The 144,179-nt window shown below is 43.9% G+C and overlaps 2 protein-coding genes across 6 annotated transcripts in view; both read right to left on the bottom strand.

The window, feature by feature from the left end:
* Positions 1–23,651, bottom strand: part of Ccdc141 (coiled-coil domain containing 141) — a 180,427-nt gene extending 156,776 nt beyond the window's left edge. The window contains exons 1-2 of the mRNA XM_051167084.1: positions 23,375–23,651; positions 21,347–21,469 (exon numbers count right to left, since the gene is read on the bottom strand). Of these exons, the coding sequence (XP_051023041.1) occupies positions 21,347–21,469; positions 23,375–23,476 (225 nt within the window). The 5' untranslated portion in view covers positions 23,477–23,651. The remainder of the gene's footprint in view (positions 1–21,346; positions 21,470–23,374) is intronic.
* A 23,408-nt stretch (positions 23,652–47,059) lies between these two features.
* Sestd1 (SEC14 and spectrin domain containing 1) lies at positions 47,060–138,401 on the bottom strand. 5 transcript variants are annotated; one of them, XM_051166976.1, is made up of 18 exons: positions 138,377–138,401; positions 101,760–101,839; positions 98,560–98,668; positions 93,098–93,188; positions 90,065–90,178; positions 84,802–84,915; positions 83,667–83,764; positions 80,882–80,937; positions 78,142–78,353; positions 67,892–68,014; positions 59,972–60,166; positions 59,384–59,498; positions 57,962–58,121; positions 53,549–53,630; positions 52,810–52,932; positions 51,925–52,116; positions 48,637–48,758; positions 47,060–47,406 (listed from the first exon to the last, which is right to left on the bottom strand). In XM_051166976.1, the coding sequence occupies exons 2-18, from the start codon at positions 101,812–101,814 to the stop codon at positions 47,277–47,279; spliced, it is 2,091 nt and encodes a 696-aa protein (XP_051022933.1). In that variant the 5' UTR covers positions 101,815–101,839; positions 138,377–138,401; the 3' UTR covers positions 47,060–47,276. The 5 variants fall into 5 exon arrangements, with proteins under 5 accessions (XP_051022933.1, XP_051022929.1, XP_051022931.1 ...); XM_051166972.1 differs by lacking the exon at positions 138,377–138,401 and adding an exon at positions 137,960–138,045; XM_051166974.1 differs by lacking the exon at positions 138,377–138,401 and adding an exon at positions 136,513–137,058.
* Positions 138,402–144,179: the final 5,778 nt, after the last annotated feature.

The raw sequence follows: 144,179 nt of genomic DNA, 5'->3' as shown, positions 1-144,179 counted from the left end.
CGGAGCATTAAATGGTGCCCTGAATAGCAATTTACTCAAAGCCCAAATAGATGTGGCACATCCTGCATATGTTAGCCTGACAGGATAGCCTACCTGGACCAGAAGCAGGCAGTCCTTTTGTTTATAGAAATCACCTTAGTTTTACCAAGGGAGCTGAAAGTAATTAGTTTAGGACCTTTGGAGGCAAAGAATAATGAACATTTTTGGAACAGTAAGTAGTTGAGTTTAATTATTTTTTTGTCAATCTCTCGCATGTAGCATTGGGGATCCACTGCCTTTACTGTTCTTTTTAACTAGAACATTCCCCATGTTTATTGTTGCTTATCTAAAAGCCCGTTTGCCTTCCAGTCTCAAGGTCAATCCCACAGCAGCCAAGAGTACCTCCTCTTCCTTGCGGATGCCTGTGCCTTTTCCACCCTCCTTTCTTGGACGTAGCACCCACTGCACTAGATAAACACTCAGGAGTGACCATCTTATGCGTTCCCTGGATTGCTCGGTGAAGGTGAGGCCTGTCTTGTCCCTTCTGTGCTCCTCGTCACACAGTGTATGTAACCTTTCAACTTCGAGAAAATAGCTGCTGCGAGTGGTCAACAGCAAAGCCAAGTGAAAATCTGTTTTGAAATTCACATTTCGAGAAGATAGGCCATTTCCATTTTGTCTTTCAGTTAATAATAATTCCTTAAGAGCCGGACGTGGGTTGAGGAGAGGGCACCGTGGGTGAGAGTGTTTGCTCTGCAAGCGTGAAGCCCTGAGTTCCCATTGCTAGCACCCACACTCCGGCTGCATGTGCCTGTAACTCCAGCATGGGGCTGTGGAGGCAGGTGGATCTGAACAGCCCATTGGACAGTCAGCCTATTAAAAAGCCAGTTTCAGGTTCACCGGAAGACCTCCACCCCTACCTCGTGGCAATAAGTCAGAGAACAAGAGAAGGCATCCCACATTTTGCTCTGACCTTTACATAGGCACACACGGAAGCATGTACCTACAAACTCACATATGTATATCATACCCCCTCACACACACACACAAGGAGAAAAGTAAATGTAAGCCTAGCTTCTACTCAATTATAAGCACCTAGTCCCATGTCCTCTTTCGGCCTCCCACAGCTCCAGGTTCAGAGTACTGTTTTGGCTATGATAACCACCACAATTTAGGGACTTAAAAATATAATTGTGCCCACCAAGCCCATGTGGCCATATATAAAAAAAAGTCCCACTTGAGCCAAATGCTCAACACCAAACACCAAAAATATTTTATGAATGTCCCAGATATTTCTATCTACATATTCTGAATATTTGACAGCTCACCCAGTGATTCAGACTTCAGTCAACAAAACATGCTCATGGCCTATACTGCCAACACGCACCTCCTATCTTAACAGAAGTAAATGTCCCTGCAGCCTCTGCTTCTTTTACATGAATATCAGTGACAAGAGAAAAGCGCCTGTTCCAAAAGCCCTCACTGTTAACCCATGTAGACTGCTGCTGCCCAAGCCTGGTTATTTCTATTTTCTGTGAGATTAACTCCACTTTAACTACATACTCGTCACTTCATATAGAAAAGTGTTTGGCAATTAACAGGAGAGCAAAGTTACTTATAAGCCGCTGTGTGTCTTCTTCCCCATTCTATCTTCTTTATGACTTGCCTCAGATCAAAAACAGAATGGCAACCAGGCACCATGGGGCAGAGAAACCCTGTCTCAAAAAAACAAAAACAAAAACAAACAAACAAAAATAAAAACAAAGTAGGCAATTATACCTTAATAATCAATATTGATTACAGTAAAAATTCAAATAGATGAGGACAAATCTTGACTACTTCCTAGAGAGGGTCATTTAAATAGGTCGGATATGAGAAATGGCTTCACATTGATTTGCAGTGAAGATTTTCTCCCTCTGCCTCTTAGATTCCAGAATTCCTTAGATCTCATTTCCATGTTGCAAATCCAAGTGGATTTCTTTCTTCCTTTCTCCTCCCTTCTTCTCTTCTTCCTTTCATTCCTCCTTTTAAGTTTTTTTGAGGGTTTCTCTGTGTAGCCCTGGCTGTCCTGGACTCACTTTTTAAACCAGGCTGGCCTGGAACTCACAGTGAACCACCTGGCTCCGCCTCCCCGAGTGCTGGGATAAAAGGCGTGCAGCATCTCACAGGCTGCAAGTGGATATTTTCATTCCCCTCCACTACCCAGGAAGTTTGAAAGCTGAATCAGAAAGCATCACATTTATATAACTGAGTTGCTGGACTTTGTATCAGCTCTGTGACAGCCTCACACATGTACAGTCAGTTATACCCCAGGCCTTAAGAAATAGAGAAGAGAGAGAGAGAGAGAGAGAGAGAGAGAGAGAGAGAGAGAGAGAGAATGAGAGAGACAGAGAGAGAGAGAGAGAGACAGAGAGAGAGAGAGAGAGAGAGAGAGAGAGAGAGAGAGAGAGAGAGAGTGTGTGTGTTAGGGAAACAGGCTGTGCTGCTGTGACTTGGGGTGATGGTTAGAGGCCCCTCCTATGTTTACCTGCTCCTGTGTTTCCTGTCCAGGCCCATGCTGAGCCACACATTCAGCTATCAAAGTCACTCTTTTGGGTTATCAAGAAAGCGCCCTTTGTTTGACTGTGGGTAGAGAAACAAACACTCCCATTACATTTCACCCTGATCTCCTCTTACTCTGCCTCCCTTGTTACCTGAGATTCTAGGGAGAAAGTTTGGCTACCCTGGCAGCCCCTGACAAGCTAGGCTCAGCCACAATCCCCAATACCCAAATTGAAAAAAATATATATATGTTGTAGTGAAAATCAGAGAATGATGGTGGATAGTCAGCATGGCCATGGGAAGATAAACAATTAAAGGGGTATAATTGTAATGACTGCCATGGGCAGTCAGGGCACTGGTGTAAGATTTAGGTTTGAGTGAAAGGGTAAGAGGAGTGCATAACCAAGCAGCCAGGATGGAGGTTCGGTTCTGCCCACAGTTAGAAAAGAGGCATTGAGATTGCTTTCCTCAGCCAAGCACGGTGGCACACATCTGTAATCCCAGCACACGGGAGGCAGAGGCAGGCGGATCTCTGTGAGTTGGAGGCCAGCCTGGTCTACAAAGACAGTCCAGGACAGCCAAGGCTACACAGAGAACCCTGTCTTAAAAGTCTTGCCCCCCACCACACACACACACAATATATAAAGATACTTTCCTCATAATATTGTTAAAATGAGACTATTCTTCGTCAAATTGTGTGGCAGAGCACCTAGCTCGATCCAGCCTTCCACAGGTCAGCCATACAGGATTATCGTTATTAACTGCAGTGCAAATATAAGTATTTAAGACAGTAAGTACCATGAAAATCACAGACTGCCTTTTACAGGATTCGTATGTCTCCCCTTTGCTCTTTGCATCGGTTAGGCATTTATTTGTAAGCCATACTGAATTTGAGTGCACACTTGACGTATGCAGACAACTTTCTGACGTCAGAACACTTTCCTGGTGAGAGAGAAGTAGCATACCATCTCCCAGTTCTGGCTATGAAAACCTATTATGCACGGCTGCTTGGTGGTGGTCACGCCACTCCCTGTTTGTAAGGCTGCCCCTGAGCCGGACTGGCACATGACACAAAGGTCTGCCTTTGGTTTCTGGCTCGCTTCCAGTCAGAAAGGGTTGTTCTAAACGGGCTGCTGAGAACCCTGAATGCCAAGCCTGGGGTGGAAGCCTCCAGTAGCCTCCACCTGAAAGCCAAACCACAGCCCAGGGGTAATTAAGAATGCGTGGCCACGCTTTCATCTGCAAGGCTTTGTGTGCTAATGCCAACTTAGTGAAATATCAAATGTTCTGTTGTCAGTAAGAAATGCCAGCCACATAGCAATGACAGAGAGACAAAAAGCTGGAAAATTCTAACACCATACAATTGCACCAGTCCATTTGGATTTAAAAACAAATAAGAATTCTTTTTTTTTTTTTGAGTTTGTGTATGTCATTTTTCAAACTAGAACTGCTTAAAGGACCACAAACAACTCCATTATAATGAAAATGCTGCAACTTCTTATCTTTCAAGACTTATACCCTGCATAATTAAATGTTAATAAAATCAGATATTTTCCTCTCAATTTACTGCTTCATAATTGTTATTCAAAAACATTTCTTTTATGCAGTAAAAGATGGTATTTTAGAAACATTTCAAATGAACCCCAGACCTCTCCACCATTACTTTCCATAAATGCATTTTCTTAATTTTTTTTCTAACCTTGCATTTGCATATAAATGACTCTCCCAGGTCTGAAGTAAATAATGTAATTAGAAATCATCTACAGGTGTATAGCTGAGGCGCTTAATAGTGTTTTCTACTGTTGGGAGGGAGCTTTTGTACCCTCAGACTTGTTTAGGTTTCTCTACCTTCCCTGCTGTTCTACCCTCTCTGCGTGACTGAAAACAACAGACCCCTGGAGACTATCAAGGATGCTATTGTGTGTTTCACTGGGTAACTTGAACTCTTCAGGCTTGATCAAAAACAAAAACAGCAATAAAGAGAATGACATATTCTCCAAGACGTGATGAAAGCTAGAACATTAGGAAGTTTTTGTACCAAAGAGAAGAATAAATAAACATAAGTAATAAGCTAACATCTGTTCTCAGGACAAAACACAGCAAAGCAGAAGCAGCCACTCCAGACCCTGAGAGTTGCCTTCTTCCCTTCCAAAAACTTTTCTCTCTTACGCACTTACCCCGAGACAGACAACCCCATTATTTCAAAGCTGTCCTTAAATGCCACCTTCTCCCTGAAACGACGCCAGCTAAATTAACTTCCTTTCACCCCAAAACTTGCCTATGGTGCTCTCACTCTCAGCATCCTTCATCTAGGGACTTAATTAATCATCTTGAGCCCTGATGTTGTGATTGCAGCTACTTAATTGCTCCATGGACCTCACAGGGTCATTTTGTCTTCTATGCATTATACATTATAGACTTCTAGCAGCCAAGAGTGCCTCTTACACTTCTTTCATGTCCTCGCAATGGCAAGCACAGAGCAGGCAGACAGAATGGACTCTGGCCTGCTAGAACTGGGCCCTACTGTTGCTATGGCAACCTGGTTTTTCCTGCATCATATAAGGCCTACAGTTGTGGCACTGATATGACTGCATGGTCCTACGGAGTCAGGTGAGAAGGGACTCGTGTCACTGTTACACATTTCCTCAGCGAGTGGGTTCTTACAGTCCAGCCAATGACTGAAGGGCTTGCGCGTGACACGACGACAGCCATAATAGGCGGGGCTCCCGGACAAGCACTTCCTAGTCGTCAGAGCTGGACTAGTAACTTGGCTGGACCATGCGTTAGTTTTCTCACCTGTAAAATGAGGATTAAATACCGACAGGGTGGGAACTAGAGAGATAGCTCAGACATTTAGAGCACTGGCTGCGCTTCCAGAAGATCTGAGTTTCCTTCCCAGCACCCAATGACAGCTCACAGTCATCTGTAACTCAAACTCTAGTGCCAGGGGCTCTGATGCCCTCTTCTGTCATCCATGGGCACCAGGTATACATATGGTACAAATACATATATACACACAGGCAAACACACATATAAAAATAATTCTTTTAAATTAAAAATACTGATGAAGCTGCGGGGGAAACTCGGCGGTTAACGTCCTGAAGCTAGCATGAGGGCTACAGTTTGGACCCCCAGATGCCTCCTAATGCCAGTATACATAGTTACCTGTCTGTAACCCCAGCCTCTGAAAGTAGAGACAGAGGTCCCTAGAGTAAGCTGGCTAGCGAGCAGAAGGAGCCGTACCAGTGAGCTCTGGGTTTCCTCATTGAACACTTTGGAACAGCCGTTGGTGATTCTGCTTATCCACATAAGGCCTCGGTATGTGTTTATGTCCATTCACACCGTGTACACACATGCACCACATTCACATGGAAATGGAAGAAGAAAATAATAACTAGAACAGTCATGGCTACAAATCATTCAACACATTATTTGATCCTCTTGTCTTATAGGTGCTAACTCTTCCAACTCCTAGAGTCCTCACACCCACCTTATGAGTGGGTATGAAAACAGAGGTGTGAAAACTTAGAGGTGTGGAAAATGAAATAGTGCGAGATCAGCAATGTCCCAGAAGTTATACTACAATAAAACAACACTGGATCTGGGTCTGGACAGGAAGAACTAACAGGCTCCACCAGTAAGGTGCTGTCTCGTACAGACTTTATCTCCCGTGGTTATTTTTACGATGAGCAAATAAAACATTTACAAAAATTTTATATTTGAACTTAATTTTAATGTTTAAAAGCCAGTTGATGCAGAATAATCAATAAATGCCCGCTGAAATATCTTCACTCATAGGTCATGGTGTAAATTCAAAATTCATACAACTAGTTTAGACAAAAGTTAACTAGATAATAATTTAGTATTGCTACACAGTGTCTACCCAGAGGAAAGTTCGCAGTATTGTGAGAAATATACACATGTATAAAAACTCAAGTAAGCCAATGTTACAAGCAGGACTAAATGTTAGAGCCAAGGGTGCCAACTACAGAACACCTTTCTTTGACTAGAGTCTTACCCTAGGTGGGGTAAGGAATTGGCATTCTTCAGGTGCACAAGACAATGTGGGTGTAAACACTGTGTAAGCCACGCTGGCAGCACATCACACAGCCCGAGCGGACACGAACCCAGCATTCGGGTGACATGCGCTGCATAGAGCAAGTGTGTATTGAAAAGCTCGGGTGACCCACTGTGGAGAGAGACGGGCAAAGAGCAGGGCAGAGCTCAGCAAAGACTTCACAAGGGAGGCCGCTTTGGCATTCTAAAATGAGGGTATCAATAATTCACTTGGAAATCCATCCTCCAGCTCAGTTAGAAGAGTAATGATACAAATCAGAAACACTAATAGTATTAATAATTAATCAGTCCCACCATGTGTTTTAGGAACTAGAATGTTCTATACATTAATTATTGATTCTTCAAACCCTCCGACTGGTGAGTTCAAGAAGCACAGGTCTGTGCGTACCACTCCAGTCATCCCTAGTATATTTCTTTATCTGGATTTATTTTTGTGTGTTTCTTTTGCCCAGTTATGGAATGGATATGAATTAGTTCAGTCCTTATTTCATTCTATAAACATGCATTTAACATATAATCCAAGCACAGGGCTAGGACTCAGAGATGGAGCTCTGCTCACAGTCCAACAACCAAGACAACAAGAAAAAGATCCTGGGGTAGATTATAGAGATATGACCAATTATAAAAAGCAGTCAGAGGATAACATGGCCAATTGCAGAAGGAAGGAATGTTCTAGAGAAGTCCAGGACAGCAACCATTTCCTGGCTGTCAAATCTAACATTAGATTCCAGCAGTGTGCTCCTATTTCTAATGGCATTTCATACTTTCTGTCTTGGAATTTCCTATCCCTCAATACTCATATGATCTATCTGATTTTTTTTGTTTTGTTTTTTTGCCTCTAATTTTCCATAGTCTCATCTCACTTGTTTGTTTGTCTGTTTTTTTGGTTTTTCAAGCATTTCCCTGGCTGTCCTGAAACTCAGTTTGTAGACTAGGCTGGCCTTGAACTCACAATGATTCACCTGCCTCTGCCACTGGAGTGCTGAGATTAAAGGCATGTACCACCGCCCAGCTTTTAAGTCTATTTTTAAGGGTGGATGTGTTCCCTTATTGTTTTCAGGTACACTTCACTTTGTTTCATCCTCCTTAACCAAATCCCTGCTCTCCCTATCTTACCTTTCTGTCCTCTCCCCTTGTGGTCACCCTGTCCCCACCATGACCCGTATTTCCCTTTCTACTTTCAGATCACATGGGTTCTACTAGCCTTCCTAGCCTCTTCCTTGAACCCTCTCTTTCTCATCTCATGGTTCCCTATTTAGTTTCTAGACCTCTGCCCACACCCATTCACACATAACTAAGCACATGTTCTTTTTTTTTAAAGTTACAAGCTGAGGCAAAGGAAATAACTCCAGGGGTGAAGAGCTTGCTGAGTAAGTATAGTGACCTGGACTTGATTCCCAGAACCCATATAAAAACAGCTAAGTTTGAGTGGCGTGGTTGTAATCCTGGTGTTGGCTAGGCAGAGACAGTCAGATCCCAGGGGTTTGTGGGGCAGACTGCCCACCCTACCTGGAAAAGCTGTAGGTAGGCCAATGAGAAAGAACTTTCCAAAAACAAGGTGGACGGCGTCTGAGGAATGACACCTGGGGTTGATCTCTGAACTCCAAAAATATACTTACACAGGTGCGTGCACATCTGTACACATGTCTACACACACACACATACAACCACTAGAGGCTAGGCTCTACATATAACAAAGAAAGTACGGCATTTGTGTTTTTGAGCCTGGGTTACCTCAATATGATATTTTCCAACTCCATCCATTTTTTTCCCCTAAAAATTTCATCGTTGCATTTTTCTTTAGAGTGGAATAATATTCCATTATATGAACCACATTCTTGCTATCCGCTCATCTATTGATGGATGTTTGAGCTAATTCCATGTCCTTGCTATTGTGAATAGAACAGTCAGATACCAGGATGTGGGGCTTGCTCTTGCGCTTGGTTCCCGTTCTTGTTTTCACTAGACACGTGCACCTTGTGTTTGATAACTCAGCAGATCGGCAGGTTGCCCAGCTAACAGATAAGCAGCTTGTCAGCCCTGTGAGGGACTCTCCAGCCCCAGCTGAGGCCCCACCATGTCTCTATGGCCTTCAGAACGACTTCCCTGTCTCCTTCCCTAACTGGGCAAATAAATGACTGGTTCAGGCCACCTGAATTTGGGGTAGCTTGTGACATAGCAGCAGGGAACAAGGACAAAGGGCATCAGCAGGCGTCAATGCCTTCTAAAGACAATGAAGGTGGCACTCACACATGAATAATCACAGGCAGAAGAGAAGGAGAATCCTTAGGAGATACAGTTGAGACCAGATACAGTAGGACCAGACTTCTCTGAAACAGAAGCTGGTGTGGAAGGACTAGTGAGGGCAAATGGCACCTCTGAGGTGTGTGTGACTCGCTTCTTAAAGGATTAGCGAGTGAGCATGCATCCAAGATTATATCTGTGATGGCGCTTGGCTGTTTGATGCACATCCCCCTACAGCTTCAATATCAGGAGGGGAAGATTTATAGTTATAACTCTACACACACAGATATGCACAAAATATTATATGCAGATAAAGGATCGATTCTGTCAGGGAAATCCAATAACAGCTGACGAAGGAGGTAGTTGTTTCCGCTTAGAAAGTGAATATGAGTGGTCCAAACACCAGAGACAAATTCAAAGGGCAAACCATAGAGTGGGTAATAAGTATTCACAATGTACATGACAGTTAAGGTGTGTGTGTGTGTGTGTGTGTGTGTGTGTGTGTGTGTGTGTGTGTTCACATCTATATCCTGACTGTGAAGGTCTGAAGATAATCTTGGGTGTCATTTTTCACCTGACTTGTTTGAGGCAGATCCCTTGTCATTCACTGCTTTGTTCAGTAGGGCCTGTGAACCAGGGACTGTCTTGTCTCTGCCTATCTTTGTGTAGGATCTTGGGGCTGAGAGATATGTGCACTACTACTACACCCGGCTGCCTTTCACATAGCTTCTGAGATGCCAACTCAGATGGCCAGGCTTGTCCCACAAATACTTTACCTACTTATCCGTCTCCCCAGTCATAACCTCACAGCCTGTGACCGATAAAGAACTTACTTGGGAGACAGCCTTCTGTGAAAATGTAATCTTTAGCCAATGAAAGTAGACCCCATAGCTCTTATTGGCAATGACAAAAAGGCTATTGGACTGTGGCTTGGAGAGGGAGGCTGGGATCTGCCAGTTCAGGAAGTGTGAATGCATTTATGCTGCAGAGAGCAGGTGGTAGAATATGTCATCTCTACTCTTCATCTTCAAATACGTTAGGTTTGGTTACTTGTAGGATAGCAATGTGCCTTTCGAGCTCTGGCTAGAAGGCGACAGATCCTCCTGTTAGGAAAAGACCTCAGTGTGCACTCTTCCTAAGTGAAAATGAAGGAATCCTTTGTTCTATTTTGCTCATCACAATCTCTGCCTATTAGCATTAGCCCAAATGCATCTTTGCCTTTAATAAATAAAATGTATACATGTGCAAAGTTCAAGAGATCTTCAAATGACTTGGCTTTCTCATTCAGATGACAAATCCATCTAGCTGTTAGCCATCAGGAGACTAAGGTAACCTTGAACTTCACAGTTAGCCATGTCTTCCATACTACTTATCCCTCCCAGTCTCTGTACCATAGCATGGTGGTATGTGGGATTTTGATCTCCTGCCCAAAGCAAAAATTCATTCTATAAACAAGTTAGTAGAAACAATATAGAGGGGCCTCTTTCTAATTTGCTTGGACTTGGAACCAGTAAGACAAATGTTCTAGTCTCACTCAAGTGGTTGGGGTGCATTCACACCCATTTTTCCCTTCCTTGTGACTGTCCCACTTAACTGAAGAAACACAGTGGTGGAGGAGAGCATGGCTCAGTGAGTTAGGTTCAACCCTGGCCTTTCGGTTCCTGCTATATATTTCAGCTACTGACTTGAACTAGGAAAGCAAGACGTCAAAAAAGTGACCCCATAGCTCATATCATACTGATGGTGATCTGATTGTCTCAAAAGAAAGCCCACTATCCTGTCACTAGGCATGGAGCTGAAGAACTGGACACCTCAGGTTCAACTTTATAGACTGTATTCTCTTCTCTGAGAAGAGACTCAAAACACACCCTGAGTTTGCCATAACTGGAACTAGAGAAATCTTAAGCACCCAAGGCTATTGCTTACTGCTTCCTGAATGCCTGAGTGTTTTTGGTCCACTGGTCCCATAAGCTATTAAACTTTTATTAATGTGTTGAAAAGAAAATGCTTTGCTAGAGCATCGCACGTCTTTGAGCGGAGATAAATAGGAATATATAATATAAAGTGCAAGGCTAAGCCACATTTGTAATTCAAAATGTTGAGGAGGCATGTGTAAATTTTAGGGAGTTAAATGCTTATCTAGGAAAGAATAAATGCCCTAAATTGATCTAAGCTTAGGAGACTAGAAAAATAAGGGAGCAAATTAAAACGAAAGCAAGCAGAATGGGGGGGGACTACAAAGAACAGCGATCAATACCATTGGAAACAGAAACACAATAGGAAAATCAATAAGCCAAAAGCCAGCTCTTTGAAAAGGTCAATTAAATTGATGAACCTCTAGCCAGACTAGGAAGAAAAAGAGAGAAGGCAAAAATTACCAATATTAGACATGAAAAATAGGTCTGACTATGGATCTCATAGTCATTAAATGTATAATGAGAAAGCGCCAAGAACATCTGTATGTACATGAATCCAACTGCTTAGATGAAATGAACCGAGTCCTTGAAAGCATAAATTACCAGACCTAATCAAAAAGCAAAATAAAAAGAAGCAAGTGAAAGTAATTTAATAATATGCTTAATTTACTCCAATATACACAAAATATTACCATTTAGTAAGTATTAAAACCACAGATGAAGTATTGCATCAGCCCAGTGAGATACTGTGATTGTAACCTACCCCTTGCAAATGATTAAGGGTCACTATGTGTGCAATATGGTAGATTTGAAGAATAAAGGAGTCTACACCTTGGAATTTCTCTGCCTTGCTTTCTAGCTCAAGGGGAGCTTAGGAATGAATGAGTCAATGCCATGTATGTCCTGAAAAGAAAAACAGTGGCCTGATATTCCTGTCCAGGGAACTAAATTTTTTAAAAAAGTAAATTATTTTCAATAGTAGATTTTTATAATTAAGTAGTGTTATTGAACATGGTCATAAGAGGAATAAAAATATTTTTCTAATATAATGCTTCTGAGAAGTATTATACATAAGTATGTGAACATATTTGCATCTGTGTCTGGGCAGTATATGTATGTGTGTGAATGAATTTGTGCATGTGTCTCATAACTGTTGGAAACTGATTTTGCTTTCGACAGTAATGTCTTTTCAACTACTGGAGAGATGGCCAGTGGTTAAGAGGGGGTGTTCTTTCAGAGGACCTGAGCTAGGGTCCCAGCACTCGCATCAACTCAGATCTAGATCCAGGAGATCTGCTGCCTCTGGCCTCTATTGGCACCTGCACTCACCTGCACATACCCCCAAATGGAGAATCACATACACGTACTGTTAGAATTTAAACTCTTTAAAGCAAATAGCAATGATAGTTTGAAATGATACAAAGAAAACTGTGTTATTACAGTTTAAAAGCCACCAGCAGACAGCAGTGATTAAATGGTAAGCTGTCTGCTTCCAGCTTTGGGAAGCACCGCTGCACATTTCATTAATACTTTTATGTGTAATTAATTTGTTGTCTGTTGCTCATTCATGGCTCACATATTGCTCAGTGGATTTCATATGGCTATGTTATGCAATGATAACATTAGAGACTAAATGCAATTCCAATTCTAAAAATAATTTTAAAAATGTTTTGTTTAATTATGCTTAATTCTGGCTAGCAGATCATTAAAGATTCTGTTATTGAGTGATGCGTATTAAATAGCAAGTCAGGATGTACTTTCTGTATTTGGGAACCTTGGAGCTTTTTGTATTGCTTAATTCATTTATAAATATTTCACATATGACTAGTTTTCCTTCATGTCATAGATAATGATCTAAAATTTGAATAATAAACAAAAGGAGTAGTACAAATATTACTGAATATTAAGTGTCTAATAACTGGAGTGTTTCATCTATTTTTTTTTCCATTTAATATTGAGGGCTTTGGGCTGGGCATGGTGGCACACACCTTTAATCCCAGCACTTGGGAGGAAAGACAGGTGGATTGCTGTGAGTTTGAGGCCAGCTTGGTCTACAAAGCAAGTCCAAGACAGCCTAGGCTACACAGAGAAACCCTGTCTCGAAAAATCAAAAAAAAAAAAAAAAAAAAATTAGGGCTTTGGGAAAAAAGTGAACCACTGTCTGGATGTTATGTGTCAAATAGGGGGAAGGTTGAAATATTTGGTGATGTCTCTCAACCTGGCTGGCATTAGCATCACCTGAATGCTTCAGAAATGAACTGGTCTTCAGGCCCAGAGCAAGAGCTAGGTACCTGGAAAAAGTGGTGGACAGTTAAGATTAGGAATTCTGGATTTTCTTTTTCTTCTAAGAAAACACACACACACACACACACACACACACACACACACACACACACACACACACACACACACAAAACCCCAGCTTCATCTATGCTGCATTATGCTTGACCAAGCAGGGGAGGGGCCTGCCCAGTCCAGAGAGAAGGGACATAGACCTTGACCCTCCATCCGAGGATGGCCGAGTACTTTAAAGCATTTCTTCTCTAGCAGAGTCCTGTAATGGATCTTCCCAGAGTCCTCAAAAGGAGTGTCTGTACCTACTGCAACCCAGACATGGTCAGCTCCCTACAGAGATAAGGAGGCTTCTCTTTCTTACTGAATCGGTGATTTCCTTTGATTTCTCAGGATGTGCACCTGAGTGTACCATAGTGTGTGCCTCATGTTCCCCATAGGCCCTTCCTTCAGCTTGCAGGGCTTACTCCTGAGCTAAGAGCTTTCCATCTCTGTGTCTCCTAAATTGCACCTGTAAAAATGAGCTCACATCAATATTTCATCAATAATGGATGCTCCTTCAATTTCTGCTTCACAGAAACAAGTCGTGGACTCTCAGAAATCTGCTAAATTAGCATTTTTTGCTACAGCTTGAATGTGTTACCTCAAATCGAAATTCACATGTTGGAAACGTAAGCTCTTATGCAACAGTATGGGAAGAGGCTAGGTCGTGAGGTCTTGTTACTCTAGAGACTGAGTAACGCCAGTGCAATTAAAGGAGCTTGAGGGAGAGACAATGTAGTCCTGGTTTGCTTCCTCTCCTGTGAAGACACAACTCTCTTGTTCTTTGCATGGCTCTGCAGTAAGGCACCATCTTGGAAGTGGAACTCAGGTATCTTCAACTGTGAGAAATAAGCTTCTGTTCTCTGTAAGTCCTTCTGTCTCTGTGGTTTTTGTGTTAGCGGTACGAATGGGCTAAGATAATCTCTCACTTCTTCTAAGAACAGCATTTTACCAGATTGTCCACAGCATTTTCTAGTTCTAAAGAATGCTATTCAAAATTAGCCTCCCGGGTCACTCCGTAGCACGTTCTGTTCACTGGAACTAAATATCTAGGGAAGGAAACAACCTGCAAGTGCAAGCTGTAAACGAAACGAGCAAAGGCACCTGGAGACTTCAGTGGTTCATAGCTGTGAGAACTTTTGTTGTTTTTTCAGTAGAGGAGTTCTTCCGAACGCCTGCTCTGTCCTTCCCTTCTCTCGCTGAGCCCATCAAAATGGTGACTGAAAACTAAACCAGAGACTGTCCATGACCGGAACACCAAAATGCAAGCCCATTTGTCAGCTTCCCTTTAATAACGACTAGGAAATTGACATCAAGATCAGGTATGGATCGAGATATTTGCTCTCGCTAGTGGTAGAAAGGAACTGGAAGACTGTTCTGGCTTTCTTCTTCAACCTCCAGAATCCAGGCCCCACCTTGGAGCCTGCCTGCAAGAAGCACTGACTGGGGACATAGCTGTCATGGATTGAACTGTAGCCTGAATCTACCAGGTGGAGATGTCTGGCCTGGTCAGCAGAAGCAGAGAGAGAGGAGAGTGCTTGCAGGCCACACAGGCCTCAGAAAGAGCCCTTCCTTCCCCAATGGTGGCCACTGCTTTCCCCAAGTCTCACCAGCCAGGTAGCACAGTGTCCTCACTTTCCTAGAACATTAACTGGAAAGCTCAACAGATGCCTCCTTAAGTTAGAGCCAGCTTCTCAGGGTTCCAAGGTGGACAGAGGCCCAGCAGCTCTCCAGTAACCCTCCCGGCCTTTGGTGCTAGATTGGGACTGAAGAATCCTGGAAAAGCTGGTTCTAACGTCAGCTAAGGAATTACAAACACCAGCAACAGGGCAAATAAACTTGATGAGAAGTAGAGTCAACTGAGCAAAAAGCAAATAATCTCCCTCTCCCTCTTCCCCTACCTCTTCTCCTACCTCTTTCCCCCTCTCCCTAGGCCCCCCCCCCCAATCCTGGCTGCTAGTGTAAGATGCCCTCTGCATTTGAGGTGTGTCTTTCCACACCCACATTGACCAAGGAAATTCCTTACAAACACGCACAGGCCAATCTGATAGAGATGAGACTGACGTGCTACCTACTGCACAAACGAGGCAATCTGATAGAGAGCAGCCTGGAATTGACGCTCCCTGCTTTAGTGGTTTCAGCTGTGGCGCGTTGACATTTAAAGCCAACTGTTGCACCACGCAAATATATTCTTTTCTACCCGGGGAAATATTTTAGCCTTTCTTCAAAGCCTAAGCATGGAAATGCTATAGGATCCAGCAGTTAGGCTGCCACATGTTGACCAGAAACAACTAGAGAGTGAGGTATCCAAGCAGATACTTGTATGCCAGTGTTGAATAAAGCACGACTTACAGAAGACACAGAGGAAACAATCCATGTGCCCTCCCAGACAGGTAACTAAACAAAATGTCTTACAAATTCGATATCCTTCATCCAAAAATCTGAAATCAAAAGCACTCCAAAATGCGTGGTTAGAATAAGAGCTCAGTTGATAATAGTGCCTGCTGAGCAAGCATGAAGAGATGAGTTCAAAGCTCCAGTACCCATGTAAAAGCTAGGCACATTGACCCGTGTCTGTAACTCCAGTGCCGGGAGGTAGACACAGGTGGGCCCCTGGACTCATTGCCTGGGCAGCCTAGCCAAATGAATGAGCACCAGGTTCAGTGAGAGACCCTGACTCAAAAGCTAACATGGAGAGCAATGGTGGACGATACATGATGTCAACCTCTGGCTTCCACACCCACACAGAGCACATGTGTGTATATACCTGTGCACATATCCACATGAACATACACACATAGCCCAAGTTTGTTTTCTGTTGCTGTGGTAACCACCATGTCCAGCTTGGGTAGGAAAGGCTGTATTTGGCTTACTGGTTACAGTCGGTCATTGAAGGAAGCCGTGGCAAGTGATCAAAGCAGGAGCTCGGAGGCCACAGAGGAAGAACACCGCTTACCAGCTGGCTCCTCATGGCTTGCTTATCTGTCTTTTTATTCAACCAAGGACCACCTCCCCAGGAATGATACCACCCTCAGGCTAAGCCCTCCCACATCAATCATTAAAAAAACACCACTACAGACTTGCCTACAGACCAATTTGATAGAGACATTTTCCAAGCTGAAGATCCCTCTTTCCAGGTGATTCTAGTTTGTGTCAAGTTAAAAACAAAAACAAAAACAAAAACAAAAACTAACCAGTACACATACTACTCCAGAATCAAAACCTTTTTGAGCACAGCCATGACATAATAGATGGAAAATTCCATACCTAAAATCAACCCATACCACAGGCCACAGTCAAAATGCAGGCGCACTAAAAATACTAAATCACCAGTTTTCTGTATGTTTATCTGAACTATTGCACATATGCTTGGGCTCAATGCTCAAAATATCTCATTGTGTTTATACAAGTATTTCAAAAACCTAAAAATTGAAAAGCTGGAACATTTCTGATCCAAGCATTTCAGATAAGGGATATGCAGCCATTACAGTGTGTCATCATTCATCATTCATTCTTTGCTGTTCATTATTCAAGAAGAAGTGAAGTTCTTGTACAAAAGATATGCAAATATCATATGATAAGAAAACAAGCCAGGCATGCAAAGTCAAATATATTATTCCATTTATATGTAGTGTCCAGAGCAAGCAAACTCATCGACAGAAAAAAGAGACTACATGGGAAGGAGGGACAATAATGAGAATACAGAGTTCCTGTTCCATGTGACCAATTTAAAAAAAAAATCACAGTTGATGGTTGTGTACTCTGAATGCAATCAATGCTACTGACTTGTACACATACAAGTGGCTAAGATGGCGAACTTTATATTGCTTACGTTTTGGTGCAATAAAAACATGTTTTTAAATACATTCTGAGTAAACACTGCAGCTAAATGCAGCAATTCACACTATCCCTTGTTTAAGGCAAGTTTTAATTTGAAGATTTTGGCGTTACTACTCACATGCTCTTTTCATAGCATGTCTGTTTCTAGATCAGTAGCCAGAAATAGGATAAACATTAGCCACTTCTGGGCCAGAGAAGTCCCCTGAAGCAGGAACCACTAGCCTTCTGAGAGTCAAGTAAGTGGTAAAGCAGTTCCTGGTTGGTAATCTCTCTGAAGGGTTCGTTGTTCTTCTGTGAAAGCTAATGTCACATGCTGGTAACAAGAGGCTAGTGCCTAAGAGTCTCTTGGCACGATAGCCAGTTCCTCTGAACACCTTGAAGAGGCAGTTAAGAGGCAGGCTCTGAGGACGGCAACATCCCAAAGGTCCTTCCACCTCTTTGTTTCTGCCATCAACCACTCTGCACCTGTTTTGGGGCACAAAGTCAATAGCAGCCCAGGCCGGTCTTCATTGGCTTCAGTCTCCTTTTCTCCTTCCTGGATATCTTCTTTCTCTTTGGAAATAATTTAGCCCAGTGTGGGAATCAGAAGCCTCTGGGAGTTAGACCTTTTCCGCATGATTGTTTTCACCACTGAAAACAGGGAAGTGTTTTTTCTCTCTGGCTGTTTCTCTCTGGCTACTCCAGTGGGATTGCTAAGTACACAGCTGAAGGCAAAATAAAAATCCCTTGGGGCACAGCCATCACCAGCATTAGAAACACTAAGGAAAACCATGCGTTCCCAGCACCATCCCCTTACTCTTCATTATGAGGGTTTGAGATAATTTTCAGTGCAAGGCACAAAATAGCTTTCCTAGTAAACGGTCACATTAGTCTGATATATTCATCATTAGCATAATAATTATGCTCCTGTCTGCCTTAAAGGCAGCACGGACTTCCATACGCCATTACATTTGTCTTCCCACGTCTTCTTTTTGGAGGTGTGAAGGTAACTGTTATTACCCTAATTTTTCAAATATATATCCTCATGCTGGAGAGGCTAAGTGTTACAATCGACCAGAAAGGGCTCCACTCTTGACTCCTCACCCTCCCAGAGCCCCTTCCAGAATCTTTTTCTTTATAATTGGAACATACTGCAGGGTTCTATACGCTGAGAAAGGACTAGAATGAATGCTAAATATTAAATATGATTGGCTTCTTGAACTGCTAACATCCTTTTCATTTGAAAACCTCATATTACAATTAACTCTGAGCCGACAATGCTCTGCCACAGGTTAAGTTATGGTGACCCTGATGACATAATAGGCAGTAAATTAGTTGAGATCCATTTGAGAGATTCAATTACCATTATTTTTAAGTTGGCACATCTGAAATAGACTCCAAACACCTTGGTAACTTCCCCCTCCCTTCCAAACATTAAACAAAAATTTAAATACCAATACAGTTTGAAAGATGGGCCTGATAATTAAACTGCTTGGGGGCTGAGCTGGCTAGGTTACTAGCAAACAGGTGGGCAGGGGGGGGGGGGGGCAGGAATATGGAAGGTGGCCAATCAGAGGCTAGGACTAGAACCATAGCTGAAGCCAAGATGAGTTTTTTATTTGAGAGTTTATTCTTTAGACCCATTTGCAGGGAGGTTGAAAATGACTCCAGAGCCCGTGGCCCATAATGATAAAATCCAATAGAGACGAGTCTCTGATCTCTTCTCTCCTTATGCAGATAAACAGCTTGACGCTCAGAAAACTTAAGTAGCCACCCCACAGTCTGGAGCCTGACCTAAAAGTACCAGGTATTTAGAATCCAGAGCCCAAAGTGGCCCGAAAGGCAGATAGAGCCTGTTAAAATGTAAGCTAAGATCCAAGGTGGATTCAGATATAGAGGTTAGAGCACGCAGTGGGGAGGGCCACATTGTTTTACCCAAGGAAGCCTGTCTTCTTGTGCTTTCTCGAAGATACGAGAGACAAAAAGCCATAGCCCCAGAGACCCAATCTACTATCAGCCGCCAGCCAGGATTCATCAGTGAGCCGGAAAATGGCAGGCAGCATGAGTTAGTGGGAACTGAGAAAGGAATGTAGTTTGAGGTCCAGGTTAGCTCCCACAGCTATTGGCAGATGCATAGGAAGGAGCTGGGCACCCATGGACCACAGGGAAGCAAACCTCGGGGGTGGACAGGGAACAGTGCGGGGGTTTCTGTGGTTGACAGAACAGTAGGCTCAAGAATGTAGTCAAGCTTTTTTTGGTAACAGGAAGACTTTGAATTGTTTGTCATAACTGAAGCCAAACAAAGGTCTTTTGATTCCTCGTTCAGTGCTCTCTCACATCATAAGGGTGTTTTGTTTGGGTGTTGTTTCTTTTCGATACATACAAGACTTCCTCATGACCAAGGCCTGCTACCTTGAGTGACAATTCAGATCCCAGACACCAGGGGAAGGAGCTGTCAAATACCAGATTCTAAAGGCTGTTTTCCTCAAAACTGCTCCATCTTCCACCTTCTCAGTTTAACTCAACCAATTAATTTTCTCAGAGTCTATAAACAGAGGCAGATTAAACCTGACTTGGACTTAGTAATCAAGTATGCATTTCTGCCTATAACCCCAGAGAAGTCAGTGTTATTTAAGTCTGGCAACACAGAGCATCCTGACAATTTCAGGACTCAGAATCTTCACCAAGCCTCTTGATCTTCGCAAAGACACCCATTTCCTCGCATGTGACGCTTAGGACACAGAGAACTAGAGGCATCAGACTGCGCTGTTCAGAGGAGGGCAGCTCGGGACCTCGCACTCTGCCTGTCGTTGTCTTGGAAATGATAAAGATGGTTTCTATTTCAGCTTGCCCTCTCTAAGTGGATCCCACAGATCATGGAGCAAATGCTGGGATCTGGAGCCACATGGCACGTGACGTCATCCTGGGGGGAGGGGCCCTGTCTGCTCCCTGTCTACCCTCGCACTCTCATGGAATTTGGTCCTCGTAGGAGTATGCTGCCTGAGTACATTCATGGGCCGGCGTTCACCCACCTGGAGTGTCTGCCTGGGGTGGGAGTTTGGGGTTCTTTAAAAAGTGAGTTATGTTATGTGAACATGTTTTTGTTTTAATCCCAGATGTGGGGTATGAGGCTGCTTCAGATTGTCCACAGCAGCGAACATTTGCCTCGTGTGTGCTCTGAGAAGGGGGCGGGGCACTCGAAGGAAGAGAGGGCTTCGAGGAAGAAGAAGATGGCTGCTGCCCCCGCCCCCCATGCTGCTTCTGGTTGTTATTGATGCAGTTTGATAAGAAATACTTGGAGATGTCTTGACTATGAAGATTCGATTTGCTCCCAGGAACCGGATGACCCTAACCAGCGGGAAGTAGTCTCAAGAGACATATGCTGCCTCTTTCCCCTCTAACCGTCTCTCCTCCCTGGTGTTGGAAGCACTTGGGGTGGAGAAGGGAAGTAGAGGTGTAAGAACCCCAATAAACAGATTAAAAACTACACGCCAATGTCTACTAGTACTCAAAGCATCCAGATAGTAAACACAAAATGAAAGTGCTGTGGCAGCCTTTTGAATAAGGGCCTGCACATTTTCATTTTGCACTGAACCTCACAAATTATGTGGCTGGCTTTGCCCATACCTGGCGATCTCAAGTCAGTCCTAATTTTACATTCTTAACCATAACTACAATGTGTTAGGTCCGATTTTACTAATAACCTTATATGGTTTCAGAGACTCTTAATACTAAGCACAAAATCAAGTGGTTTAAAAAGAAAAATGATTCCTCTAAATTATTCCTATCAGAAGGTCACTTTCGCAACAGAAAGGCTAGCTCTGATGCGTGTGTGTTGGTGACTTAACGCATGGAATCAAAATGCAGTAGATTTTGTTTTCATTGAGGTAGCCAGTAGAGGGAAAGCTCTTAATTCTGAAAATATTGTGAAATAGTCTCCCTCTACCATATTTTCAATTGCATTAGGGAAAATTTAAAAATACAACTTGTTTCTTACTTTATTGTACGTGTCTGTCTGTCTGTCTGTCTGTCTGTGTTCCTGTGGAGGCCAGAGAACAACTGAGGTGTCATTCTGGAGCGTCCCACCCACCTTTTTTGAGATGACATCTCTCTCTCTCTCTCTGGCAGGTAGCTCGCCAATTAAGCTGGGCCAGCTGGTCAGCAAAATTCGGGGACCCTTCCATCTTCTGAGCTACCATGCCTGGCGTTTTCCCATGGACTCTATCTAGGACTCCAACCCAGGTCCTCACGTTTGCAAGGCAAGCTCTCAAGCAACAGAGCTCTTGGTTACTTCTTTCCCATGCCTGATGCCTGTGCTTAACAACAGCACTGCCTTTCTCCACCATCATATCAACCCGCAGAAGCCAGGAAGCTGCGAACTGGCGTCACCTTCCTTTGCGGTGCTGCCTCCTCCTCACCCAGTGTGAGACTCTTACCTTAAGCTTGGCCAGGAGAAGCTCGTGGTCCTGAAGCAGTTTCTTGGTTTCATCTTGACTGGTCCCGATTTCCAGAAGATTGGGCTGCGATTCAGCCAGCTGGAGTTGGACCCACTTGCCGCACTGAAAGTCAACCGTGGGACAAACTTATTCTCTCTTGCCTTTCCCTTCTCTCAGTTTCTAATCTTAACTCCCAGATACACTAAGAACACTTTCTTCTCCTTCCACAGGGATGGCCTAACACACTGAGGCACAACCAACCTGTGCTTGGTCTTTTTTTATTCCTAGGGCAAATTTTCTTATGGAGTGTTTTAAATTCCCAAGTGCATTAAATGTGTGCATTAAATGGTGTTTGATTTACCATCTCTAAATCACTGGATAAATCCACACAGCGGTAGCCCCTCAAAAACAACTCTAGAAAACTAGTGACACGTCACATAGGTAAAGTGGGATGGGACCTTCACTACAGACCAGACCAAGGCTTTTCTCCTCCATCAATACAGACCTTGCTCTCTGAAGAGGTTGAAGTGTGTTTTATCTGGTAGTTTGGTAAGGGAGTTGGACAGAGCACTGTGAACTGCCATTCTGAGAAACAGAATCCGGGTGGTGGTGGCGCACACCTTTAATCTCAGCATTTGGGAGGCAGAGGCAGGTGGATTGCTGTGAGTTCAAGGCCAGCCTGGTCTACAGAGCAGGTTCCAGGACAACTAGAGCTATTACAAAGAGAAACCTTGTCTTGAAAACAAACAAACAAACAAACAAACGAAGTATTTCCCATATAATTTTTTTAAAGTTCATATGTTCTATGTACTTCTGACTGTCCAATAGGTTATCCTCTAAGCATCGTGAGTCAGTGTGTTCTAAGGAGTATTTTAAATTTCAGGAAAAGTTTACTTTAAAGGAAAAAAAAAGTCATAGACTTGCTTCTTCTCTGCTGGAATCTGCAGGTTGCCCACAGCATCATCCGCATTCACCTGTGCCGCTTTGGTGCCTCGGCATTCCCACCCACACCTCTGTGGAGGAGTGGACGGACGGGAGTCAAGCTGAGGTCCCCTTTGTGGGGCAGGAGTCTCCCAGCACCTGGAACAGGGTCTTGAGCAGAAGTCTGAATTCCAGGCTTCCACAGTGAGTTGCTTTGCTCAGTGTCAAGTGCTATTTTCCTCCTACACATTCTCAAAATTTGCAGCAATTAAGTTAAACAGGCCTGGTTGCTAGCTTTTCTTTCTTTTTCCTTTTTTTTTTTTTTTTTTTTTTTTTTTTGTGCCAGGTTTGCTTTCATTAAACACTAATTCCTTAGGTGGCAGATCATCTAAAGAGCAAGCTTATATCCGGGAGGATCTTTCATGATGCTTTCAGTCAAAGAGGAACAAAATCACAGACGCCTTCTATAACCCAAAGATGTGTGGCCATCTTTGCAAATAGACATAAAACACGCAGTTAAGCCCCAAGCAGCCGCACTTTCCTCTTCTCAAGAGCCAGTTGAGTGTACAATCTGTGGTAGAGCCTCCCTCCCCCTTCAGTAGGAGAAGCATCTCACTGCCCGTACCAGTGAAAACCAGTTCTAGGAGGCACTTGCAGGAGCCTCTTGGTAGCTCCCATTCTCCATGCCGCTCCCCACAGTGCCCCACTCTGACCCTCCTCCTCTCATTTCCATCACACCCACTCAAAATTCACACACTGTCCTGGTCCACCCGGACTTTTCACCCGGCATTCTTGAATCTCCGTCACCTGTGCCTTGCCTTTAAGGCCCAAACTGAAAGTACACAGTGAAGTTTGTTTGAAGTGGCTGTAGATGGCTTTCTATGCTGAAAAGTGACCGGCAACTCGTTGAAACTTGGCCGTCCTCTGTCACTGATTTAAGTGATTGAGACCCCTGTTTACTTATCTTCTGCTCTGTGCTGTGTCCTGTGAATGTGTGCATTTTCCTCTAGGGTTCTCAGCACACCACAAACAGCAACCTCCCACCCCCCACCCCCCACCCCTAACCCCGGCCCCAGCCACACAGAGAAAAGAAAGCTCTGAGTTTACCTTGACAATGGCTATCACGATCTTGGAGTCCCCGGCTTGCACGGCTACTGAGCTGACAGTGGTGGTGGAAACACCCACACGGGGACTTTCTTTGCAGGACATGGCACTTTAGACACTGGGTTTAAACCCTGAGCAGCCCTGGTAAGGAGGCTTGTCTGCTGGTCATGTCAGGAGGCTGCTGGGTGCAGGGGCTCATTCAGGGAGCGCTCTCTGCTCACACTGATTGTCCGGGCCAAAAGGAAAGAACAGGAAGTTAAAAATAGACAGCCCCATTGAGCTTATCGAGAGAGGGAGGAGAGAGAGAGAGAGAGAGGGAGAGAGAGGGAGAGAGAGAGGGAGAGGGAGAGGGAGAGGGAGAGAGAGAGAGAGAGAGAGAGAGAGAGAGAGGGAACCACACCCCTACTATGGTAACCCTAAGTGCCTGTTATTTTTGCCATTATCTGAAACTGGAGGGACAGCTTTGAGCTCTTTGTCTATCAGCTGATGTCTGATAGCTAATGGAAAAAAGAAAAAAAAAAAAAAACCTACATCCTGACAACCCAAATTAGTTTTGCCATTGAAATTAAACAGTTGTAACTAAGGACTTTGTAACTAGAAAGTTACTGACCTGGATATCAATCTTTTCAAGTCTTCTTTATGCAAAGAAAACTGTTTTAAAAGCCCCCCCCCCTTTTTTTTTTCTTTTTCTTTTTTTAAATTTCTGGTATTCAAGGAGTTAAGTCACAGAGTTGCTCAAAGTGTTTTTAGATTAATCTGTTTTTCTAAAACTTAATGCAGTGTGCCAAATGAAGTCTGTGGAATGGTCGCCTTTTTCTCTGAGCTTCTTAGGGGTATTTAAGAAAAAAAATTTTTCACCCAGCATTTAATAATAAAACACATCTTGGGATTTCTTTGTGCCAGGTTTCAGAACAGTATTTTCAAATTCAGCTAGGAAACCACTGTTAGGATGATCATCACTTTGCTGCTACTTTTCACTGTAACAAGAGATGTGTTTTGTTTGTTTGTTAGTGAACAGTTTGTTTCTTTTTGTTGTTTTTTGTTTAGGCTAGCACAGGTGCCCCCACCCCACCCCTTTCTACATGGAGAAGAAGAAAAGAAAAAAAAAAGCAACCAGCTTGAAATCAGAGTGGGACTCACAGTTTAATCCTATTGCTAGAAGCTCAGCCTGTGTCAGAAGCTGCCTGTGGTATTAAACAGCAGCTGTTGGATCCCTGTCAGAGAGAGAACAGCTGAAAATAACAAGACTGAAATCAGAGGTCAGAGGTCAGAGGCAAACACATCAGGGACACATAACTCCAAATCTGACGAAACCACTAGAGATCTCTGAATGAAAGATAAAGCAGAGGACAAAGCCATAACCAGAGCCAAAGGAACCCACTCCCTCTGTAACACGCCCTCCCCCCCCCCCCACCTGTGTAACACGCCCTCCCCCGCCCCCACCTGTGTAACAAGCCCTTCCCCTGACCCCCAGCTCTGTGTTAAATTGTGTTAGACTCTGGGCTGCTGCCGAGAGGTCTGAGGAAGCACATCGCTTTCCTTTGCTAAGGTTTACGAAACTATCCTTCAGCTGAAATGTGTGGGGATATGCACGTACACATACATGGGTGTCAGCAATTGCAGGCTGGTTTTTTGTTGTTATTTTTTCCCCAGGAACGTGCCATGGCTGCTCTGCGTCCTGTACACCCTTGACCCTGGGGCTTCTGTTCTCAGCATCTGGTTCCTGCTTTGATGTGATGGTAACCACACCAAGATCCCTGTTCCTAGACTGCACAAACTTCACCTGACACCGTGAAGGGAGCAGCAGGAGCAAGCTCTGGACTGCAGATGCCAAGGTCTCCACAATGTAGAACGTTTTTAGATGGCTTGATTTTGTGGCAGGGCTGAGGCTCTGGCTCATGGAGAAATAACCACATCAGAATATTAAAAGATAGTTCCTCCTCGCACTGAGCCAGTATGTAATTGGTCCATGTAAATCAAAACCAATTCAAATTACAACCAGCTTTCAGGCCTAAGAGCAGAGATCCAGAATGCCCCATGTCTTAAACTAAGCACACAGAGGGTATTGCTTAAGTTCTTATCCAGCTTGCCAACCAGAACGGCAAACATCAGCCTGCATGCAAACAGCACACGTTCAGCCTAAGTTAACCCCCGGGCTGGAACCTGCACGGCTGGCGAGCTGCATAGAGGCTCCCAAGAGTGGAAGGGAACTGAGGGCCGCAGGCTGCACAGACCACAGGCTAAGTCAGCTGCTCCAGTGGCAAAGCTCCCCTTGGGATGGAAGACTGTAAAGAGGATTGGAGGACAGCATGGGACTTCTGGAAACAGCTGTCAGACAGACGGAAAGGAGAGCACATGAGAGGCTAGTTAAATCCAAAGTTTAAGGGCAAGAACTAAAAATACGACATTGTTAAAAGATTAATCCAGCTACTCAGCAACACAGTCTGTGTGGATGACCTTGCTCTTAATTAGATGGAGCAGGTCCAGGGTACTGCATGAAGAAGAAAGAAAAGAGAGAGAGAGAGAGAGAGAGAGAGAGAGAGAGAGAGAGAGAGAGAGAGAGAGAAGGTAAGAAAGAAAGGCATTCTCTGCTTTGCAGGACATGAACATTAAGGCAAATTGCATGAATTCATCTAAGTCAATTCTTATTAAATTGTACTCAGATTCCTGGTCTTGAAACTTGCAGAAGACATGAATAATTATTTTCTTTCTTTGGACCCCATCCTCACCCCCAGTAATTTAGCAGTCCTCGCTATAGAAACCACGTGGCTTGGACCGCAGCATCAATGTCTATTTTCTGCAAAAACTTTGCTGAGTCTTCCTCTAGAGCAGTGGTCCTCACCCTTCCTGATGCTGGGACCCCTAATACAGCTCCTCGTCTTGTGGTGACCCCATCCACAAAATTATTTTCATTGCTACTCCATAAGTGTAATTTTGCTACTGTGAAGAATCGTGCTGTAAATACCGGTGTTTTCCAGTGGTCTTAGGTGACCCCGGTGAGTGGGTCAACTGACCTTTTGGAGGAGGAGAACAGGTGGAGAACCACTCATCTAGAGTAGTGCTTAGTTACACAGCATCCAGCACATATTTGGAGACTAGTTAGTATGAAATACATTGGGCTAAAGAAATCGTTACACTATGCTCAGGTGGATTTTATTCCTATTAAAGTGTCTGTGAAAGCCTCTGGGTTACAGTGTATTTATACTCCCTATCATCACCAGGAAGAAAAAAACGAAACAAAACAAAACAAATAGAGGGCCTTGCAGGCATTCTCCTGCCTTTGAAGTTTATAGACGATCTGGCAGAAGTTACTATACCTTTTCTGTTCATCCCTCTGGGAAATGGCTGTTTTTATATAAACTGGATTTCAGTGAAATATCCTCTATGGGGAATAATAAAGCTATGGCTGAATTTGGTAGAGTTTCAAATAGCAGATTCTTAAAGAAATAGAGAGAGCTAGTATTTGGAGACCTTCCGTGCAGTGTTTTCGGCTCTATGTCCAAACACCGTTTCTTTTCTGTACTATATACAGGAAAAGCAGGCTCCTTTCTCTTTCATGCTGGGTTCCAGGTGTTTGTCTTAGTACTACTGCTGGTCTTTGACTATACAAAGACAAGTTACATAGACCAGGTATAAATAACCCAGAATAAGTCTATTGTGATCCTGTTCTTTGCAGCCTGCCCATCAGCGGCTTACTCTTCCCTACATGTGCTCGTGTCTTCATTCCACGTGAAAGATGAAGTACATGGGTGTTAGTATCAGACACTGTTCTAGGCACTGGGCAAAAGCAGGGCAAAGTTGATCCAGGATGGGGCTTGCCTTCTGGTGGAGGGGTGGAGAGATAACCAATTAGATGGCAAACGTGCAAACAGAACAGCTCCATGATAGATGGATGGACAGACAAACTGACTGACTGACACACAAACAGAGCTTCATCATGCAATGAGAAGTGCAAAGGAACACACAGATACACAAGGAAAGGGTAAGTAGGGGAAAAGGAAACCTTTAGGAGGGTCAGTAGAGGTCTAAATAGGTGAGATTTCAGTAGAGACTTGGACTAAATAAAAATAGCAAGGCATGCGGGTACCTCAGGCAAAGACTATTCCAGGCAGCTGGGCCATGCCTGTATTCTTGAAAAGCATCCAATAGGTTGCTGAGCTGATTGAGGACAGAGGAGGAGACAGACAGAACTGAGAAGTGGCTGGTCAGGTCACACAGGGCCTCTGATAAGTGTCACTGGGTCCTGGCTTGCTGAGATGACCCTGGTTTACACCTGTTCTGCCATAATTACTCTCCTGGCCCCCTTTCATGATCAGAAGAGTCCATCTGGATGATAAATGATGCGCTAAACCCACTGGTAAGGCAGTAGTGGCACTTTGGGATTCGTTCTGAGATGGGGGACCATCGCTGGGATCTCATCCAAAGAATGGGATTGTGTGCTTTTGCATCACTATAGAAACTGTTCATGGGGCAGGGAAGAGACTGTCAGAGTCAGGCACAAAAGAGGGAGGTCTGGTGACCACCGCAGCACCTGGAACATAGAAGGCCACCCAGGGCCCTGCCCCAGTGCTTCTTTCTAGACACCTGAGCTATGATGAGGAAGACTGAGGTATCGGAAAGCTAAGGGCTCCTAGCACCAGCTTCATATTCTCTGTCATTTGAACTTCATAGATTTCCTTACAATCAAATATGTTGAGTGACATGTTTAATCCTTAGTTTCTCCATGAGATCGGGGAGAATAAATGCGGACAAGGGGGTAAACAGCCTTTCCTCTCGATAAGTGAAAAGAAAAGCAAAGTAAAACTGGGGCAAGTTTAATGAATGCAAAACTTGAAGAGACCCAGGTAGAAAAGTGTCCCCATAATGGGCGCGTGAGTGCAGTTCACACTTCTCCAACCTCATGCACACAAACATGCTACTCTTTAAAAAAAAAAAAATTTATTCAGATTATATCCTGATTGTTAGCCCCTTACTTGTATCTTCCCGTTCCCACCCTCCCTCCCTCTTTCATCCTATTCCCCTCCCCTAAATCTGTGACAGAAGGGGACCTCCTCCCCCACCATATGACCACAGCCTATCAGGTCTCATATGGATAGCCTGCTTCCCCTTCCTCTGTGTGCCCACTGGGCCTCCCCACCAAGGGGAAGTGGTCAAATTGGGGGAACCAGAGTACACATCAGAGACAGACATGAAGTGGAGAATGCGCTGCCCATTGGCTAGATCTGAACAGGGGTCTAGGTTTACTGCAGGCATTGTCCTTGGTTGGCACAGCTGTTTGTGTAGGCCACCCCCCCCCCCCCCCCCCGGGTCCAGATCCACCAGCCTTGATGGTCTTCTTCCGAACTATCTAAAGCATTAAAATAATCTAGAAACAGTTAAAAAATTAGCAAAGTTAAAATGTACGAAAGACATAAGATCTCGGTGACTTGAGCAAATTCCTTTCTGAATGAGAAAAAACATTTACAATACTTCAAGACTGGCAGGGGGTAGGGTGGTGGGGGCATATTTAAAATTACCGAAAGCCTTTAACAAACTTTCACTTTCAATCTTTAAGCCGAGTCACTTCCCATCTGCCCTGATCTCCATTCCCAGCGTCCAACATGGCTGCATCCTCTCTCTGATTCCTCTTCCTATGAGGAAATGTGCGAAGAATCTGCCTCCAGGAGACGTCAATTAAAAAAAAATATATGGGAGCTTTGGTGAAGCAGTGAACTTGATTTTGGAAGATTGCATTTCTTTTCTTTTTCTTTACTGTTGCTACACTCCAGTTGAGGCTGAGATTTTTTTTTTTCCATTTCAAAGTATTCCCCAGGGAGGTCTCAAGGGCCCCCGCAGTCATTCTGGGGAAGCCAGCAGGGACACGCCGAATGAGCTGTCATCTCAGTACGTTTTGCCAAGCGAAGAACTAATGACCCAATACAAAACCCAATAGCAAAAATTCAGATGCCCCAAATGACCTGGCTATTACCGATGGAGTCCACACAGGAAAGGAGAGGTTAAAAGGGGAAAAAAATTTAAAATATAGGGTTTTATTAAGAAAGATTAGGACATATTTAAGGGGATTGGAGACTATGTAGACTGTTAAACACGGTAAGTGGTTTTAGAAATGTTACCCTGGGCTTTCTCAGTTATTATATAAAGCTGCTTCATGACTCATTGACAGCTTTACTGGCAGAAGTTTAATGACGAGATCTACTGTAGACTCATTTCTCTTCCTTTCTTCCTTCCTTCCTTCTTTTCTCTCTTTCTTTTTGTTTTTTGAGCTAGGGTTTCTCTGTGTAGCCCTGGCTGTCCTGGAACTCAATCTGTAGACCAGGCTGCCTTTGAACTCAGAGATGCAACTGCCTCTATCTCCTGAGTGCTGGGATTAAAGGTGTGCACCAGCACGGCCTGGCTAGATTAATTCCTTAAAATTTGTCTCTCTGTGTGTATATGTAGGTATAGGTGTATAGGGTGGGTTTGAGTGTGTACGGGTGTGTGTAGGTGTACAGAGTAGATGTCTGTAGGTGTGTGGGGTATGTGTGTATGTGTGAGTGAAAGGGTGGCATGAGTGTGTGCATGTGAGGAGCTATGTGTGTCTATGGTTGTGCGGGGTAGTAGGAGAGGTGTGGCGTGTGTGTTTGTGTGTGTATGTATGTGTGAGTGTACGTGTGAGGGTGTGGAGGTGTGTGGTACGTAGGTATGTGTATGTGTGTGGTATGGGTGTGTGTGCGCGCGCACACGCACGCGTGCGTGTAAGAACGTGGGGGTAGTATGTGGATATGTGTGTGAGTATGTGTGATGTGCCTGTATGTGTGTGTGTGTGTGTGTGTGTGGTGTGTGTGTGTGTGTGGTGTGTGTGTGTGTGTGGTGTATGTGTGTGTGTGGTGTGTGTGTGTGTGTGTGTGTGTGTGTGGTGTATGTGTGAGTATGTGTGATGTGCCTGTGTGTGTGTGTGGTGTGTGTGTGTGGTGTGTGTGTGTGTGTGTAGGGGTGTATTTAGCTACCTACAGAGGTCAGAAGAGGGGGTCAGATTCCCAGGAGCTGGAATTATAGACAGTTGTGATCTGACACAGGTGCTGGGAACTGAGCTGGGAGCCTTTGGAAGAGCAACAGGTGTTCTTAACCGCTGAGCCATCTTTACAGCCTCGACAATTGCAGAATAAGAAACAAAACAAAACAAAAACTGTAACCAGTTTTTAAAAACGTATCTTTAAAGATCCATGTCCTTATTCTAAGTAAACACCTCTCTCAAGTTCACACAGAAGTCCTAGCTCTGGGAATCTTTTGTTAACACATCTCTGGAGAAGGGTGGGTGTCCCAGAGCCCACATGAAAGGCAGAGACTGTCGGGAAGAATAAAGAAGTTACTGACACCTGCAGGAAAAAAGATATTTATATGCACAAGCTTTTAAGAAAAACAGGAAACAAGATGAGAGAACTTCACAGAAAGCTGGAAATCCAAAATGGAAACAAAAGTAGCAGGTCATCTGCACCCCACCCCACCTGACCCAGACAACCCAGAGCGAACTGGCTTCCTATGGCAAACTCCACCCTGGTGAAAGGAAAGACTTCAAACGCCAAGTCAATCTGCTAGGTAGAGTTTAGAATTGGCTTCTGCTAGAGAGCTGTGTTTGAGCTCTGGGGGAGAGCAGAGAGCCCCACCCACTGTGTACAAAGGCCTTCTTCCCCTTTGTCAGCACGCTGGTTGCCACGTCCCTTTAGATTTGGGCAGCTCACAGGGCCTCTCAACAACCTGAACTCTAGCTTCGAGCTCTGTTATTCTGTTAGGATTTGCAAAGCCGAAATAGGAAAAATGACCGGGCTCATCCAGGTATATGAAGCAAGTGAGCCAGGAGACCCAGCTGCTTCCCTTGGAATGTCTCCCTGCAGTCACAAAGAGAGTAAAGCCTCTCCTAAATGTTAGTTCAAAAGCTATAGTGTCCATGGGTGGGTCACTGTTGACTGATGAGCAGTTTGGTGGTAGGCCCTTCTATGGCAGAGCACAGTAGGAAACCTTAAAAGGAGACAAAAGCAAATTGGCATTGTTGCATACACCTGTAGCTCAGTGCCTAGGAGGCTGGCAGGAGGACTGTTTCTAGTTCAAGGCCATTCTGTGCAGTGGGAGTGTCAGTGGGGTGGGCTGGCTGCCCAGGTGTCCACATTCTTTCTTCACAGGGGCTAACAAAGAGGTAAATTCCCAAGGACAAAAAAAAAAAAAAAAAAAAAAAAAAAAAAAAAAAAAAAAAAAAAAAAGGAAAGAAAAGGGGGAAAAAAAAAAAAAAGACCCAGAAAAGGTGAAAACAGAGATTTCTTGGAGCAGAAATATCCTGTGGGAGAAGGGTGGGGTATCCATAGCAGATAGACTGGCTGGTGGATTCGGGGCCTGGATTCTCCTCTCTTTCAGTCTCCTCTTTTTTTTTCTCTCTCTCTCTCAATTCCCTCCCCTTTCTCTCATTACTTTATCCTCCCTCAGTCCAGATGGTCCTTGGCCCAGGGAGATAATAAAGGCAGTGAGGTGACATCCCAGCTGCAAGGTAGGGCGAGCTTCTCTCACAGACTAGCTGCTCTGTGGGAATGCAATCTCTTCCCCGCCCACCACATCCCTGCCTGCCTATTCCCTGGTCACTCCTCACAACAGTGTCAGGCCAAGCTGAGCTACAAAGTGGGATCCTATCTAAACAAAACCAAAAATAAATAAATAAAGGAAAGAAAAATTGAAAAGGAGTAAAGTGACCAAAAAAAAAAAAAAAAAAAAAAAAACAAAAAAACAAAAACAAAACAAAGCAGCACAGAATGCCAGCTGTGTTCTCAGTGGTCCCATCAGATAAGGGTACAGAGTACACTAAGGACAATAGAGCTGCTCTGAGCACAGGTGACACACAATTCCTCTTTTATCTTTAAGCCACTCTGGAGCCTGACCGACAATTGTATGTCCAGTCCATGAGGGTGGCTTGCTACTGTGCTCACTCACTCACAGATGCCGACAGATAAATGTGCAAGGCACATCAAACAGGGCAGCTACAACAAGTGAACAAATCACAGAGTAAATCATGAAGTAGAAATCTCTCCCCATTGGTACCCGCAGACGTAGGCTGGTAAAAAAGGACTGTTTGGATGGTTCTCTTGGGGATTTTCCTTCTGACCCTTAGGAAGGTGTCGCGAGCACTGAGTACTTTGCACTCAGGATCCCGAATGAACTCAATCTGAGACTGATCAGTGGTTTTGCAGTTGCTAAGTTTATTAACATAAACGGGTTCAAGAATATCAGTCACCACTACACAAAAACAACACCAAATCAATCCAAAAACACAAATGGCCCAAATCATATAATAATACCATTCCATACTATTCTATCTTATACTCAAGCATTCATAACTATCTTAATTCTAATAGGAGTAGCATCTAACATTCCTAATCAGGGTTATACGACCTGATGGAGAGTCGTGTCAGCGACGACAGGTCCAGAGCTGCGACTTCTGATTACAGCAGTAGGGTCCTAGGAGCTTGAGCCGTCATTCGTGTTTGGGTATTTGGGCAGAGTCTCGGTCTGTTCGGTAGATCTCGTTCCAGGCAGTCGGGATTTATGCAGCCATGGTGGAAGTGAGATACTGAATGGCTTTCGACCGCGGTTTATATACTTTTCACTGAGTTTCTTTACTCTTTATCACATCACACACTCAGGTCTGCTTATCTATTACTATACGCCACTCATGTTTACTAGCTCAGCTGGCTACAGCTGTCCTTATCACTTCATAACACACTTATTATGGTTTTCTACACTGAGCAGTTGACATTGCTCTTACATGCTCATTACAGAAGGCAGGGAGGGGAGTATCATGGTTGAGGCTGTGGCCCATGCCAAACCCAAGTACGAATCCAAACCATTTTCCCCCCTTTGGAAAACTTTGAAATCAATGAATTAAAAGCAAGCTCTTGAGAATGTATATTCCAGGATAATGACAGTTATGTATTATATTTAGAATTTTTGTAAACCATAAATCTCATAACTAGATTTAGATTTTCTAGCTCGTAGACTAGGATAGGACCAGTTCATGGCAAATTGCATGGTAGAATGTTCTCCTCCTTTTCCATCTTGGTCTCCTCTACCAGGGCACACTGCACCTGCCTTGGAGCCCTGCCCTTAGTCCCCTCACCCCTGTCCCTCACTGACTGATGTCCCAGTGCATTGGCCTGTGCTGGCAGCTGCACCGCTTTCTAGGTAAAGCTGTGTGACAGGATCCTGGAGAGAGGTGAAGCCTCCCATTGAGAGAACAGACTCTCCACACAGAATTCTCGAGTCTTCTTCCCTCTCACCTTTCCCAGTGTCATGCTCATTGTTCCCCAGGGAAAAGCCTCCTAATCAGGGTCAAATTGGCAATACTCAAAATGTAATAAAAGCTTAATAGCATTTTGAAGCATAAACAATGTCCATTTTCCTTAAAAACAAAACAAAAGAACAACAAAACGCCACATACTTCTTGAGCATTTGTGATATCAGTCACCCATTTAAGTTTCAGTAAGCCACAATGACGAAGACAACAGGTCTCTCCTCAGAGACGTTGTGTCCAGAAACTCACAAGGAAACTGAGCATGAACCAGCTACCCACGAAACAACGTACAGCTACCGCCCTGAGTAACCAGGAATGCACCTCTGCTCCTGTTCTCCTTTGGCTGAGGACACTGCCCCAGGTGCATTTAATAACTTGTCTGCAACTACAAGGTATCTAAGGTTTAACCAGATCCACCTGACACCCAAAGCAGGAGTCTCACCCAAAGCCTCTAATCATGGAAACTGTTTTCATTCTGTGCCTTGTTGTCTGAAACTAATCTTATTTTGAATAAGTATAGAACTATAAGAAATTGAAAATTTTATCAAATTAAAAAAAAATTTTTTTAAAATGCTGCCAATTCCAGAAACATCTGGGCAAACTTGTGAATTCATTTGATCCAGCCATAACCGACATGTGGCTCTGTGTGGTGTGCTAACGCAGGGCCCTGGTCTCTATTCCTTCTGTCGCTAATGTTTGTATGTGATTCTGTGGGTTTCGATCCCAGTGTGTTTTGCCTTTTACAAGCCAATGTGCTACTGTAGACGCACTTGATAATACCCTGTGGGGTTAGCTGTATGCACACCTCAGAGTGATTCAGAAGTCTCTCCATTTCCCTTCCAGCTGTAGCGGGTTCTTTCCCGTGTGCACACTGTAGCCTTCCCCAGATCTCTGTGTGTGCTGTGAACTGTGTGGGTAATTCACTCAACGATGACGACGGCTGCTTTCCCTTCCCCTGTATTCTAGCTTTATCTAAGAACATATATCTAGAATATAATTCTTCATTCCCACAGATCTGCTAGGATCTATCCTCACCTATGGAGCATTTCCTTCCTTGTTTATACAATTAAAATAAGAACAGTCATTTCAGAAGTGTTCTTCCTATGCAAGGCTACCAAATAAATAAATAAATACATAAATAAATATAGAAACAAAACTAACCAACCAACCAACCAACCAAAAAGAAGAATCTTACCATTTTTGTTTGTTTCTTTTAAAGCATAATGGGAAGCCATGCAATGCTGGCAAAGACATAGCAAACTGACTTGACAGAATGGAATAGCCAGTGTAGACATGGGCCATGGAGTTTTGAACAGCCAGCATAGACGCGGGCCGTGGAGTTTAGAATAGCCGGTGTAGATGTGGGCCATGGAGTTTACAAACTCAACGTAATTTCCAGGGACTGCCAGCAATTAGTGGGAAGGTTAACCTATTCAATATCTGAGGTTCAGAACATCAGTATTTGGAAAATAATCTATCATCTACCACCACCCTGTACAACACACCAGGACTGATTGACTGTAAGAGATGGAAAAATAGAAACTGTTCAAAACTCAGGCCAAAGCATTTTCTAAGTACCAAAGCCATGCAAAAATTCAAAGGCAGCTAGTTAACAGGTTCCACCAACCTGTGAAAGTCAATGTCACTAAACTTCATTCACAAAGACAGACTAAACAACAAATTGAGGGAAATGCACGCTACAAAATATTACGAATTATTACTTTTATTAAAAGCTTCTTCAAGTAGGAAAAAATGCTAGGGCTCCATAGGAGGGCATCTAGAAAAATAGTAAAAGCCCCAACGGGGAAGCACAGTGAATATCACTAATCACTGCACTATGTTCAGTTAATAATGTGAACTCAACTGTTTTTGTCTAAGGTTTGAAAAGGCTTAAAAAAAAAAAAAAAAAAAAAAAAAAACTCTGTGCTGAAAAAAACTGTCAATTTGTGTGCTCTGGGTGTTGAAGGGACCATGAACTTGCCCAACCTTCTGGAGAGCAATTTTGCATGTTACATGCTGAAAAATATAGATAACTCTATGTCAGTGTTTCAACCATCATAACCTGCGAGATTAAACTCCCTCAACATGGTAAGTAACGGCCACTGTTCGCTACAGCATAGCTTAGGACGCTGCTAAGAAGGAGCAAGAGCAAAGCCGCCTTCCATAAGCAGTGGTCTCTGTGTGTGATCGTTGGCTTGCACAGGAAAAAAAAAAATGTTCATAAAGGGAAATGTGAGGTGTGAGAACAATGATGATAAAAAGGCAGGGATTCAGCTGCGCATACATGTGTTTACAGAACACAAAGGAAATGCACAAATTAGTAACTGGATGACCCTGTATTGATGGGCTGTGGGAAGTTTTTACTTTCTATATGTGTATTTCTATGTGTATTTATTCATTCATTCAGTTTTCATCCCAACCATAGCCCTTCCCTCCTCTCAGCCCCATTCTCCTCCGTCTTCCCCCTCCCCCTCTACTCCTCAGAAAGAGGGAGCCTCCACCATGAGCAACCCACCTGAGCACATCAAGTCACATCAGGCAGGGTTGAGCACATCCTCTTCCACAGTGGCTTGGCGAGGCAGCCCCGCCAGGGAGAAGTGATCTAAAAAGATGCAACAGAGTCCTTTTCAGAGACAGCATCCGCTCCCCTTACTAGAGCATTTACGTGAAGAGCAAGCTGCCCATGGGGTGCATATGTGTAAGGAACTTAGGCCCACTCTATACATGGTCCTTGGTTGCTGCTTCAGTCTCTGCAAACCCCTCTGGGCCCAGGTTAGTTGGCTCTGTTGGTCTTCTTATGGAGCTCCTGTCCCCTTCCTTCTATCCTTCCCCCTACTCTTCCAGAATACTCCATGTGCTCCACCCAATGTTTGGCTTTGAGTCTCAGCATCTGTTTCGATTTGATACTGGGTGGAGCCTCTCAGGGGACAAGGGCTCCTGTCTGCAAGCATAGCAAAGTATTATTAATAGAGTTAGGGATTGGCTCTATCCCATGGGGTGAGTCTCAGCTTGGGCCAAGCATTGATTGGATATTCTCTCAATTTCTGTTATATCTTTATGTCTGCACATCTTGTAGGCAGGGTAAATTTTGGGTCAAAGTTTTGTGGGTGGGTTGGTACTCCCCTCCCACCTGTTTAGTTAGAGGGTGGCATCTTCAGTCTCAATGACCCCTGCTACTAAGAGTCTCAGCTAGAGTCACCCTCATATCCTACAGGAGCCTACCCTGTTGTAGGTTTCCAGCTCCTCACAGAAATGCTCCCCACCCATGGTTCCTCTTCTATCTGCAAGCCTTCTGTCTTCCTGCCCCCACTCACCTCAGGTCAAATCTCTACCCTCATTTCTCTTCCTTTCTTCAACAGTGTTTACTTCCCCTCCTGAGTGAGATTTAAGTGTCCTCCCTTGGGTTCTCCTTGTTACTTATCTGCTTTGGGTTTGAACTATAGTTAATGTTTAATCCTGTGCTACATGGCTAAAATCTGCTTATAACGGAGAACATACCATGTGTGTCTTTCTGGGTATGGGTTACCTCACTCAGAATGTTCTTTTCTAGTTCTATCCGTTAGCCAGAAAGATTTAAGATGTCTTTGTGTTTAACATGCTGGATAGGATGTGAAGAAAGGGGAACACTCCTCCATTGCTATGGGAATGAAAACTTGTACAACCACTTTGGAAATCAATCTGTGCTATGGGAAAGCAAACTTGTACAACCATTTTGGAAATCAATCTGGCACTTTCTCAGAAAATTGGGAATATCTCTATCTCAAGATCTACCTATACGACTCCTCAGCATACACCCAAGACACTCCACCATACCACAGGGACACTTGCTCAACTATGTTCATAGCAGCTTTATTTTTAATAGCCAGAAACTGAAGATAACCCAGATGTCCCTCAACCAAAGACTGGATAAAGAATCTGTAGTACATTTACACAATGAAATACTTTTTGTACATGTCTAAGTTATGGTATACTTATTAAAACAGTAATTAAATGTTGCAACTGAACAGGATTTTGAAAGAATAACTTAAAAAGAATTTTCTCTAGTTGCTGAAAACTACCACTGATTCATGAAATAGTAGAAAATGCATTATCTTACAGATACTGGAAATCTAATAAATGTTTGATATCTGAAATCCCCAGAAATATGTTGATACTAGCTGGGTGTGGTGGTGCATGCCTGTAATGTTAGCACTCAGGGAGGCAGAGGCAGGTGGATCTCCGAGAGTTTGAGGCCAGCCTTGTCTACAAAGCAAGTCCAGGATAGCCAAGGCTACACAGACAAACCAACCAACCAAACGAACAAACAAAAAACAAAGATGTGACACAGCTGTCAAAAATGCTACCTTCACAGTAGTAGGCTGGCTTTAAAGTCAGAGACCTGCCTGCTTCTGTCTCCTGGGTGCTGGGATTAAAGGTATTTACCACCATCCTGGGCATACCTCTGCTTTTATTTTTACTTTTCTTCTTCTTCTCCTCCTCCTCCTCTTCCTCCTCCTCCTCTTCATCAAACAACTTGACTGATAAGAACGAATCATTGGATCTCTCTGTGGTTGAATACTTACCTCTTACGCAAAGCCCTGTTTTAGTCTGTTAGCAATACATGGGAGGAAGGGGCTCAAAACCAACATATTTAAGTATTTATAAAGACTACTCTAGAACCTTCCAATTGAAAGTGTGCAAGCCAAATGTAGTGGTGCAGCCTTGTAATCTCGGCTCTTGGGAGGTAGACAGAGGAGGACCAGGAACTCAAAGCCAGCTCAGCTTTGTGTTTGAAGCCAATGAGGGTTAAGTGAGACCTTATCTCAAAAACAGTAATGATACTCCCAGCTGTGTATGGTTTACAGAGTGGAAACCCAGAACTCCAGATCTTATTCCAGGCTCACTCAATCTGAATTTTCATGAGCTATCCAGTTGATCTGGGGAACACTGAGGCTTGCCATGGACTTGAGACTCTTGTTCTGCTTCTGTGTGTCTACATTGTTACTATGAACCTTAACCTATTTTTATACCCTAAGGTCTTGGCCATCCTAGAGCTATCTCTATTGTCTATGAGCTTTATAAACATATTTTTAAAAATCCTGCAGCAATGAATAGTGCATGTTCTAAAATCTATAGGCAGATCTACTATTGAGAACTTAACATTATTTATTGTAATGAGATTTCTAAGTCATCCTATAGAAATTAGCTTAATGCATAGGGTTGAAGAGAAGCAAGGATATCTTTGTAATTGTTTTAATGGTTGTTTTCTATGTCCCCACTGTAACAGAAGAGCCTAGCAAATACTGGTTCTGCCATCAATATAGAATTTCCCATTATGGTAGTTGGAATAACACCCTATTGGCTCACATGTTTGACTACTTGGACCCCAGTTGGTGGAATTGTTTGGGAAGGATTAGGAGATGTGGCCTTGTTGGAGAACACTGGTGGTGGGCTTTAAAGAAACACCTGTGCCATTCCCAGTATGGTCTCTGGCCCCCTTTACATTTAAGGATGTGAGCTCTGAGCTGAGGCTTAGCCACTTGGGGCTCTGCCATAATGGACTCTTAACTCCTGAAACTGTAGGCCAAAAATAAACTCTTTCTCCCATAAGTTGCCTTGGTCATGGCGCCTTATCACAGGAACAGAAAAGCAATCAATACGCTCATGGATGTTAAGTGCTGATGCGTGTTGATTGGTAGAGCTGGTTAGGTCTGAGAATACTCCAAAGATAAGTTGAATATCAAAGGCTGATACCGAGCCACACACGTTTTCTCTTTTGCTGTGAACAGCATAGATCAGAAGCAAGAGCTCTTACCTTTAGGAATTTGAAACAACTCCATGGGCACATCATCAAGTCTTTACTAGGAAAGCTAGAGAATTGGACTCTGTGACTAACTTATTAAGATGAAAACAAGCACTAACACAAATTCTTTGCATGACACATTTTGCTTACATCTGGAACTATAACTCGAAGGACTTCATTTGCAAATTTCCAATTTTTCACAATCAGTAATTTATGGAGACATTCTGGGGCTGCAATTTTTTTTTGAACAGAAAAACATGATTTTGATGAATAAAAAAGCTGATCATTGGGGCTGGAGATGTAGACTCAAGTCTCAGTCTCTCCCCACCCCTGGTGGGAAGACAGTAAATATAAATACTATCTGTGTATGATGATGGCATATCTACCCTGGGATGCCAAACCTGGCAACAGTGCTGAGTCTATGCCACTCAGGAAAGGTGATTGGGTTATTACAGCTGGGAGAGAAACCTTGAACCGCTAACATTTCAAATTATTTCAGACTAAACATGCTACATTTTCTTTTGTTTTAATAAAAATATTTTTAGGAAATACTGGTCAAAATTTCACTTAAAAAAATGGGTTCCAGGTTGTAAAACTCATCAGAGACCAGTAATGACTAAATTCTCCCTAGATTTTACGAACAATCTTTATTTACAGAAGTCAAACCCATCTAATAACAATATGGCAAATAAATACATATCAAAATCTGCTGCCATTGAATTTTATGGTTTTTATTGCATATTTACAATGTGGGCACATTATGAGGATATACAGTAGAAGCCAAATTTCCCAGCCCTTAAAAATCCTATAGGAAAGGTTAGATAAATTGCACACAGTATTTTTTAACATCGGTTTTGGAGACATATGCATTATCATGATTTCACAGGCGAATAATCTGTGTAATAGAACAGACCAGGAGGATAATACACCGCAGAGAAAAGTAACCCAAGTATGAAACAAACAAAGCTGGGCTGAAACGATGGGGATTATGACATTTAGAGGCTACAATGTCTACAAAAGCACACCTATCCGCTACGTAAAACTGTGAGGTAGAGTTCTTCCCATGCTATTTTCTGCTTTCCTGACCACTGGGACACTTCCCTGCACAGGTGCGTCTTTCACACTGGGTATCAGAACTGACTCTTGTATATGCTCTTGTTTTTTTTCTGGCCCCCACCCTCCACTTCTATCACAAAGTGCATCACGATGCACCTTATTGAAAGTGGGTGGTAAAAGTAACATAATTGAGCTAATGCTATTCCTTCTGCCTAATAAGTTAGCATGCTTAGAGTCTAATCTTTCACAGAGTGGAGCTAATTCTAAAGTTTCAAGACTTAGGAACCTCCTGGGGAGCTGTTTTGTGACAGACAGGCTCCCTTCCTTCAAATCCCAGCTACCACATTCCTCTATGAGTGATGTCATTTCTACCCCCAACTTCTCTTACAATTTCAACATGGGGATCAGAAAAATCATTTATACCTTTTTTACATGCCCAAAATTAAAAAAAAAAAAAAAAATCAGTCTTAATTCATGAGCAAACGAATAACTCTATTCACACAGAAATGCTTAAGAATGATCATTGCAGCTTTGTTCGTAACTGTCAGTCCTGGAAACAGCCCAGTTAGCCAATAAGAAACTGGGAAAACAAGTGGCAATATACAATCGATGGGGACACTACTCAGGAATAAGATAGGGATGAGTTAGGAATGCCAAGTCCATGAATAAATCTCCCAAATACTACGGTAGTGAAGAAGCCTCGTCAAAGAGAGTACTTGATGTGTGATGCTAATTAAAAGAAGTTCTGAAATAGGACACTCTAACTTAGAATAGCAACAAAGAACAGCGCTTGTCATGTGGGGACGGCGATGGATGTGAACTTCCTAGAGTGGCAGGTTTTCCTCTGTATAGTACTCCATGTATTTAAAAATCAGAGAGCATGAGAATGCTCTGTGCAGGAAAACCTTATGAGTGTAATTCTATGCCACAAGAAAGCTGTAGGCAAGTATGGAACCCTGGCTACTGAGAGGTATGCTGAAGTATTTAAGTGGAGGCATATAGAGATCTGCAGTTTCAGATGTAACCAAAAATAAAGTGGATGGGTGGAAATATGACAAAGCAAATGTAACTAATGCTGAGGTGGTGAAGATACTATGAAATTATTATACATTTTATAGACTTTGTTTATGATAAAACTTTGAAAAACAGAAGGTTCAACATCCTCCCCTACCCCCATACTGTGACATTATAAATCACCAACTATTTCTATGTACCAATTTAGAAAATTAAGTTTCTCTTCAGAATGTGAGGTGAGCAATTCAGCTCCCCAAACTACTTTTGTTCATAACTTCCCAAATCATATTTTGATCCTCTCACATCTCTAAAGAACTACATCTACCCGATATAGCACTCTGAGCAACTTGACTGGCTGTGACAACTAACATGTGAGCTAAAAGGAAGATGCACTCTTCAGAGAAAAAGTGACCATAAGAATGGTTCGTGCTCCATCTTGTATACTCAAACAGTCAGAGAAAAGGTGTGATGCTTCATCTTGCAGAGCGAGAAGCCACTGTCCTCAGTGGACAGATACCTGCTTCTCCTTCCAGGGAAGGAAAGACCCATGTGCTCACGTGAGCACTCTGCATTCAACTTGTAAATACTTCTCAAGACGCCTCCTCACGCTTCACTAGGAAGCAGTCTCAGAGTCCAGCGACCTGTCAGACATGGTGTTCCACGTCTTCAAATCCTCACAACTCTGCTTTTAATACTTGACAGTAACTATTTTTAGCCATGTTTAGAATTCCTGTATTATGACATAAAAAAAGTATATACTGCATCTTGCCTCATTAAGAGTTCTCAGAAAAATAATCTTGATTCTCTGAAACATTTCTTCACAGGCTTTCAAAACATTTCGTTTCAGCGCTAGCTTTCTGGTGCTCTTGAAGATCTTCATGTCCTAGCACAGGCTCTGCTTCTTCCTCAAGTGCACAGGCTAGTGTTTATTCTCATGTCTCAAGTTTGCTGTTAACTACTGCTGCAGCCTTAAGTCTTCACCTCCCCCAACTGGCGCTGTCATGGCACACACTCTCACTTCTAAACCTCTATTACAGTGCCAGTCTCCCCACATTATCATCACGGCCTGAGTTTGTCAAGCGTCTCTTTAAGCGAAACCAACACTAATGCTTGTCTCAAGTCATGTTTACCTCACTATTGGGAGAGTCTACAGATAACCTTAAGATTTATGCTCTTGTTTTTATAGCTTGAGTCTGTCCTAATATACTCCAACCATGCCTTTCTTTGGCTTGTGTTAATTAGTGGAGTTAACAGAGTTGTCTCATGCCCTGTCAAAACAGCATAGATGATCCTTGTGTCTTGTCTTCTGTCTTACTGTTCTGTCATCTTCCCACAGCAGGGGATTTGTCTTTGAAGCTTCATTATACTGACGAGGGCACCAGCTCCACCCTCAGTATTTCAGGTATATAATCTGAAAGCACATTTCCTTACCCACTGCTGAGATGGGGGTAGGGGTGAAGGGGATAGAGGTGAGGGGTAGGAGTGAAGGGAGTAGGGGTGAGGGGGTAGGAGTGAAAGGGTAAAGGTAAGGGGGAAGAGGTAAAGAGCTGGGTAGGGGTGAAGGAGGTAAAGGTAGGGGTGAAGGGAGTTGGAGTGAGGGGTGAGGGTGAAGGGAACAGGTGAGGGGGTGAGGGTGAAGGGAACAGGTGAGGGGGTGGGGGTGAAGGGAACAGGTGAGGGGGTGGGGGTGAAGGGAACAGGTGAGGGGGTGGGGGTGAAGGGAGTTGGAGTGAGGGGTGAGGGTGAAGGGAACAGGTGAGGGGTGGGGGTGAAGGGAACAGGTGAGGGGGTGAGGGTGAAGGGAACAGGTGAGGGGGTGGGGGTGAAGGGAACAGGTGAGGGGGTGCAGGTGAAGAAGGGGATAGGAGTGAGCAGGTAGGGGTGAAGCGGGTATGGAGCAGAAGGGATAAACAGTGTGTTTTCTCTACCACTCCATGAATGTCACGTGAGGCAGAGCAAGATGAAGGAATACTGTTTTCTACTCTGAAAAAGACTAGAATAACAATAACACCTTCCACTGTATATGCCCCTCCAGTTTTCAATACTTCTGTAGATTATTCTATTTCATTATTGAAAGTGATGACATGTGCATTTTCATATTTTAGAGTTTCTGGGCTATTCACTGACATATTGATTCTAGAAGTCAAGGAGAGCCAAATGCTACTCATTGTATTTCACGTATAAGAAAAACACTTTCTGCTCTCAGCGAAGGGTGTTGCCTTCTGATGCTGATCCCGTTTGACTATCTTCATCTTTTTAAATCCTAGAGAGCGGCCCCTCTGGGTGCTTACTCACAGACACCAGCACCGTATAAGCCTGGTCATGGATAACAGCCTCTTTACTGGAGGGTATTTCTGCCTGTATCTTCTCTACACACTCAAGATCTACAGAATTACATCGGCTCTAGTTTCTTTAGTTTTTAACAGGCATCCTGTTTTTCTTACGACTCAGTGTGCTTTGCGGAGGATGTGAGACATACCTAAGAACACACAATCTCTCCTGGCAGATACAGCATGTGAAAGAATGCTGATAATCTCTACCAACGTATACTGTGCAGTAGAATACATCCACTCAACCTAACAGTCACACATGGCATGCAAAGGGGTTTAGAAGAGAAAATAGGATTTGGTTAGTACTTGCCATGTCCTCACCTAGAAGACAGACAGTAATAATACTAACAACACACCATCCATCAACTGAAAGAGACGAACTGACAGGCATGTTAAGAGTAGGGAACATTCACAAGCCAGTTTAAATCCCAGTAAAGGAAGAGATCGTGTCAACTCGCCAACACTGAGTGCCAGCTAACAGGCCGAGCCTTCACCAATATCACTAAGGACTCGCCCTGGAAAATGAGGTTAAAAAAAAAAAAAAAAAAGTCAGAAGTGGGAATAAAGCCCGAGGATCTAAAAGGAAGTTATCATCTTTGCATCACAGCTCTGCTGAGTCAGACATGTACTAAGAGACGACATCAAACTGCCACTGTCTACTGAGTTTACACAGGAACAAAGATACAGGCAAAAGAAAAAAGAAAAGAAGGAGGAGGGGGAGAAACAGCAGCAGCTGCAGCCGCCGCCGTCACCAACTTAACAGAAGTTGCCCAGCTAACAAGTCAGTCAATCCCTAGGAAGGACTAAAGTAATGCGGGGAGCTGCGGCACTGAACCAGTTAAGAAGAACCCTTTTTAATTAGGGTTGTAGGCTACTGTTAGTGTTGATATAACGAAAGCCTGAGATTTCACACAAACTGAAGTCACATCCTTCAAACAAATTGACCTCTAAGTGAACTGTGACCACAAGAAAAAAGTCAAATGGAGGCACTGCTAGGACTTTACTCATAACTTTTGTGTATCTATAACAATGCACACACAGAAAAGGGGCCCGCATACGCCAGTGAGGGGTGACTATGCTCAGTCTGTGTATCTGGTTGCCTGTAACTATTTAAATCATACACGGCATTTCCATATTTTGCCTTACTTTACTTTTTGCAGGAGAGAGAGCTTAAAGTGTATGAAAATTAACTCATTTGGAATTATGCATCCATGAGCTGATGGTATAAATTACAAAGTCATAATAAAAACACCAGTCACCCTGAAACTCAGCCAAAGAAACAGATATTAAATATAAAAAACAAAAAAATCCCATCTAAACATTACATATCTAAGGATCTAAAACATCAGACACATCCCATGGAAACAGATTTATAAGTCAGTAAATACTACTGTTTAAATACACCTCAGAATACTGCTTAATGCTTACGATGGAAGGCAGGTGTAGGACCACACGTTACCCACCAGGGAATTTTTAGCTACAAGACACGAGGGACAGGAGTCAGCCCCTAGAAGGACCTCATGACATACCAGGAAAGGGTTAGCACCGTCATGAAGACTGAAGACTCAGAGAGCTCCTATGCACAGGCAGAAAGCCCCGAAGGAGGGTTATCAAGTATAGAAAGAACTTCTGGATGGTCTCAGAGGCAGTGGCAGTATAAGACACGGGGGAGCAGTTAAATTTTGTCCTGGACATTGTGGCACCATTAATCAAAACTACTGCAAGAAGAAAAGGCAAGTATTATATGTCTTTCATTTCGGTGGAAATGACACGGAGGCAGCTGAAAGCCACGCATTTCAGATCAGACATGTACTGCAGGACATTAGCGATGTGATGCCTAATGAACCAGAGCTGAGGGCAGCAGCACAGTGCGCATGTGCAACAGACCTATTTTACATGCATTCAAAACTACTCTCACTCATGGTGAAAGACAGCATCTTTGAGGGTTGGAACACTGTTCAGGAGAGATGATAGAAATGGAGAGAAAGGGAGGTAATAGGTGATGTGACCAGGAGCAAAAAATTCAATTCAGTAACTGGAAGACTCTGGCTGACTTTCAAAAGAACAGTTCCCTGTACAGTGAGGGGTAAGGGCTGACTGGAAGGTGCTGCAGAGTGAGGGGTGAGGATGGGTGGACACGGAGCATGGAATTCTTCAAGGCTGGCAGAAAAGAAGGCTGGAGAAACTGGCTTTAGCATAGATGGATACATGAGCATCTCTACAGATCGCAAAAATAAACCAGCATACAATTCTCTGCATAATTTTGTACTGATAAGCCCAGTTATTTTTCACCTTTAAAAAATCTTCTAAAATAAAAATTAACACAATGTTAAATTATATACATTTTATAACTTAATTCAAACATAAAAGCATTGCCATTTTATGACAAATTTTATTTCTACAGATCTGTACAGTTTTTGTGACTAGACGTCTTCAGGGTGATTTTGCCTCTAGTATCATAAGATATTAAATATTATTAACAGTTTCTGCTTTAGTTCCAGAGTGACTACTGTGATATAGAAGACTACACTGAAACAATTCTGCATGCCTTCATCTTTAGCCCTCCTTCCCCAAAGACAAAGTGTCTTCAGAGTATTAATATTTTTGACAGCATTTTTCAAGAGAAAAGTTAAAAATAGTATTCTATTGTTACGTTCTTAAACGTCTAAACATGCTTATTTTTTATTATATACACATGCATACATATGAAATTCCTGCCTAAAATACATGCAGCAACCATCAGAAGCAATGATTAGCTCGTCCTCACAGTCCTAAGAATGCCCTTTTAATAAGGCACTCGTGTTTAGAATTGGGATGTAACTACCAAATTAAATACGATGCTTAAAGAAGACGTTTATTAAACACAAACAAGTTTTAATACATTATGAATACAATAGGAAAATGTCTTTCAATGAATACGATATATCAAAGATCTGAAGGGTTTTCTTCATATAGACAATAAAAATAACCCATTTTGAAGAATTACAAAGTAAAGTATTGAGGACACCACTATTCACTAACGGCCTAACTATGGTCTAACTATCCTACATCGCCTGGGAAGGAAGGGCAGCCATGTTGTATAGAGAACTCCTAAACTCTGATTAGCACCATCCAAAGCTTAGTATCCGTTGTCCACCTACAAACTGACAAGTCAGGTACAGCGTGAAAGCAGGAACTCAGGGCAGTGCTTACAGTCCCTCCTGCTAAGATACCTGGAGTCTACATTCTCAAAGCATGTCACATGACTGTGCCTCGGTAGCTGAGAGGCCTTAGCATTTAGAGAGGCGTGCTGTGGAAAGAAAGGAGCCTTATCCTGCTGTGAAATGTATCTTAATGAGCTGTGGCTGACCCTGCCGTATGCCAACAGCGAAGATGTGTGGGCATATGACCTGCAGCTCTATGGAGCTGGGGACATTAGCTTTCCGCAGCCACCATTTCGGGATGTCTCAGCTGCTGCCTTTTGAGACTGACCAATTTCATTCTGTCTCTGATGTGTTCTGCAGTAGAAGCCATGTCACTTGGACTCCCAAAATATTGTTCAGTTCTAAAATTGGAACACACAGAAAACACACAGGTTAGCACAAATCCAATTTAACTGTAACAGGTGCATAAGCCAATGCTATCAAAAGTGCAATATAGCCTTGGAGTACAACCTCGTTCACCTGGGTCAGCACAGTGACTTGTCCCTGTGGCCCAGCTCTGCCAGGATTGTTCTGCAGGTAAGTCATGATGTTAAGCTCTTTTTGATAGTTCAAAAGCAGGCACTCCTAAAGATTTTCTCAGTATACACTATGAATGATGGTCTTCCAAGGGAACAAAACGGAAGTTCATGACACAAGCCCTTGTGTCTCCTATCTGAGTTCTTCCTATACATTTGGCTCCAGGAGGCCCCCTACTGCTGTGACCTGAGAAAGTACAGTTATCCCTCCCTGTCATCAGGCACAGGAACCAAGACAGCTGCAGTCACTGCTGGGAGACAGGAAAGGAGCTGAGCCCTGGGGCTCCAGCCTGCCCTCTGCGCCTTCACACGACCACAAAGTGAGGGCACCTTACTCCTGTCTGCTGTCCTCTTGTCTTCTACCTTGGCTTCTCTCTTGTTGGAATCCAACTTCCTCTGCCCTCAGGCTCTCAGTGACTCACTGACAAGGTCTAGATCTCCGGGGACAAAACTGGATTCTTTTCCTGGCTTATTGACTTTTCCATCAGGTCATTTCACATTTGAAATAGAAGGGAAGGGTGCAGATCAGTGCCTGATGACTTTCCATATGAAAAATGAGGATGCCTTAGAGCCCCGTGAGAAGAGGACGGGGCTGGAGCTGGATAGACCTGAGACTGCATCCTAAGTCAAACACCTAGAAACTGTGAAACCTGGTCCTCATCTTAATCTGACCCCAGGCCCTTCAGTTCTAAGTCGTGAGTAGTCTGGATCCACCTGGGATGAGCCACGAAGGGGAAGAGTTGAAGCTGCCTGACTGGCGTATCTCATGAGTCCTTCCCTGGCGCACCCCTTTCTGAATGAAGCCCACAGTGTCATACCCCACTCTTACCAAGGCTCAGGCTTAAAGCCCATGCCTCAAACTAATCTGGGATCCTCCACCTCCAAGGTGTCAAGGCACAAATCTGATGCCAGCAAACACCAACTGTCACGGTTGCCAACAGCTGGATTTGGACTTCTTTTCCGTTTACACTGGTTCACTGTTGGAGTGGAGAACATGGGCCAAAATGAAGACACTTGGTGTTCTAAAGAACAGAGTGACAAGAACATGCACCCTACCCATCGGGGTAAACCACGGGAACAGTGAGTCTGTCCAACAGTGATTTCCCAACGGCTTCGATCTCCTCAAACTGTTCCTCATCATTAATCGCTTCAGGCTCTTCCGGGCAGTCTTGCAAAATCTGTAGCAAAGGAAAGGGCAGCACCAATGAAGGAATGCGAAAGGAAGTTAGGCCCTTGCAAACTCTGTCAGCCGAAGCGGTCTGGTCCATGCTTAGTGTTGTCACGCGCATCACTGGACATGCCTGAGCTCGAGCTACGAGCAACTGGTAAAGAAATCCTAATCACCAATGAAGCGTATCTCAAGTAACAATAAGACAATCAAGAGTAAAAACAACCTACAGTGATTTCTAGGGAAAAAATAATGGAGCACTGTGTGGAAAAGGAATGGAACTTGTGCTTAGAAATAAACAGTGTCTAGCTTCTAAGGCAACCATTTACTAGACGTTTAATGGGATGCTTATTTAGTAGAGTCGGGTGTGAATGTCAGACCAACTCTGTTCTTAAGGAGCTTACAGACTTCAAAACTCAAGGAAACTGTAAGCCACAACCAACCCCAAGTGTGCAAACACACCGGATGTGAAGGTCGGCCTCATTCCTCACAGCCAACGCCAGTGTACAAACACACCAGATGGGAAGGTCTGCCTTGTTCCCTACAGCCAGCCCCGAGTGTGCAAACACACCGGATGTGAAGGTCTGCCTCGTTCCCCACAGCCAGCCCCGAGTGTGCAAACACACCGGATGTGAAGGTCTGCCTCACTCCTTTCCTCTGATTTCACTGGTTATAATTCACAAACAGGAAGCTGTTCCATCTTTGAAGATGTTTTATTCTTTTGTTTTTTACTTAAAAATTCAAGATTTGGGGTTGGAGAGATGGCTCAGTAGTTAAGAGCACTGACTGTTCTTCCAGAGGACCAGGGTTCAGTTCCTAGCACCCACATGGCAGCTCACAACTGTCTGTAACTCCAGTTCCAAGGGATCTGACATCCTCACACTAATGCACATAAATATTTTTTTAAATACAGGATTTAATTGAGATACTCTCAGTTATTATGTTATATAATCTTTTTACAGTTATAGTTGAGTTTATGTTTACTGATATAATATAAATTAAAAGTCAAGAAGAGAAATAGTGCAGGATGACAAAATATTTTACATATGTTTGCCCAATTAAATAAGCCATTATAAGGAAGGTAAAGACCAAGGAGAAAAAGGAAAAGAGAAAAGAAAAGAAGGGCTGGAGAGATGCTCAGTGGTTAAGAGCACTGGCTGCTTCCAGAGGACCCATTTTCAGTTCTCAGCAGCCACATGGCAGTTCACAGCTGTCATGTTCCAGTCCCAGGGGACCCATCACACCAGGCATGTGGTAAGTATATCTGCATGCAGACAAAATACCCATATGTATAAAATAAAATAAACAAATTGTTAAAAGAAAAGAAGCACCAACTTTCTATTTAAAATCTCTTAACTATATTTTTATATACCCTCTAAAGAGTTCTTGGTTTAAAAAAATATCCTCACATTTAAAAATAGTCTCCTAAAGTGTTATCAGAAATACAAATGATTCTCTTTCTGCCACAGACGAAGCACTGTGCCCCAAGCTGCAGCAGGCTTCAGGCCCTGCACTGGCTGCAGCTGCACAGGCATGCCCACCCATGTGCCTAGCATGACCCATGAGGCACAACGTTTAAGGTCTATACCTTTTCTGGATGAGTGGCATACTGCCTAATACTAAAAACATTCACTGAAATAATTCATCAAAAAACAAGCCAAGCGTCTCCTGTCTCCTATACTTTCTTTCATGCTCATTAGGCCTTCGTTTTTCCGTTGTTTGTTGTTCAAGGTAGGGTCTCTCTCTATGGCTCGGCCTGCCCTTGAACTTGTGACCTGACTGGGCCGAGAGGTATAAACCAAGTACTCACTGCCTGCAAAGCTTAGTGAGCAGGTGAGAGATCTAGCTATGGCTGTTGCTAATAGTGTGCTTCACACATGAAATGTCTCTGCCTCTGAGGTTCCCTGTCACATCCGCCATCCTGAGGTGAGGCTACAGCTTAGCTTTCCATGTACTGCCGCACCTTTAAGGTCTCCTGCACACAAACCCCTGCTGCGAGAGAGCAACACAACACTGACTACCTAATAAGCTTCCTTTTTTTTAATGGGAACGTCGCCGGCATCACCACTGTGAGGGGAAACGGGCTCTATCAGAAGTTTGCCCAGATTAACACTACTATTCTTAGTGCCAGCTTCTATAACTAATGACATGAAACTATGGAAAAATACTGTTTTTAGTTTCATTAGTTTACTTGGACAGTCTTTACCCTAAATTATGAAATCACAAGGTATCTTTTAACACAGAACAGTTTACTTTCCTGACCCAGGGAAAGAGCCTGTCTAGATGACAGAAAGTGAATACAGAAGCCTGGAGCTAGACTGGACTGGGCGGGCAAGGAGAGACGTGGGAAGTCAGGACTCCGGTGCTTCTGGAATCCTCTGGCCAAGGTTTGCACCCTGGGGTCAGACTTAGTGTAGACACTCTTTTTTGTTGTTCAGGATTTTTTTTTTCATTTTTTATTATTATAATTTGTTCAGATTGCATCCCAATTGTTATCCCCTCACTTGTATCTTCTCGTTCTCCCTCCCTCCCTATTCCACCCTATTCCCTTCCCCTAGACCTCTGACAGAAGGGGACCTCCTCCCCTACCATAGCAACCACAGCCTGTCAGGTCTCATCTGGATAGCCTGCTTCCCCTTCCTGTGTGCCCACTGGACCTCCCCACCAAAGGGAAGTGGTCAAATTCGGGCACCAGAGTTCATGTCAGAGACAGACATGAGGTGGAGAATGAGCTGTCCGTTGTACAGATCTGAACAGAGGGTCTAGGTTTACTGCATGCCTTGTCCTTGGTTGGTATAGCAGTTTGTGCAGGGCCCTCCTGGGTCCAGATCCCAGTCTTGACAGTCCCCTTGTGGGGCTCCTGAATCCTCTGGTTCCTTCCATCCCCCCAACACACACATTCAAATAAACCTTAGCAACAGAACAAACAAGAACAGTAACACAGATTAATCACATAATTACATTATTCCAATTAACATTTTTAAACATTAGCAACTTTTTTTTTAAGGGAATACAATGGGCCTGGAGAGGGTTCAATGGTTAAGAATGCATCAACTTTTCCAAAGGCCTTAGGCTCAATTCCTAGGATCCACATGGCAATGCACAACTGTCTATAACTCCAGTCCCAGGGGAATCTGACAGCCTCTTCTGGATAAGTTTTTAAAGATCCCACCTACCTTTTCAGCATTTGAGTGAAAGGCAATAGCCATTTCCAACCTATGCACTCTCTCTTCAGATGCTACTGTAAACTGCTTCCACACTCTGTTCAGACGAGGAAGTGTGTCCCCTGAGGACCGGGAGGTACAGCGCAAAGACTGGCACAGCACGACTGTGGCCTGCAGCAGCTGTCTGCCGTAATCGTAAGTGCTCTAAGAAGGAAAACAACCACCACTTAGAATACAAGCAATTCAAACGGAGGGGAAGGGAGAGGCTGTGGCACCACTGGACATTAATACTACACAATCCAGTGGCTCAGACATCTGCAGGAATTAACAAATGCAGCAATTCGTCTAGTTAGCTCCTAGGTTTGCGGCTGTTTAAACTTCCAGCCCTGGTCTGTGCTCGCCATCTCAGTCAGCTAAATTCTACTGAGCAAAGGATGTCAGCTCTCTGATTACCAAAAGGAGGCAGTGAAGTTAGCTACATACTTTATATCACATTTAGGAAAGTAAAATATAACTGGGTGAACTCTGTGTTAGGGAAAACACACAAACAACCTGTCAATCCCAAAACAATCCTGTGCTAATTCTAGTGAGCTACGAGGACTGCTGCTTCTAATTTGCTGTTATTAACGAACACCTCACATTTACTCTGTGAACTGTTGGATGGATCTACACAATGGCTCAGACTGTAATACAACGTCCAGGGAGCACAGAGACCCTCTACTCAGGAGCCAAACCCTCTTGAGTCTATGTGGGTCAGGCTCAGTGCATCACCTGGTGCATCCTTAGCTCTGTGTAACAGAACTGACCTTCTTAGGCCTGGGAGGTTAAGTTACACTATGACCTTGCAGAAAGCTGTTCACACACTGCAAGTAGAAAGAAGACAAGTTCTGTCTGTACCTGTGCAACGTCGACAAATTTTCTATGCTTTTCCAGTAAAACTTTCGTTTCCTGAGCATCGTCGCCCAACCTGATGTGGGTCTTCAGCAGGGCATCCAGAAGTTCACTTAGCCACTCCACCGCCTACATGGAAATGCAGAATAAAAGTGGACTCATAACTCATTTCTTATATAAAAATTACTCCTTTTGACTAGTTAGCTCTTGAATCATAACCTTGGCTTTAGCATTCATTCAATGCCACGGTCTATGAACTAACGGTTTCCACTCCTCCTCAAACTGTCTCAGATGTCAAGGCTGGACCTCCTGAAGAGATGTGTTCAATGTAAAACCAGCATCATCTGACAGAAGGCCATGGGTCCCAGTATAAACTATAAAGTCCTGCTGGGATCTCATTACAGCTTATATAGCATGGAGAACTCTTTTGTGGGACTTCACTACCCTTCACTCCAGGGCAAAATGAATAACTGAGCTGACAAAAAGAATTAATAAATGTTCCCAATCTCTAAACCAACATAGGATTTCACTGGGGTGGGGGTGGGGGCATCAAATGAAACCAGTAAACTAGTTAAAATACCAAGCTTTATTCTCTACAGGAGAAACAAGAGTCTGACATAATAAACTGACTTTCTTAGCACCATAGGAGTACACTCTGTTCATAGTTATGTAAATTTAATCTTCTGAGTTAACTTATAATGAACTTACTCTAAGCTAACTTCCTATACAGTTGACCGGGTCTTACCTGGGAAGCATCCTCTTCACATTTAAACAACTGCACCATCTGAAGCATCTTCAGCCTCCGCACATCTACCATGTCCTCACATCTGATGGACCAAACACAAACTCAGCTTACTACTCTGGTTCCAGTGATCCTCTGACACGCATGTTTAACAGAACACTAAAGTACTTAGTCCTACACTATTATTTTGTACTGACTTGTCAGAAGTTCATGAATAGCTAATCTATTATCTATGTTACATCAAGACCTCAAAATACCTGGCATGGTACTGAATGACAAACCCTCTTGAGGATAGCATGGATTCTGCAAAATATTGAAGCAAAGCATGAATGCAGTGGCCCACCAAAACCCAAAGAAACCTCCATCGCCAACTTTATTAAACAAGCTTCAAAGATAAAAATATGGAAGTTTAGAAGATGATGGTTTTTTTGAAATTTAATTAATATATTTTGTCAAATAATATTATCTGAAATAATATTAAATTCTTAATTAAATTTTTTATCTATGCTCTTTAAGAAAAAAAAAAAAAACAACCCACAGATCTTTTGAGTGAGCAACTGTCTTGGTCTGCATGAATAATATACAGAGTGAACTCCAACTGTGTCTCGGTGTAACTGAGATCTGACTCACTTCCTTCATTCCCACACAGTTCCATGTGTAAGAAGCAGGAAGGGCTCTCCTGTAAAGCCCCACCTAGCAGAAATGAGTACCGCAACAGGCTCCAGGCTCTACAGTCGGAGCTCCTAAAGAAAGCCTAATGATAACCCAGAACTAGCTACCAACAGACTACTTTTTAAAAAGCTATTTCTCAGTCTCAGCCTAACGTAGCTCGCTAAGGTAAGTCTGTAAGTGACAGAAGGAAAACAATGGCCATGAGCCCTAAAATGTAAAACCAAGTATGTAAAACGCCTTAATTATAAAGATGATCAACACATATAAGTGCATACATATCTTGTGTCATTGGGAAAATAAGACAGTTTAGATTAAATCTAAATTGCATGCCATCTAAGCACACAAGAGTCAAACCGGAAAACGTTCATGGGAAATGAACTGTAGATAGGCATATCGATAACATTTGCTACAGACCCATGTAAACCGCTCTGTGGGGTGGAGAGGAGCAAGGGACTCACTTGCCTAACATAAGCATCCACTGGACAGAAAGCAAGAGAAAAAGAATTCCTGGATGCACGAAACCCACAGCATATCTGAGAAACAAAGCAAGAGCAATACTATGGAAGTTACAGACACTATGACTGGAGAGTGAAGGCAGCCTCCCTGAGGACACAGCTTTTTCTCAGAAGATGGGCCCGATGCAATCCCACCCTGCACATTTATCTGTCTGTGGACAGCAGTCCATGGTCAGTCGTCTCCAGCCAGCCTCTCTCTCACTGCAGGTCCATGGCTCCACCCCGCAGAAGACACGATGAATACAGGCAGGAGAGCCTTGAGGCCGCACAGCTACGCTTGGCTGTGAGCTGAAGGCTGATGGAGAACCTTTAAGATAGCTAACAGTGAAAATGAGCACCAGTTGTCAAGGACAGTCAGGTCAGACACGGAGACGAAAGATGGATGATCCACAGTTAGGGCAGAACTGGTGCCTTACAAGGCAGTCCAATTAAAGGTTACAGAGGCAACTGTGAAAAGACCTGTGCAACCACCAGCTGGGGTGGTTGAATGACACGGCCTGTGGCCTTCAGGGTCATGAGTAGTCTAGAGCCTGTGCATGTTAGTGAACAGCACCCGGTAGCGTAGAACCAGATGGAGATGAAGCAGATGTGAAACTCCTACGTGTGTCTGGACATGAATCGGCCCCGGGGGTGAGAGCAAGGTTCCACAGGAAAAAGCCGAGTTGGAGGAAGATGATGATGATAGGAAACTGAAGAAGCCGCCCTGTATAAGATCCTCCAGCCAAAAATGCAAAAATGCAAAAATAAATAAATTATAAAAAACAAAAAAGAATGGAAAAAAACTTAAACATATCAACACCAACACCAAAAGGTCAAGAATCCAAAACAAACAAACAAAAGAATGGGGGGAAAAGTCCAAAGGACCTAGTTCTGTAGAAGACATTAAGGCAACAATGCAAGCAACTTTAGAAAAGGAGGGTTCTCTTCCAAAGTGGAAGCCAAGTTCAGCTATTACAGGAAGAATCGCTTCCAGGTACCTAACCAGGAGGCTCCTTGAGATCTCTGGCAGTGGAAGAAGTCTCTTTAAGAAATACAGAAGGAGGGAGGGAGGGGGAACGGGAAGATACAAGTGAGAGGATAACAAATGAAATGTAATCTGAATAAATTACTCAAATAAAACTTTTTTTTTTTTTTAAAGAAAAAAATGGAAACATTTGAGATGCTCCTTCTTACCTCACCTCTGATATCTGGCTGTCTTTTTTATAACACAAAGTGAGGACTTTCCCACCATGTTTAGCAAATATTGTCCAGATTCCGTTCCCAAGAGCTGTTTAGATGCCTGTTTCATTTTCAAGGATGGAAATACACCTTTACTTAGCTTTAAGCATGCTTGGAATGTTAGGACAGTGCGTAGTAATAGTAGCGGTCGGAGACACAGAAGCAGTGGAGAGATAAACACAAAGGTGTGACAAGGCCTAGATATTCTAACAATAGAAACAAGAGTCAAGGGCTTCATCTGCTCTTTGTGCTTGAGTGGATTACTCTTGTCTCCAACAGGCTGATGAGCAGCAAGATGCAAGGCAGAGAAGACCAAGTCCTGGGCATCTGATTGGGAGTAAGAGAACAGGAGGATTAAGGACTTATAAATACATCCTCAATGTGGTAGCTGACAGCAACTTGACCAGGAGACTAAGAAACATAGCAGAGATTGGGGAGCAATGACTCTGATCTAGACAAGAGTAGGCCTGAGAGGAATGTGGCACATCCAACTAGAGACCCTCTGGAGGCAACCTCAGTCTAGAGCTCTGGTTAACCAGCAAGCCCTGAGCGTGCAGGGCAGACTAGAGAAAGCACTCAGGAGAAAGAGCCCCACAAGCCCTGGAACTCACAACTTTAGCAACAGAAAGAGAAAACGGGAGGGACGGAGCTAAGAGAGTGTCACTGACTTTCAAAGAGACAGAGTACCATTGCTGTATCCATTGCTATTTAGAGTCAAGAGGGTTGAGTCTAAAATATTCCCTGGATTTTTCCGAGATTGAGCATTTATTACATATAGGAATTAGAAGTTACTGATAACACCAGAACAAAACATAGACATGAATTGTGAGGGCAGAAAGGAAAACAAAGAGGGACAGAAAATACACTTCAGGAAGTAAGGAATACAGGTTAGACCTGTGAATGACTGAGCTGTGAGGAGGAGCGGTGAAGCATAAGACTGCGGCTGAAGGGCAAGCCGCAGTCCAGGATGACTCTATCATCTGTTAATCTTCATATTGGAGAGAACTAAGCAGCCACAGGAGGAAGCAGAACCTGGCCGGGGGACAACCACTGCTAGAGTGAGAAGACAGGTGAGTGAGAGAAGCCAGGACACATAAGCAGACTCCCCCCAGAAGCTGCCAGAGCCATCACAGGCCACATTAAGGTGCAAAAGGGACCCCTGCCCCGTGGCTCTTCATGATGCCGAAAGGAAATGTCCGTGAAACTCTTTGCATGACTTAAGTCTGCAAGTGTGCATATTCCATAAACCCATGCTGGATTACATGTGTGTGCCTTTTCTTGCCTCTGTAACTCTAATCTTTAACTTTCGGACACTTTCAGGTCACTATTATAGACAGAGCACCTAGAACAGTGGCCCTCAGCCTCCCCGGTGCTGCCAACCTTTAATACAGCTCCACATGTTGTCTTGGCCTCAACTGAAAAATTATTTTGCTACTTCATAACTGTAATTTTGCTACTGCTATGAGTCCTATTGGAAATATCTGATATGTGACGTTCAAAGAGGTCATGACACCACAGCTTGAGAGTCACTGCTCAGAAGCCTTAAGTTAGTGCCTGTTGGTCTACCAAGTGAAATAAAACCAATGTTGGTCCACTGTCTAATGCTACAACCAACACAGCAATGGACATGTGATGTAGGAAAATGACATGGAGAAACAACTAGGTAAAAGTTAACAGAACTCTAAACTAACAGGAAACAGAAAAGCACTTCTCAAAAAATAAAAATGAAAAGTCTTCTTAAAGCAGATAGGAATATTGAGTATAACTAAAACCTTTACAACCAGTGTAAGGGAAGAGGGGACTCTTCCGCTGGTGAATTGGCATTAGTGTCAGAACAACCACAAATAATAATGATCACATTCACCCCAAACCTACTGTGTGTGTGCGCGTGCGTGTGTGCGTGTATCAAAACAGGTAAGACATTTGAGTCCACGTGCAAAATATAGAGCATTTAACTTCTATCTTAGCATCACATTATCTGGTAAATCGGACATTGGCATCGAGACTTTGCCTTTGTTTCCTGAGCTGCATGTCTTCCATCACTCCTTGTATGTGGTCCACGTTCTCTTTATTTTCAATAGTTACGTCCTTTCCATAGGCCCAGGAAGCCTGATTGGAGATCTGATCCAGGAGACCTTGGCCTTTTTCTCGTAAGCCTTGTAATCCCACATCTAAAACAAAACACTGGGTTGACTCTCTTAATAAGAGTGTTTCCCCCTCAACACTAGACATGGGTTCCAAATGCAGACGCTTAGACGCCGGCATGCCGGGATGCAGACCTTTGACTAGATCAGGCGACAGAACTTTTAAACGGGGCTCAGAGGGAAACTCTTCCTGTTGCCACAGTCTCCTAAAGGGGAATCTTCAAAACACAATTCTGCACAGATGACTACCTTTAAAACCAAAAAGTGTAAGAATTCCCATTTCACCAGATATGATTGTCTATTTTTTTCCCCTTTTGCTTTTGTGCTCCAATTTTTAGGGCAACTGTGCACATAATTTGTTTTAAAAGGTATAAAGTTTTGCAAGATTTCAAAAACCACTCATAATACGTAAAAGAGTGAGCACTGTGAGGAGGGCTGCCGTGGGTCACATGCGACGGGAGACTACACGTTAGGTGCGCACAGGAGTTCTCTTTTGAGGTAAAGTGTGGTTCAAGAAAAGTTCGGATACTTTAAGAGCATGCTTAGAATATGAATTATTAAATAGCATTATGCATATCATCCATTAACAAAGGCTGTAAGCAAGTAAATGTCAATACAAAAGGGCTTTTTAAATTATTTCCCTGAAGTTGTTTTCATGATGAATTAATTTGGTTCAATCATGTGTCATCGCTTTCTACGAGCAATGTTCTGCATCTTCTCCGTTCGTCCCTTTTATAAAACGCTCCCTCTCAGGTGTGCTTCCTACTGCAAACACATGGGAAGGGTCTTGATGTCAGGTGACAGAGCTGGGCTAGTGACACTGGACCACACTTCCCTTGGACATTATTATTCTCAGTGTGGAGATACGATGCACAGAATCAAACCAACATTTTTTTTTTTTCCTCCTGGTTTAGAATAGAGCAACGGCAACAAAATTATCACATAAAACACAGTTCGAAGCATGCAGGGTTTGCCGTGGGACAGTCACAACTAATTACAGTCTCTGCATGCATTACAAATAACTGTCCCTGGAATATGCAAGACATAGCACCTTTAGACCACTGAGTAACAGCAAGGTGAAAGGCCAGTGATGGGTGATGGCAGGACTGACCAACCACAATAGAAATTAAGTGTTTTAGCCTAAATTATAACCCTTCAAGGGAATAAAACCTTTCAATATTATGTTTTTTTATGTTCCCTACAAATATTAATTAGTATATAAATTAACTAATCATGGTAATATATTTTAAAGAACTCTTTCGGTTTCAGCATTTTTAAAATCTGCTTACCAACACTTTTCAGCTTCTCTTCAAGCAGTTTTAAAGTTTGCTGAATCGATGCTCCATCGGCTGGTGCTACGTCTACACACAACACCCCTAATAAGCCATCCAACTGCTGAGACAACTAAAGCAGAGGGACAAAGAGACAACCCTGATGTAACCGGCATCTCAAGTCTTCAATGATTAACGAGGTTTATCTAATGGGGTCATCACAAATCCACTTGGAAAGACTATGCAGTTAAAAGATAAGGCTGAGCAATCAGAATGCATGTTATCTAGAAGATGTGGCACACAGATGCAGGCCCCGGGAAGGTCAGCAGAGTGCAAGAAGATACCGATGGTTCCGTTTCTGTCTATGTTTCAAAACACGTGTATTGAGAAACCATCAGAGTGAACAACTAGCTCGGAATGCTCTGGTCAGATGATAGGGTTAATTGCATGCAGAATAACAATCTAACTTTTAATTAAAGAATTTCATTTCATTACCTCCACCAGCAAATTACTGTCCCAGAAAAGTCATCATGGGGCATGCAAACCCACACAAGATGTGTACAGACTGTGGAGCGTTTGGAGAAAGCAACTGGAGCAGGGACTCACGTCTTGGGCCACACCATGGAATTCCAAAGCTGCCTGCAGGAGATTCTGCCTAAACTCTAGCTGACTGGCCTGTCGGTAGCAAACGTCGCTAAGCTGTTGCTGCAGAGACTTCAACTCCACAAGGTCTTCCTCGTCTCCAGCGTTCAAGAGTGCTGCAATCTGCTGGTTAAGCTCCACGTACACTGCAAACCACTCCTGTAACAGAGACATTACAAAGCAAACCAAAGAAGGTAAGATTAGCTCCTGGAGCACTGTTTATAATTTCTTAAGAAGAGAAACAGAAATTTTTGTAAGGCAGAATTATTTAAATAGACGATAAGTCCCCTATCATCAAACCCTTCCACTGTGATCCCTGAAGCCAGCAAAACCAGCCTCTCCTTTGTCTTCTAAATGGCCCCTTCTCTCCTCCTCGAAGGGAAGCCCATTTAACTCAGGAAACACAGGGCCTCTGAGGTTCTCCCATAGTCCTCATCACCAACAGCCCCTAAGCGCTGGGTGAGTTCAAAGGTAGGCCTGTTTCTCATTACTATCACAGGACTGCTTCTTGTCTGCACCCCCAAACTTCACCACCTTCTCAGTGCATGCTGCTGAATCTGAATTTCACCCTACCACGTCCCCACGTCCACAGAGGGGTGTGGCAGCGGCTCGGCTTTCTTTCAGCAACATTTCCACTGTACACACATCTACCAGCACCAGCTCCTGCACTCGTCCTCTCGACTCGCAGATTCTCTTTCCCAACTATATGATAGTCACTTCATCTCGATGACCTTAGAGACCATAAACACTGATTACCTACGACTACACTGCCCCCTAAACCTCAATTTCATGAATCTGAGATTGATCTGATCTCCAAGTTCTGACCCCAACTGTCTCCTTAGCAGACTCACACTTCTAACTCCATGGCCCACCACTCGATGGCCAGGGTTACTGTCCAGGACCTGTCTGCCTCTTGTTCTTTCTTCTACCCATGTAGAAGGTTATTTCTCCCTCCGCTTAGACCCATGCCGTGCTGCCTGCTGGAGACGTACTTACCACAAGCTAGAACACGGTTTCTCTGTCTACTGTGACTGCACCAGCTCACGTGGCTAAGGTACTACAGTCTCGTGCTATACAATGGCAGCAGCAGCAGAATACATAATACAACGAAGCTCCACAGACTATGTAGCTTACTGACATCACAGTCAACTCGCTCAATGTTTATGTAACATCAAGATACATTTCCAGCACTCGCTTCCCGCCCCCACTGTTGGGTGATGAACGGCAGGAAGTACATAGACCTTTTAAGGTTGTCACTAACTCTCAGGCCTTGGCACTGCTGCTACGTCCCTGTAGTCAACTCTTCTCCATTCTCAGATTAGAATTACTATCTTCTCACTCCTTATATATCTGGATCTCTTTTAAAGCCCTGTCACTTGCAGCCAAATATGTGGCCTTTTCCTAAGCTTAAACCAACTTACAATTACTATTGCATATTGTATGTATAAAGGGTTTCAGAGCTATGACATTCCCATGCATGCATGTATATATATATCTACCCCACTTTGTGCTTTGATCATAACAAAGGCCTCAATTTTTTATTATTTAAAAAACGTGACATACACAGTATTAGGTTGTATTCTCCAATATCATTTTCAAAAAACCGAATCCTTTTTATTATTTTTCTCCCCTCTTTTCCCACACATGCCTGGCACTGACCCTGTGCTCCCCATCCCACAGCACTTGTGAGCACGCGCGCGCGCGCGCACACACACACACACACACACACACACACACACACGCGTACGCATGCACACACATACACACACAGATACACACACAGGCGCGCGTGCACACACATACATACACACACACATGCAGGCACACACACATACATCACACACACACACACACACACACACACACACACACACACACACACACACACACACACACCCTCCGTTCCACTTTCACTTTGCATGTCGCTCATTGGCCTCCCAACTTCTTTCACAGAACCTTGTTTCCCCCTTTCATGATCTCTCTTCAGGTTTGACAACCTGCACACACACTCACCTCCCATTCAGCTCCTAAGACCTTCTTACTTCACAGGGAAGAAACCGGAAGCTTCTCATCCCCTCACCTAAGAAAACCTCTGACCTCTGGAGCCCTCCACCCTGCCTCACAGAGGAGCCAGTGTCTGCAGATGTAGCTTAGCCACCCATGCAGCCACTCTACTGCCCCAGGCACACAACTTCGCTTCTGTCGTGATGTCATCTGTATCCCCACCAGGGTTTCAACTCGATTACTTTCATCAGCATGTAAATCAGCTGAAATATATGTAAAAGCACATTTTTGGATGCCTATATTTTAATATGCTTTAAGTTAAATCCCACATATATGCATGTGTGTACACACATGTGAACAGGAACACATATACACCCATACACAAATGCGCGCGCACACACACACCCTTATAGGAGTTCTCAACACTCATTTTCCTCCTTCCTGTTCTCTTTTGAGTTTCTCCTAACCAATTTTCTCCTAAGAAAGTTCTAACTTTGTACTTCCATTCTTCTGAAACCAATCATGTCACTAGGAAACAATCGTTCACTAGAACATTCCCAAAGCTTTAGTCCTCCACCAGTAAGTACTGTTGGCTACACTCTGTGAACTTAACATCTCTTCAAATGTCTGCTGCCTCCGTTAACCATTCTTAGTCTTTTACTTCTATTGTCTCTAACTCTGCAGTCCACAGGGCTAGGCTCAAAAAGCGCTCCAAAGCTTCCACATACCATTTAAAGCAATGTTAGTTCCCTTCCACAGGCTGGACGTCAGCACACACTCCTGCTGCAAACTCTCATCAACGCTGCGGCTTCTATGTGCTCGCTGCTCCCTGGCAGCACCCACAGTACACCTTCACTGTGCCGCTGCGGAGCGTGCGTCCAGCACCGAGCTTTCTATCTCAAGTGTCCTGTGACTGAATTAATTACTCCTTCACATTTCAAGGTTTGGGGACTGAGTGTCATCTCTTTAGAGAGAACTTTCCTCAATACCACACTCCGACTGCTCTCTACACCCCACCTCTCCTGACTTGACTGTAAATTCTGTAGGGTAAGACTCTGCTAGAACTCAAGAACTCAGAACAATGTACTCCATTAACACATACTGAATACATTTATGAACTGTAATAGACAGTGCAGGCTTGATAGTAAATTAAGTAGGAAATGGGATGATTCTGTCAATGTCTGGACATATTTTTGGTTAACATAACTAAGAACTCAGTACTAATACATTGAGAACCCATACAACAAAGACCTACGTGCCTACCCTGTCAGAAAAGTAAGGTCAAGTCACCGTTAAATCAGTGGTTGTAAAATTGTCTTACCATGTTATTGGTTATTTTAGAAACATAATTAGTTTTAAGATGCTTTTAAAATTACAAAATTAATATAATGACTGATCGAGAGTATCTGTCAACATCTTATTTTATATTGTATGTGTTTTGTATGCATGTTGGGCAGTGCATGGGTGCTAACGTGCAGCACTTGGCGGGGGATGTCAGAAGACAACTTTTGGAAGCAGGCTTTCTCCTTCCGCCATGTGGGTACCTACAGAGGAGAGAACTCAGGTCATCAGGCTTGGCAGAAGGCACCTTCTTGCTAGCTCCAGGTTGGTTGTTTTGTTTTGTTTTGTTTTGTTTTTTGAGACAGGGCTTCTTTGTGTAGCCTCGGCTGTCCTGGACTCACTTTATAGATCAGGCTAGCCTGGAACCCACAGAGATCTACCTGCCTCTGCCTCCCAGAGTGCTTGGATTACAGGTGTGTGCCAGGGTACATGGTGAGTGGCTATTTTAATGTGAAAAATATCACGGAGAACATTGTTGTCATGCTCTCAAATAGAGACTGTTTTCCCTGCCTGATTAATAGCACGTAGAAACTTAGCTAGTATTCTGAACAAATGTGTCCAGTTCCTGAAAAAGAAGTTGCAATGATTTTAAGCAAAGAAACAGGCTAGAATCCTAGAATTGCATTCTAGATACAATTTCTCCCTGAGAACTTCAAGCTTCACTTGGCCTGGTACATACTAACAGTCTACACTCTTCGGTGGGGCCCCAGGGTGTAGAGGTTTCTGTAACCTTGCCAGGGATGTAAATGTAGCACAAAGACTGGCATGCCCCCCCCCAATCAATACTTTGATTAGAGATACAGATTTTACTGATTTACATAACTGAGGTTATCCCAAAGACGTATCAGCCAGCCTAGAATGGTGGTCAAAGAGGAACCAGCTTGTCTATAGTGTGTGCTGAAAATTAATTGTTTCTTCCTTTAAAAAAGAGGGAGATGAGGTGTACACGTGAGCTCAGGTGAGCAGGCTGCCTTTGATTCACTCTGGCCCACCTAGCTTGCACAGCTGTTGTATGGGGCTTGGATCAAGACCACTAAGGAGCCAATGAGCTTGAATGCCAGGTCTCTGGTGCCAGCGCGTGTGGGGGCTGTGCACAGGTGGGATGATGAGCATCTACAGCAGCTTTACCAGGGACAATCATCCTGATGCAGATGGAAGGAACACTGCGGGTCAGGTTACCAAGGCAATTCCCACAGTATGTATCAAGATGAAACGTGTCTTGATTCCTTAAGCAAACCCGTGCTGCTGGTTCCTATGAGGTGGCACACACCAGGAACATTTGGCCTCTGTGGCTAGGATTATGATAGAATGATAAAAAGGCTTCAGAGACTATATTCCACACTGTCAGCACAAGTTTCCTACCACACTTGCCTCTACCAAATTGTAAAAGTAAGACTTTCACTGAACTAAAATTCTTTTTTATGTATTTTGACTGTTTTGAGAGAAGGGCTTTCTTCCAATTTGTAATTCTCCTGCCTTACTAAGATTACAGGTGTGAAACACCATACCCAGTTTCAATTTAAACCTTTTAAAATTTATTATCAGATTCTATAACCACTACCAGGCTTCTTGCTATTTTCTGTTGCATTAAAAAGCTGAATGCATTTCTAACCCATAATCCCTTGCAAAGAACCACATGTTGGTAGGAGGCTTATTTTTTTATATTAATCCTAAATAGCCAAACTCTTGTGAGTTCTTAGTCTTAATTCTCCATTATGCTTTTATGTGAAATTTGAAATTTAATGCTTGACACTATAATTTAATATAAATTATATATTAAAAATTTTCCAAATTCTTTGTCTGCTATCAGTATTAGAATTCTGTCATTACTACACAAGGCCAGAAAAATAGCAATAAATACTTTTAACAGTTGGTTCTTATTTGCAAAGAACAAACAGAGTTTTAATTTTGTTATTGGGCTTTCGGTTGGTTGGTTGGTTGGCTGGTTGGCTGGCTGGCTGGTTTTGAGACAGCTCTGGATGGTATACCAGACCCAGCTAAGAAAGTTTTGAGTAAAATACTAAACATTAGAACCTTAAATACAGTAAGTTAGCACCTTTGTCAACAACCAACCTATTCACAAGGCAGCAGTGTAGCGCCACCTATTGGTTAAAACAGCACAATAATCTTTTTAAACCTTACAAGGGGGAATTTCAAATCTAAAGCAAGCCCAACAGAACAACATAAGGAGCCGCCACACCCACCAAGCTTCAGCAGTTATTAACCTGTGGCCGGCTCCATCTCACCCAGACTCCCACACGCTCTTCCCACACCTCCCAGTTATACAGCAAATCCCCAATAGCACACATGGCTTAAGTGAATACACGATGACGGGCCATCAGTGTTTCTCTCCCCTTCCCCACCCCGGGTCTTTTTAAAATTGTATCTATTTATTTACTATAATTTATTCCTATTACATCCTGACTGTTATTCCCTCATTTGTATCTTCGCGTTCCTACCCTCCCTCCCTCCCTCTTCCGGCCTATTCCCCTCCCCTAGAACTGACAGGGGGGCCCTCCTCCCTACCATCTGACCACAGCCTATCAGGTCTCATCAGAAGAGCCTGCACCCCCTGCCTCTGTGTGCCCACACAGTCTCCCTGCCAAGGGGAGATGATCAAATTGGGAGCATCAGAGTTCATGTCAGAGGCAGAGGCTCCCCACAGCTGTGGAGGATGTGCTGTCCATTGGCTGGATATGAACAGGGGCTCTAGGCTCTCCGCATGCGCTGTCTGTGAGGACCATGAATGGAGGTGTCAGTTCAGCTATGCAAGTCCCCAGGTACTAATGATGCAAGAACTTAAGAGAAAGCTCATTCATTAAATTGAGAGATTTCTCTAAGAAAGAAATAGAAAGACCACCTCTGTGTGCACAGAGATCCACTCTGATGCTGGTAACACATATACAGTCTGTCACCGTGTCTGCATCTAGGGAACACTGTGGTGGCATTTGAAGAATCTAACTGGTGGCCCTTAGCAATGAAAAAGTTCTGCGGGCATTCAGCACTCAAAAGTACGGCGAAGCACGCGGACCCCACAAGCGTGTTGCGTCTTTAATGTGATTAATGACCTTGTAGAGACGGTGCACAGGCATCATGCAATCTGCACATTTTCCAGGCTCCGTGAAGCATGTGATGTACTTGTTAGCTCAATGTGAGCTCACATGTGGTATGTGTACAATCAGTTTCTACCTACAAGTGTTTCGCTTTAAAATAATAAAACATAAAAACTCGTCTCAGGATCCCTAGGTCACAAGCTCTCACTAAACGTCTAACATAATTAATTGCTCTCTGATGAAGTCTAGAACACTCTATGACATATACTCTTTTTAAGAGCTAAATAAGGGAACAAATTATGGAATCCAGTTGTCCTATAATAATGTACTCTGGAATAATCCACACAGTTCTAACAAACCAAATTCCTATCAAAAATAAACCGGAACCAAAACAACAACAACAACAACAAAGCCCAACTTAATAGCATTATATCGTTTTAAAAGAGTAAGAGAATTAAAAAGATTATAACCCCAGGAATAGGGCTTATAAGTTGTCCACTTATAATTCCACTTAACCATAAAAGAGAGATCCATGTTGGAAACTGTGAAACGCATTAAATTTTATATATTTAGAAATTTTTATATATGTATATTTATAAATTTATATATACTTCAATTATGGGATTTGATTTTTAAGTTTCATGTGAGCTCAACATTATTATTACTGACCAGCTTTTGAAGATATTTTAAAGAGATAAAAATAGATTCAATGTTAATTTTTTCCAATTTTATATTCAGTTCACTTAAAACCAACATAAGTAACATGGCTCAAGGGGACTGAGGGCCCTTCTCACAGCCAGATGTGACACTGACATTGAGGTCAGGCTGCCACCCCACAGCACAAGCCAAACACTGACTCCTCTGCCCACCAAGTTTTCCATTTTAAATTCTTATGAGCCATTGTTACTGTAACCAGATTAGGTATTAATTTATTGCCGAGTGTATATCTGATTTCCTGGTTGTCACCTTCATAACTGCAAGAGTAAACGTTTAATCAACAGAGAATGGGCAGATGTTGTGTCCCACGCCCTCAGACCCACACCTGTGTTTAGCACAGTGGCTGTGGTGTGGCCCCTCTCTCTGAGGACTACAGAAAGTGCCACTTGGAAAAGGAAACGGGGCAGGGGGTGGGGACAGCTGAGGGGTCTGAGAGGACATACAAGTATGAAAATGTCACAATGACACCCGTAGTCTCTATGTGTAACACCTGTCGAAACAATTAAAGCAGCAAGTTTCCATCTCAGGAACCACTAATAAAGGCTCTCCATTTTTAGGTCACCTTTCCCCCGACACTGTCAACACCATCCAAACTGCGCTTCTGTAACAAAGTAATGGAACTGCATGGGAATCAAGCCCAAACTACCACTGGCTCTGTACTCAGCATAAGCACTCTGTCCCTATACCAACACGAGGAGCCACCCAGCACCCAGCACCCAGCCCCACCCTGGGAGGCTACACTGTGATGTGCAGAGGGAAGGCTCCTCACACTGTGCTGGCTCTCAATCTCCTCGTGCTTCTGCTGCAGGGCCTGGGACGCCCTGATAGAGTCGCCGATGCCCCACTGTGCTCTCAGCTGCTCAGATCCAGGTCCTTCAAGCCAGTTCACGACCTACAAATGAAAAGATGAGATGAAAATAACCAAAAGCTTTTCAAATTTTCATTCTCATTAGCTCCCCTTCCCTGAATTCCTCAAATGTTTATAACTTAAATTACTTAAATCCTACTGCAATATCACCGGTAGTACCTGTCTCATTTGGATCACGTATTTACACTGTGACATCACTTCCAAAAAAACTGAATTTGGAAGGATGAACGCTGTAGCTAACACTTGGCTTTCAGCTATCTGACCATCTGCCAGGCTGGGGGTGCCAGAACCAACACCAAATGCTTCTATTAAAGAAGGTTACAATTTTACTTATAATAAGAGATCCAGAACTGCAGGATTTGGAGTTGGGAAGGACATCAGAAACGACACTGGTCAAAGGTTTCATCTAACACTTCAGAAAACTAAGTTTCAGAAACTAAACAACTTGTCCGAGGTAACAATGTATGAGTGAAAGCCTAGGAGCAAAAGGGACATGTACTGATTCAGTGGGACATACCAACCAAAGTACTAAAGACAGAGGGAGGTAACAACGTTAAAATACCACTCTCTCACGGAGTGCAAAATAAGACTACTTTAACAATCTCTAAGTGTCTTCCTAGGATAAACTAAACATTCAGAATTCTTAAAAAAAAAAAAAAAAAAAGTCCCACAAGCTACGCTCAAATGAATATTGGTGTTGGGGGGGTTGCGGGGAACACTATAATTTGCCAAGATGACAGGACCCAGCAGAGGCAGGTGCAAGGAGGCAAGAACCATCTGGAGTAGATATGAGTCATTCTAGCATCAAAAGCTCATGCTCCATCATGAGTCACTGAACTCGAAGATGCTCAAAGTTGTACTCCATCAGGTATTAACAGTTCAGACCAGCCCTTGGGTGAACTGTTGTAGAAGCCACATTGCCAAGTGACACTGCTTCCATTCCAGCCTCTATCAGGGGCTGGGGGAACAAAGCAAAGGTCAGACTTGCGCAGGAGGTTTTGCTAACTCTTCTGCACGCTCACACTGTTAAGGAACCCTAACAAAGCAAGGCGGGAACAGCATCAAGCTTCACCTGTCACTAAGTTGCAACAGGGAATCCAAGACTAGATGTACGGTGACCTAAACCTGAAAGTTGGACAGTTCTCGCCAAATGAGTGCAGGAGCCGCCGTAGCTTGCTGGAACGGCCTCACAACAGTGAAGGGGAGCCTGTCTGCTGTGGCTGTGCACTGCTGCTAATGGGGGGGGGGGTTTGACACTCAGTTTTAAATGGTTATGCATTCATTTATATAATTATATAAACATACAACATAAGGAACTCGTCTGCACTCCCTTCTGTTCATTTTCAAAGCAATTTCCTCTTGTATCGTCCTAGACATGTTTGTTTCACCCACCTCTTCAGTTCCAAGTGATTTCTATGCTGTGGTTTTCATTTAACACTAAATTACAACACTGTAGTAATTTCCGTGTGGCAGCTACTACAATTTCCAGTGAGTTTACAAACCTCATTGTAAGCAGGCCACCTCTTTGCCTTCCTCTCTCCAACTGTCCAATCAGCCAAGCGGCCCAGCCGCCCTCTCACCCTAAGATGTACCACTCCATGTGGCCACTGCACCTACATTCAAGGCTCTGTTGTGGCATCAGTATGTGATTATATGATGAAAAGTACCCGGCAGTCAAATACAGCATTTTCCCTAATTCTGTTTATTTCCTTAGAAAAACGTCCACTAGACCCTTCTAGTATGAGGGAAATGCTATGGGTAATGGCATATGCCCTAAAACACTCCTGTGAGACATGCGTTTCTACCCACAACACCTAATAATCAGCTGTAAGTGTATTTTCCAATAACTTTGCAAGGTACACAACCTACTGCTGTGTAAATACTCCGGCCAACTAGAAAATAAAGCCTCTCCATGCAGTTATTAGTAGCACTGAATACACTGCAAGTGCCTGTTTACTACATATGTGGGGTCTTCCGTGATTTCTCTGTGTCTTTTTATCTTATAGTCTACTGCCTTAATATACAAACTATACTTTAAGGTTGAAGACAAGCATGCAAACCTCAAAAATAAAAGTGGTACTGTAGACTGGAGAGATGGCTCAGCGGTTAAGAGCACTGTCTGTTCTTCCAGAGGTCCTGAGTTCAATTCCCAGCAACCACATGGTGGCTCACGACCATCTATAATGTGATCTAATGTGCACTGTATACGTAATAAATAAATAAATCTTTAAAAAAAAAAGTGGTACTGTAGAGTCACTGGAACAACTGTTGGCTGAACTCAGTTGTCACGTTCAACGTAAACTCTGTTGGCAGGTACTCTTCAGAGTCAAGAGGTCTGGCGGTCAGCATCCTTACTGTTTCCCCTTCAGCCTTTGACACGAGCTGCCTCTAGAGCAGCAAGCAGCACTCTGCTTCACTAGCCAGCATCACTTTCACAGGACACCTGAGCACGTGTGAGTTTGAATTTTTGCCATTTCCACTAGTTGGAAGATTCTGTTTCCTAACCTTGAGGAGTGTGCAGGATTGCTTTGGGGATACACCAGCTGGTGTACATAAAGACACTCATTTCCGCTCCACATTTCAGGGTTAGATACAACAGTTAAAACGGACACTTCTTTTTAATTATTTATTTACTTTACATGCCAATCGTAGGCCCCTCCCTCCTCTCTTCCCCCTGTTCCCTTATTCCTCAGAAAAGGGGAGCCCCCATTTCCCATCCACTGCAGCTCATCAACTTGCATCAGGATGGAGCATGCCCTCTTCCCCTGTGGCCTGGCACGGCAGCCCCACCAGGGAGGGAAGAAAAAAAAAAAAAAAAAAGCAGGCAACAGAGTCTATGTCAGAGCCAGGCCCTGTTCTCCTTACTAGAGGAGCCACATGAAGCCTGAGCTGCCCATCGGCTCCATCTGTGTAGGGAGCCCAGGTCCAGTCCATGCATGGTCCTTGGTTGGTGCTTCAGTCTCCAAGCCCTTCTGCGCCCTGGTTAGTTGGTTCTGTTGGTCTTCTTGTGGAGCTCCTGTCACCTCCTCCTTCCTTCTACTTTCCCACAAAATTCCCTTCACTCCGCCCAATGTTTGGCTGTGAGTCTCAGCATCTGTTTTGATCCCCTACTGGGTGGAGCCTCTTAGAGGACAGTTGTGCTAGGCTTCTGTGTGCAAGCATAGTAGAGTACCACTAATAGTGTCGGGGGTTGGCTCTCTCCCATGGGGTGGGTCTCGGGTTGGGCCAGGCCCTGGGTGGACATTCCCTCAATCTCTGCTCTATCTTTATCCCTGCACATCTTACAGGTAGGGTACATCTTGGGTTGAAGTTTTTGTGGTGGGTTGGTGTTCCCTCCCTTCACGAGGAGTCCTGTCTGATTACAGGGTGGCCTCTTCCATCTCCATGTCCAACACTAGTCGGGTCTCAGCTACAGTCACCCCATATCCTCCCAGGAGCCTACGCTGTCATAACCTCCAGTCTGTCTCAGAGATGCCTCAAGCCATAGTTTTTCTTCTCTCTGCAAGCCGTATGTCCTCCTGCTCCCTGTACATCCGATCTCCACCCTCATTTCCTCCAGCACTGCCTCTCCCTTCCTGCTCCTGTCTTCAAGCACTTCCTCTGTATATTCTATTTCCTGTTCTCAGTGAGATTTGTGCATCCTCTCTTGGGCCCTCCCTGCTACTTAGCTCCTCTGGGCCTGTGAATTATAGGATGGTTATCCTGCTGTACCCCGTTTTTAACTGGATTATTTGGTTTGTTGGTGTTTAATTTCTTGAGTTCTTTATATATTTTGGATATTAGCCTTTTGTTGGATGTAGGATTGATGAAGATTGTTTCCCAATCTGTAGTCTGCTGTTTCGTTCTATTGACAGTGACCTTTGCCTTACAGAAGCTTTTTAGTCCCATTTATTAATTGTTGATCTTAGAGCCTGGGCAGTTGGTGTTCTGTTCAGGAAGTTGTCTCCTGTGCCAATGAGTTCAAGGATCTTCCCCACTTTCTATTCTAATAGCTTTAGTGTGTCTGGTTTTATTTTGAGGTTTCTGATGCACCTGGACTTCAATTTGTACAGGGTGATTATTATGGATCTATCTGTATTTTCCTACATGTAGAAATCTAGTTAGACCACACCATTTGTTGAAGATGCTTTCTTTTTTCCATTGTACGGTTCTCTTAAGAAACTTACAAACTATATGGGAAAATGCAGATGAGAGACAAACCATAAAGCCTGAGAGGATAGAAGGGAAGGTGGGAAAGCACAGAGGCTGAGAGTCACAAATACAACCCACCATGACAAGTCTTACACAGTGCCTAGAATGTTCCAACAGCAGCCCTGTGTGGCACAGTTAAGGTGAAGGCAGAACTCAGGCTCACACAGGTGCTATTTGTTTCTTCGCTTGCTGATTAACTTGTGCTGATGTGTTCCTGCACTGCCCCACTTCTCATTCAAATTCCTGCCCTTTTGCCTTCTACATAGCAAGAAAGCTCCAATCAGACAGACACCTCCTGACCCTGGATTTTCTGGCCTGTAGCGCTAACTATGCAAGGCAAACCTTTGTTCTTCATCACTAGTCTGTCTGCTGTGTCAGGACAGACACAAAAAAGTAAGAGCGCAGAACCATAGAGAAGCCCCTAACCTAAAGACGAATTTCATATAAAGGAGAGGCATCTCATTGACACAGAAACCCAATTACATGACCAACAGTACGGGCAGCTTTAACACATGCCAAAACTGATTTTCCTGAGTACGTAACATCATAGTGTAGCTGCAGTAACTGTATGACTACTTCTAATAAAATTTTTCAAACTGAGGTCAGTACCCAGTAAATAAGTCCATTTAAATGCATCAATGATAGTGGATTGCCAAGTGATGTTATAAAATTTTCATTCACATTTTACTCAGTCAGGTATGAATGTTAACTTATTTCAGAAACAGTTCTGCACACAATCTATGACAATAAGACCCCTCAAACAGTTATTAATACATTTAAAGGCAAAGTATAACCTTAGAGATGTGTCCATAAAACCTGTGAGAGCAAATATTTGCGCAGGCCAAAAATGCCTGTGGCAATCCACTACTGTTTCACAGCTGGACTGCACGAGGGAGCACTGGGACACACACAAGGACAGCCCCAGCAGGAACGCAGACAAGCACCTAGCTGCAGGAGGGGTGCAGGGGCTGAGAACATTACCTCCAGCTGTGCACTTACGCAGCTGTGAGTGTATCCTGTGGCCTCTCTCTAGAATGCAGGAAAAGGGCATGGAATGTTATACAACTAACGCTTGCAGCACTGGCAGAAATACTGCTGCAGTGCATAATGGAGAAGACCACAGCCTCTTCAGTGAGGTGGTGCCATCACCTACCCAGGAGTGTGTGAGCGCTAACTTCTAACTCCACAAAAGCAGCACGCAGAGCATTCACACTCCTCATGAAGTCTGACACTGCCGATCTAAACCGTGACTGAGAATGACTACACAGCTACTCAGCACACAGTCTATCAGCTACCCACTGCTCGTGCGTCGCGTTCTCCGCGATGTGTCAGGACAGGTATTTCACTGACTTAACATAAACAGATGTGCGCCTTCCCGACCAGCTCTACATATACTGAAGTCCTCCAGATCTGCAAGACACTGTGGTGTGTGCCATGTGTTCAACATGCCATTCACATGTTACTGTAGCTACATTCAAATAATCTTTTTGGCAAGGGAACTGGATCTTTAAACTGTGGTCTGTAGGGAAGCTGCCCACGCAGCACTGGTGTACTGGCACAGCTGCAGATTCATAGAGAAAATGGCTGGCTGTGGCCCCACGTGCCTGACATCCCAGCAGTCAGAAAGCTGAGGCAGGAGGCAGGAGAATCATAAGCTAGAGATCTGCCTGGGCTTCAAAGTGAGACCTTATCTTTAACAAAAATTAAAGAGAGAAAAAAACAAAACAAAACCAAAACAAAGCAAACAAAAAATACCCCAAACAAACAAAAACCCCGAACTACAATGAAATTTGTCTGTTTTTAACAATGCTCTGTTAACTATCATCAGTCATTATAAATATCACCATCACCACCACCACCTCCACTATACACAGCACTATCTCATCACCATCACCATCACCTCCACTATACACAGCACTATCTCATCACCATCACCACCACCTCCACTATACACAGCACTATCTCATCACCATCACCACCACCTCCACTATACATAGCACTATCTCATCACCATCACCACCACCTCCACTATACATAGCCTATCTCAGCACCATCACCATCACTCCAACGATTACATAGCACTATCTCATCACCATCACCATCACCTCCACGATACATAGCAACTATCTCATCACCAATCACCATCACCTCCACGATACATAGCACTACTCATCACACATCACACCATCACCATTCACTATACCACAAGCACTATCTCATCACTCATCAACCATCACCATCACCGCCACGATACATAGCACTATCTCATCACCATCACCATCACCTCCACGATACATAGCACTATCTCATCACCACCACCATCACCTCCACGATACATAGCACTATCTCATCACCACCACCATCACCTCCACTATACATAGCACTATCTCATCACCATCACCATCACCTCCACGATACATAGCACTATCTCATCACCATCACCACCATCACCTCCACTATACACAGCACTATCTCATCACCATCACCATCACCTCCACGATACATAGCACTATCTCATCACCATCACCATCATCACCATCACCTCCACTATACATAGCACTATCTCATCACCATCACCATCACCTCCACTATACATAGCACTATCTCATCACCACCACCATCACCTCCACGATACATAGCACTATCTCATCACCACCACCATCACCTCCACGATACATAGCACTATCTCATCACCATCACCACCATCACCATCACCTCCACTATACATAGCACTATCTCATCACCATCACCACCATCACCATCACCTCCACTATACACAGCACTATCTCATCACCATCACCACCACCTCCACTATACATAGCACTATCTCATCACCATCACCACCACCTCCACTATACATAGCACTATCTCATCACCATCACCACCACCTCCACGATACATAGCACTATCTCATCACCATCACCATCACCTCCACGATACATAGCACTATCTCATCACCACCACCATCACCTCCACGATACATAGCACTATCTCATCACCACCACCATCACCTCCACTATACATAGCACTATCTCATCACCATCACCATCACCTCCACGATACATAGCACTATCTCATCACCATCACCACCATCACCTCCACTATACACAGCACTATCTCATCACCATCACCATCACCTCCACGATACATAGCACTATCTCATCACCATCACCATCATCACCATCACCTCCACTATACATAGCACTATCTCATCACCATCACCATCACCTCCACTATACATAGCACTATCTCATCACCACCACCATCACCTCCACGATACATAGCACTATCTCATCACCATCACCATCACCTCCACGATACATAGCACTATCTCATCCTCATCACCATCATCACCATCACCTCCACTATACATAGCACTATCTCATCACCATCACCACCATCACCATCACCTCCACTATACATAGCACTATCTCATCACCATCACCATCACCTCCACGATACATAGCACTATCTCATCCTCATCACCATCATCACCATCACCTCCACTATACATAGCACTATCTCATCACCATCACCATCACCTCCACTATACACAGCACTATCTCATCACCATCACCACCACCACCACCTCCACTATACATAGCACTATCACATCACCACCACCACCATCACCATAGTCATCATCTCCCGTCTATCATCTCTTACTTGGGCATTTTAAAGATGCACTTTTCGGTACATTGACTTCTTTGATCTTATCTATTTAGCAAAGCCCATGTGGTGGTGATTCTTACCGCTATGCATAAATCCAAAAGCCAGAACTTGTTATACCAGGCACTAAGGATCCTGGAAAACTGTCACTTTAATTCTTCATTTAAAGGTCTTAATAAATAGGTGTGTTTCTATAGTTAGTGTTGTAATTGCTCTGCTTGTGGAGGAAGAAACTAGGGCATAGACTAGTCATCCAAGGACAACCTGCTTGGAAACAGAAAAGGCCAGATCCAGACAGCCTGGGTGCAGGACTGAGCCTTGTCCCAACCACTGTGCCATTCTATGTCTGTGCTTATCCAAGGTAATTCCAACATAAAGGCTGAAGCTTACTTGCCTGGTACAGACTGCCTTTAGCATACTAGTAAGTACACAGAAATAGTCACAATTAAACATATGCTCAGACATCTTTAGTTTACATGTGATTAATGTCAATAAAAGTCTTGATTTTTCTGCCTGGAATTCAACATCGTCCTTTCACGCCTTTCTTCCTATGTTACAGATTTAGTCAGAGGTCAGCAAGCTATACCCTGAAGGCCAAATCTGGGCCATTATCTGCTTTGAAAATATAGTTCCACCGGAAACAGGCCATGCACACTCATATGCATATACTATACTTGCACATTTCTTACATTATAAAGGAGGGCTAACTAGCTGTAACGACGAAAAACACTATGTGATCCATAAAGCCTAAATATTTAGCCTTTACAGGGAAAGTCAGCTAATGGTTTCTAGTCAAGATATCCAACATTTTGGCTCTGCTGTGCCACATTGAGAATTATCTTGGGCCACACATTCCATGGGGTGGGGGGGCTGAACCTGATAGCCATGGGTTAGGAAACCACCCATGAGTCTGTCCTATGTGTGACACTGCTGTCCTGACCACAACACAGGCTGGGCATCCTTAGCAGAAGTCTAGTTTAGTGAATATACACTACCATTAGAGTGTTGGCTTCTTGCTGCACACTAGCTTTCTGAGAGTGGTCCTAGACATTCAACTAATGCGCAGACACTATAGAATCCAGTGCATCCCAAGAGCCCAAACGCCCACTTCCTCACTGTGCTGTCCTCTAACCACCACAACACGCCAGCTTCCTGTAAACCCTTCTTCTGTGTGGTGAAATAGTCCACGTTCCTAGAGAATAAACTCGACTGCTACTTCTGCCCACTGGGCCTTTCAGACTACAAAACCACAGCAACAACACAACCCTCTGGTTCTTTCCCGGTGATGCCCTCAATGCCTTTTCTCCTTAAGTTTGTCAACAAACAAATCTAAATCTAAATCTACTTTTATAACCTGTAAAAATCTAGTATCATGCCTAATACATGTGAAGCATTTAATAAATATTTACCTAGAGAATCAATTAATCTAGATTTAAAATGAACACTTCAGCATTTTGGGCAGCTGGCACTTACTTTTAAAAGTCTATTTTATTTTTAGTTATGTGCACATGTGTGCATGAGTATGTACATGTAAGAGCAGGCACCTCTGGAAGACAGAAAAGCACACAGCAGCAGACTTCTCTGGAGCTGCAGTTACAGGTAACTGTGAGCCCTGAATGTGGGTGCTGGAACCTGAACCAAGTCCTCTGCAAGAGCAGTACACTCTATTATGGCTGAGCAGCTGCTCCAGCTTGTATCACCAAATAAATAAAATCATTTAAAGATTTATTTTCTTAATTTTTCAGCAGATAAAAATCCACCTAATGAACAGAAATGTCTAATATTCATTTTGGTATTTTCAGCCATATTCTGTATGAAAATAAATTCCAAAAGCAACTAAAAATTCATAATTAAGTAGATTAACATTTTTATTAATAGCATAAAAGAATAAATTTAATATTAGGATTACCTACACAACATGTATTACCTTTGCATGCTAAGTCCAAATGCTTTACAATGATAGAAAACCATCTAGTAAGCTTTATAAGTTAAGAACAGATCAAGCAACCATGTTCAAATGTTATGGATAAAGTGAATATAGAGACCATTTATGTTTTAAACTAGCTGGCTTTGAAGTTCATTCTGTTAAGTGAGTTAAATAATCAATTCCACTATTGCAGAAATAACTTTAATGTGGATAGTCCCTATAAAGATATGAATCAAGTTTGAAATCTCTGAAGTCCTCTATGTGATGTAAACAAGACTTAATCCAGTCAGCCACGGGACAGACATTACCAGGGAAGACACCAGGACTGAGGAGAGTGAGGGGCGCAGCAGCCTGACACACCCACCTGCATGACCTTCTGCTGGATCTCCTCCAGCTGTGTGCGCTTACTGCGCTGCCTGCACACTTCCTGGTAGCGCGTGTACTGCTCCCGGAGCGAGTCTAACAGCTTCATAACCTGTGGCTGTGCGAGCAGCTCATCATCCATAGGAGACCACGAGACCCCTCCATCGGAGCCGTTAAAGCGACGCTGCTGTAATTCAGATAACAACTCATGCCCTTTACAAACGAAAGATACTTGTAATTAATGCCCACAAAAAATACGGTCCCTACAGGTTGATCTTCTAAATCCTAACCCCGCTTTTAAAACCCATGCCTCTGCACTCCCAGAAGGGATGAAATACAACTGGAAACTTTATGCCACAGAGAGTAGGAAAGCTGCGTATGTGCACACAGACGAGAACGTAATCATTTCATATAAACTAGAAAACATACCGAAACAGATGGCCAATTGTGCAAACATATACACCCCATACGCCACAGTAAACGCAGAGCACATGCATTAATATGTATTTATCAGATTCTTGGTGGATTATTACTCAAGATACTGTGTCACTAAATCATCTCTCTCTCTCTCTGTGGAGCAAAATTACACTCAAGAATTTTCATTACTAATTCAAGAAATAGTAATTCACATTGGAGGGCTTCAACTCCTCACTCTCAAGCACGGCACTTAAGAGTTGGAGGTGAGGCAGCTGTATCATCAAGGTAACAGGAGTTTTACGAGCAGTGCAAAATAATACTGAAATAATCTCTACAGGAATGTGTGTAGCACACTGACAGGCTATAGCAGTGGAAGAATTGCATATAGCAAGCTCACCTAGGAATCCCCTCATACAGGAGCTGACACAGAGGAGTGCGTAACAAAGCTATAGGCGCAGTTACAATTTTAAAAATAAAGAGACCATTTGCCTAGATAAAACTACTAATTATTACACAGGTATCAAAAGTACATAGGCATTATAAACTTTCCTGTTCTCATCTTTACTACAAAATAAAGTATCCTAACTTTAAATAGCTTTCAAAGTACAGAAAGAGAATTTTTATTATAGCTTTCAGATATAACCAATTTCTTTAAAAATCTAGATTGTTCTAAATCTCCATTATATAATTTCAATGCCTACTTTAAGTGTTCATAGAATATAAAACAAAACTTAGTGCATATATATAAATATTTAAAATGATCTTAAATCAATCACTGAAAATAAAATGTTTTTTTTAAATGTCAAATAATTCATGGAATTAAGTTTTCATGTAAAATAGTGCTTTTACTGGCCAACTACAGTAATTTTTAAACATGTAATTTCTGGGTTATAAGTATCCTTTTGCTCCCCAAAGAACTGAGATTATATCATATTGAAAACTGAAATATAGCTGAATAAATATATCAAAACAATCCAGATTTTTAAAAAAACTATTCTTGGCAATTTACAACTGGAAAAACATTCATTTTAAAAATCTGTGCAAATACTTAAACACATCTGAATCTTTGCATGGAAAAAAATATATATATATTTTTTTAAAACATCAGAATATACTCATTTCTTTTCCTACTCTGACAAGTGTTATCTTCGCATTTTCCTTGTGGGTACCATTTTTACCAGAGAAAATTTAGGACAACTTTTTGAGAAAAAATTCTGATGCCTCACTGCCTAGGTTCAGGTTTTGACTATAGAATTTACTGGCTGTGTGTATGCGTAATAACTCGGCCCACCAAGGAAGGAACTGGAGCCACGAGCCTGCTAGGAACGTGGGCCGCTCCTGGGCCACATCTCCAGCCTCCTTCACATCCCTGGCTTTGAGATGAGGTCTCTGTAAGTCCCCCAAGCTTTCACTTAACTCACGCTGTGGGTCAGCCAGACCTTGAACTTCCCTTCCTGCCTCTGCCTTCCGGGAACTGGGACTACTGAGCCTGTCCACACGGCCCCGCTTAACTGCTTCAGTTTCATGCCTCTTAAAAACGATACAGTAACAAGACCTTCCTCACAGACTGTGCTGAAGGATAGGAGTCAACAGAGTGCTGAGATTTGTGACTGGAACCCACTAAGAGCGTAACATGAGATACTGTTGGGTTTTTTTTTTTAGAAGTAGAAATAAAATTACAGTATTTCATTAAAAGAATCTCAATTCATCCTCCTAGATTTGATGGCTCTCTACTACAGACATGGGGCTAGCACACACGCAGCAGGAAGGACGAGGCATCAGCACAGGAGGCCAAGGCCACGGGCTCAGTGTTTCGCTCAGATGATTACAAACTGCTGTAACGGGTGCCTCTGCACTTGGACCTGCTTGGAGTTGTGGTGATAAATTTTCTTAATTGATTCTGAACAAGTTACTTACTTAGGTTTTTTTTTTTTTTTTAAATCTCTAAGCCTTGACTTCCTCAAGTATAAAATAGAGACAGTAATAACAATTATCTCAACTGCTGCTGAGGGAAAGCAGCACACAGCAAGCATTCAATAATCCTCACAACAACCAAATGAGATAGAATTAAATCACTCTGTGAAATCCATTTTATAAAATAGAAAATAAACCTAGTATTTCTAGGAGAAAATAGCTTACTGCTATTATTTTTTAAATATTATATTAACACCAGCAAGTTTAGCCCAAAGCAGTTTGGAAAAACTTCGTTTAAATTCCTACTACCTCAACCACATACATGCTGAACAAATTTCTTTAAGAGGCTAATACTTTGTTCACCAGATTATTATTACCACTAACAAGCAATGTTTTGTTTTTCACATTACCTGTCTGAAGAACCGTCTCAGGATCAACAGATGGAAGGAAGTTCAAATCCACGGACCTGGCAGGCAACAGAAGAATAATTTTTAAAGGCTGTAATATTCCTATAAATCTACTTTAGAAATTGTTTTACACATAATAAACATATTCCAGAAAGATCCGATGCTACATTCTACCAGACCGTTAAAGAGCCAGCAGTACTGTGCCACACACTGTCCCACAGCTAGTAAGTGATCACTACCACCTCCTCTTATGAAGCCAAAGCCAGGGGAACACAGTAAAAGAGAACAGCAGCCCCGGATGAAACCAAACGCACAGACTTCAACAACACATTAGGAGGACGGCCGAGTTGGGCTGGCTTCACAGCAAAGTTAAGAATGGTTCAGCGTACGTAATTAAGTGTAACACAGCACAAATGTAGACTTCAGGACAGAGACCGCAACAGACACAGGAGACAAGGGTTTCCTCTCTCTCTCCATTCTTATTCAACACAGTGTCTCACGTCTTAGCTAAAGCTAAAGCTAAGACATGAGACACAAGGGGATACGAGCAGGAGAGGGAAAAGCCCAATCGCCCCTTAATGAAGATGACGAGATCCGTGATTACATAACTAAACACCCTACGCAGCCAACCAGTAAACTCTTAGACCTGCATTTTCTCATGTTAAATTTTGCCTCCTACATACTAATAAACATACATACACACACGCACATGTGGTGTCCTAACAGTTATGCTCCACTCCTTCTCTACTGTGGTCCTGTTTCTTGGGCAGCTGGAATTCTGCCTTTACTTTCTTAAACACATGAGAAAGAGAAAATTCAAGAAAGAGAGAGAAGTTTGCAACTCATAGCCAAAGACCATGCTGCGCCATGCTAAACCACATCCTGTGCTCTGTTGTTAACTGATCCGTGCCTTCACCCCTCGGGTAGCCTAGGTAGCTCCCTGAGGGCTAATATAATGACGACTGACACAAATCTTCAACAGATGGGATTCTATTGCCTGAGTATGGAGGAAACCTAACAGTAACATTTGAATGTGGAGACTGGTAGACATAAGATTTTATTAATACTTCTTGGAGACACACAAGTCAACATTTCTCACTCCTTCTCAAACACTGTCCTACTGTCTTATAAGCATGAGGTCTAAAGAAGCAGTTAAACGGGACTCTCTGATTCCAAGCTTCCTTGGTGCCCATAACCCAGGTTTACAGCCACCAACAGGGATAGAAATACTGCATTGTCTATGGGTACCCTCTTCAAATGACTGTCTTTCCTGAGAAATAAGAGTGTGTGATAGCTTCATGCTACCGCAACCTTAAGTCACTCACACACACACACACACACACACACACACACACACACACACACACGACTTAATGCATATATCTGTATATATCTATAGATATATATGCATTTACATTTTTATATGGTGTTGTGCAACTCTGTTCTCCAGGAAGGATATGCCAAGTGCTGTCTTGAAATAGAGCAGCGAGGGTTACCATCAAGAGACTGCCATAGGCTGGGCGCACTAACATTCTCGTGTGAAAGTGGAGGAGGGTGTACCAGACAGCACAAGAGGCCCCTCTCCACCTGCAAGATACACGAGCGGGCGGCACTTGCTAGACAGAGTCTCTTCTTTGGTGATACAGCGGCTAATTAGTTGTCTACTATCTTATAAGTAACCCCTCACCTATACTCCCATAAGTGACCCCAATAAAATTATTGGTTCACCAAGCTAGGCTTGTGTGGAACTCTGACTCTAGTTGCCTGTGCCTCCATGGGGGGAGCAACATACGATGTGCTATGTACAGGGCACTAATATTTCTGACTATTTATGGTGCCTTTAACTAGACTGTAATTCAAACTGGTTTTTTACATCCTGAACTCGTTTTAATCAGCATTTGGTATAATTGTCATCCTCTACACCCACGTGATCGTGTTATTTCAGCTGGCTGACACTTGACCATATTTGTATTTGTAGGTTCTGCCGCATACTCAAGGTCAGCTGCAAAGGAGCTGGGTAAGAATTCCCTTTGGCTCACTCAAACTTCCTAATGGAAAAGCTCCATTCTGGTGACATCAACAATCAAAAGCTCAGCACTGGGTGTCTTTTTTTTTTGGTTTTTCGAGACAAAGTTTCTCTGTGTAGCCTTGGCTGTCCTGGACTTGCTTTGTAGACCAGGCTGGCCTCGAACTCACAGTGATCCGCCTGCCTCTGCCTCCCAAGTGCTGGGATTAAAGGCGTGCGCCACCACGCCCGGCTACACTGGGTGTTTCTTAATGTGTTTTAGCCTTAAGTGGAAGGGAATGTGGCCCACCAACCAATAAATGAAGATAGTAAGTCTGGGCGGCTACATCGTGATGGTCCGACTCAACTACTGTATCAAGTACAATGAAAGGCCGAACTCCTTGCATTAACTTATAAGTCCCACATTTCAGGAGAAGAGTTCTATATGCTACACATTTTGGTACTAATGAGTTTAAATAAGGTTTTAAGAATTTTATTCCAAGCTGCAGATGTTCTCAGGAAAAGGCAGAACTAAAGGGGCTAGAAAATAGCTTTGTTTTCAAAGTATATTCTTAGAACAGAATGTTTTCTAGCGCAAGGGAAAAAAAAAAATACAGCCAGGCTCATGAAGAAGTAGCTTTGTAGAGCCAGCCTGAGTCAAATGAACACTGCGTGCGTCAAGCAGAAGCTTGTCAGCTGTGCGTGGCAGGTCCTAGCAGAGACCTGCTCTCGTTGTACCTCTTAACCCGAGCCAGCAGCACGGGCAGCCTGCGCCCCACCTACCTCTCTTTCTCCTGCTCGCTCCCCTTTTCACTTCCGTTGTTGATCAGAGCAAGTTCATCTAGCAATGATGTAGACTCCTTCGTGAACTTCTCAAAGACCTGCAGCGGTAGATCGCATACACATAGCATGGATAATCTCAACAATCGGTACATCATCAGGGCTTCACTTAACAGAAACAGCACTCGTCAGCAGGATTTCGTTCCCTTCCCAGAAAGTCACACAGCTCGAGTCAACCACCAGAGTACAGCAGTGCACACAGCCCAGAACAAAGCCACATCCAAGTGATGAGGGCCTTTAATGGCGATGGAATTTTCTAGTTTAAATACATTAGATTACTTTATTGAAACATGTTCTGACTCTTATCCTTCTCTAAAAAAATATCTGTACCAATAACAAATTTTATAACTGCACGAATGTTACTAGGACCAGCTGCAGCCACCAATTCTAGTCACAGACTATTTCCTCACCTTACTCTGTCACCAGTCAATACTGGTCATTTGTACTGGTCACCTGAAACAGTCAAGTACGAACAAGTACGTAAAAAGAAACATTACGCCCAATTTTAACATAATGAGAAGGGATTTGGGCACACCCCTGTTTAAACACAGGGCAAGAACGGCTCTTCATTCAGGGGTAACCTAAGCTTCCTGAAGTTAGCACACAGTCTCAGGGAACTACTCTAGAGACCATCTCTCCACAATTCAATAAAACAAAGCATGCTCTGTCGTTACTGTAAGGGCGACCTTACCGATCCTGACCCAACTGTAAGAGCTGACATAAGTGCCACACCCTCCCGGGCTGGTCGAAGTGTCGAGGGCGCATGCTCATTTTGTCTTGTTTACAACGGGACAGGACAGTGCTATTGTTATTATCGTCTTACAGACATAAAGACTACGGCATAGAGAGGTCAATAGGTCAATGAAGACCGCACACCAGTTTCTAGCAGTAGGATATAGTCAAGTGAGTCCGACTATAGGGTGTGGGTTTCAAACACTACACTATTATGACACACACATAAGGTATTTCTTTGTTTTATAAAAACTATCTACATCTTAATTGTTTAAAATGAGAAAGTTATTCAAACATCCTAGTTGTATGTAAAAATATTTATCTTGTTTTATACTAATATACCAACCAGCCTCTTATTTAGCCAGTCCATGTGATCGTAGGTGAGGCTCCCGCCAAAGTCCTCTGTCAGCTGGCATGGCTCTATGTAGCGCGTCAGCTTATTGGCAGACACTAAAATGACCTACAGGGGAAGAGGGAAGGAACACTGAGCACAGCACTGAGGTCTCTGAATGCATGTAAGGAATGGTACTAGGGGAAACGCGCAACCCTGCTTCACAGCAGCAGCAAATGGTCCTTTACCTAGTTAACACAACTGCATTTCAAATCAACTCAATAGATCATGGTTATCTGCTTAAAAATATCAAAATATTCTGACAATACCAACATTTAAAAATGACTAGCATCTCATTAAAAAAAATTTTTAAATACTTTATCAATAAATCCTTTGGTAATTAAAATCTTTTCCTTAATAAAATCATGTCAAGGAATTTTTATATCAATTGAAGATCAGCGAGTTGTACTAAGATAATATTTTCTAGGCAAACCTTGCAGAAATATCTACTCCTAGCACCCAGACTGTGACAGCCCGTGACTTCCTTTCTCAGTGAAAGGAAGCAGGCTAGTCAGGGCACTGATGAAGTAAGCATGTCTGAGAACACCTCACCCAGAGCACTACAAACTGTCAGAGACCACTATGGCAGCACCCAAGGGGCCTGAAAAGATCTTTGCTGAATAAAGATGCCCTAAGAAGCTGGACTGAAACACTAAATGGTTTTAATCTGTGAGCTTAAAAGATGATAATCAGCCGGGCTCTGTGACACACGCCTGTAATCCCAGCATTCAGAGAGGCTGAGGCAGGAGGGTCGCTGTGAGTTTGAGGACAGCCTGGTCTATAGAGTAAATTCCAGGACAGCCAAGGCTATATACACAGAGAAACCCTGTCTCAAAAAACCAAAAAGGAAAAAAAAAAAAAAAATAGAAAACAGAAAAAAAGGAATGATAATCTCTAGGCTAAGCTGAGAAGTAAAGTCACTACAGTGAAGACCAACAACAGTGGGAGTTAAACACAGGCAGCACCCTTCATAAGAGGGACCAATGGCAGGCACATAGCAGAGGGGCAAGTCTCTCACTTCAGCAAGGACATCAAGAGAGGACAGTAAAACCAAATCACCATTCCGAAGCTTTGTTGAAGTAAGGGATGGAGACACTGAAGGGCACAGCTATAAACAAAAAGAAGATGCTCAACGCCCAAATCTCACTATCAGGAACACACCTCCAGGTGAGCAGCCTTGAGTAAAAAAATCAAACCTGGATACAACTGTGGAAATCTCAGTGTGGATCTGTGGAAATAAAGATGGTGAAAGCATGTTAAATGTACTGCAGGATGCTTACTACAATGTGCTCACAATGGGAGATACTGCAGGATGAAAGCTGGGTCTGCCCAAAATTGACGAGGAGGAGGAGGAAGAAGAGGAGGAAGAGGAGGAGGAGGAGGAGAAGAATCCACCCATAATTCCACAACCAAAAACTAGAGTATTATATATTCATTTCCAGGAAGCACACAGCATTTTAAGACCTTCCTATGCATACAATGGTCCTTAAAGAAAACCTTGGCAGATGAAAACAAAACAACAAAAATGTAACTGAATTTTAAAAATTCCAGAAACACAAAACACAGCTAACAACACTTCCAAAAGAGTAAAAATTCATTTACTCTGAGCTGCACTTGAGCTATGAGTGACCACAGCCCCAAAGCATAGATGCAGGCATCCCCAAACAATGAGTTCCTATGTAAAAGCAGCTACTTGAACTTTCTGGTCACAGAACAAGAAAGTGATTAGCTCAAGGCCTTTTTCAATCAAAGTTATCTGATGTCCTTAGTTTTCAGGTTGGTGGAAGCTAGTGGCTTGCTGATAATACATTCTGAAGGTTTTCACCTGTAGTTGAAATGATAGATCAGGCACAGAGGTGAGCTATTCAGGGGACTAATGATAGCCTAAAGTCATTTGGCTCTAGATCTGCAGCATTCCAACTCTCTACAAAGTTCTAATAAGCCTTTGTAAAAACCTCAAAGACCAGAAATTGCCAGGAGTGCTCCGGACACAGGAACTTAAAAGGAGCCTTTTGTCCTGGATCTCACCTCTGGTAAACCTCAGAAAAGGTAAGACTTGGACCGAGTTAGAGAAGAACCCAAACCTTGATAAATATACTTTTATTATTACGAGTGTCATTCTGATTATTAGTGTCTCAGTTTGAGGACAAGAGTAACGCCAGTTCTAGTCCTGTCATAAATACACAGATGCTGCCCCAGTCATCAGTGAGGTACCACAGATAGACAGAAGGAACTCGCTGAACAAGTGTGTGTGGACTTGAGACAGGATGGGTCTACAGAGAAGTACTGAGGTCAGCAGTGAAGGACACTCAGAGAACAAGAAGCCCTGTGGGAGGGGAACAGGAGCTACATCACCAGGAGAGATCTACACAGATGGGAAAGAAAATGCAAAATCACGTGGGAATATTTGACAGGACCAATAGGTGCTCAGCTAATGAAGTGTGAAGAGCTGATAATAAAACTTTGTTCTATCATATATATTTTATAAAGTAAAGCACTTAGTCATGCTTACATGAACACCGTTATTTTTTTTTTCTCACAAAGTTAGCTGTTAAAAATAAGTAGAATATCTACAATGACATAAGCTTTTTTACAAAAACCCAAGTTATCCAGAAGGACTCTAAGGAAAATAATTTTCAATTAAATAAGAAGCAACGTTGAATTTAATTCTATCTCTAAGCTCTAGGTGCCACTTACTAGGCAGTGCTGGGCTTCCCCTTTAAAGCTAAATGTGTTTAGTGGCAAAATAACCAGTATTTAAAACTAATCCCATCTCTTTAGGACATCAGGCCTTTAATTAGCATTTATTTACTGGGTAAATATCAAAACCAAACCTCTTCAGTGTCTGGGAGAAAATACATTGATACAAGAAGTTTCATTAAACACTTCCATTTTAAGGCAAACATCTACGGCATCAGACCAAAGCTGTCTTTTCTTTTATCCTCCAAGGTGCTTAGGAAGTGGTCATTCACACCTATGCCTAAGCAGGTGTGACAGGCCTTCACAAAAGCTCTGGCTTTTCTCTGTTCTGTCCATGGTTTGAGTCTGAACAGCTGGCACCTGCTCACTCTGCATTCTCGCAGAGGAGTTTTCTGTAGGTTCCTAGCTATGAACTATGTGTCTGAAGTGCTCACTCTACACGGTGCCAACTGCAGCATTCAGGCTTTCTTGGCTCAGCTTTTTGGGATGTGGTTTCCCATCCATACTGTCAGGAGAATACTCTTTGTACTAGCTTGAGCCATCATCCTTTAATTGGCCAGCACACATCTCGCCACTAAGTCTACATAATAGTCAAAGCTACCAATGACCAAGTTGCAGGAACAAGTGGGGAGAAATAATCTGGTTTCTACTTAGTACACAGAACACTAGAAAGAGCACTCCTCCAACCAAAGCAACTCCAGAGCAATCTGAAGCCTGTGTGCACTGAAGAAAATAAAGAAACAATGCCGAGAGCCAACTCAACTCCTGGCTAGTGTAACTCAACACTTTCCCTACCTGCTAAAGCCCACAGAAAAGATAAGGTGGGTTAATATGCAGGCACAAATGTGATTTACCTTGGTTTACTGTCTTACACAAAATGTCGAGTATTCAATTCAACATGAAATAAAGAAGCAAACAAGAAACAGCAGAGTCAAGACTCAAGCAAACAATGTAAGGAGAGTAAGAGAGAAGTGCTGTCAGGTAGCTCAAAGTATGCAGATATCTACGTTGCAGAGAGGAAAGGTCACGGGAGGCATAGATAAGAGTTCCCCCAAAAGATGAAAACTAGACTCATCAATTAGGGCGTAGGGAGGCTGGATTCTTGATAGCACTGCAAGTACCAAAATCTAAAGATAGTCAAGTTCTCTTAAGTACAGCGTCACTACATTTGCATGTACAGCCCACATAAAACTCCTGGATATTTTAAATCAATATACCTAATAAAACACAAATAAACAGTTGTTCAACTGTATTGTTTAGGAAATTATGGCATAAGGCTATAACCTGTACTGAAACAAGAATTGTATGTGGGGTGTGTCTGTGTGTCTGTCTGTCTGTCTGCACTAGTGCACATGTCAGTATATGTGGAGGCCAAAGGACAACCTTGGATATCATTCCTCAGGATCTCAGGTGCCACTCGCCTCTTTCTTTTGTTTAAACACAGGGTCTCTCATTGGCATCAAGGTCAACAAGTAAGCCAGGCTGGCAAACGAGCCAGCCCCAGGCATCTGCGTATTTCCATTTCCCCAGGACTAGAATTACAATTATGTTTCACCATGTCTTGGGTTCTGGGATTGAACTCAGCCACTTATGCTTACCCAGAAACCCTGTTAGCAATGGAGGCAGCTCCTGACCCCAGAATCCACTTTTTCAAGTATTTTTACATGTCGTTTGAATCTATGGATGTGAATATTTGGATGATAGGCTGGGTATACAAAGGCCAAATAGAGATGAAAACAGAGAGCCCTGAAAATGGATTAAAATTGAAAATACTCCAAAAGAGAAAACACCCAAACTGGGCTCGGAACATCACTCAGTAAGAGAGCACTTGCCTACCATTCATGAGACACTAAGTTCAGTCACCAGAACTTTTAAAAATGAACAAGAAGGGGATAATGTAAGGTTAAAAATAAAACAGAAGACCAAACAAGAAAAGTGAGACATTTTCAAAGCATCTAACACAGATGCAGAGGGTACAGAGATATTTTAAATCAATTAATGGGAGACACAATCCAGAGATACAAGAACTATAGGACCACCAAATAGAATAAATACCAAATGAGAGACCTATACATATGAAAGAAAAGTGCTGAAAATCAAAATCAAAATGAAACCTTGAATGTGGTCAAAGGGACAGAAGAGTGACCTAAACACAAAGGGTCAGAGACTAACACAGCCGACTCCAGGCCCGAAAAACCCTGAAGCGAACATGGCACATCACAGCCAACACACTCTTAGGCCACTCTGTGTTTCCTCCTCATAGTCACTGCAAACTTTAACACAAAGGCCCTGGTTATCTGGGAGTGAATACAGAGTGCTCAGGTGGAAACGGAGCTCTCAGCCCGTGAGGAGGATGCGAACATTCAACAAGTGTCCGTGCGCTGAGAATGCCCTGGTGACGGTGCAGGAGGCACAAAGCAAGCACCGCTAAGTAACTAAACTGAACATACACAGGGAATATCAGTGGAAACTACTTTCAAAGACACAACATATCTCTCATTATATAGATTATAGTTACCTCAAAGCCAAGTCTATCCTTTTCTTTCCAAAAGCAAAAATGTGTTACTTTCTTATCCCAGAATTCATCTGGCTTCACTACGCAAACAAGGGATACCTCCGCCGGAACAACGTTCTGCAAAACATAGAACAAGTACAAATTACACACGCAAATGATTTACTAAACGTGCAAATTACCAGACACACTTGCGATTATGCTAAACTACTGGGAAAAGAATTCAAATAATAAAGCATAAGAAGCTCCTCGAACTCCAGAATCTGAATGGCAACGAAGAAACACAAGCTGCTTGGAAAGTTTTCCAACAGTTCTGAACAAACTGTACGTGTTAACTACACAGTATCTCTGCTGGGGGTGTGTTAGATTAAACCACAAGACTTATGTTTTAGTGGGGAAACCATTAAAACTGATTTCTATGCTATGAGACAAAAGCTGTCTAGCACCACCACCATCACGAAGAACTTCTTCAGAAAATGAGAAGTCCATTTTCTTACTAACCCTCCACAGTCAGGAGTCTTCGTGATAACTCACTGGAAGAAGAAGATAAATAAAACCACCTTTTCTTCCACACATTACAATTTCCTGTCTTCTAACATGACCACTTATTTGCATCGCAGAGAGAAGAATGGCAGTTAGCCCTTATTCACTTTGTAAGGACTTCTTCCTAATTAGGAAGCACATGAAGACTAACTTGAAAAGGCACCTGCAACCTAACCATGCTTAACCTGTTCCACTAACACTTCAAACTACCTTCTGACATCCCTGCAAGAGGCCGTCCTGCCCGGTACTGTCATGTGCTCGGAATGCCTTGCCAGGGCTACTGATGTCTCAAGCGGGGTCCCTGCTGGCCCAGGTATGACCTCTTCCTCACATCACTCCTCTACCGTCATGCTGAGCTTATCTATGAATGTCACTCCATGTTGTCGACGTCTGACACAGGAATGCCATTCCATAAGTGGCTGTTGAAGGACTGAATCTTTATTAGCAGTGGATCTTACTGAAGTAACTGTATCTTAGAGTTAGAGGTAAGGAAGCCAGGACAGGCAGCTGCCTGGTTCATTTCCACCACCACACTGTTTCCTACTGTTCTGCACCGGGTCAGCACATTGCTTCTGAAAGGTCCAGATGAAAAACATTTTAGACTTTAAGGGCCACAGAATCTCTGTTCCAACTATTCAATTCTGTCGTGAAACATAAGCCTTAGACAGTATACGAATGATACTCACAGGCAGTGTCCAGTATTTATTTAAACCCAAGAGTCCAGCCACTACTCTAAGCCACGAGGGCTGTACCAGGCAGAGATGGAAATGGTCTTTCAGGAGCATGTCCATGGGTACAATGGAAACCCAGTGCCCCTGTAAATGACCTGGATGTAGCTATGGCAAGCAAGATAAACTCAACTGCTTCACGCCCTTATCACAGAGGCAAGGAAGTTTAGAGCGTAGTTTATTCTTTTATTGACCTACAGAAAATCAGTATTTCCAAGTCACTCGATACGAGAGCTATGAGAATCCAGAAAAACAGGGTTCCTCTTTCAGAACACTAGTGATGGGCAGAGCTGCTCTCAGAGGCTGGGACGGGGCTCCCAAACAGTTGACCCCAGCCCCTGAGAGAAAAATCAGTGAGTCACTTCCTGAGACAGTTAACTAAGAGAAAATAGGTAAGGGAAGTCTGAGAAACTTCGGCAATTTTTTTAGAAATCTGGACTGACTCATACCTACCAAGGAAGAGGAAATGGCCACAAGGATGAAGTCCACTGACTGTTCTACAGACTGTGGATCCAAGTGTAGCTCCTGCAGGTCCCAAAGGCTCATCCGTGACGGGTGAGTGCCAGGATGAAGGGCAGTACCAAGACCACCCTCTGTGGATTCCTTTTCTGAGTGGAACTTAACAACTTCAGAGAGTCAGAGCTATCTCTAGGGTGGGGAAGTGAGGTGCTGCCACACATCTGACAGAGAGGTTGCTACAGGACCTTAATCTGTGCTCCCGTAAAAACTGGCCCTAAGAGGACACATGTTTAACTGCAGACAAAGCCCGATGAGGAAGCATTTGGGTCATATCCTTAAGAAGGAAGCAATAGGGGACAGAGAGAGAGCTCAGCACTGAAGAGCAATGGCTGCTCTTCCAACTGGCTAGTTCAATTCCCAGCACCCAAATGGCAGCTCACAACTGTCTGCAATTCCAGTCCTAGGGGTTCTAACACCTTCTAGGAACCCATGTGATGAACAGACATGCATAGGCACAATATCCATACAGATAATTTTTTTACTAAAAAAAAAAAAAAAGAATGGAACAACAGGCAAATACTTTGGCATCACTTCAGATGCTTGAAAAAGCCAAGCCCCAGCACTTGGGCTATGCCAACTTCCACCTTTGTAAGGTACACAGTATCTGAGCCACACTAAGCTCTGACACGAAAGTTAAAACTATCCTCTTTGTTGCCACCTGTCAAAACGTTTCATCCTATTCATCCTGAGTAAAGGATGAAACATGGTGCACAGTTCTCCAACTACGGTTTAAACGCTCCCACTCCCTTTCTCTCCACAGAACTTAAAGAGCAGCCAGGTGCCGCTCATGTTCTCTGACCCCTATGTATGTCACTGATGCATACTGAACGCTCACTGCTCCTAATCCTGCCCAATTAAGTATATTTTCCCCAAACGGATCCATCAACTCCTTCCATTGTATTTGCTTCACATGAAGCATCTTTAAGTCAAAGTCCCTGCCAGGAGCAGCATTTTATCTACCGTCTTCCATTTATCCAGATAACTTCTGTTCTTTAGCTCAAATACTGTCTAGAAACTTTTCTTAGGACAATCAGGTGCCTGGGAGCAATCCACCCACTATGGATGTTTCCATGTCACATGACAATGTTTTCAGTAGCCTCCCAGCAGATAACAAGAGCCTGCTGTGTCCCTGCTATATGCTAGAGATGGACAAAACTGTCTGTGAGGGACACAGGAAATAAAAGACAGGATATCCCGCTATAAAACAAAGAGTATTTCTTGATTGACAGACAAAAAGAAAAATAATTACCTGCAGCATTAAGACTACTGTCTTCACTACATTCCACTGAGACTTCCTGCCATCCACGATCACGGTAAATCCTCTGGCCTTGCATTTCTCACTGAAACAAAACACAATAATAGGTGTGAAACAAGGTCCTGCCTTTCCTCAGAAGCCCAAAGGAAGACAGTAAAAGCTTTAATTGCAGGTCGGATGCAACCCACCTCACTTAGTCTGACCCACAATATCAACCCACAATCCTCCACAGGGTTCCTCCCACTGTCCGGCATTGTTTTTCTCGTTTTGGGAAGTATTAATCACAAGCTAATTTGGAAGGAAAATTCTCTAAGAACATGGGAAGCTAAGGTCTTAAAAAGTGATGAAATCAAAGTACCATTCCAGCAACACCAAAAGCCTCTCAATTTCTCCATCTGTAAAATGGGATCAAAGAGAGCCTCATGCACTTCTTATCAGAATTTTGGATTTGTGGCAAGACAGCTTAAAACAGGTAGAAAACAGTAAGTTATTACTAAACCACTGCAGACTGGCTTCTTTGTGCACAGGATATCTAACGCGATGAGGTCATACTCGCTTCACAAGTTGAGTGAAAGTTTGAATGCACCACATCTAACCCATCGTTGCTTTGATTTTTCTCATTCTTAGTCAGCTGACCAGCAAAACGCTATCTTCAGTATTGTGAGATGTGTTGTGCTATATTTAATTATTCAAATATTTATTAAATGTAGTGGCTGCTACAAGGAAAAGTTTCATTCGAAAGATGAAACTGCATGGCTATTAATACTGTTATCATTTACGAACTTACAGGTTTGATGCAGGAGCCTCCACTGCCCTCCCTCAATACAGTGGGAGAAAGTTCAGCCATGCTTAGCAGAGCAAGGATTTTGAAGTGAAGACAGCACAGGTTACAGTCCTTTCCACTGCACACATTACTGGAAAGGCAAACAATTGACCTTTCCCTGGGATTTTAATCTGGCAGGGTAGGAGAGCTCAGAGTCCCTTTCCTTCCTGGCACCTACATTTGCCGCAGAGGCTGCTGGGAAAAGCACTGCATGTCTAGTTCCCTGAGAAACAGCTGAGACCCCCCCCCCCCCGCCAAGAATGAGGAGGCAGAGCTCAGTATTTGGAAGAGGGGCAGGGAGACAGAGGCCACAAATATGCTAAATAAGCAGAGATGAATCCCACACATGACTCCGACACATGAATAGCAGTAAAAGCATACGTTCTGATAACCAAAATGTAGAAATCCAGGGTCTACCAACTGCTAACCAGGAAACAGAACAGTAAGGCCACATGGAAAGCTACTGGCCAGCAGGTGATGTCATGGCAAAAGCCAGACGTGAGCACCCAGATGTTATAAAAGTCTCTTGTACAAACCGTTCAGCACAGGCAACTCCACAGAGCAGATTAGCGGCTGAGTGAGGCAGGTAGTGAGGAAGAAATGGGGAGGGATTGCCAATGTATAGAAATTCTTTTAGACTGATGAAAACTATTTGGAGTTAGTGTGGTCACATGACCCTGTGAATATATTACAACCCCTTGAATTGCATACTTTATCAAAAGGGTACTTTAGCTGGGCGTGGTGGCACACACCTTTAATCCCAGCAGCAGGAAGGCAGAGGCAGGAGGACTGCTATGAGTTCGAGGCCAGCCTGGTCTACAAAGCAACTTCAATGACAACCAGGGCTACACAGGGGAACAGTGTCTCAGAAGAAAAAAGAAAAAGAAAAGGAAAGAAAGAAGAAAAGAAAGAAAGAAAGAGAAAGAAAGAAAAGGGAAAAGGTTATTCTATGATAACTTAGTGAAGTTTGTTTTAAAATTTTATGTATTCAATACTGGGGGCTACAATGAAAAAAAATTCCTCTCAATATCTCTGTGGAAGGGGAAAGGGATGCAATACACACCTGTATCTAGGCTTACAATAGCACATAAATGCTTGACCAGACGCCCAATTAGCATTTATAGGTGCAAGAGGAAATTCCTAGAGGTCGCCACCAAAACGACATATAAAAGGCAGCTATGGCTTAGCGTGGCTACAAGCCCAGAAAGGCTACACAGGCCAGGAACGCTGGATGTTACGTAGCCTCTGAAGAAAGGCAACTCAGGGTCTCCCAATGCTTAATAAGCTTGCAAGAAATGGAGCCAACACAAAGGTTTCCAGTGTGAGCCTACTACCCAAAGACACATCCCTCTCAACACTTGATGTTTTCTTATTAGCATCTATATCCGTGAGATGTAGGTCACACAACAATTTGTTAAATATGTTTTTTTATATAACACATTTATATTTCAATGAATATTACTAATTAATCTGCAGGTTAATCCTGTGAAAGTAATGAAGCTCGCAAATGTCATCCCTAATGGTCCTAAAGGATAAAGCACTAAATCTTTTACAGTACTTAAAAAGACCCTTTATTTTCATTTTCTTACATTTTTTCACTAAGATAGAGAGTGAAAATGTGCGCAACCATGGGATATTATTTCAAAACTGCCAACGAAGTGGTATTTCAGATGCTTTGCAAAAGGCATGCTCACAGGCCTAGGGTACTGTAAATAAGGTTTCTAAACCTGTTTAAAGAAGAAAAAGAAAAAACGTGGGACACTCTCTTGGCTAGGTGTGAGGAACAGCAGACTCTAGCCCCACTCTGATCAGCTGTGTGATCCTGAGGAACCCAGGCTGCTTAGTTTCACTTCCCCAACTATCAAAGGGAGGAATTGATCCTGATGGTCCATCAATGACTATTTATATGACTTACAGCTATGAGCCTACCTAAAATGAGAGGTTTATTGGTTAATGGGATTTTATAGATTGGCAATTAGCAACAGAGATCAGCAAGGCCATTCTGTGAATGCACTGACTATAGCGTCTGGTAATTTTCCTCTTCAGAAAAAGAAAGAAAGGAAGGAAGGGAGGAAGAGAAGAAGGAAGGAAGAAAACGTTTACTTGAAGACTTGTATTTCTCCAGTACTGAAAAGCCAGCAGCAACCAATCATTAAATGATACATCTAGATTGGAAGTAGGTCTGTGTCCCAGTTAGCTCTGTTGTCCACTTGACACACATGGGAAGAGGGCACCGCTATTGAAGGACTGCCTATATCCGACTGGCCTGTGGACAATGCCAGCCCTGGACAGACGAGCCTGGGCTGCCTAAGAAAGGTAGTTAAACATGAGCCCGGGAGCAGGCCAGCAGGCAGGGTTCCCATCGGTTTCTGCCTCAAGCTCCTATCTTGAGGTCCGGCCAAGTCAAGTAAGCCCTCTCCTCCCCAGGTCATGGCATTTATCACAGCAACAGAAATTAAGCAAGGGAAGAAACTGGCATTGTGTATAAGGTAGTTAAACATGAGCCCAGGAGCAGACCAGCAAGCAGTGCTCCTCTGATGGTACCAAGTGTGGGGTGTTGATGTTGGAATGTCTTCTGGAAGGTTTGTGGAAAGACTGTGGAGGCTAGAAAAGCCATCAAGTGCTCAGAGATTAATAAACTGTTGTGGGAACTTGCAAGATAATACTGGATACAACATAGGCAATGGAAACTTGGCTTGTAAAGTTCCAGAGGGAAGTCTGAGACTCCCCTCAAAGACGCTCAGCCATTTGTATGGTGTTTTAAACTAAGACTCTGAGGCTCTGCTCACCTGGGGCTGAAGAATCAGCAATGGTTAAAAAAAAGACCAGCACCACCAAAGTGGAACTTTGGCTTTACTGAGACAATAGGTACTGGTGGGCTGAGGCAAAAAAATAAAAAGAAAATTAAAAAATTAATTCTCCTGTGATTAAAACCTAGGGACTATTCCATCAGGTTCAGTACATAGGGGCTGTGGTCCAGGGAGAAGCCAGGCTGCTGCTTCAGCTGGAAGGTGAAGAGTCTCCCATAGGGAATTGGTTTTGATGGCTTGAAAACTACAAGGTTTGCGGGGTCCTAGAGAGAAGCTAAGGCATAGTGCTGTGAGACCAGAGAGACCTGTTGTAGTGATTTTTCCTCCAGGCCCCAAGCTTCCAGAATAATGACTCATGAGACTCAAAATATATTTATAAATACCTAAGCCATATAGCTAGGCTCTTCTCTGACTAGCTCATAACTTATATCCCTTTTATGCTAATCTGTGTTCTGTCGTGTGGCTAGTTACCTCTGCTCAGATACCATGCATCTGTCCTCCCAGAAAGATTCATCTTCCTGGCCAAATCTCTCCCGTGCCTGGCCCTATCCCAGAATCCTTTCTGCCTGCCGGATGCCTCACCTTCTATTTCCTGTCTCAATTTTAGGCCATTAGCTTTTTATTGACAGGTGATGCTTCCATATAGACACAAGCAATTCCTTCTACAGAGACCATCTGTAGAATGTGGGTGAAGACGCATCCGTGACTGTAGTGGAGATCACAAGATGTTGGAGATGCCAGAGCCACGGGATTTCCATCAAAACGCAGTGGCAAGTGTGCTGTGGGCCGGCCTGGGCATTAGCCTACCACACAAGTTATGAGTGCTGTGATGGCAAAGCAGGAGAGGTGGGCCGCCTATCTTCAAAGGCCGGAAGAGGACTTTAGATCCTTTAGAGTTACAGGTGTTTATGAGACACCAACTGTGGGTGCTGAGAGCTGAAATCAGAAAGGGCAGCAAGCACTCCTAACTGCCAAGCCATCTCGGCAGGTCCTGCTTTGGATTTTGAAGTGACTCATAGACTTAAGCAAACAGAAATGTTTGAGATTTTTCTTCATTCCAGAACTATGAAAATAAAAAACTCAAGGACCTGTAAGTTAAATTATGTGCACATTTTTTGACTTTTTAAAATAAAAATATTTGAAGACTAAAAGCCTTTGCTCATATTAAGAGATTAAAACCAACACAGTGAAATAGTGAACTAAAAGATAAATTCATGTAGATTAAGTTGTTCTCTCTCTCTTTTTTCCCATGTGTGTGTGTTGAGGCGGGGGGGGGGGGGGGGTTGGGGGGAAGTTACATGTATGTGCAGAAGTGTGTACTTGTGTGCACATGGAGGCCAGAGGGGAACAGCAGGTACCCTGCTCTATCATTCTCATGAAACAGGGTCACTAACTAAGCCTTGACCTTGGCTGACAGCCACCAAGCCCTAGCGAGCTTCCTGTCTCTGCCATTTAGTTATAGGTGGACCCACAAGGCGCGATGTCCAAATTCCTGTGTGTGTGCTGGGCACGGGAACACAAATCTTGCAGTGCTCTTAGCCACTGAGCTCTCTTCCATGGCCCCTAACTTCTCTTCTTTCTGGTGTTCCATAGTATACTGACACTTAACCTAACAGTTCTTGAAAGGCTGAGAGTACACATTTAGAGATCTGTATGCCATGAAGTGCGTAAAAGAGTAAAGTATCTTGTCTATGTACTGCCATCAGCCACTGGCTCTAGTCTTTAACTGTAATTTCACTGCTGAGAAAGCATGTGATACTTCAACAGCAAGAATCAATAAGAAACAATATTGAAACTGAAGAAAAAGACACCTTCGGAGTCACCTTGGAATGCTGAGTAGATAGTCCAAGGTGACACTCAGCTCATCCATATTTGTCTGTTCGAGGCATAACGGGATTGTCAAGATGAGTCCACTGCGTCTGTCCTTTCCTCCTACAGAGAAGATACAGTTAAGATTTACTAGATATTAAGACATTTACATGGGTAACATTGTAATCCAATTTTATTAAAACAATTACAAGTTTGGAAAATATCTAATGACTGTAGTTTATAAATGCTTGTAATAGTAAAGGCAAAAAAAATATATGCAGAAGAAAATGCATTTATGAAATCTTCATCAAAACCAAAATCATTTTCAATTTCTTCCATTTAGTCTGCTGCCTAATTGAATCAACTCATCAAATACTTCCCGTGTGCCTAGTACAATCAGTGTTTGCAAGTAAAACAAATGTGCATCTGGAAAGAAAAGCTTTAAGTCATTGTAACAGTATGAATTACAGCCACTAATTTGCTACCCTGTGTCTTCATATAAAATCTATTAAAATGCTATAAAAAAGGACTGAGATAATAGAGAAAGATGATTTTTTTTTTAAAAAGCAGTGATAAGTATAAGAAAAGTAAAGACCTGAGGAAAAACTTGTAGAATTTTAAACCAAGTTAAAAGAACATCCCACAATGAGAGATGACCCCAGTTCACTCACAGAAGAAACATAGATCTGTGTGGAATACAGAAAGCAATGGAAGACGGGCTGCCTACATGACATATTAATTCATTCATTCTGCAAATATCACACTGGTTGCTGCTGTGTACAGGCAGGACAGCCAGCTGCAGACTGTCCCCATGGCAGCGACACAGCCCTGTCCAGCTGAGCATGTGGGACAGGACCTGGAGGTTCCAGCAGAAAGCTGGGGAGGAGGGCACACTGACATCCCATGTATGTTACATCCTTGTCCTGTCTGCCCCCACTGTCAAGTGTAACTCTGGAAGCCCAGTTTGATGGTACACGCCTACAATCTCAGCACCCAAGCGGTCAAGGCTAGTTTGAACTACAAAGTGAGATCCTCACGCAGCCTAGGACTGTGGATGCAGCTTAGTAAACGCACTTGCCTATCTGCTTAAGACCCTGAGTTCCGTTCCCAGCACTGCAAAGGAAACAAGCAAACTTGTAGAACTTTTATTCACACCTACCATCTTTCAAAGTTCTGCGCATGCTTGACTCACATTGAAGCCTACTGTCAGAACCAACTGACATTTACAACGGTTTTGGAAGTTTAAAAAACAGCAAATCCTGAAGAAAACAATTCTGTATAATCTCCAGCAATTCATCACTAAAAACTGAAAAGCCTGAGGTGAAAATGACTTCCATTAGTGACAGAAATGCAATCCGCGGCATGACAGCCACGAAGGGCTATTTTCTATGCAACTGGTGATATTGAACCACTTGGTCTAACATCAATAAACCGCAATTTCAGAGGGTTCGACCTAAAACACAGTGACTCAATAGCATTTTTTGATGATTAGAATATAGGCTTTATTTTTTTTAATGGATTACACTGGTGACTTGCAAATGATGGTGGCCCTTGAGTAATTCTGTTTGTTTGAAGACATTTTTCTTTATTATTTAAAAGTAAGTTTGAGAATTACTGGCTTTAACTACTAACGGTCAAGCGATAGAATTTTAAGAGTGGACAAGGGGACTTTTTGTTTTGTTTTGTTGAGAAAGGATCCTTCTATGTAGCCCTGACTGTCCTGGAATTCTCTACGTAGACTAGGCTGGCCTTGAACTCACAAAGATCCACCTGCCTCTGCCTCCTGAATGTTAGGATTAAAAGTGTGCACCACCAGGTCTGGCTTGAGCAAGGGTACTTTCATTTGCTCTTCAAAACTGATAAGCTTTACTCGTGCAAATACACAGAAGCTCACACTTAGACTGTAGGTGCCATCTCAACCACTTAGAAATTCCCATTTAGGACCCAAGTTTAGTCCTCAAGACTACACCCCACTCAACTCCACGTGCTCAGCTTTTACTGGAGGTAAGAAAACAACCACTGGTGTGAAAGTGAGAGAAACAAACACCTTCATGACAGCTACGACCAACGGGCTCACACGTCCTAAGACACGAAAATGTTATTGGTGGAAAGAAATGAACAGCATCCACAGGTGACAACAGTGTGGAAAGACGGGCATTTCAACAGGCGGAGCAAGAGAAAAGAAAACCGACCTCCTGGGGGACACCTGGCAACCCAAAGCACATCAAGGCAGCTGGTGTGTTTGGTTGGTTGGTTTTTAGTTGTTGAGATAAAATCTTGTATAGCACAGATTGGCCTTGGCTTTTGATCGTTCAGCCTCAGCTTTCTGAGTATTGGGACCATACAGGAACATGCTTCCAGTTGTAAGAGTGAACATTACTAAACAATCATCATAAATCTCACAAGGCCACAGCATAAACGTTAGTAATATCATTCATACAGAGAGCACCAGGGGGGCAGTGGAAAGGCCAATTGATGACACAAGTTACAAACAAACAAACAGATTAGTAGAAACAACATCAACAGAATTCAGCTTTTGTTTTGTCCTTTGTCATCAGGAAAACGTCAGCTTATAAAGATGCATCAGATGTTTGGGGTTAAAAAAGAAATTAGAACTATCAAGACAACAACAAAAGCTCAAGGAAATGGGAAAGAAAAGGGGAGAATCTATAGTCTGGGTAAACCTAAACCGGCAGATCCTGCAGCCTACGGCCTGTGCCGATTTTGTTCAGTTATTCAGACCCCAAGGTCTGAACCACACCTCAGTTCTCAGGGGGGCAGAGGAGCCTCTGTCCTCTCCTGGAATCATCTGAGTGGACATACACTTCATGTTAGTAACTCTAAGCAAATTCAAGCCAGCAGAGAGAAGAGCAGAAGCAGTACGCTGTAACTCTCGCAGCGCAGCGCTTGTTTCCCTGAGAACAACGAAGCACAGAGCTGAGAGAAGGAGCCAGAATGGAGCCGGTCAGCCTGCACTTACTGCCCAGTTCTTACTTCAGAAGTGGGAAACTGACTTCATCTGTGTACCGGTCAGTTTAGTCAAATCACAGAACAGAATAAAAACCAGATCATGAGGATCCAGCAGTGATGGCCACTGCAACCCATTACAGAAATGCCTTAAAAACAAAACCTTTATAAAAGAAACCCCACGCATTTCTGTTAAGCTAATCAGAGTAAGCGCACACGGAGAGCAGCTCTGGCACAGCGCACGTACCTGACAGGAAGGCCAGCTTTTTCTTCAGGATGGGCAATATCACCGAGGCCTCCATTTCACTCCAGCAAACTTCCTGGCCTCTGAAAATACAGTGAAATGTCAAACACGACAATTCCTCTATGAAATTCATATTTGTCCTGGTTTATCCGGGGTTTCTCAATCTGAGTGGAGACAACTGATATTTGGGGCCAGGTAAGTCTTTTTGTGCAGGGAGCTGTACATCTTTTAGTGACATCCAGGCCCTTTACCAACAAAACACCAGTGACACCCCCTCCCACCCCAGCTCAATTATTTTATAATCCACCAAGTAGGCAGTCAACCTTCCATGGCTTCCCATATCTCACAGCTTATTCTAAATATCTGATTCCATCCGTAGCCATGCTAAGAGCTTTCTCTAATTTCAAGTGTTTTTCCTCCTTCCTAACACCTCCTAACAGAATGGTACCTCAAGGCAGTCTTGCTATTTGCTAGCTCAGTTCATCTCTTTTACTCTCTAACAATTGTTGTTGTTTTTGTTTGAGACAGGGTCTTGATCTGTAGCCCAGGCTGACCCCGAACTCATTCTACACCGGAGGCTAGCCTCGACCTTGTGGCATTCCTCCTGTTCTGAGCTTCCTGAGTGCTGGGATGAGTTTACCCTGTAGGGCAAGCCACAGCTTCCTGTTTGGTTTTTCCAGAGTTCACACAGGCACTGTCAGAGCTCACGGCGACCTACAAAAAGGGAGAACTCAGCAGTCAGTGCTGGGGGCAAGACACTTCTCCATAAATGGAGGCCTCAGTGGGGAAGGCATTCTGAGATACGGCCAGCCCTCTCAACCACTAAACAGGAGCTGAGGAGAAAGGATTTTTAAAAAACAAAAAGAGCTAAGGTTCAACTACACTGCCCTCTTACACCGAGCTGCATGTCCGAGAGCGCATATCCGTCCTTTACTCCTTAGCAGCAGCCCGGGCAGGCAGGTCCTACAGAACCCAGTGTGGGCTGCTCTTTTCAAAACAAGTGTCCAGACTAGAAAAGATGACTCTCTGGATTGTGTCCAACAAGGAGCTGCCATGAGCCTATCCCATTTCAGCCACTGTGCTGTCAGCTGGAATAAAACACTCAAGTTGCAGCCCTGTAAAAACTACACTCATTAAAAAAATAAAATCCATATGAAAAAGAAAAATATATATAGTCATCAGATAATGGCTAATTATGCAAGGCTAATTAAGCCAGTGAAGTATTTTACAAGCTTTGTGGTTAAGAGAAAAACAAAACCAAAGAATGCCACCACCATTCCCACCTGCTTACAAAGAAAACAACCTGTACACTAACTGATGCAGCCTTCAGGCTTACTCCTTAAGCACTTATTTAGGAAGGAGTCAAATTGTTTTTTCCATTCTGACTCTGTATTATCAAGCTAACAGAAGGGAGTTCGCACAACCTCACATTTTCACATCCTGAGAGAGAACCCTGAGCACTTCGTGTTTCTGGATCAATGCTGCTGCTTGGTCAGCTGTTACCAGCTAAACAAGAACCCAGAAAACCTGTGCTCACATCTTAGCGCCTCCCTCCTGTGACCACCTTGCTGGGGCCCTGATCCGAAGTTTGATAATGATGCTATGATGATTATGGTAACTAGCATTTGCCTTACACTCAAGTGTTTATTATAAACTTTGCCCTTTTCTAAACGGCTTCTAGTACAGACTTATTTATTTGATGTTCCCAATAGTTCTAAGGTAACACCTAGCTGTTCCAGTAACTCTAACAGCTAGTAAGCGTGGGAGTCAGGACTCAGACGCAGGCAATCTGGTTCCTTCAAGGCCACGTTCATAATATGCTATCAGCTTACCTACCAAGAGCTCTGAAAATATCCAGTGACATCGAGGCAATTAAACAGCAAACTTGTCTAGACTGGATGCCAGTAACGGACATGCAGCAAACTGAAACACGTGTCCTCAGTCTTGCAACTTGTAATAGAACTCCTTAACCCCTTGGAACTTCCTGGGTGACAGGAAGGGGTGTCTTTTCTACTGCTAATGTGCCCCTTCCTATCAACTCATGCTAATAAACTATGGGGGAGCCTCCACAAGTTCAAGAGGAAGCCTGAACTGCCATCATACTCCCCAAAACTCTCTATCAGAACCCCAGAATTTAATCAATCACGCCTATACGGTAAGACACCTGTTGGTCAGGCAGTGGGCACACAGGACACAAGGCGGGTAGCAGGCTGAGCAAGGCTGCAGTTCTGAAAGCCCTCCATACTTAACAACATGTGTGTCTTCTCGCTGGCTATTCCTGAGCTATGACATCATTATATAGAGAGGAAATGGCTTTCCTGGGGCCTGAATCCTTCTAGTGAATTATCAAACCTAAGAAGCCCTGGGTTTGCTCCGAGCACCCACGCGGCAGTTCACAACGGTTTGTAACTATAGTTCCAGAGGATCAGACGCCTTCTTCTGGCCTCCATGGGCACCAGGCACACAAGTGGGGCAAAAATAAACGTGCAGGCAAAACACTCATACATATAAATTTTAAAAATAAATAAATAGATAGATAAATTCGCCACAGCAAGGTCCTCATTAATCAGCAACTGGGAAACAAGAATATCGCACTTTTCAGACCAGGAGATGCACTTTTCCCTCAAAAGTAGGGGGGAAATTAGGGTCCGATTGCTGTTTTCACTGCTTTTTTGTTTTACTGCTCTAAACACTGGGGGCGCCTTATGGTCGGGTGTGTATTATACTCTCAAAACTCCAGTATCTGCAGTCCTGAAGCTCCATGAGGCCCAAGACACAGTGGCTACAGGGGAGTCTGGAAGTACGGACTGTGTTACTGCAGCTTTGCATGGCAGGCTCCGGATTTTATGCCAATTAATACTAGCTTAATTGTTAACCACTGAGTTTTCCAGTGCTCAAAGGGGCAAATGTGAACTTTCATCTTGTGCTCTAGGCTCACCCTGGCAAGCTGGCGCCTTGAGGCAGCCTTCTCTTCCCCCCGCACCCCAACCCCATTTCTTCAGAGGCAGCTGCCAAACCCTATTACATGTGACAAGGCACAAATGTTTTTGTTGTTGTTTGTTTTTTCTGAGACAGGATTCCTCTGTGTAGCTTTGGGTATCCTGAAACTCACTCTTTAGACCAGGCTGGCCTCGAACTTACAGAGATCTGCCTGCCTCTGCCTCCCAAGTGCTAGAATTAAAGGAGTACGCCACTACCACCCAGCACACAGTATTTTTTAATCCAAAGCTTGCTTTATTTATTTATTTATTGGTTATTTTCAGGTCTTGTTGAAAATGACAAAGAGCAATGAGAAATCCACATTTGGGGATACATGGGCCAGAACCAAATAAAATAAAGTAAAATGCGAAGCTGTGGAGGGAGCCTCAATCTCTTTCTCTGCTGCCACTAAAGAAATGAACGACAAAAATGGGGGTGACTGTACAGCTACTTTAGTTCTTCAAGCTACGGCTTAAGGGCCAGAAAGATGGCTCATCCTTTAAGAGTCTTGCTGCTCTTCCGGAAGACCCAGGTTCAATTCCCAGCACCCATGTCAGGCAGTTGGTAGCTTCTTGTGATTGTGGCTCCAAAGAATCTGATGCCCTCTTCTGCCACCATGGCGTTCACTGCCATAGACACACACGCATATAATATTCATCTCTTTTTTAAGTTGTTATGCCTTTGCTTTTCAAGTGTTTACAGAAAAATTTAAAAAAGCAATTTGCTTTTCTTTGATTACATTAATGCCTTGCGGAAGAGTTAAGTTATGCATAAAGTACAGAAAATAAAGAAAAGCTCTTATGAAACATATGCGACCGCCTGTCTACAGGGGCAAATACGGGCATTATTTTTCGCAAGAAAAGGTTACTCACTCCAAATATATGAATGAGCCATATTCTCAATGAGAGAGTAAAGCCAGCACGGGACAGTAACATGTGACAACGGGAACCAGCTAGAAAGATGTAAGTGGTTAAAGCTTGCCAAGTAGAGTAGGATGTGCTGAACAAAAAATGAAATGGCAAACATGCAACTATGCTTTTCAAATTTCTTTCTCCCCTCCATTTATCTAATCACTTTTACTTCCCGATCCCAGCCCCCTCCCTCCTCTCCTTCCAATCCCACCCCCTCCCCCGCTTTTCATATTTCAAACAGTCATTTCAAAGAGGCCTTTTTAAAAACACGAATTATTAAATAGTAATGAGGTCACTGGAAAGTTATTATATAAAAGGGACAGAAAACCAGGATAGTTAACAAGGCGCCTGGGCCACCCGTGAGGGTAAGAGGAAATCCACCCCGAAGCATGCTGCTTCATCAGAGAGGATGGTTCTGGAAGTCCTCGACTTATACTGCTTTGGCTATCAATACCCAGAGTAACTAACTATACCATGCCTTAAGATCATTTCATGATATAAGAATTTAAATGTCGGGGAGGCCTGGTGGCACTCAGAGGAAGGATAACAGGTCACCAAGAAGAGACTCGATACCCTATGAGCATATACAGGGGGAGGAGGTTCTCCTCAGTCACAGACATAAGGGAGGGGAGTAGGGGGGAAGCGGGAGGGAGGGAGGAATGGGAGGACACAAGGGATGGGCTAACTATTGAGATGTAATATGAATAAATTAATAAAATAAAAAAATAAAAATTTAAACGTCACTGGGTTTCTTCTAAAGCAGAAGTCACACTATGTGAGCAGCAGAGACGCACACAGATGTCATTCTCCTAGTAGGTGCGTGTGTTCTAGCTCGACCTGCTTCTCCCAGATCTGAGGTGCAAGAGCAGGACAACCAGGTGGTCATGTTGGTCTGCTCTTCCCAGGAGCACAGACAAGTCTCTACATCTGCATCTTTTCACCCACTCACTGATCAGATCCGCGTAACAATTTACCAGGTGGAGGCATGGCTAGGTGATAGACACCCTTGCATTCAGAAATACCAAAGGCAGTAACGGACTAACGACCAAGCATATGTAAAAATCACGCAGCAGAACACCCCACCTACTCCTCATATCTCTGTCAGCACCCACACCTGCTGCGCTCTCTTTCCCTGAGACAGACTCCAGCCCCAGGAACCCACAGGAGCTAGTACTGGATGCCTGGAAGCTAATTCTGAAGGCGGCCAGAGAAGTCAAAAACTGCCATCAATGGGCAGCCGTTAGAGGGCAGCAGAGCATGTCCTGAGCAGCAGGACAGAGCAATTACAGGCCTTTTAATCAAGACTCAGCAAATTACACTTCAAAAGAGATTGTAATTGATGATATGTGTGGGCTACTGGAACTCTTCTTTCAATAAGGATAAATCAACCAGTCTGCTTGGAAAATTCAGTTATATTCTTTGAAGAGTGTTTTTTAACAACCAGAGAAAACCCATTAGGACTGCCTGAGGCTAACAAAATCATCTCTAATAAATCTGCATCATGTAGACAGAAAATGGCGACGAATGAAACCAGAACACAGGCTCCTTGGACCTGTGTCCAGGAAAATGCTGATGGGCAGCTCTCCTTGAAAGCGGGTTAGCTTCTATCGTTGCTTTTGAAAAAAGGGGGGAGGGGAGTCTTTGAAATGGAAACAAACACAAGCACAGTCCAGGGCTCACTGCTTCCTGCCTGGCTCCCCATACTAACGTGCAGAGCTCTGTAGACAGGAACTTCACTGGGCATCAGGTGACACTGTGGAACTTCCGCGTGACATTCGTGTTAGTGCAGGTGCAGGTATGATTAACAACCTAGTTTTAAAGCCATACTGGCAGTTTCGGATGAAAGAACAACAGTCCCCTGGAAAGACTTTAAGTGAGCCTGGTAAAACAGTGGCGGCTTTCATCACAGGAACCTGCCCATCCTCCTCCTTTGTGGAGGCTCCGAGTCCCAGCCCTCTTCACCTGCCGCAGGTGCTGCTGGCCGGGCAGGCTGGAGTTTCTCTGGGCTATCATCAAACGTCTTTGCCCCCTGACCTTGTTTCTAGAGGAAGGGTTTGGTTTTGTTGTTGTTGCTTTGTTCTCCTACCCTCGACAAAGATTACACACATACATCCCTTTAGGCTAAACTCCCACTAAAGCCCATTCCGAAGACTCCGGGGATCCTAATACATTTCAAGGGCGGTTCAGTCCGATGTGTTTTAAGGCCCCAGGCTACAAACAGTGATTAGCTTTAATCCTGTTACTTGTATGTCAGATGCCACAAAGGAAAGAGTGCCTTTGTTCAAATAAAATATTACCTATAGTGTGCACTGACATTTTTGGAATGTTCATTTACATAATGTAAAAAGACTTAACCCCACCTAAAAAGTTGTCTCCCCTCATCCAAACTACTTTGAATTTTGATCTTATGTGTATGACGACTGCTTTGCCTACATGTAATTTATGGACACTGTATATGCCTAGGCTAGAAGAGTGTACCTGACTCCCTGGAGCCGGAGTCACAGATGGTTGTGAGCCACCATGTGGATGCTGAGAACTGAACTCAGGTCTTCTGTAAGAGTTGCCAGTGCTCTTAACACCTGAGCCATCTCTCCAGACCCAGAAAATTTCTGACTTTTATGGGCATAATCACAGAAACTAGCTCATAGGATTGAGGATCAGGTGAATCTATTTACGTATATAGTAGCTGGCATTATCACAAGATAGAAATTGTTCAATGAACACTGCCTAGTACCTATAGCTAAAATTTCCTTCCTCCATCCATTGATAGTTCAACCACTGACTTCACTGAGACCACAGTCAGAGAATTCACACTAAAGCCTTCCTGTGCCAAGAGATGAAAATTGTCCTGGCCTTGCTATAAGTAACAGATGTCCAGATAATCAGTAATGGCCCAAGGATCCTCACCTGTGTCCCTACCAATCTCTACACAGTATCTCATTTTATCAGGTGAGAAAACCAAGGCTGGAGGAATCATGTGCTTAGGTCACACAAATGACCAGACTGCAACTCCCGGAAGCAGACCCATCTTTTCATCATTTCCGGTGGACGTTAAGATGTATACATTTTACCTTGCTAAAACTGTCGAAAAAAAATTGTAAAAAAACAGCATAAGTGTCCAGAAGGAAAAAATCTGGATATAAATGATGTGCATTTATGGAGCAAAAACTGGAAACTAAAAATAAGCAAGCACCATGCTCACAGACGTCTGCTCCCTGCACCACAAATGCTTAGCACATCATCCCAGCTCCTGTGTGGTCAGAGCAGGAAGCACCAAGCTTCAGCAGCAAAGACAACGTCCTTTCAGTACTGAACACGCTCTGGATGATATTAAGGTCGTGTTTATCTGTTCTGGAGACTGGGAAGTCAAACCACAGTGCCAGCCAGTGCAGGACCTGGTGAAGGTGCTCACAGGCGGCACTGTTTGGGTATCCTCATGGGCTAGAAGGGCAAAGGAAGAAAGAAACACTTCATCTTCACACAGCAGTGTTTGCCCTCTTTCTCCTGGAGTGCCCTGGTCAGAGTGCTGCTCCCATCTCTGAGGGCAGCAGCCTGTGCATCCTTCACTTCCTGAAACACGGGGCCTGCCACCCTCACAAAGGGGACCGAGGCAGTCGTGGTGACAGCACTGGCATCTGGGAAGGGACACATACTTGGAATAAGAATGGCAATTTGTCTATAATTATTCAAAGTGATGATGAGTAAAACGGATTTCTTTTTTCCCCTGTGTTTCTTTATGTTTGAAATATCTGTGATAAATGCCCAATCCGGTAATTTCTTTAAACATGCAAACACTGTGAAAAAGGAGCCATAATCCTTTAAACATCAGTTTCCACTTAGTTTTTTTTTATAATTTTACAATCAACAGAGAAAGCCAGGTATGGTAGTACATGCTTACAACCCCAGCATTCAGGGGTTATGTATATATGGAGAATTTAGGAAACAGACTCCTTGAGGTGTTCTCACACTCACCATCACAATCTAAAGGTCTTGGTGAGCGCAGACGGACTCTGTGGACCCCATTCAGGATTGCTGAGGAGGGAAGAGACACATTCTGACAAGTTCCACAGGCGAAGAGCAGGCCATGGGTGTGAGCCCACTGTGAGGGTGCACAGAACTGCAGCTCTGCCGAGTGCTTGGCATCTGATGTCTAGAGTCAAGCCCCAGCTGTCTTCTCAGAGACCTCCCTCGCTATCACCGCCACCACACATACTTTTTCAGGTGATTAATTACCAGGAAAGCACAACATTATGTCCACAGAACATACTAGCTGTGACAGGCAGGCGGTAAGGAGCGGCTGGTCAGACAAGCAGGTGGATCTGCTAGGTGAAGTGTCAACAAATCAGGAATGCTGCAGCCTGAGTCGGACAAATGGATCTAAAACCATGTGTATGCTGCACATCCACATCTAAGAACACGTGCTGAATGTCCTAACAATCTATCCCGCCTATGTGCTCATAAAGACAACACAGTTACTGTTTCTGAGATCAAAGCAGGGATGGTCTCTGCTGTGTGAATGTTCCTGTATGCTGGCCTAGAAGGCCGCACACTTGGGCAATGCACAATAAGTTCTGTTGACTAGGGTCCCTCCCCACAACCACAGCAGCTTTTTCATGTACGTGCCATTTAGCAAAATCATTAGCAAGTAAGAAAATAAGCTTAGATAATTTTAAACTAACCCAAGCACTATGAATAGAGTGTGTATTTTCTTTGAACTGAATATTAAATTACATAGTTCGGGGACATTTGCTGAGCCATCTTGGGCCTCGGCCCGTTAGGATCATGAATGAAGAGAGAAAGACTGTATAAAGCCTTCTTCATGCTGAACCAACTCTAACTTTAGGCTTTTAGAAACGGCTTACTCAACCTCACTATTTACCCACGAGTGAGTCTTCATCATCTATATTCCAACACTTACACAAGTCATTCTTTAACATGCCCGCTTTCCATTTCCTCAAATTATATATTAGCTTTTATTACAGTAATTACCGTAACCCCCATCTCACTTTTTTAGTTTAACACCTATGAATGCTTTTCAACTTGTAGCTTTTCCAGGCAACATTCAGATGGCTTTTGACTCTTGTCACTCCACTGTCATCTGGCAAAATAATCTGACTTGTTATCCATATGAGAACTGCAGAAAAAAATCTAGGGTCTTTCTGGAAATTAAGAAGAAAAGCTTTCACTGGCAAGTAGCTTCCAATACTTGAAGCACCATAATTACCATAACTCTACATACAAGATGGTAACAACAGAAATTAAAATAAGTGTCTACTGTAGGGCCATGCAACGTGTAAAAATCTTTTCTTTTTTAGTGAAAAACTACAGCACTTATTTATCTTACAAAAAGTAATCTAAGGAGTGTTTGTGTGTGTGTGTGTGTGTGTGTGTGTGTGTGTGTGTGTGTGTAATAAAAGACAGAAGATGTGGCCCTGGTGTGTGTGTGTGTGTGTGTGTGTGTGTGTGTATGTGTGTGCTTGCGCGCGCATCTCTGTTTGTCTGTCTTGGGGGTGGGGCAGAAAGAAAAAAAAAAGCCTTGACAGTATTCTGGCCTAAACATCATACTTAACTAAATTACACATCTCCATGCTTCTGTGCTGGGGCCCCACAACACTCCTCTGTTGTTGGGAAGTGAGAAGCTCTCTTTAGGGTTTGTGAAAACAATTGAAAAAAAGAAAAATAGAACAGAAAAGAAGAATAAAGAAAAATGTTGTGATGGTTCTACCTTAAGTCTCAAGGTGGGTAGTAAGTATGGGCTTGACTTTATTAAAGGGGGAGGCTGAAATCCCAGAGGATTACTCTTCATAAGAGAAAGCACCCAAGTTCATTGTGAATGGTAGCTGGTACTAAACACTGTGCTACAGAATCAGATGCCCACTCTGTTCTCAGTAGGAGGAAAAGTACCACATGACACAGTTTCACAATTCATGAATTAAGGGAGATGACCATGCAAATCTACATCTCCCAATATGTCTTTCAAAGCTCTTGTTAAAGAACAAATAAAGCCACCCAAAGTCTGCACCCAGAATACACTTGAGGCCAACTACTAACTTTAATTTAGGTAGAAAACGCAAACCATGTTTTTTTTGTTTTTTTTTGTTTGTTTCTGAGACAGGGACTCTCTGTGTAGCCTTGGCTGTCCTGGACTCGCTTTGTAGACCAGGCTGGCCTCAAACTCACAGTATTCCACCTGCCTCTGCCTCTTGAGTGCTGGGATTAAAGGCGTGCGCCACCATGCCTGGCACAAACCATGTTTTTATGGAGATATTTCTGAGGACTTCCCCTCAACCTTTAGATAATAGGAGTGGATCTAGAGAAAGGAAAATTGTACAGGAGAAAGAAGATAGTAACAAGAAGACCTGAAATTAGCCCATATCATACAGAAAGGTAAGACCACCACCAGTGAAAATCCCTGAAGAAGAATTCTGACAGACAGCTCCGTTGATAAGACCGTCCAGAAGCAGACTCAGAGGGCAGGCTTGGGAGGGCAAAGCTTCAGAGGTGTGTAAGTACCAACTCAGCCAAAGGATGCCAATGGCTGCTTAAATGTCATTCGGTACATACACACGAAGTGTTTTTCAAAACCTGAGCATCTGGGCTGAGGACTGCTCAAAGCACACTGCCCTCTCCTTCATAAGAACCACTCAACAGACTGAAGGCCAAACAGAACCCAGAAGGAAAGAAAGAAAAGTTGAGGTGTCTGCCTCACGGTCTGGGTGAGGAGACCTGCCTTCCATCCGTGCCCTGGAACTTACGACACTGCTGGTCTCCGTCCTCAAGCTTTAGCCACACAGGGAGACATAGCACAGGCTTTCCTGCATCTCCAAACTGCAGACAGCAAATCCCAGGGCAGGGCAGCCTCCGTATCGCTTGATTCCATTTCTGAGGAGACAGCGAGTAAGAAAGAGCGGGTGCGCCCTCTCTCCTTCCTTTGGTTCTATCCATTTATTAGAGAAAGAAACAGAGACAGAGACAGGAAGACAGAAAGACAGACAGAGAATCATCTCCAAAGGAAAGACAGCTAACCCACAAAACAACCATATTTACCTACAGCAGCCTACAGTGTAGGGCGCCTTAAGTCAGTCTACTCAAGAAACAGTCCTGCTTACAAATACAGTCAGAAGATTACACAGAGAAACCATCTCAAATAAATAAAATTAAAGCCTGTCTTTAATTTTAAACTCCAAACTGCTTTCATTAAAAAAAAAAATTTTTTTTAAAGGAAATGTGCAAGGAAGGTACATACAGAAAAGACAAAAGGAAAAAGCACAGTACCTATCATGTCTGTCTTTTTGGATCTGGGTTACCTAACTCAGGATAATCACCAACCAAGGACCTTAAAGGGACTGGACTTAAGTCCCTACAAAGATATAGCTGATGGACAGCTCAGGCTTCATGTGGGTCATCTACTAAGGAGACTCTCTTGCCAACTTTTCGATCACTTCCCCCTGGTGGGACCACCTTGCCAGCCCACAGGGGAAGAGTTTGACAAACTCAGTCCTGATAAGACTTGATGAGCTGACATGGATGTGAAGGGGGGTTCCCCTTTTCTGAGGAATAGAGGAGGGGAGAGAGGGAGGCTGTGACTGGGAGGTGAGGAGGGGTGGGGCTATGGCCAGGATGTATAATGAATATATGATTTAAAATATATACATAAGTAGCAAGCAGTGGTGGCACATGCCTTTAATTCCAGCACCCAGGAAGCAGAGGCTGGGCAATCTCCATGAGTTCGAGGCCAGGCTGGTCTATATAGCAAGTTCCAGGACAGCTAGGATTACACAGAGAAATCATCCAAATAAATAAAATTAAAGCCTGTCTTAAACTCCAAACTGGTTTCATAAAAAAATAAAAAATTAAAAAAATTTTAAAAAGTAAATGTGCAAGGAAGGTACATACAGAAAAGACAAAAGGAAAAAGTACAGTATCAAAAATCAAAATAAGAAGTGGAAATAATACATGCTTTCAGCCACATTAAAATACGCTTATAGAAGATACTGTCACAGCACTTGACATGATTGGAAAGCCAACCTGAAACAGCCATGTTCACACAGACAGCCAGAAGATTGGCTGAATTGGCGTGGTGGCACACGCCTTTAATCCCAGCACTCAGGAGGCAGAGGCAGGAGGATCGCTGTGAGTTCAAGACCAGCCTGGTCTACAAAGTAAGTCCAGGACAGCCAAGGCTACACAGAAAGACTCTGTCTTGGGAAAAAAAAAAAAAAAAAGAGTGAATAAAATTATACAACGGAGCCAGGCTTGGTGGCACCTGCCTTTACTCCTAGAAGCAGACAACTCTTTGAGTTGAAGGCCAGTGAGAACCACAGTGAGACCCTGTCCCCAAAAGATAAATAAATAAAAACTACATAGTGGAGTGACACATAGGTCTCCTCATTTACTAGGAAACAACCCACTATCCAGCAAGCAGGACAGCAGGGAAGGCCTGAGCATCTTCAGGACACAGCAGGACAGAGGGGAAGGCCTGAGCATCTTCAGGACACAGCAGGACAGTGGGGAAGGCCTGAGCATCTTCAGGATACAGCAGGACAGTGGGGAAGGCCTGAGCATCTTCACGACACAGCAGGACAGTGGGGAAGGCCTGAGTATCTTCAGGACACAGCAGGACAGTGGGGAAGGCCTGAGCATCTTCAGGACACAGCAGGACAGTGGGGAAGGCCTGAGCATCTTCAGGACACAGCAGGACAGTGGGGAAGGCCTGAGCATCTTCAGGACACAACAGGACAGTGGGGAAGGCCTGAGCATCTTCAGGACACAGCAGGACAGTGGGGAAGGCCTGAGCATCTTCAGGACACAGCAGGACAGTGGGGAAGACCTGAGCATCTTCAGGACACAGCAGGACAGTGGGGAAGGCCTGAGCATCTTCAGGACACAGCAGGGAAGGCCTGAGCATCTTCAGGACAGAGCAGGAAGAGTGGGCCTCTGATTCTCGGGCTCTTTTCCTTCTGTTTGTTTGTCTTGTCCAACCCCGATGTGATAGCTTTTATCCTTATTGTACTTTATTTTGTTAAACTTCATTATTATCCCTTAGAAGCCTGTTCTTCTAGCCGGGCCTGGTGGTGCACACCTTTAATCTCAGCACTTGGAGGTAGAGGCAGGTGGATCACTGTGAGTTAGAGGCCAGCCTGGTCTACAAAACAAGTCCAGGACAGGCAGGGCTACACTGAGAGACCCTGTCTCAGGAGGAAAAAAGAAGTCTGTTCTTCTAAGGCTCTTCTTCTATGAGCCTGTTCTTTCTGGGAGACGGAAAGGGGCGGATCTGGATGAGAGGGGAGGTGGAGAGGACCTGGGAGGAGTAGAGGGGAGGGGAAACTGTAATCAGGATGTATTATATGGGGGAAATCTTTTCAATGTAAGGAAAATAAATAATAAAAAATATTTCATTTAAAAAAATAAAACATTGGCTATACTTAAAAACAAAACAAAGGAAGATGCTAAACATTTACCTGCTCAATGTGTGCAAAGAGAAACAATGTAAAGGAAGAACTTATAAAATGGAAGGGAAGGCCGGTGTAACGGAGACAGCTGGAAAGCGGTGGATGAGGATGGCTAACAGTGCTGTGTACAGCTCTCTGTAGCGACCTTTTAAAGCTGTATTAATGTCTCGCACACTAAAACAAGTGGCGTCTGCAGCAAGGACGCAGCGGTCAAGTCCTCTTGCAGAGGACCCTGGCAGTTTTCAGCACCCATGGTAGCCCAGAACCATCCATAACTCCAGCTCCTGCGGTTCCCACACTGCTCCTGGCCTCTGTGGACACTGCACCCATGTGATGCACAGACTCACACTCAGGCCAAACGCCTATATACATGATACGGACACTATACCCGCGTGATGTACAGACATACACAGAGGCCAAACACCTATACACATGATGTGAACACTGCACCCATGTGATTGATGTACTGACATACATGCAGGCCAAACACCTATACACATGATGTGGACACTGCACCCATGTGATGTATAAACACACATGCAGGCCAAACACCTATACACATGATGTGGACACTGCACCCATGTGATGTACAGACATACATGCAGGCCAAATGCCTATCCACATGAAATAAAAACAAACATACAGCTATCCAATAAGTACTGTACAGTAGGGAAAACCTAAGTACGTTTAGTAAAGTAAAGGAAAGGTGACACATACTCAACAAGGAGGAGCATGGGAGAACTTCTGAAACAGCAGGCGCAGCTGGAATTCCTGCTGACTGATGTAACCACACAGAAGGGGGTGTCACTAAGCCGAGCAACTCTGGGGGTCGTTTTCAGTACCTAGTCTCAGGCTCTAAGCACCAGAACTACAGGACTACACTGAGTTCCAATACACGGGCACAGCTCTAACAACTCTAAATCACCTGCTGTGTGTTCTCACAGACAGAGGGGGGGAGCTGCAAAGATGGAGGAGACTATGGGATCCTCGGTGATGGCTGCATAAAGAAATACAGTTTTGATGCACAGAGGTAGACTGAGGGAGCAGGGGTGCCCCAGGCCTGTGCACTGAGAATACAGATACTTGTTTTATGTTCCAATTTGACCCAGCAACTGAGCACCACGTGCTTGATTAAACATTACTCTGGGTTTCTGGATGGGCATTTGGGGATAACATTAACAATTAATTTGTACAGAAAATGAGTTTGCTTTCCATGATGAGTAGGCCTCGTGTAACCAGTTGAAATCCTGAATATTAATAGGAAAAAATAAAAACCTAAACCCAGTTAAGAGGCGTCAGCAGACAGCCTTCGGACTTGCTCTATAAGGTCAGCCCTTCCTGCCTGGTCACCACTGTAGTGCATCGGCGCACCCTGAGGGCTGGCCCACACTCGTCTCCACAAACACACAGACGCAACTGATGAAGCCAACATGGCCATGGGTATAGACAAAGGCATACATCTCTCCTACGGGCTCGATTGCTCTGGAGAACCCTGACTAATGTAAGGGGCCAAAAGCAATTCTCTTTCAGTTACAATAACCCAAGTGGCCACATCCTGATTTCTAAATAGCATTCCAAGTAAAAGGAATTAGGGTTCCTTGAAAGCAGCAGGCTCCACAGGAGAATATGGCATGTGTGGATGACTGAGGCATCCCTGCCAGAACGTAAATGCTACAAGATTTATGAGCCCTTGTCAAAAGGACAGCGAACAATCCAGGTAATAATCGTGGCTGTGTATGTTCAAGCTTCTAAGTAAAAATATGAGAACTGAGATATTTGCAGACTCAACGTGTCACCCCACAATGTAGACAATGAAGGGACAGTCAGTCACCTGACACTGGAGAACCTGGCAAGCTTTACCAGAGCCAAGTGATAAGTGCACATGACCATTAACAGAACAATACAACAGCACAGGCCTCCTGACAAGATATGGGGGGGGGGGGGGAATCAGCCAAAAAGCAACCCAAATCAGGCCATGAAAACATCCCACCTACCTCAGTAGTGGGGTATGCTAAGTCAGCTGGTGAGTATTCTTCCAAAATGCCAGTGAAACAAAGACTAAGAGAGTCTCCTGATCTAAAAAGGAAGACATGCTGAACAAAACACAGTGCCAAGAAAATGGTTTTTTCCCTGACCAAAAGAACATAATAAACTTAGCAAAATCTGAACAAAAATTTTACATTATCTGTAATAATTCCCAGATATTTTATCATACTATAATTATATAAAAAAATATATAAGAAAATAAGAAGGTACATACAAAATATTTAGGAGTAAAGGAATACAACATATACAATTTGCTTCCAAATGGCTCAGGGAGAAATAATATTTCTCTATTGCTTTCTGAAGAGTAACTGTGATGCTGGGTATGGTGGCACCTGCCTGTGATGCCACCACTCGGGAGGCAGAGGCCTTGGCTCACAACAGGATCCTGTTTGGAAGCACCAAGTCTGGGGGCTAGGAGGTGGCTCCTTGCCAGCCTGCATGAGGTCCTGCGTTCAGATCTCCACGGCTGTCAAGTTAAGGAACCGAAGTGACAAGGGACGCGGTACCTCCGGGTTCTCAATTCTACTTCTGTTTGGGTCCTACAATTTCCTCTCAGATAGACTCTCCTCAGTTGGGACACATTCTTTGTGGGGTGAGGCTTAGCCCTACAATATCACCAGGCAATTTTTCAGTCATTAAAAAAATACAAATGAATAGAAAGCTGGGCTCCTGGCACGCACCTGTAACCCCAGCCCTGAGGAGGAAGAGATGAGGAGCCCCGAGCTTGCTGTCCAGCAGTCTGGCTCAGTCAGTGAACTCCAGGTTCAGTGAGAGAACCTGTCTCCAAACTAAGGTGGAGAGTGACTGAGGAAGATGCCCAGCATTGACATCTGGGACATGCAAATTAAAACTACTTTGAGATTCTTTCTCACTCTTGTCAGAATGGTTTCCATAAAGAACACAAATGACGAGGAACGGCGCTGAGGATGTGGCCATGAGGCGCCTTCAGCCACTGCTGGGGGGAGTGTGCACTGTGGTGGCCACCGTGGAAATCAGTCTGGAGGTTTCTACACAACTAAAAATAGAATTACTAAATGAGCCCATGATAGCACCCCTGGGCATGCTCAGAGGGCTCTACACCCTTTCACAGCGACACCTGCGCGTCTATGTTCATTACTGTCCTATGTACAAGAGCAAGGACACCAAATCGGCTGAGACGTCCATCAACATAAATAATAAGAATGTGACACAAACACGGAATGAAATCTTATTTGGCTATAATGAAAAAAGAAATCTACAGGAACATGGGCAGAACTGGAAAATACATTACATAAGGTGAGCCATGCTGCATTCTCTCTCTCCTATATAAACCCTAGCTTCTAGTGTGTATGTGTACATGTGTGTTTAAGTGGGAATGTGTGTGCAAGTGGTTGTTGGTGTGAGTAGAGGTCAGGAAACTGAGAAATGAAAAGTAGAAAGGGGAGCTTTGAGGGAGCATTGTGGAGAAGGTAACAGAAAACACGAGGCACAAAAGGAGAAAGGAGAATTCTGGGGGAGGAAAGGCACAAGTGGAGAGTGAGGACCTGGGGGATGGGAGAGGCGGGGGGGGGGGGGGAGTACTAACAAAAATTAAATACGCACGAACATTTTATCAGGAACCCTGTTACTTTGTATGCTAATAAAGAAGAGAAAGACAAGACCAGGAGATTCAGTTCAGCGGCAGAGCACTCACCCAGCATGTGCACAGCCCTGAGTTTGAGTCCCAGCAGAGAAAGAATTAAATGCAGACATGGAGCTGATATTAGGGGACCATAAGGTAAAGACTATATATATGGGAATTATTCAGATTCTTTTTGTTACTGTTCTGTAAACCTTAAATGATTTCAAGATGACGTCAATTTCAGTAAAGCTACAATGTGCAGGAGTTTTTCCACATCAGTCAATGGGAAGCGCGCGCGCGCGCACGCGCACACACACACACACACACACACACACACTTTCACACTCACCATAAACCTAATAGAAAAGTCCATGCTATTGTTTTCCCATGCCCCCCACACAATCAAGGCTGCATAGCCTGCGTCTTTCCCCTTCTCAAGCACCACTGCCTCCTGACTGAACAGTCAATCTTCACACATCTGCAAAACATGTCTGTCTCCTTACCTCTCCCCTAGTGGGGAGTGGTCAAACCCCCCACTGGACTGTCACAAGGCAGTCCTGCAGGATGGTGGCCCTGCCTCTTCAGCTCTGTGCCTCTCACCAGAGAAACAGAAATCACACCTCTGCATTTATGCCCCGGGCTCTACAGCCATCCTGCCCCGGCACTTTCTTCTACATGCCCAGAGAGGAATCCCTACCTGGCTTTAAAGCCTTACTTACTTTGCCTTGGCTGCACAGAACTCCTGGTAGTTTAAGGACAGTGGCCTCAGCTATCGTGAGCTCACTGAGAGAACAGCTCACACCACAACCACTGGTTGAATAACTCAGAATGTTAAAAAGTCATCCAACAGTTTTAACCAATATGAATAGTAGTACATAGCATATATGCACGCTGATAGCACACAGTAAAGAATAAAGACATTAAGAAGTCCCCATAATGTTTTTACTGAAAAATGAAGAAAGCTAAGAAAATGTTTTAAAAACTGTAAGTTGCATCTTCCCAGGGAAACGGCACGCGCTGCTGCTAAGTAGTGTGGGACAGAGCAAGTCCTACACTTAACTTTTCATCTGATTCAATGTTCACGTTTTAATTTCTATAGTTTTATAGCTTAAGGCACCGTCTTGGAGCTTCTATTCCTGTGAAAGCTCTTGGATCACACTCTATCACTGAAGGAAGTCGGGGCAGAAACTCAAAGCAGGAACCGGGAGGCAGGAGTTAAGGCAGAGGCCATGGAGGGTGCTGCTGACTGGCTTGCTGAGGCAGAGGCCATGGGGGGTGCTGCTGACTGGCTTGCTCCTTGTGGCTTGCTCAGCATGCTTTGTTATAGAACCCAGGACCACTAGCCCAGGGACGGCACCACCCCAAACTGTCTGGGCCCTCCCACATCAATCCCTAATTAAGAAAATGTACCATATAGGCTTGCCCGTGGGCCAGTCTGGTAGGGGTACTTTCTCAATTGAAGCTCCCTCTTCCCAAATGACTCTAGCTGATGTCAAATTGGCATAAAACTAGCCAGGACAGACACTGTTGTTCACAGGCTTTCAAACATGAACTGCAGCGGAAATCAGTACTTTAAGTAACACAAAATGAAGGCAGTGCTACTTTATATTTAAGGATAACAGTCGCCTTTGTGTCAAAGTGCTTTAAACGGATGTAACTCCTGACTTTAAATTCAATTCTATTAAAATCCTAATCAGTCTTGAATCTTGCTGTCTTGGTTCTAAAACCAAACCCATTACGTATAATCTTGTATCAGAGAAGAAGCTAAGGGAAGAGTTATCAATGTTAGCTGCCCTTCTTCCCGCTGTATATAGTACAGGCGAAGCTGGAGTCATCCGTCTTAAGGCAGACATTCTGAATTTATTAGTGATACAACCATCCAAGTTAAACTTCTCAAGGAAAAAAAAAAATCCTCCAACACTTAAATGTGTGAAACACTGAGTACAGAAATCAGCTGTGCCCTGGGAGGTGTCATCCCCCTGCCGTCTCTCAGGCTTGCTGATGACTTGTTTGTTCAGATTCTTCTGTGACTCGCAGGACTCACCTTTGCCCGCCACCTTGTCCCTCCTATGTGTTCCTATCAGGGCCGACACAGACATTTCGCATCCACTAAACGTCTTTGCTCCAGCAGGGCAGGGACCAAACCAATTTCACTTATCATTGTGTCGGCCTCTCCCCCACGAGACCTGAGCATTTACAACATACACGGAGCACAATGTGTCTAAGACAAATAGCTGAGGTACTTTGAGGAGGTTTCCTTTACCACATTTATCTGTTTGAGGGGAGGAAGAAGGTGCAGGCCACAGTGGGGAAGTCCACGGACAAGCGGTGGGAGTGAGCTCTCCCTCTATGGTATAGGTCTCACAGTGGCACATGGTCCCAGGCTTACCTGCCACACCATCTCCCACTCCCTAGAGAATTTAGCTAGATTTCATACGACTTTGCTTTCTGTAGCAATGATGAAAGTGTTTCTATTCTAGGCGAGGTACGGAGAAGTAGACTGCATATGGCTAACACAGCAGCAGGCCTACTTCCAGTACTATGAAACTTCAGCCCCTCCGTCAGTGTTTGGAGGCAGACACCACATCCCAAGACAAGAGTCCAAGATGCTGGCTGTAAGAAGTGTACGGCAGAGGTTAGAGGTGAAGGGCGGAGCTGTACAGAGGGATGGAATCACACCACTCAACAGATCCATTTAAGAGGTTTAATAGGGAGATACAAGACTGTCTCTGGAAACATACATAGAGAGGGGGAGGGAGGGAGGGAGGGAGGAGGGAGGGAGAAGTAGTGAAACGTAGAGAGGAGAGGTAGAAAGGTAGAGAGATAGAGAGAGGTAGAGAGAAAAGGAGAGAGAGAGCCGGCCACCTGGAGGGTGTCTTTTATATGGCCCAGGGCAGGACCACGCCCCCCCATGGCAGGTAAGCAGTGACATCACAGGTAGGCAAATTGATGCAGAATCCTAACACTGGCTAACTTACTCCCGCCACAAAGATGGAGATCCAATCATGGCACAGAAATCTTGAAATGATACTGTAAATGCTTTGTAATTATACCACTTAAAACATAGAAAGTGGGGGAACAGCTGGAGAGATGGCTCAGTGGTTAAGAGCGCTGACTGCTTTCCCAGAGGTCCTGAGTTCAATTCCCAGCAGCCACATGGTGATTCACAACCATCTATAATGAGATCTAATGTGCACTGTATACCTAATAAATAAATAAATATTTTTTTAAAAACATAGAAAGGGGTTAGATTCTATAAACACACACACACACACACACACACACACACACACACACACATAAAAACTGACTGAGAAGTGGACAGTGACCCATGCAGTAGTGTCTGCCATTAGTCCCCAAGCCTCCCTCAGAGAGTGAGCGCCCTGATGGCAAGCCTCCCCCACCACGGCTAGCCAAGGCTTCTGAAAGAAACTAGAAGCCTAATGCTTGGGAAATGACTAGCTAGAGACAAGGGAGCGTCATTTTATAACCCTGCCTGTGCCTGACTTACAGAAGCCACACACAGGAGTGAGCTAAGTATGCCTCCCCGAAACAGAGAACTGGAACACTCAACCTCATCCTCGGAGGAAAGGCACTGGCTGGCACAGGGGTTAATTGAGTTCTTATCTGACCTCCTATTTTTATCTCCGTGTTCTCTATTAACTGGCCTCTTTTCTCCTTTCTCTTTCTTCCTCTGACCTGCCCTTCTTTCCTTAGGCAGAACTGCTTTTCCTGCTAGAAGCCAAAGCCACCTGCCTGCAGTTCTGTCACAAGATCCAGCAGAGTGTGCCACATTCACTGACCATTACCAATGTCTAACCGTCACTTCCTTGTCTGCAACTAGTTGAGATGCTTAGACTCTTAGTAGCTATTGTTCGGGCCAAAAAAGAAATTCTAAATCAGATTAACATTACCTTGGACTTGGGCCTGGTGTCACTTGAGAGGCGGAGACAGGATAAAGCCTCTGGGCCACAGAGTGAGGTGGAAGTTAGTCTAAGCCACATGAGAAAAGGTCTTAAAAAAATAAAAATAAAAATAAAAATAGAGGACCGTGAATTTCAACTGCACATGGTGATGTGCCCTGTAATCCAAGCAACTCAGAAGGTAAAGGAGGAAGAGTCCAAGTAGGGACTAGCCTGGGCTAACAGCAAGTTCCAAGACAGCATGGGCTATAGGGTAAGCCTTGTCTCAAAATAAATAGAAAACAAGGAAAAGAACAGTTGACTTCATTTAAATTATATGTACAGAGATATTATAGTCTCTTGAGTGTTCCTAAAAGTACCTTGTTGAAAACTCGATAGAATTAGTCTTTCCTCCCGTACGCTGTTCTGCCGGGAGGTCAGTCAGAGCACAGCAAAGGCTCAGAGAGGGACGCAAAGCTTCCGTATCTCACCACACTGGTAAATGGTGACCGTGGGCTGAGAGGTTCCATGCTCTGAGGCCGAGCACTGGCAGCATCTAGAGACCTAAGAGACAAGGCTCCAGGAACGTCAGTAAGGGACTCTCTAGATTGGGTTTACTGAGGTGGATAACACACTCTTGACTGTGGGCGTCACCTTTCCATGGGCTGGGGTCCAGACCTGAATGACAAGACAGGAGCTTTGCTCCAGCCTTCACCTCTCTACTTCCTGAAGGCAGATGCCATCTAACAAGACAGGAAAAGAACACAAAACAAACTAGCAAAAACACAGATGTAAGCCCTAACACAACGGATGCATTAAGTATAATAATGCAAATACACTGAGAGAGGCAACAAACGGAGTGGTTCAAGAAACATGACCGAGCTACAAGCTGCCTACGACAAATGTAAAAACCTACTTATGGCACTGGGGATTGAACTCAGGACCTCACCTGCACTAGGCAATCACTCTAACCCTGACCTATAGGCAAGCCTCGTTTCTTTCTTCTTTTTAGCTTGACAGAAGATCTAAGCTGGCCCTAAACCTACCCTGTAGCTCAGGCACAACTCAAACCTCAACCTCCTGAACAATTGAGATTATAACACATACCATCTACCCCCAACTTAAGCTTAGCACAGGATAACTACAGAGACAGGCTGGAAGTAAAAGGATTTTTTAAAAAAAATGATAAAGCATTAAATAGTAACCAAAGGAAATCAGGATGGCCTCTATATGTATAAAGCTGACTTTGGAGGAAAGAAACTGTCAGAAAAGAACATTACATAAGGAGTGCTAGCCCCCGAAGATACAGCCCACCTAAACTGTGTCCAACAACCAGCAAAGCTGGAAAACACAGGGCAAAACAACGGAACAGGTAACCAACAGCTACAGCTGGAGACTCAGCAGGCAGCCTCCCTTGCTCTCCCCTCCCCTCCCAACCCCACTTCCTCCACCTCTTTCCTTCTCCTCCTCTCTCTCCCATCCCACCTCCCCCATCTCCGGTATCCTGCCCTAGCTCCTCAAAAGTTCTTCAGACAGAAAGTAAGTAATAGAGAACCCAACAGTTCCAGATCAACCCACAATCCCTACGCAACACTGTATCAGACTGCAGAAGAGCCTGCTTTCCTTTCAGAAAGTCACGGACCACACCCCAGGATGACCCCAGGCAAGCCTCAGTAAACTTAAGACAACTAAAGCCAGACTGAATGTTTTCTCTGATCACAATGTAACCAAGCCAGAAATCAGTAGCAAAGATGAAAGGGAAATAAAATTTCAACCATTTCAAAACGAAGGAGCAGTTTCTAAACAACCCCCAGGAAGACAGTGCCCAAAGGAAAGGGATAAAGGTAAAATTCACTGGAAAACCTGCATGGCTGCAGTAGGCCTTGATCCAACTCTGAACTTACTATGATGTAAGAATTGTGCTCCCACTATTAACAAATCTCCTTGGGCACATATCTCCTTGCTGGTTAAGTAGGCATTCTTTAAAACTGAATGGGATAAAGCACATTGTTTTGTTTGTTTGTTTGTTTGTTTGTTTTTAAGCTTAGTCCTGGTGCTGGGGTGCAGTTAGGTGGTAGAACACATATTTGCATAAACAAGGTCCTGAGTTCAATCCTCAGCACTGCCATTTGAGTTCTGCTATTACTTGGAACACATGGGTGGGTGTGTCACCAAGGCTGCCCTCCACCAGCCTGAGCTCCGTGTACTCAAATGCCACCAAAGCAACTTAAGTGCAAGACATGAGTCTGCACAAGAGACATGACTGCCTGTGTCCCTTCAAAAGTCCTAACCCTCAGCATGATGTCTGAGGTGACTAGGTCATGAGGACAGGACCAGCACCCTCCTGAGAGAGATGTCCAAATCCTATGATGGCGCTGACCTCCACACTCCCAGCCACAGCCATGCAGGAAGCAAAGGCAGAAAAGGCCTACTAGGGCGGCAAAGCAAGCTCAAGGCCAGCCTGGGCAACTTACTGACACTGTCTCAGAAGTGCTTTAAAACGCAAAGGTGGCCAGGGGTACAGCTCAGAGGGAGAGCACCTGGCCTTGCATGTGTGAGCTCTGGAGTTCAATGCCCAGTGCCACAAGAGCGAGCCCAAAAAGCCCCTTCCTGACCTCCTCCAGGAGAGGCCACAAGAATCCCATCTGTGAATCACACCAGATGGCAAACTTGACACTGCTTTATTGCGGACTTTCCTACCTTTAGAAGTATCCGAAGTAAGCTTACATAGCTTACAACACCCCCAGAACACAGCCTGAACAAACGAGACATAAATAGCAGCCTGAACAAACAAACGCAGATGTAAATTGTAAATGTTTCTCTCCTACCAACATTATTTTTTCTAAAATATCTGATCTCAAGGAAGTATTAGGGGAAAAAAACAAATATCTGCCTAGATGACTCACACTGAGATATGAGTAACGGCTGGGCTGGAATAGTCCCAAGGGACAGAAGCCATCTCACTCAAAGGGCACTGTAACAGAAACTGCGCATGCAGGACAGAATCCGGAACTCTCAGCCACTCAACTCAGCGGCCCAGGACCTAGCCAGGCAGCTCTTGAGTATTTAGAATGTAAGCAGGATACAAATCCTGGATCACAAAGCAGCTACAGACCCTGATCCTGAAGGGGCTTTGCCACCTTTCCCACAGGGAGGAGACACTGCAGTCTCTGGGTAATGACAAGACAAGCCCCAAAACCACATCTGTAAAATCTGCACCTGTCTTCTCAGCCGCCATAATACTCGCTCCTGTCTCCTAAGTGCTCCAGACGGTATCTCCAGGCCCCAGGAGTCTGTCCTCTCAGATTAAGACAAAAAGACTTAAGGAGGACTGAACTGTATTTTAAGGCAACTAAGAGAAATTCTGGCTTTTGGCTCATCTGGGTCTGATGGAGGAAATGGGTCTGCTTCCGTGCAGCTGAGGCCCTAGGCTTCAGAAGAGAGTCAGATTCCATTCAAATGTTCACTCTCCTCTCCTGGCTTAGCATCCCTTTCTTCTCCTCAGCATGGCGGCCATGCTTGTATCTGCCTCATCACCTCTAAGTGCCAATCTTGTGTTCTAGAGTGCTGGAGCGTCTGTGCTGTGAGGACTATGTAGGAGGCATACACAATGGGCTAGAAGTTTACTTCACAGACTCTCCCAACACAAGAGGCAAACTCAGGAACAGCCAAGGACTTATGCTAACCTCAGTCCGCTGAGAACCAAGCAGCTTCCCAGCACTCTAACAAACAGCACAAGCGCCTACTTATCAAGAGAAAACGGATACTCTGGCTTAGTGTTGGCGGTTGTAGCCCACTAGCGGAGCATTACTACTTGTAGGCACAGTGGGTGAGGTGGCACGTTGTAGTAGGCAAGCAGGGTAGAACTGCTCTCTTACCGCCAGGCAGAAAATGAGCGTGCCCCAGACTCCTGCAGGACTTGCCTTCAGCAGCCCAAAGAACCCACCACTAAGCCCCAGCACTTAAGGTTTCCACCTCCTCAACACTACCAAGCTGCGGCTCAGCTTCTGAAACACGGACCTTTGATGGACATGTTACATCCAAGCTTTTCTCCAACATACCCAGGGCTGAAGAAGGCAAAAGCAAAGACACCAAAACCACAGCAAGATGGGGAAAGCAGGCTCGGCTGCTGTTTTGAAGCAATGGAAAGAAGGGGAGAAAGGCAATTTAGTGATGGCAAAAGGCAGTTTAGTGATGATACTGAGTGGTAGAAGGTACCAGACACAACTGCTGGCTGGCAAAGGGCCTGTGAACTGGAGAACACTATGGGGAAGGAGGACTTCCACAAGTCACTGTTACTGCTAATCATGGCTACATATGCAAATAGCTTTCATTTCATGCCCAATTATTATGCAAAATGATAAATCTTCATGTTATAAATTATGTCAGATTGATGTGTTTTGAGCTTTAGTTTATGTAACCACAAACTGTGCTTCCAGCCCTCTCTTGGCAGCTTCCTTCTTGGTCAATTACATAGCTGCGCACAGCAGGCCTACTCCCTTAAAACTCTAAGCATCCCAAGTCACCGTCACCGTGCATGCCAGCTCAGGAGGTCAGTAATTTGGAATTCGAAGGCGCAGCTGGTCTACCCTACAACCACAGTATTTTAGCCTTTCCCAAGTTACTCCCCAACTCAACAGCTTTCTGTCACTTCCCAAATAACAAAGAACAAATGCGTTCTGAACAGGGAAACATCCAAGCCAAAGCATTTGCTGGCTTGCTTGTCTGAGATAGGTTCTCACTGTATATAGCCCAAGCTAACCTGTAACTCACTTTGCCTCTCCAGCTTTTCTTGAACTCAGTGGCAATCCTCCTGTTTTGGTCTCCCAAGTGCTAGGATTGTAGCCATGAGCAAATCCTAAACTCTTAAATACCTCAGTTTGAAAAGGTGTCCAATTTAATTCATAAGAAAAGAACTTGTCTTAGTGGAAATTCTGATTTGGCAAAAGAAAAAAAAAAAAAAAAAAAGAAAAGAACTTGTCAACAAATAAACAAATAATTTGGTTCCACAATAAATGCTGTGACACCACTCTTCTCAGATATCCCTGGTCAATATGCAAACTAGTACCTACATGGAGGGAAAGCCAGCAGTATCTCCAAAGATCAGAACTGCAAGGACCAAGGATGCTATGATGGCTAATCTTGGTTGTCTACTTGACCCTATTATCTAGAGTCAATTAAAACACAAGCCACCTCACAATGCTGCATGGGATTTTCTTAGCCAGATTATATGAAGCACAAAGACCCAGCCTAACTGAGACAGCTCATTCTGGTGGCAGCCCACGGAGGAGGACATGAAAGAAGGGAAGTGCTTTGTGCTGCCTGCTTGCCCTCACTCTGGAAGGCAAGTTCATCCATCCTTCCACATATCAGAACCAACTTCCCTGGGATTCTAGCACAGACTGAAGACCAGCAGCTCTCCAAGAACCCTTCGGGCTTTGAGTGCTGGAATGACACTGCTTAGACATCCACTATCATGTACCGTGCACCTAAGAGACAGCCACTACTGGGCTGCCCAGACCGCATGCTGTAAACCAATCCTAAGTGCTTATACTCACTCTATCAGCTCTGCTCCTTTAAAGAACCCTAACAAAGAGACCCAAAATCCAGTTCCTACGAATGTTCTCACATACACCTTCCCTCTCCACGGTCTGTGAAATAACCAAAAAAAAAAATGGGGGGGGGATTGAGTACCGTACTATTCTAATAATCAAAGCCAGTAGCTTTTTAATAATCTTATGCACTTATCCAGCACTAGAGTCCTGGCAGATGCTCTCCTAAGCATCCCACACATTTTCTAGTTAATCCTCCCACAGCTCTTATGTGTTGAACGGGGGTTGGGGGGAAGTAATCCAAGATCACATTGCTGGGGCAGAAATAGGGTTTGGACCCAGATGATCAAGCTCTCAAATCTACTCTCTTAACCATTATAACTTACTAAATCACCTAAGTGTCTATTACATGGCAAGGTTTACATAGAGTAAGTGGAATGTTTAACTACAGACGGATCAAGATTTGTCAAAGACACACCCATACCACTGTTGTGATCCTGAGCAAAATATCAGACATGTGCACTCAGGGGTGTTTTACGAACCTAAAACCTCTTAGGGCCATCCAAAACTACAAGGCCAAGCAGAGAGAAAAGTAGTAATGTAACCTAGTATTCTAGAAGTGACCCTGAACCAGAGAAGGGCAGTAAGTGGAAACACAAGTCCAAAGTCTGGACTTCAGTCACCAGTAACACGCCAAGGTTGGTTTGGTTTTGACTAACCTACCATTGTAAGATAAGGTCGGGGGAACTGAAACTGCGGGAGATGCAGGAGAGGCACAGCTTGTACAATAAATCTAAAATTATTCCAGAACCAGAGGCTGGGGATACAGCTCGGTGCCAGAGCACTTACCCACGCGAGGCAAGGCATAGCTTGTCTTGCATGAGACGCTGAGTTTGAGGTCCAGCAGCAAACATAGATAACAACACACACACACACACACACACACACACACACACACACAGAGGCACACACACAGGCACACAGGCACACACAGACACACACACACATTTTTAAAAAGACGATGCTATGGGGTGGTATACACTTGTAGTCTCAGCTATGAGATAGACTAAGGCAGAAAAATCATGTGAACCCAATGTGGCTCACTGGGCAACATGGGCAATGTGGCAAGGCTTGTCTCAAAATAAATATATATCATTTATATATATATATATATATATATATATCATATATATGTAATATATATTATATATTCCAAATGCAGTTATTCATACCAACAATCTTAGTCCTTAGGAGGTAGAGGCAGGAGGATTAGAATTTAATGTCATCTTCAGCTACACAGAGTTCCAGACAAGCTTTGGCAACAGGAGACCTTGTCTCAAAATAAAACAGTAAAAGAGGGGAGATGGGAGGAGAGGGTAAGGGAGAAAAAGGGAGGGAGGGAGGGGAGTGTGGTAGGAAGAGGGGAGGAGAGAGGTAAGAAGAGAGAATGGGCAGGCGGGGGAGGAGAACAAAGCTCTTCATGTACTGGCATGAAAAAAAGAAGCCGAGGTTCAGAGTGTGCATGCTGTCCCAGAAGACAGTGCGGACATAGATACTGAGGTGTCTTTTATATCAAAAGGATAAGAAAGCATATATGTATAAAACAAGATACCTCTGGAAGGGCACATGAACCTACTAAGACTGACAGTTTCACAGAGGACAGTGTTCAAGGAACGAGAATAAAAGTAAGTTTTCATGTGTCGTCTTGCCTCTTAGAAACTGAAATGTATGCATACATTGCCTATTCAGAATCCAATTAGCTTTTATAATGAAAAGGACTTGGGCTAAGATAAACTGTGAAAACAATGTAGGGAGGGAGTGGGAAAGATTCAAAATTCAGAGATCAAAAGAGACCCAGTCTCCTCCACTACCTATCAAGGCTGTCCCCACCACCATCACTTCTCCTTAAATGTACTTGGATCCTAGCTGGGTGAGTCTGCTTGCCTGCCAATCCAGCACCCTGTCAGGGTCTTCCTCAAACTGGCCTCTCTCCCTGAAAAAAAAAAAAAAAAAATCTAAACTTAAAAGCCACCCACCTCATGTGCTTTTTAGCATGCTGTATATGTTATCTACACCAGGGACAGCAAGTACCAACGCTCATGCTGTCACCATGACAACCAGCCCTGCTCAGTGATGGCAGCAGTCTTCCCACTAAGTCCAGCTGCTACCACACCACATTGACCTGGGAAAAAGCCTATTCACCATGGCTGACCCTGCTATATGAGCCTGTCTGCCTCCATGTGCTCACCCATGGAGCTAGTGTGATGTGTGTGTGTGTGTGTGTGTGTGTGTGTGTGTGTTTATCTATACCACATTCTGCTCTGAAATGGAATAAAGACATAAGAATGTGTTAACTATTAAAAATGTAAATCAAGGAACCAAGGCCAGTACCGAGACAAAGGCTAGAAGCTGTTCAGCATGAGACCTACTGGGCCACCCTGGGGTGACTTTCAAACGCAGCTTGGGCTTTTGGAAACCCATTCCACAAAAAAACAGGTCTTGAAGGAGACTTATTATAAAACGAGCAAAGTGACCTCCACAGAATAACCGTGAGAAATGCTACACCTCTTCAAGAGTGGCATTGTTCTTGTCAGTGTTCCTCAGGAGACTGTTGATATTTTACCAAGGCCCAACTCAATACATTGATTTTTACAAAGAACAGACACAGTTTCGCCACTGTCATTTTATCTGCCATCCTATTCCTTCCCTCCCAACTGAAGGGTAAGCTCTATGAAGACAAGTTCCACCTCTTCTACCCATAGTTCCCATGTGTTTGCCATTCTACAAAAAAAAACAAAAAAACAAAAAACAAAAAACAAAAAAAACAAAAAACAAAAAAAAAAAACAAAACTTACTCAATGTCAGTGAAAATCCACATGGTGCAACTGAACTCACCCTGGCAAAAGTCCCTCTACCTAAACGTGGCAATGCCCACCCCCATTACGTAAAAGCCAAAGCAGCCAGTTTCCCAATACTTTTGTGGGATTATTGGGCATCAAGTTCATTTGTGATCTTCCAATACCATTTTTAGTTCGGCAGATCCCCAACTCAAAGCTTGCCAAGATACCCAATCAATGAAACTGAAAGAGAAGCAAACGCTCCAGCAATCCCTATTAAAGGAAAAACAATGTTGCCATCTTTCAAGAATATAATCAATAGCTCTTCACAAACCAGCTGACAAGAGCAGGCTCCTTTCTAAAGGACTCTGCAAGTCCAGAGAAGATGGGAATTCTAATGCAGATTTTCGCAACTTCTTTCCAAGAATCTGCAGTTTCTGCAAATCTTCAACTGGGAGGAACTTGTCCTGCCCAGTCTTAACATACACATACACACACCAAGCTGACAGAGGAACCCTGGCCTCCCTTTAGGATCTCTACCCTACACTCTCTACCTGAGCGAACTGAAAATGCAATGAACACTAAGTGATAAATTATGTACGTAAAACGATCATGAGCAAAACAAAGTACTGAAAAAAAAAAAATGACCACTGCTAAGCACAGACATTAGGACACATTAACAACTCTCTATCAGTATTTTATTCATGGAAATCATTAATAAATAAGTAGTCTCCTTCGACCCTGGATGGGCTTTTTGTACATATCAGGACTTCAGTTTCCAGGGCACCGCACATTTAACTCCTGCACTCTACTCCCCTTCCCCCAGAGGGGGCAGCTGCAATGAATGAAAAGACTTAGCCAGGAACTGTCAGGTGGGGAAGAGGCTGCTTCTTTTACTCATAAGGATCTGAGCACATAGGTGACATATCCACGGTTATCAAGTGTCCTATAGACTACAACTCTGACTTAGGCCTACAGGTCATCTTACTGACCCAAGTGACTGAATGTTGGTCAGAAATTATTTGAAAAAAAAAAAAAAAAAAAAAAGAGAGAAGAGAAAGTATTCAACCACCACCTAGAAGCCTGGCACTACATTAAGCCCTGCCTTCCTCACAACTAGCCTATACAGCAGCTATTGTCATCCCCTTGTACTGAGAGAAGCTCACCGTCTGAAATCAAATAGATACAGATAACAGATAACACAGGCTATCCTGCATCTGTGCACTCTTGTTATTTTCCTCTACTTTCCTGCCCCCAAAAACTCAAGTGTTTGCACAGAACAGCCTGCCAAAATTAAAGCTAGGCAGATAGCCTAGGAGTTTTTGCAAATCTTTCCAACTCAGTGGAAGGCAGCCAAGCGCCACCACTCTATCCCCTTAAGTTTGTTCTTGCTAAGCTAAAACAGAATCAGAACAGCCACAGTAACAAATTACATCTGAAAAGCACATGACAGTTTATTACTAGGAAATTCTTAATTTTTTTTCTTCTTTATTTCACTTTGTTTTGTTTGGGGGTGGGGAGGCACCTGCCAATGTGTACGTGTGGAGCCCACAGACAACTTGTGGGAACTGGTTCTCTTCCCCACGCTGGGTAGACCTCAGAGATGGAACTTGGGACATCAGGCATCCGGCATCTTCACTCACTGAAAAGTCTTACCAGCCCCCCACCCTTCTTTTTCTTCCCATGAGACAGGGTCTCGTGTATGTCAGGTTGCCCTCAAACTCCCTCTGCAGCCAAGGACAGGACTTCTGATCTTTCCTCCTGCCTCTCCCTCCCAACTGTGGTATGACAGGCATGTGCCACCACTCCAGGCTTACTTGGTGCAGGGGCTTGAAGCTGGGGTGTCACATCTGTCAGGCAAGCAGTCTTACCAGCTAAACTATACCTCCAGTCTTTTTAATATTTATTAGATGCAGCTACGTGGCTTCCTCATATGTGACCCCACATCTCACTTACCATTCCCCAACCCTCTGAACTGTATGATAAGAGAGTGGAATCCTAAGGGAAGAAGAAGCCAACCTATGGCTCACAGCCAGGAGACAGACATGTAGGACTTACGCCTTCATTTTCCATGACCCCCACATACACTGACTTGGTTAATCATCTACCTCTGTCAACTCACAAAGTGTAAGAGAAAACGAGTGTGGGAATCTGAGAGCACAAAAAGACTGGAGACAATCAGAAAGGTCATCTCGGGGTACTCGCTCCCCACAGGTGTCAGGTGATAGCTAACTGCAAATTGACAAGACAGGCATCTGTATCTGCCCTGGAGCTCAGAAACAGGGAAGGTGTGCTGCTAATCTCCGAAGGCTCTGTTTAATGTGGGCGCCAAGGCCAGGCAAGGACAAACTGAGAAGGGACCCGTAAACATGATATTCAAGTGAAAAACAGAATGATACACATGCTGATTCCACCTGTGAAGGATGAATGCACTGCGTGTTTATGGTGGGTCATGTGAATGTGTACACACACACACACGTGCACGGATACACGTACAGATGTGAGTGGCTGTTAACAGGAGTGACTGTAGGGGTGAAGGGAGGGAAATAGACAGGAAGTGAAGGGAGATATTCAGCTTCTACTCTACACCTCACTGTTTGCTCAGTCTTTATAACTAGCATGTCCAACTACTGCATGTGTGTACTTAACGAGGGAAACAAGCAAGCCAGTCTCCAGGCTCTGTTTGTTTGTTTGGGCAGAGGGGCTGAAGACAGGGTTTCTCTGTGTAGCCTTGGTTATCCTGGACTCATTTTGTAGCCAAGGTTGGCCTCTAACTCACAGAGATCCACCTGCCTCTGGCTCCCGAGTGCTGGGATTACAGGCATGAGTCACCGCACCCGGCATCACCAGGCATCACCAGGTTCTTAAGCAGATCGTTTACTTCCATTAAACTTGGTACAGAGAGAGATGTGAGTCAAATTTCTAATTTTTAACCCATGCTAGAGTTTCTAAATCTTATTCTTAAAAAAAAAATATATCATTTTTTCCTAATTACTAAATGTACTCATTTATTTGACAAATGCTAGCCCCTGTATATGTATCAGGTACCACACTGCATAATGTATTTGCCATGAAGAATAAATACTATATGGTTCCCACCTAGCTTCTAAGGACTTGGGAATTCTCCACACATTAGAATTTTAAGAGGTACATAAAAGCTGGTCTAAGAACCCAAACTTCAATGTGAAACTGCACCCTTCAAAGTAAAATTTCACTCCAGCTTAACCCAAAGAAATAAAATTAATCTTTCTACAAAATTATTCGATTATTTTAGGCCTGGAGGAAATAAATTAATGGGAAAATAGAAGGCACTGAGTGTTAACAGGCTGACTGACTGAAGGCGTGCGCGCAGGGCTCCAGGATCAGGTAAGCAGGAAGAGCCAGATGTGGGCTATAACCATGACTCTCTTTCCCATCTGACATAAAGAAACCTCGACTTCCCTCGTTAGAATGGGAGAAAACAATGTGTCTTTAGAAGCATAACAAAATCTGGTAACAAAGCAGTATGCTCACACATTTGCTTCCTTATATCTGGTTTAATTTTCTCCTCCAGCTTTGTCATTCATTAACCAAGCAAAATGTAACATCTGCATGCCTCACCAAGCAGAAGAATGCAGGAAGTCAAAAGACCAAACAAAAGTCCACACTTGGACCCTATCACTAAGTTTAAAAATAAGCAAAACGTAGGATCTTTCTGCACCTACCAGCAAACTACATATAATCTACCTTCTAGAACAATTTAGAAATCAAATATGAAAATATCTGTGAAGGCATAAAATATAAACATTTCTCCAAAGGAAATATGCAAATACTAATGGAAACATAAAAAGGTAGAAACACATCACTTGACAGCCATTACCACTGAGAGGCCTCATCAAAACCAAAGAAACAAACAAACATTACCAGTAAAGGAACAGAAAAGGGGGAGGACACTCAGGAAGGGGTGTGGCTCAGCTGGTAAAACACCCACACGTGTAAGATTCTGAGTATCACCACCAACACTACATCAATAATAACTGAAGAAAGCAGAACCCACGCAGGCTGGTGATGAGGCTGCCAACGCACAGCAGCGACGGGAATCAGTGTAATGGTCCCTCAAAAAGCCATATCCACCACGTGACCGGGAATCCCACACGGAGTTCCAGTTCCAAGAGAAGTGAAAATATGTCCATAAAGTATCTGGAAATGAGTATGTACCACAGCATTATACAAAATAGACAAAGTAAAAAGAACCCAAATGAACATCAGTTAAATCAACAAACTTTGGTATATCCACACGACGGAATATTACTCTGCCCTAAAATGGTACATCCTGCGATGTAGATGAGCACTGACGGGTGCGCTAAGGCATTAAGGAGCACAGAGTGCGTGATTCCGTCTGTGGCATGTCCAGGAAAGGCCAGTAAATCCACAGGCACACAAAGTCGTTGTGCGTGCCTAGAAATGGCCGTGGTGTTTACACAATCTTGTGAATGAATAAACAAAAACCACAAAACTGCACACTGTGAGAATAAATTCTAGACCTCAAATGAGGCTATACAGAAATGTAGGTTCCTGCTCCCTTTTCCCTCGAAAGCCCCTGCTTTCCTATTCTAACCAGGCTTCTGCTGCTGTCATCCAACACTGACCAAAACCAACGTGGGGAGCAAAGGGTCTGCTGCACTTTACAAGGCCCAGACTCCCATCGGGGGAGCCAGGGTAGGAACTGAAGGCAGGAGCTGAGGCAGAGGCCATGGAGGAAAGCTGCTTACTGGCTGGCTTGCTTCCATGGCTTGCTCCACCTGCTTTCTTATAATCTAAGCCAAAACCACCAGGCCAGAAACAGCATCAGCCTACCGTGGACTGGGCCCCTCCCACACCAATTATTAATCAAGAAAATGCCCCCACAGACTTACCTACAGCAGACCAATCTGACAGAGGCAGCGCCTTAACTGAGATTCCCTCTCCCCAAGGAAACTCTAGTTTGAGCCCACCGTGGACTGGGCCCCCCCTCACCGTGGACTGGGCCCCTCCCACACCAATTATTAATCAAGAAAATGCCCCCACAGACTTACCTACAGCAGACCAATCTGACAGAGGCAGCGCCTTAACTGAGATTCCCTCTCCCCAAGGAAACTCTAGTTTGAGCAGTTAGCAAAAACTAGCCAGGACTCTAGTCAACGGCCTCCTTTCCCCCAAGAGACTGCTCTTGTTTGCTTGCAAGAGCTAAAAAGGCCTTCTGAAGTTAAGAAGTTAAACATAAACGGCGTTTTTAATAAAGTGAACTTATCCCAAAGTTAACTGTACAAATCTGCTATCACCTTGTTGCTTAAAACCCAACCTTACTAGTCTGTGTTTGTCCTACGGGGATCCTTACAGAATGAAGGAACACACATGCCTATGCATACACACACATCAAAACCTGACTTTTTTTCCCTCCCCCTGATTTTTCAGATACATCATGAGTAAGACTGCCCGTTTAACATCCCTTTAGGCACCTGCCAATCAACTAAAACCTAGGCCAACCCAGCTTTCTGTCTTCCTTCTATGTTCTGCACTCTGTTTCTTCAGGATTTCTGGGTCCATCACTGCTCTCTTTCATGGACTGCTCCAAGGCCCACTCACAGCGGTTACAACGCTGGTACGCTCTAAATACACAGCGGAAGGCCAATTTTTAAGGGTAAGATTGATCTAGAATGTCTGAATACATATTCTGCAAAACGATTTCCTGGAATTTGGGACATAAAAGCAATCAACAGAGATGTGTAAAGGCTTTGTAATCCCTTTGGAGTTTTCGTCGTTGTAGCTGTTTGTCATAGGGTAAAGGCGGCCACCAAGTCCTGGCCACCAAAAAGTATTAGGTATAAAGGCTTCCTGGTTCTAGAACAAAGAAAGTATTTTACTGCCTAGAGCAAAAGGAAAATATTTTCCTTCTATTTAGTATTGTTACACTAAAATAGCAGACCAATGAAATCAGCTAGGTGTGACAAGACCCAAGGTTTGTAAACAAAGATAAATTGTTCTTTATTGTGATTTCTTCCTGAATGGGGGTAAATCCATTCCTTCCATCCCCCCCCCCCCCACCCCCCCCCCCCCCGCGCCTAAAAAAATTGATCCAACCAAAGAAAACCACAGGGATTTTCCAACATAGGGGTACCTGAGTGACAATTTTAATGTAAGAGCTTGTTAAACTGATGACAGGCATGGTGGGTTATGCTGGACACAGACAAGACCTGAAGACATCTAGGACCTGTCAAACAGCAGCTGTCTGGTTATTCCCAACTTCTCTGGGTGAGGGCCATGTGTGAGAGGATGTCAGAGCACGGAGAGCCACAGGGCTGTCTGCTTCAGCATGCTCCAGCCTCAGACAGGGTGAATCCTCCAGAGCTGAGCTGAGCGGGCTGCGACCGTCTCTTCCTTCTAGGGGATACTGGATAACACAGGTCCCTGCACCCTGACTAAGTATCTCAGGCCTTCCCTTTGTGGCCATGTAGGGCTGAAAGGCTGTGAGCCCCCCGCAGGCCCTGGAGGAGCCCAACCCTACCGGCAACCCGGGAGCCCCGGCCCTGCACCCGGCGTCCCGCACCGGCAGCTCCAGGCGCACACAAAGGAGCGGGCCGGGAGGCAGGGATACGGGGGCTTGCCCGGGATGCCCGCACGCGGGGAAGGAGGGGGACCCCGTGAATACAGGCTGACACTCAAACCTGTTGCTAGATTCGGGGCCCAGGGACCCCGCTAGGACGCGGGAGCGACCGGTGCGGGCCGAGGCCGAGGCGGCGGGAGCGGGATGGGCCGGCAGGGCTCGCACCTCGGGCGCTTTGTCTGCGGCGGGCGCGGACCGGCCGGCGGCGTAGGGAGGGTGGGAGGGCCGCGCCCGCCCTCCCGCGCCACGCGCGTCTCTGTCCCGCGCGGCCTGCGCCCCCTGCTCCGCGCGGCCGCACTCACCTGGCTGGCGCGGGCCGGGCTGGCGGGCGCTGGAGACGACGCGGGGACGCCGGCGCGGCGGGCGGAGAGCTGGGCGAGGCGGGAGGAGAGGCGGGCCGGGGGCGGAGCGGCCCGGGCGGCGGGCCCGCGGCAAATCGCTGCCCGGCCCTCCGTGCGTCAGGCTTGGGGGGCGGCGGCGCGGGTGGCCAGGCCACCTCCCGGCACCCGCGGCCAGGCCCCGTCCGCGCGACCTCGTTTGCGCCCGCGGCGGCGGCGCGGAGACCCCGCCCGGCACGGAAAGGGGCGGGGCGCCTGGGATTGACGTCCTGTGGTCCCCACCCGTCAGAGCCCGGCCGCGTGGGTGGTGGAAGCCCCCACCCCCACCCCGGACCCTCCCGGCTGGGGGGTCAGGAAGTGTAGCTGGAGAGGCCCCTGTACCTTGTCTGTTCCCTTATGCTTCATCCCCCTTGTCTAGAGAGCCCATTGTGCTAGCACTCCGGTGGTCCCATGTACACAGGGTTGGATACTGGAGGGGAAAGGGTTTCAGGGATGAAGGGATGGGTGGGATTCCAGACGTTTGTTGGGCTCTGGGGCTCTTTCCATTGGATGATCCAAAATTCACAAACGGGGCTTTCTGGTGATGACTACTTCAGTGTCCTCTTTCTTATTTCATTGCACAAGTCACTTTTAGGTCATTTCCTGAATTCAATTCAAAAGAGTCATCCACATAAAACCACAATGGTCACAGGGTCCCAATGCCCGGCCTTCCATAGAACTCCCACTGCCAGTCCAGTTATCACCCACTTCAGTGGACAAACTCTTCCCATACCAAATAAACACCCAACTTTCTCTGTTTAAGCTCCCTTGGCTGAAAATCGGGAGAGAGTTTTCTTCCTCTTAATCCTAGGGGACCAATCTTGGTTAAAGGAGTCCCACTCGTATCCACTCTGAGTGCCGTGACTTTTCTAGATTCACTTCTGCTTCACTTCCACCTACCAACAAACCCTTCAAAACACAAGCCTAGCTTGCCCCTTCTGTGTCTAGACTCCTCAGAGATTGAGTCCAGCAGTAGACAAGCCCATTTAGAATCGGACCCCTCGCTCTCCACCTCCAGAACCATCTCCCACCTTATGCACACACCACACACTTTGCACAGGCTGTCTGAGGCTTCTGTAGTTGCTCCCATTTGAAATCCATCTCAGTACCAGGAAGAGTTCGCCTGGTTAAGTGAACTACAATTCCCAAAGACAGTGCACATGGCTTCCTCTTCCTAGAACTGGCTCACAGACCATCCTACTACCAGCCCAAATCCACATACACACACACACCACACGGTAAATTAGACATCCTTTCCTCTCTGCTTTCATAGAGGCCTGGCCGTGATTATCCTTAGTCGTTCTTCTCCTGTTTATTTTATTAACTTATTCATATTTCCCGTTTCTTTCTTTAGTGGTCTTTTCTTCCTCGACCCTATGATCCTTACAAGGACAGAGATTTGATTTACCTCATTTTGAGTTCCCTAGATCATAGTACAATGCTCAACACAGGGAAAGTTCTTTTTTTTTAATTTATTTATTTAATGTATATGGATACTTTGTCTACGTTACATCTACACACCAGAAAACTGCATCAGACAGATGTGAGCTGCCATGTGGGTGCTGGGAATTGAACTCAGGACCTTCAGAAGAGCAGTCGGTGCTCTTAACCACTGAGCCATCTCTCCAGCCCAGGGAAAGTTCTCTTTAATGGTTCGTTAAGTCATTATGTATCCACAGGGGGAAAAAAAAAATCTACCCATCAAAGAGGAGAAGCTACAACCAAATCACCACCTACTGCGACTTTTCTCCCACTAGTACAGGGGGTTCTCTGCTTATCATTTTAAAACCCATGTTCTCCACTCGCTTTGTTTGCTTACCCTAGTAACAGAAGAACATGCCTAAGAATCCACTCCTATAAGTGACAACGCCACCCTGACTATCCTAAGCACTCTTTACCTACCCACCAGCTGCATGACTTCACAAAATGGACGTGCTGTGGCTCCCAATAGCTGACAAAATGAACTCTGCTCCATCTTTTCACTTGAGTAGGCCTCACGTCCAGAGTTATTATGGTTCTGCATTAGCATTTGGAGAGTGGGGGAGGGGGCAAGGGAAAAACAGAGTCAAAGAGACAGAAATAAAGGACTAGATCCTTGCAAAGCAAACATGCATCCTTTGCTTGAGCTCCCAAGGACCATCCATCACTACACAGTAGCATTTTTCTCTGGAAGATCCCACTGCCCCACCTATGTGGAACTGAACTCTGTGTCTCTATAAACTTAGTGGGTGGACAATGGTATTGGTAGAAACACCACCTGGCTTAAATTCTAAGTTGAGTGAGCAAGTCCTACATCTGTTGCGCAATTTCCTAGCTCTGTGACCTTGGGCAAGCACAAATTCTACCAGTATGACTACCCTCAAAGGGAGCAGTAATAACAATGATTGCACTGTAAGTCATCATGATAAAACATGAAACAAAATATATTAAATTGTTCACAAATCTGAATCTAGAGCTACAATTTGTTGCTGAGCACAGGACACCCGGGCTCTTCTGTATGTAGCGTTGGGAACATTTGATGGCAGCCGTCACAGTACGGTCCCTCTCATACCTGCCCTTTATTCACATTCCACCCACCTTCTCCATCTAGCTAGTACCTCTCCAGTTGTGCCCAAGACCAGACTCCACAACTCCCACCGTGAATGATGGCATTTCAAAAGCAGACATGGTATCACATGAATGCTTTTCCACCTCCTAAGCTAGCCATACATATCTAGGTATCATTGACTAAAAACAAACACAGTTACCCCCAAAACATTTTAAGTTTTTACCATGGACGCAGAAGTAAAAACGTATCTTTGTTAAACTATGCTTTGCAGCCCTTAGGACATCTTTCCATTTGTGTCTCTCAAATGCGTGTTAGAGGCACTAAGAGCCCCCACTAAATGTTAGAAGCACTAAGAGCCCCCACTAACTCACTGGCAGTGTACAAGGAGATGGACTTTCAAGGTTAGGAACAAAGACCCCAAGAGACACTTTTTCTAAATATCATGTTTTCCCACACAATTTCTCTTGGGCTTCTTATAGCCACATTTAAATATCATTTTAAATGGTGTGAATTCTTATATCCATGTTGTTTTCTTTTTCTGACAAACTAACACTGAAAACCACTTTTTAGGAAAATATTCCATACTTGGTATGTTTGGGCCTCTGAATAACTCACCAAGGTAAGGTAGACCTTTTGTTAATGTCTTTTTAATGGAGCTTTGGAGAAATAGGCAGTTTAAAGCTGACTTCTTGGAGAGATTACAGTTCCCATAGCTCTTACTGAAGGAGTGTCCCCAGGAAGTGTTCTTGGACTATGTGTGTGGTCCCTAGCTGTTATTGCTTTCTACTGGGTACGATGAGCAGGAAGGGTCAAAGTTGTTTTAAAAAATGGCCATGGGGGAACACGTTTACTCTAAAGAAGTCCAATCAAGCAACCAGCTGGGGGGAAGCCTAATGGAAAAGGAGGTACAGAGGTAGCCAGGACTGAGAAGAGCAGTGACACACACACACAGCACCAGTGGACAGAAGTGAAGGCCAGCCACACCATGACTAAGCAGAGAGCATCTGTTCTCACATGTACTCACTCATCTATACAACTATGTCTTAGGTACCACTTCGCCTTAGATGTAGGGGTTACTACAGACGTGGCAAGAAGTTTGGTTTTGGGGATTATGTATTCCAGTGGGAGGTAACAGACTTATAATAGGAAAAGCACATGACATGTCAGAAGACTGTGCACACTGGATAAAACAATGTAGCCAACAGAAAGAACAAAGAGAGGAGTACAGTTGTTACAACTGGGCTGGGGAAGAACTCACCGAGAAGGGCCCCTCTAGGGTGAGACACAGCGGGCCTGGGGCTAAGTAAGACATGGAAGCAGAGCCAGGCGGTGGTGGCACACACCTTTAATCCCAGCACTCGGGAAGCAGAGGCAGGCGGTTTGGCTGTGAGTTCAAGGTCAGCCTGGTCTACAAAATGAGTCCAGGACAGCCAAGGTTACATGGAGAAAGCCTGTCTTGAAAAACCAAAAACAAACAAACAAACAAAGACCTGGAAGCAAAGGAAGCCAGGCAGTTAGGGAGTCCTCACAGAGCAGGTACCATGGGAATGGCTGTCAGAAAACAAGGACTGAGCATTCAAAGCATGCCTCTGAACCTTCCTCACACAAACCAAAGAAGCTGTGAGGGATGGCTGAATTATAGCACTGGACTTGAGGCCGTATTCCTATAACTGGCCTTTAGGGACAAGACAAAACAACAACAAAATCCATAAAGTTAGGAACCTTTTAATGTTTCAAAATCAAAATTTGAAAATTGTCATGGTGCACACCTTTAATCCTAGCACTTGGGGAGGCAGAGGCAGGTGGATCTCTGTGATTCCAGGATAGCCTGGTCTGCAAAGTAAGTCCATGACAGCCAGCTACACAAAGAAACCCTGTTTAAAAAAAAAAAAAGAAAAAGAAAAAGAAAAGAAAGAAAGAAAAGAAAAGAAAATTGTCAAAGTAGCACTGGGCAGGCGTCTACTCCAGGATTCATTTCCCCAGTTGTAGGAGGAAAAAGGAAAAGAAAAGAAAATTGCCAAACTATATGGCATTAATTTTTAATAATGAACACTTAATATATCATTAATTTTTTAAGAAAAAAAAAGTTTAACAAGTTTGCAGAAATGATGGAGTGTCTAATTTTATCATGTTTAGATTTGACATTTTAATTTCCAGATCGAATTTTCTCTCACGTAATAAGACAGGTATAAAAATTGGGTCGTCTTTTTAAATATCCTTCCATGATTCAGAAATGCTGCCAGTGCGGCTGTTAGGTTGTTTGTCTCTCTTGCTGTCTCACCAGGTAAGCCAGTGACTTGCAGTGCCTCACCCCACACAAGTGTTCCCAAGCCTGGCTCTGTTTCCCAATTCACAAAATAGTCTTTCTGTCTTTCTTTCCATCTTTCTTTCTTTCCTTCTTAATAAACAAGCCAAACGGAACAGTGAAAAGCAATGTCTGATTGTTGCTGTTAATCATAAAACCCTTGTAAAGCAAAACTGACTTATTTTTCTAGTCATGAGGTCATAGGATTTTTTTTTAAGCTGGAAACTCCCTCTTCCTCTATTCCAATGTCCTCTTTTTCGTGGAACACAGAGAGGTCAAAGCAACAAAACCAACTTCAGAGCTAGTGAGGTATCACAGAGTACAATCCAGACCTGTTTACTAGTTGGCATGAGATATTTGTGTTATCGCCTATACGTGTATAAACAGAAGTGTATAACTTGGGCTTAATACAAAGCATCCCTTCCCCCTTAAACATCAGCAGTGCTTTAAAGGTATTGGGAGCTGTTATAAAATTTCAATCAGGGGAGAAATCTCTAATTTCAATGAATAATTTCCTTCACTGTTAATTAATATAAGCTTTAGCTACACATTAACAAAGGATACCAAATGATAAGCTGAATGTTGGAGCAAGTTGTTACAGATACTTCTGGCAATACACAATACGTCAATATGAATAGGAGGCAACAGCAAACTAATGAGGCCAATGGTCACACACTCTCATCTTCAGTACAGTGTCTTCCAATAGTTAGTAGGTGTGGGTTCAGAGTATGTTGAAATGGCTGTCTCTCAGTTCAAACTCCACAGGCAACAAAGGAATTCACACTGGGTTTAAATAGAACGATGAGGAAACTCTAGGGTAATCCTCAGGCAACTCAGAGCCCTAAGGGAAAACTGCATTCCTGCCAACCTCAGAGGCTCAAGAAAAATCAGCTGGGCCGTGGTGGCACACGCCTTTAATCCCAGCACTCGGGAGGCAGAGGCAGGCGGATCACTGTGAGTTCAAGGCCAGCCTGGTCTACAAAGTGAGTCTAGAACAGCCAAGGCTACACAGAGAAACCCTGTCTCAAAAAACCAAGAGGAGGAGGGGGGAGGGGAGGAGGAGGAGGGGGAGGGGAGGAGGGGGGAGGGTAGGAGGGGAGGAGGGGGAGGGAAGGAGGGGGGAGGGGAGGAGGGGGGGGGGGGAGAGGAGGAAGGGGAGGGGAGGGGAGGACGGGGTGAGGGGAGCGGAGGAAGGGGAGGGGAGTAGGGGGAGGGGGGAGGAGTCAGCATTGCATCCTGCTATCACTTCTCTTGTCAAGGCCTGCCCCTCTCAGATGCCTGTCCACCAGCGA

Source organism: Acomys russatus, chromosome 24 (assembly GCF_903995435.1).
Source record: "Acomys russatus chromosome 24, mAcoRus1.1, whole genome shotgun sequence".
In the NCBI taxonomy this organism is placed as follows: domain Eukaryota; kingdom Metazoa; phylum Chordata; class Mammalia; order Rodentia; family Muridae; genus Acomys; species Acomys russatus.
The sequence above is the reverse complement of the archived record's forward strand: the minus strand, read 5'-3'. Positions and strand labels throughout refer to the sequence as shown.

Bases quoted from the DNA above. Each gene is read 5' to 3' on its own strand.
- Sestd1 (XM_051166976.1), bottom strand. From the start codon at position 101,814: ATGGAGGCCTCGGTGATATTGCCCATCCTGAAGAAAAAGCTGGCCTTC. The intron at 90,179-93,097 runs GTAATTATTTTT...TATGTTTTGCAG, and splicing joins CAGTAGTCTTAATGCTGCAG to AACGTTGTTCCGGCGGAGGT. The intron at 68,015-78,141 runs GTGGGTGTGTCA...TTTCATTTGTAG, and splicing joins TCCAGCAGAAGGTCATGCAG to GTCGTGAACTGGCTTGAAGG.